General features: G+C 35.3%; 19 protein-coding genes across 23 annotated transcripts in view; 9 read left to right on the forward strand and 10 right to left on the reverse strand.

Moving 5' to 3' along the window:
• Positions 1-1,465: 1,465 nt before the first annotated feature.
• On the reverse strand, positions 1,466-3,301 carry LOC109153287 (UDP-glucuronate 4-epimerase 3). Its single transcript, XM_019301165.1, has one exon. It carries the CDS (start codon positions 3,072-3,074, stop codon positions 1,746-1,748), a length of 1,329 nt encoding a protein of 442 aa, XP_019156710.1. The 5' UTR covers positions 3,075-3,301; the 3' UTR covers positions 1,466-1,745.
• Positions 3,302-13,109: 9,808 nt separating this feature from the next.
• Positions 13,110-19,148, forward strand: LOC109153239 (primary amine oxidase-like). 2 transcript variants are annotated; one of them, XR_002049476.1, is made up of 6 exons: positions 13,110-13,863; positions 14,588-15,258; positions 15,539-15,652; positions 17,388-17,938; positions 18,650-18,943; positions 19,047-19,148. XR_002049476.1 is itself a non-coding variant. In XM_019301093.1 (5 exons), the coding sequence occupies exons 1-5, from the start codon at positions 13,212-13,214 to the stop codon at positions 18,858-18,860; spliced, it is 2,199 nt and encodes a 732-aa protein (XP_019156638.1). In that variant the 5' UTR covers positions 13,110-13,211; the 3' UTR covers positions 18,861-19,148. The 2 variants fall into 2 exon arrangements, 1 of the variants encoding a protein (XP_019156638.1); XM_019301093.1 differs by having other exon boundaries at positions 18,650-19,148.
• Positions 19,149-20,156: 1,008 nt separating this feature from the next.
• LOC109153365 lies at positions 20,157-22,563 on the reverse strand. 3 transcript variants are annotated; one of them, XM_019301284.1, is made up of 3 exons: positions 22,373-22,555; positions 22,002-22,061; positions 20,157-20,990 (listed from the first exon to the last, which is right to left on the reverse strand). In XM_019301284.1, exon 3 carries the CDS (start codon positions 20,952-20,954, stop codon positions 20,445-20,447), a length of 510 nt encoding a protein of 169 aa, XP_019156829.1. In that variant the 5' UTR covers positions 20,955-20,990; positions 22,002-22,061; positions 22,373-22,555; the 3' UTR covers positions 20,157-20,444. The 3 variants fall into 3 exon arrangements, with proteins under 3 accessions (XP_019156829.1, XP_019156831.1, XP_019156830.1); XM_019301286.1 differs by having other exon boundaries at positions 21,984-22,061; XM_019301285.1 differs by lacking the exon at positions 22,002-22,061 and having other exon boundaries at positions 22,373-22,563.
• Positions 22,564-23,806: 1,243 nt separating this feature from the next.
• LOC109152878 lies at positions 23,807-24,655 on the reverse strand. The gene is made up of 2 exons (XM_019300552.1): positions 24,240-24,655; positions 23,807-23,970 (listed from the first exon to the last, which is right to left on the reverse strand). Exons 1-2 carry the CDS (start codon positions 24,580-24,582, stop codon positions 23,861-23,863), a joined length of 453 nt encoding a protein of 150 aa, XP_019156097.1. The 5' UTR covers positions 24,583-24,655; the 3' UTR covers positions 23,807-23,860.
• Positions 24,656-27,086: 2,431 nt separating this feature from the next.
• On the reverse strand, positions 27,087-27,826 carry LOC109152872. Its single transcript, XM_019300539.1, has 2 exons — positions 27,407-27,826; positions 27,087-27,277 (listed from the first exon to the last, which is right to left on the reverse strand). The coding sequence occupies exons 1-2, from the start codon at positions 27,723-27,725 to the stop codon at positions 27,198-27,200; spliced, it is 399 nt and encodes a 132-aa protein (XP_019156084.1). The 5' UTR covers positions 27,726-27,826; the 3' UTR covers positions 27,087-27,197.
• Positions 27,827-30,786: 2,960 nt separating this feature from the next.
• On the reverse strand, positions 30,787-32,632 carry LOC109152669 (lipid transfer-like protein VAS). Its single transcript, XM_019300317.1, has 3 exons — positions 32,262-32,632; positions 32,077-32,139; positions 30,787-31,117 (listed from the first exon to the last, which is right to left on the reverse strand). Exons 1-3 carry the CDS (start codon positions 32,578-32,580, stop codon positions 31,020-31,022), a joined length of 480 nt encoding a protein of 159 aa, XP_019155862.1. The 5' UTR covers positions 32,581-32,632; the 3' UTR covers positions 30,787-31,019.
• Positions 32,633-36,503: 3,871 nt separating this feature from the next.
• Positions 36,504-38,806, forward strand: LOC109153087. The gene is made up of 8 exons (XM_019300852.1): positions 36,504-36,717; positions 36,793-36,939; positions 37,043-37,140; positions 37,655-37,727; positions 37,811-37,871; positions 37,965-38,050; positions 38,142-38,231; positions 38,595-38,806. The coding sequence occupies exons 1-8, from the start codon at positions 36,601-36,603 to the stop codon at positions 38,655-38,657; spliced, it is 735 nt and encodes a 244-aa protein (XP_019156397.1). The 5' UTR covers positions 36,504-36,600; the 3' UTR covers positions 38,658-38,806.
• An 87-nt stretch (positions 38,807-38,893) lies between these two features.
• On the forward strand, positions 38,894-42,430 carry LOC109153085 (elongation factor G-2, chloroplastic-like). The gene is made up of 4 exons (XM_019300850.1): positions 38,894-39,329; positions 39,727-41,141; positions 41,480-41,992; positions 42,173-42,430. The coding sequence occupies exons 1-4, from the start codon at positions 39,047-39,049 to the stop codon at positions 42,338-42,340; spliced, it is 2,379 nt and encodes a 792-aa protein (XP_019156395.1). The 5' UTR covers positions 38,894-39,046; the 3' UTR covers positions 42,341-42,430.
• A 442-nt stretch (positions 42,431-42,872) lies between these two features.
• On the reverse strand, positions 42,873-45,896 carry LOC109153086 (hsp70-Hsp90 organizing protein 3-like). Its single transcript, XM_019300851.1, has 7 exons — positions 44,844-45,896; positions 44,112-44,400; positions 43,933-44,018; positions 43,618-43,841; positions 43,467-43,533; positions 43,317-43,376; positions 42,873-43,215 (listed from the first exon to the last, which is right to left on the reverse strand). The coding sequence occupies exons 1-7, from the start codon at positions 45,738-45,740 to the stop codon at positions 43,102-43,104; spliced, it is 1,737 nt and encodes a 578-aa protein (XP_019156396.1). The 5' UTR covers positions 45,741-45,896; the 3' UTR covers positions 42,873-43,101.
• Positions 45,897-48,347: 2,451 nt separating this feature from the next.
• Positions 48,348-51,463, forward strand: LOC109153106 (vacuolar-processing enzyme beta-isozyme). Its single transcript, XM_019300882.1, has 9 exons — positions 48,348-48,630; positions 49,076-49,240; positions 49,329-49,485; positions 49,583-49,668; positions 50,104-50,303; positions 50,412-50,460; positions 50,544-50,756; positions 50,881-51,087; positions 51,175-51,463. The coding sequence occupies exons 1-9, from the start codon at positions 48,421-48,423 to the stop codon at positions 51,355-51,357; spliced, it is 1,470 nt and encodes a 489-aa protein (XP_019156427.1). The 5' UTR covers positions 48,348-48,420; the 3' UTR covers positions 51,358-51,463.
• A 655-nt stretch (positions 51,464-52,118) lies between these two features.
• On the reverse strand, positions 52,119-53,034 carry LOC109153110 (auxin-induced protein 15A-like). The gene has a single exon (XM_019300886.1). It carries the CDS (start codon positions 52,726-52,728, stop codon positions 52,297-52,299), a length of 432 nt encoding a protein of 143 aa, XP_019156431.1. The 5' UTR covers positions 52,729-53,034; the 3' UTR covers positions 52,119-52,296.
• A 4,480-nt stretch (positions 53,035-57,514) lies between these two features.
• LOC109153109 (probable trehalose-phosphate phosphatase F) lies at positions 57,515-61,585 on the reverse strand. The gene is made up of 12 exons (XM_019300885.1): positions 61,442-61,585; positions 60,313-60,365; positions 59,748-60,179; positions 59,288-59,428; positions 59,131-59,202; positions 58,915-59,040; positions 58,759-58,815; positions 58,461-58,562; positions 58,229-58,376; positions 58,055-58,125; positions 57,892-57,984; positions 57,515-57,807 (listed from the first exon to the last, which is right to left on the reverse strand). The coding sequence occupies exons 3-12, from the start codon at positions 60,036-60,038 to the stop codon at positions 57,745-57,747; spliced, it is 1,164 nt and encodes a 387-aa protein (XP_019156430.1). The 5' UTR covers positions 60,039-60,179; positions 60,313-60,365; positions 61,442-61,585; the 3' UTR covers positions 57,515-57,744.
• Positions 61,586-71,629: 10,044 nt separating this feature from the next.
• On the forward strand, positions 71,630-73,312 carry LOC109153108 (probable xyloglucan galactosyltransferase GT19). Its single transcript, XM_019300884.1, has one exon. It carries the CDS (start codon positions 71,798-71,800, stop codon positions 73,142-73,144), a length of 1,347 nt encoding a protein of 448 aa, XP_019156429.1. The 5' UTR covers positions 71,630-71,797; the 3' UTR covers positions 73,145-73,312.
• Positions 73,313-73,902: 590 nt separating this feature from the next.
• LOC109153107 (flavin-containing monooxygenase FMO GS-OX-like 4) lies at positions 73,903-76,603 on the reverse strand. Its single transcript, XM_019300883.1, has 7 exons — positions 75,981-76,603; positions 75,437-75,507; positions 75,200-75,352; positions 75,032-75,114; positions 74,788-74,923; positions 74,508-74,681; positions 73,903-74,241 (listed from the first exon to the last, which is right to left on the reverse strand). The coding sequence occupies exons 1-7, from the start codon at positions 76,549-76,551 to the stop codon at positions 74,035-74,037; spliced, it is 1,395 nt and encodes a 464-aa protein (XP_019156428.1). The 5' UTR covers positions 76,552-76,603; the 3' UTR covers positions 73,903-74,034.
• Positions 76,604-78,161: 1,558 nt separating this feature from the next.
• Positions 78,162-81,774, forward strand: LOC109153105. The gene is made up of 4 exons (XM_019300881.1): positions 78,162-78,320; positions 79,455-79,673; positions 79,983-80,589; positions 80,688-81,774. The coding sequence occupies exons 2-4, from the start codon at positions 79,563-79,565 to the stop codon at positions 81,467-81,469; spliced, it is 1,500 nt and encodes a 499-aa protein (XP_019156426.1). The 5' UTR covers positions 78,162-78,320; positions 79,455-79,562; the 3' UTR covers positions 81,470-81,774.
• A 12,666-nt stretch (positions 81,775-94,440) lies between these two features.
• On the forward strand, positions 94,441-98,142 carry LOC109153253 (adenine phosphoribosyltransferase 4-like). Its single transcript, XM_019301114.1, has 6 exons — positions 94,441-94,754; positions 94,985-95,095; positions 96,483-96,575; positions 96,658-96,807; positions 96,997-97,055; positions 97,715-98,142. The coding sequence occupies exons 1-6, from the start codon at positions 94,673-94,675 to the stop codon at positions 97,772-97,774; spliced, it is 555 nt and encodes a 184-aa protein (XP_019156659.1). The 5' UTR covers positions 94,441-94,672; the 3' UTR covers positions 97,775-98,142.
• A 4,155-nt stretch (positions 98,143-102,297) lies between these two features.
• Positions 102,298-103,567, reverse strand: LOC109153251. Its single transcript, XM_019301112.1, has one exon. It carries the CDS (start codon positions 103,362-103,364, stop codon positions 102,501-102,503), a length of 864 nt encoding a protein of 287 aa, XP_019156657.1. The 5' UTR covers positions 103,365-103,567; the 3' UTR covers positions 102,298-102,500.
• A 9,005-nt stretch (positions 103,568-112,572) lies between these two features.
• Positions 112,573-114,528, forward strand: LOC109153252 (probable lipid phosphate phosphatase beta). Its single transcript, XM_019301113.1, has one exon. It carries the CDS (start codon positions 112,627-112,629, stop codon positions 113,254-113,256), a length of 630 nt encoding a protein of 209 aa, XP_019156658.1. The 5' UTR covers positions 112,573-112,626; the 3' UTR covers positions 113,257-114,528.
• A 20,695-nt stretch (positions 114,529-135,223) lies between these two features.
• Positions 135,224-142,261, forward strand: part of LOC109153265 (oxysterol-binding protein-related protein 2A) — a 7,555-nt gene continuing 517 nt past the window's right edge. Inside the window, exons 1-11 of one of the 2 annotated variants that reach the window (XM_019301131.1) lie at positions 135,225-135,320; positions 135,476-135,957; positions 137,301-137,660; positions 138,182-138,278; positions 139,259-139,656; positions 139,907-140,062; positions 140,964-141,131; positions 141,221-141,361; positions 141,521-141,742; positions 141,870-141,983; positions 142,125-142,261. The exon at positions 142,125-142,261 is cut by the window's right edge and continues 517 nt beyond it. In XM_019301131.1, the coding sequence (XP_019156676.1) occupies positions 135,583-135,957; positions 137,301-137,660; positions 138,182-138,278; positions 139,259-139,656; positions 139,907-140,062; positions 140,964-141,131; positions 141,221-141,361; positions 141,521-141,742; positions 141,870-141,983; positions 142,125-142,261 (2,168 nt within the window). In that variant the 5' untranslated portion in view covers positions 135,225-135,320; positions 135,476-135,582. Of the gene's footprint in view, positions 135,321-135,475; positions 135,958-137,300; positions 137,661-138,181; positions 138,279-139,258; positions 139,657-139,906; positions 140,063-140,963; positions 141,132-141,220; positions 141,362-141,520; positions 141,801-141,832; positions 141,984-142,124 lie in introns of those variants that run through there. The other variant, XM_019301132.1, reaches the window with a different exon arrangement.

Raw genomic sequence — 142,261 nt, forward strand, 5'->3', positions numbered from 1 at the left:
GACAAACACAAACGGTGGGAAACAAAGCCTCCACACCTAAACCTGTCATCTTCAAGATGTCAGAATGCAGAAAGGCCTGTCATTATATAATCAAACTGCAAACTGCAAACAGCAAGTAAACATATGACTAAAGCAAGCATGCCAAGGTTGATGTCATGAAAATGGGATTCAACATCATATTGCAGCCACCAGCCATGATATCAAACCTCACTGATATAACATAACAACTACAACTCTTCACACCAAGAGGCCTTCCTTATAAATAAAAAACAGTCAGAGGGAGACCGGGTTTCTGGAAAACGACTACTCACCAACACCATTGTTGAATCATCTTCCTCTTCTAGCATCGGTTTCAGATTGACAACTTAAGGTGGCTGTGGTTTCAACTTTCAAGCCTGCAAGCACTGATTGATTTCTGGAAAACGACTAATCACTAATGCTGTCGTTGAATGAGGCACTAATCCTGCAGGCTCGAAAACATGCCACGAAACAAAGCCACATTGTCCTTTAACTTTCTCAATCTGAAACCTATACTAGAAGAGGAAGAACATATATTAAAAGCTCTACCTTGTTTTTCATCTCCTGTTTACCGCTTATCAGCCAATTTTGGTTTATTTGACCACTATTAGCTGTTTAACTTGGTTAAACCATCAATATGAGTGTTTGATAACAGCTTATTGCTCCAAAATGCTAAAATTCAAAAAGCTGCTCAAAACAGTTTTTTTGATCAGTTTTTTGAGAAATTCATTTTGCATGTAATCAGTTATCAGCTAACAGTTAATTTACCAAAAACTTTTCTACAATCAACTAATGCTATTAACTAGTCAAACTCACTAACTCAATCAGCTAACAGCTATTTACCAAACACCCCCATAGACTATGTTCCATTTGGCCTACGTTCAACAGGTGTCCACAAACACACAAGGCCATCATTTCCTAATCCTAACAAACAATGTTCGAGTTCTTTTCTTTCGTTTTTCAGCACTTAGTCAAAAGTGCCCAGAATCAAAAGAGAGGAATTCTCGACAGCTATGTATCATAGTCACACATACATCCACAATTGTCCTTCGAAAAATCAGGAGATGCAAAGCTTAAGGCCAGAGTACAGTTTAGAATAACATTGGCCTGTGTTACAGCATGTAACCAGTTTAACAATTCACATCACTTGCTCATCATCTTAGAAACAAATGAGACTGAAGAAAATCAAAGAATTCAAATTTCAAAGACGGTTCATTTATAAGAACATATGAGATATCACAAGAGTGGCAATGAATTCCAAACGTTTTTATACCAAAGGCGGTTCATTTATAAGAACATATGAGATATCACAAGATTGGCAATGAATTCCAAACGTTTTTATATAAAGGCGGTTAATTTATAAGAACATATGACAAGAGTGGCAATGAATTTCAAACGTTTTTATACCAAAGGCGGTTAATTTATAAGAACATATGACAAGAGTGGCAATGAATTCCAAACGTTTTTATACCACCAGTTGCAGAAATGCAGAATGTACAGCTCTTACCTTAAAAAACGAAACTTCTCACAACAAAGTGGTAAATTCAAGAAGTGATCTCAGCTTGTAAACCAATAAGTAACGAAAGGCCTTCCAATCAAATGAACTGGAATAAGACAATAGCAATGTAAGCATATAACGATGGGAATTCATTATAAACGCAGTAAAACCATACACTAACAACTAAGAAGAGCATATGGTCCTTCGCCCCCATTCAAGTTTCAAACTTTCACCAGGCACTTCTCTTCTTGGAACCATAGTAGTTGAGGTACCACTTCACAAACTTCTTCAACCCGGTCTCAAGATCAGTGGTGGGCTTATACCCAAGCTCACCGCGAGCCAAAGTAATATTGGCATGAGTAAAGGGCACATCCCCATTCCTCGGCATAACCAACACCTTCTTCTTAGCCTTCACCTTCAGCAACTTCTCCAGAGTGCTCACAAGCTTCCCAACAGGAACAGGCTTTGTATTCCCCAGATTGAAAATCCTCAACTGGGCTGCCCCTTTCTTCTTCCCCCCACTCCCAGTACTCTTCTTGGCAGTATCCAATGCAGCAAGACAGCCCTTCACAACATCATCAATATATGTGAAGTCCCTGGCAACAGAATGGTGATCAGAAGTCTCGAAGATCTTGATCTCTTTTCCTCTCAGGATATCCTTAGTGAAGCTGAAATAAGCCATGTCTGGCCTTCCCCAGGGGCCATAAACCGTGAAGAAGCGAAGGCCGGTGATGGAGAGTCCATAGATGTGATTATAAATGTGGGCAATTTCTTCGCCGGCCTTCTTGGTGGCGGCGTAGAGGCTTGCAGGCTGGTCCGTTCGATCTTTTTCTGAAAAGGGTGTCTGGGAATTGAGGCCGTAAACGGAGCTGGATGAAGCCCAGACGATCGCCGGCTGAGGGTTTGATGATTTGCAGGCTTCGAGTAAAGTCACGAATCCGGCGATGTTACTGTGGACGTACGAGGATGGGTTCTGCATTGCGTACCGGACTCCGGCCTGCGCCGCCAAATGCATGACGTGGGTGAACGCCACCGCGTCGAGGAGCTTCTGCAGCAAAACGGCGTCGTTTATGTCGCCTTCTATGATGTGAACGCCGGAGCGGGCGAGGAGGGATTTTCTGGCCCGCTTCAACCCGACCTCGTAATAATTATTGAAATTGTCGAGCCCCAGAACGCCATCTCCGCGGCGTTTCAGGGCGAGAGAGACGTGGGACCCAACGAACCCGGCGGCGCCGGTAACCAGAACCGAGAACCCCGACTTGGACCTGGGCAACGCCGATGCCCGAACCCTACGCTCCCAGTTCGGGCCGAGCTGGTCCGTCACGGACCGGGTCTGCTTGTCGATCAAATTCCTCCGGTTGCTGGCACCGGAAGCCGGCGGGGAGATGAAGAAGAAGAGGAGGATAACGAAAACGAAGACGAAGGACCAGAGTATCAGCCGGAGAAACAGCCTGGGCTGAAGCCGGAGACGGTAGAAAGCGGACTTCTCCGGCTTGAACTTGCCCGGAGTAGAGGGCATAGAGTCAAAGTGAGAAAGAACGGTTTTGGGCTGAATCATTCTCTACTTCTCCGGCGATCACTCGGTTGAGGATGACACTGGGCTTTTTGTCGCTGTAACAATGACTGGAAATTTTTAACCTTGATTTCTGGTATGGAAAAAAGCTTTTTTAATGGCGACTGTGGACCGATGGGCGGCGGTGTATTATGGAAAGTGAATAATTTGTCGGATTACTTCTCTTCTACTCCTATGTAAATTCTATGAGCTTTGAGGAGTCCACATTATTTGAATTAGACTTCAATTTCGCCCAAAACTCTTTACTAGAAAAATCACTTCTTCTGAAGTTTATCTTAAAAAAACCAGGTGGAGGCTCAAACTCACAACTTTTCAAATGAAAGTCCAATCCAGATATCATTAGATCACATAGTCTTAATATATACATATATATATACTAATATTCGAGTGCATCTATCTGTTCTCGTGAGTTCTATAAAATCTTTCATAAATTCATACAAATTACTACATTCTTCCAAAGGCTGAACCCCAACCCTAAGGGCCCCCAAACCCTGGCCCGACAGAGCGGTGGGAGGTTGTAAATCATGGTGACTCAAGTGAACATTAATCACAGAGGTTAGACCGGTGCTCACTGCGCACAAGAAATTCCCCTCACTTTGAGAGGTTGTTCTCACACTACTACTACATGAATGGACACATGGTAACTTGTGTGTATTTGTATAATAGCTTATTTCAGTACTCTATATTTCAATTTACACTTGTATATATTACTAATTGCTTTGAGCTGTTGGTTTATAAAGTAGTATTTATAAAATGTAAGAAGAGAGAGAAAAAAAAAGGATGATATATTTATAGTATAAGTAATTGGGTATATATTTAATGGGACAAATTATTATGTGGAAAAAGGGTAACATATGTGATTAAAAAGCGCTAGACAGCTAGTCCTCTATTGATATTGGAATTGTATTGATAATGCACTTATTTACCGACAATATATATTTGACTATAATGTGAATAATAATTTTTTTTTTAAAGGATAATGTGGATAATATTTAGTAATCCTTAATCGTCATAAGTGGGAGAGCCCTCATCTTTTTGCCTCTCTTGGATTTATAGGCAACGCGTTTAATTTCTCCAAACTCATCGGTAATTTTGATCCTCATATCACTGTCACTATTATTTTTTTCTTTTAAATATAACAAATAATTAAGTAGATTGATTAACCTTTAATTTATTGAAGCCGTCAAGGCTTTCATTGCTATCGTTTGTTTATTTCATAGTATGTGTTTTTTTTTTTTTTTTTTTAAATTTATGGTACTATATACTATAATAATTTCTATAATATTGTACACATGTTACCATAGCGTTTATAGTGATAAATAATAAATACACTCATTTAATAGCTAGCATATATTTATTTTCATCATTTATTTCCAATTTTTTAATGTGATGTTGTAACCTCTAAACTGTCTAAATGGCAAGAACTTTTTTATATAACAGAAAAACGAAATAATAGAAGGATTATAAAATTCTAATTCAAACTACCCTTATTGTGTCATTTGTAAGTAACAAATCAATCTTTTTAGGATAATCATCAAAATTTTTGCGACAAAATTACTCATCTCTCTTTTTTTTTTTTTTTTTTTTTTTTAATTTAAAATTGATGTTGGACACTTGGACATCTCTCTTTCGATTATAGCATGTCTTCTTTTACTCTCAACATAAAACGTCAATCAATAGACAAACCTCAATCAAATATGTTTTCTCAGCTCAAAACTCATTATCTATTTTATTGTTTTCGTTATGCAATTCTATGAGAGTTTATTTACAATGTTACAATAAATTTTCAAAAGTAAAATTTGGATTTGGTCATTTAGGAATAATAATAATAATAATAAGTCTGTGCATTTTTGACTTTATACTACTTATTTTCTTTCAATTCTTATATATACTAAACATTAGAATTGAAATTCTCATTAATTTCATTCCTGCAAACCAAACACTAGAATTTAAATTATCACTTTATTTTCACATTATTCATCTCTCATAGAATTATAATTTCTTTCCCACTTAAGTCCCTCCCTCCAACCAAACGCCCCGTTATAGTTTATTTATTTATTTTTTAAATTAAAGATATTTATTTCCATTTTGATTTATATCACGGTCATTGTGGTTGGCTATTTGATGAGATTCTTTCCATTTTGATTTATATCATAATCATTGTGGTTGGCACAAAGACATTGACATTTCTTTTACTTTTGTTTAACCTTGATTTACCATCTATTTTATATACTTGAAGAATTGAAGAATGGGATATGCAAGCAGCTTAAGTTTCCCATAAAAGAGTATAATGATTGTGATCGAGAAGCATTTGCTATTAATCATCTAATTAATTTCTCTTTAAATGACATATGATTAATATTTTGGAAAGCTTGAACAATATGATCATAATCGCATTTTATCTCCTTTTCTTTTTTCGAGGGAAACCACAATCACTATCTAAAACTAAATCTGCAGACACTAAAACACATTTTATCTCATTTTCTTAAATTTCTTCTGGAATTAGGTATAGTTGATGATATATACGTATTGCATCATATATATATCTGCAGGAAACATGTTGACAAATTAAAGCTGAATAATAATTAATTAATAAAATAGGTGTATTGCCTGTCTTCGTGCGACACCGCGTACATACGTACGTATAGTACGTGTTTACATTATTCATTTCTACATTTCATGTTTGCTTAGTACGACAATTATTATTATTTTTGTTCATTTCGGATAATATCAAATGCAAAATTTTATTTGATTTACTTGTGTCGTCGTTATTTTTTGTACATTTATTCACTATTTTAAATTTTAATATAAAAAAATGTTAATTGTTTAATAGGTAGGACAATCCACTATAAATCTGTAATAAGTAGGACAAGCCACCGTCAAAATACACACACACACACACACACATATATATATATATATATATAGGCTACTATTCCCGTGCATCCATCATGTTATATGAGTATGTGTGGACAGATATGATCCATTGATCTAAAGCATTCAATGGCCCAGATCTGTCCACACGGACTCATTTGATCACTAAGCTAGTATATTGATGTGTAGTTATGCATGTAATTCTGAATGTATAGTTATGAAGTTATGGATGTGTAGTTATGCAATTCTGAATGTATAGTTATGAAGTTATGGATGTGTAGTTATGCAATTCTGAATGTATAGTTATGAAGTTATGGATGTGTAGTTATGCAATTCTAAATGTATAGTTATAAAGTTATGGATGTGTAGTTATGTAATTCTGAGCGTATAGCTATGAAGTTATGAATGTATAGTTCAAATTATGCACAACATAACACTATTAACGACAATTAAAATTGATTTTTTTTTTTTAAGTTGGACGTCAAAACGATGTCGTTTTTACAACCGTATGCACCATGCACAGCATAACGCTCCCGTTATCCTTTGAAAGAATGTTTGTTTGGGCTTTGTTTTTTTAATGTTAATGTCATGCTAAAAAAAAAAAGGGCCTTGTGACTAAGTCCATCATTCATTGGATAGCCCATTGTTCACCAAAGCCATGTGGTTTTGAAAATTAAAATGCTACCTATCACTTCATCATCAATTATTCAAATCCCATAATTCAAAGATTGCTAGTATGGATATTGATAATTTTAGATACAAATATATATATTATTTTTAGTTGTATTAGAGATTATCAATATTATTATTAATAATATTATGTGCCATCAATACCATAAAAGAATCCGCAATTATATTAACAACAAATAAAAAAAAACTAATTTATTAAGTGAGTGAAGTATAACTTTCCTACATGAAAGTCATGAGTTCAGTTTTTACCAACATCCTCTCAGTTGAGCCCGTCACAAAGGATCTTTCTTGCTAGTACAATTTATTTCTCTTGTGTGATTTATAAGTTATTACATATGAGCGTGATTTTTCTAATTGATCGATTATATAAATAAAATATCATTTAATTTGATATTAAAGTGTTTGTATAACGTAAATCTCGTTTATTTGTAATAGTTAGCAAAGTACACATAAAAAATAAATTACATTAAAAAAAATATGTACGATAAATTTTATCACTGAAAATTATGCTTCATTTATCTCGACTATTTTTTGGGACTAATTTTTTTTTTTTTTCTTTTTAGTTGACGGGAAAAGCAGCACCCACCACTCCACCAGCTGCACACAATGACAAAACCGTAAAATGTTAGGTTCTGGTCGATTATTGGTGGGCCCTGGCAAAGAATCTAAGAGCATCCACACTTGTGGATATTGTGGGGAGAATTCAGAATTAAATCTTCCCTTCATGAGATAATAGCTAGTGTGGACATGAGATAATTGAAAAATAATCTCCCTGCAAATGTAGGGAGATTGTCAGAAAAAAAAAAAAAAAAAAAAAAAAAGAGAAAGAAGAAGAAGCAAGGCTGTGCGCGTTCGCGCACAGCCCTGGGCAAAAGCCGGGCGCGTGCACTGCACGCGCCCGGAGGCGCGTCAGGCGCGCCAGTCGGCGCGCCTGACGCGTCTGACTACTTTCTTTTTTTTTTAATTTTTTTTTTTGTTTTGTTTTTTCTTTTTTTTTTCTCTCCTCTCCCACACTCTCTTTCCTAATCACTCTTACATTATCTCCCCATTCTTCCCAACCAATGTGGATGCTCTAAGACTGATATTTCTCTGATTCCAATATCAAAGCCATTACTTTTTAGTTACTTATTTTGGGATCCAGAATCTTATTATTATTTTTTCTTTTATAAGAATATACTGCGTAGTGCGTACTAAATTATTGGTATCCTTTGTGACTTGTGAGCTTTACTAATATATTTGGGGTGTTGCTATTTGCACCACCCTTTGGTCAAAAGTAGGTATAAAGTATCTTGAAATTGTAAAAAGGTAAAAACTTTCAATAATTACATAGGTGGTGTAAATAGCCAAATGAAGGTTCATTTTGCTATTTGCACCACCTTGGTCAAACCTCATTTATGAGGTGTAATTAATAATTTTTTAATTCAAAATTTAATTTAGAGAAAATGACACTTTCCCCCCCTAAATTATATACTTATAGTACTTTTTACCCCTGAATTATTCATGTTAGCATATTAGCCACCTCAATTATTCTAAAAGTGACGATCCCCCCCCCTCCCCGATATATTAAATTGACATTTCTACCCTTCAAGTAAACATTTTATTTATTTTTTTTCTCAAACAAATTATTGTGTATACATAGGGATGACCACAGTTCGGTTCTAACTGAACCGGACACTATAGCAATCGAATTAAAAGTTTACTAGAATTGTAAGGAATAATGAGGCGATTTTATTTGTTACGAATATACAATTATGCAAATTATTTCTATTCACAGATTATTACATATATAAAATGGATTAATATTTGATGCGCCGCCGGTGTATAGATGCTATACACCGGCGATAAAGGAGAAGATGCCACATCATTACAAATCAAAGCCAATATTAATCGGGTCCTTTTTTGTAAAATATCTAAGAATTGTATTTTATTAGGAAACTCTTTTATTTCTATTTAACAAATTATATCTACTTTCCTTAATATATTTATTACTTAATTATTAGGGAAAATGGCACTTTTTCCCCTTGAGTTATATACTAATAGCACTTTTTCCCCTCCAATTATTTAGGTAAGCACATTAGCCCCTTCAATTATTCTAAAAGTGGTTGTTTTTCCCCCTAATATATTAAATTGACATTTATACCCTTAAAATAAACATTTTATTTATTTTACTTCTCCAACAAATTATTGCGTATACGTAGGGATGACTACGATTCGGTTCGAACTGAATCGGACACTATAGCAATCGAATTAAAAGTTTCCGGTTATGATTCAGATCTAGAATCCAATATTTGGATTTCAATTTATTAAAATTATGAATCAAAAAAATTGGATTCTGAACCGTGAACTGGCGGTTCCGGACCCGATTCGCGATTTTGAACCGTTTTTATTTTAAAATTTTATTTTTATTTTAAAAATAGTCTAAATTCAACAATAAATGTATTTTATTTTTTCAGCTCGGAACATGAACCCGTTCCGGGATTTTAATAAACTCTAAATATCGAGTTCCGATTCTAAATTGTAATTGAAATATTTCGGTTTGGTTGCTATAGTGTTTATTTGGTTTGAACCAAATTATGGTCATAATTTGTTGGAGAAGAAAAATAAATAAAATATTTATTTTAAAATATGTCCATTTAACATTTTAGGGGAAAAACAGCCACTTAAATAATTGAGGGGGGAAAAGTGCTATAAGTATATAACTCAGGGGGAAAAATTGCCATTTTCCCTAATTATTATATACCTAATTTTCTACACATTTTTAATTATTAGATACATTATTATTATTAGTGATTAACCATATGCACGGCTGATAATTAGAAATAATTAGATGTTCTAATTATCATATTTGCACGGGTTGTTAAATTATTATTATGTTCAAATATGATTATTATGATTTAATTTAATTATACTAATTTAAACAAACATGATAATTAGAACATCTCGCATAGGCAGCTCAACTGGTCACAGAGGTAAAACTTTAGAAGAAGGACCAGAGATCGTGTCTCACCAGTGGTAGTGTGGGAGCAACTTTTGGTTTGCTTTGAACAATTTTTTATTTTATTGCCAATTCAAAATTTATTTATTTATTTATTATAAATTCTATTTCTTATTTTTAAAATAATATAAATTCAATAATTATTTTATTTCATTTTTCGGTTCTTAATCGTAAGTATAAGAAAATAAAGTTGCGTTGTGCCTTCACAATTAGTTATATTTGTTCTATATTTTATTAAACATTTTTAACCCTAAGAATCTAAGCTCCACTCCCAAGGTTTGGACCTATGACCATTTATTTGAAATGTGATCATATTACATGATAGTTGGCTTAATCATATTATATATAATATAATAATCATATAAAAACAAATTGCTGTTAAATCAAAGTAATTGTAGATTACTAGTATATATGTCCTCTAATGAAGGTGTGCATTCCTCAAAAAGAGAGAAATCAAATATAATCTTAGATATAAAATCACACTCCAAAATGTCATTGGAACGTAATGGATTGTCAACTTCAATATGACTACGAAAGCCTAAGAAATCAATAATTTTTCCTCCTTTTTAACTAGAATGAAGTTTGAAAGAGTAATATATAACACATGTGATTGCAAATTAAAACAAACTCCCTTTGTCTTTGCTTACGATTCAGAACCGAAAAAATAAAATACAATAAAATAATTATTAAATTTATTTTTTTAAAAAAAATAAGAAATAAAATTTATAATAAATAAATAGATAAATTTTGAACTGGCAATAAAAAAAAATTGTTTGAACTGAACCGTGACCATCCGTACATATAAACAATAATTTGTTGGAGAAGAAAAATAAATGAAATATTTAGTTTTAAGGGTAAAAATGTCTATCAAACATAAAAGGAAGAAAACATGCCACTTTTAATATAACTAGGAGGCAAATGTGGATACATGAATAACTAAGAGGGAAAAAGTGTTAAAAACATATACCTAAGGGGAAAAAGTGTTATTTATAATAAATATTTGTTAAAAAAAATAATGTTTGACTAAAATTAATGAAGGTGGTGCAAATAGCAATTTTTTATTTACGCCACCTAAAAGTTATCACATCTATTAAATAGGTGGTGTAAATAGCAATTAGGGTGGTGCAAATAGAATTCCCCTATATTTGAAACAAACACTTGACACGATTAAACACTCCCTAATAAAAGTTTCATTTCCCCTCAAATTAAATATTTCGATTTAATAACCAAATATTTTAGTTTGGTTGTAAAAATTTACTGAATTAGACAGAAAGTAGCCTTGAAATTTGTAAATTATCAGAATCTCAATCCAACTTGTACTATAAACTATAAAAGTACCATTGAAATGTGTAAATTTTCAAATCTCAAGTGAAATAACATGTAATGATACGTAAGTCAACTAGTTAACTAATTTAAAATAAACTTTTAAAGATGTATTGTGTGATAAATTTTACTAAAAATGTATTATACAATTAAATTATTGATTGTTAGGTACAAAAATCACGTTTCACTCATTTTGTGATCATTTTTAATTATTAATAAATTTTTTCAATAAAAAAAAGAACTCGTAGTTATTATTTAAGTGAGTACATCAAATAAATATAATTCTGCATTGTGACCTTAGTCAGTAAATGGCGGTCAATAAATTTTCTTGATTACACGTATAGTGCAACCAAGCTTTGAGAGAAGAAGAAGAAAACAAGGCACTGTTGCACATACGTTGTATGTGACCTTAATACAAGGAATTCTACTACCTTAAAAAGATTAATGGCTTGTTTGGTTTGATCGTATCGAAAATATTTTTCAAGGAAATTTGATTATAAATAGTTGAGGAAAATGTTATTTTGTGTTATTTGGTTCATATAATTCATTTTCATTTGAAAGTAGAAATCTTTACATTTGAGAAAAACAAACTATGACTAATCCATGGTATTTTTTTTGTTCACAACAATATAATTGGGAAGAAATATGACCTGAGTACCTGACATAACTATTTTACCCTCATAAAATTTTATTAATAACTATTACTTTTATTATCATCATTATTATTGTGTAAGGACATTTTGATTTTATATTTATTATTCATTACAATTTCAAATTCAACCAAATAATTGAATTTCTTTTCTACCAATCAAACAATTAAATTTCATTCATTTTCAAATATTTTTCGCGATTTAAACGGACCGTAATAAGTATTAACTTTGTGCTTAATATATTGGACAATAATAACGGTACGGAAACAACTATTCACAGTTTCATACCATTTCATTCGTTCTTCATACATTTGTATAGTATTATTTAATATCTAAATGCTGGGGTTAACATTTTGGGAAAAGATTTATCCTTCTCAAAACGCCATTCATTAATAAATAAATAAAAAATTACTTCCAAGGCGTCTGAAACTCATTAAATAAAAGAGCTTTAGCCTTTTTTTTTTTTTTTTTTTTTTTTTTTTTTCCTTCTTCATCCGATGTGAAAACACATCACATGGGGAAGGGTTAGAAAGATGGGGAATTTAACTCCTTTTATGGAGGAGTTCAACCCCCTCTTTTCTTTCCACTCTCGAATTGATCCGACATCCATTTGCTTTTTATTTATTTATTATCATTGTTATTATTATTATTATTATTATTATTATTATTATTATTATTATTTTGTTATAATAATTAATGTTTTTATCTTGTAAAGTATTATTCATTTTTTATTTTATTATTACATAATAAAGATAATAAAGCCTGCACCAAACAGTTACTAACCAAATAAAATATATAAACTTATAAATTTATTTTGAGTTAATTAATCAATTTATAAATTATTTTTTTTCTCACTTGAAAAGTCAACTTCGCCAGCTTATTACTATTCTTCTTGACATTTCACTATCCCACTATGGTAACAGAGATTTGGATCTGATGTGGGTGATGTATATTTAATTATTTATTACTCGATTGTTTAATCATATAATTATATTAGCAGCTCAATCACAAACGTATTGTTTCGATTTATTAGGTCAATTTATTATTATTTCTACACATGACATCAATTATCTCTCCGTTATAGGAGTAATTTAAACTCGGTTTCTTTTGTCTATAGAATTAATTATTTAGTTACGTTTTATTGTCTGTATATTAGGAGTTTTTTTTATTATTTTTGAATGATTAAGAAATTTTTTCGTCATTAATCAATAGTGTAAATTAAGTAAATTTGGTATTGTAACTCTAATCATCAAAAGGGTACGATTGTCCATAGTGACTCTAACTAATAAAGTCAATAAACTGTTCTATTTGAGCAAGAGTCCACTTATTTTTTGTCACGACATGCAGGTCTTAACTATTAGAGACACTTTTAAAATTTTATGATTAATTCTCATTTGTACCAAATCGATCCAATTAAGGGACAAAGTGTCTGACAGTCGGGCCAGATTGGTTTTTCTAGTCCACTTATTGATGGGTTTATTTATATCATAAGGAGTGAGGCATATCTCTACCTACTACTTCACCACTGCCGTTCACTCACTGAGTAATAAGCAGGCTCAAAATCAGCCGTAATCTAGCACCGTTTCGATCATGGAGGGGAGAAGATTCCTCCGCCATCTTTTTCTGATCTTCTTCGTGGCTCTTCTGGTGGTCTTCACGCTGCAGAGACTCCCATCTACGCCGTCCAACGGGGCGGAGCTACTCGACTGCGCCACCAACTCGCCGTGGTGCACTTTCAAGAACCGGTTCCAGGGAAGAACAAACGGGGGCGTGCTCAAGAACCCCGTCAAATCCACGCGCCGTCGCCAGGACGCCGCCTCCGACGTCCCGCGCCACCCGCTCGACCCCCTGACGGTTCAGGAGCTCAATAAAGTCCGTGATGTCATGAAATCCTACGGCCCCTTCACCGCCACTCCCTACGCTCTCCACTACATCACTCTCGAAGAGCCCGAGAAGCGGATCGTCTCCGCCTGGAAAACCGGCGACCCGCTGCCGACCCGGAAGGCCTCCGTCGTCGGCCGCGCCGGCGGGGTGTCCCACGAGCTCACCGTCAACCTGGAGACCGGCGAGGTTACCCTCCTCAATACGGGCCGTCACGGCGGCTCCCCGATGCTGACGGTGGAGGAAATGACCACCGCCGTCGCTGCGACACTGGCTAACGCCGAGTTTAACCGCACAATCATCGAACGTGGCGTCGATATTGGAGAACTTGCATGCCTGCCTGTCTCTTCTGGGTGGTATGGTAAGTAGTTTTTTTTACTCTTTCTAACCATCTTTCACACCGTCAAAATTGACGGCAAAATCTTTTTGAACCTTGTGACAAGAGTTTTTTAGCTTTCAGTCCGGTTGGGACAGGATCTGCGAGATCTTTAAAGTTGGAGATTTAACATTTTGAGAAGAATATATGAAATCATTTTTATATTATTTGATCTTGATTATTAATATTTTTTTTTATTTAAGTACTAACAAGATTAGGGATTTAACCCATGACCTCCTATTCAAGTGACCCACTTTATGCCTAGACTACAAAATCATTGGCTTAATTTTTATTTGGTTTCATGATTTTTAAATTTTTATTATATTTAATCTCTTTGATCTAATTTTTTTTTTATTTTATCACCATTGACTTATTTTAAAGAACAAAATTATCATTTTTATTATTTTTTTCTTGAATTTCTCAAGGACGAAACAAAAAAATTGATGATTTTGTCCTTCAAGATAGCTGCATGAGCCACTTGCCTGAAATTTGATTGTTAGTGATAAAAATTAGGTAAGAGAAATAAATATGACAATAATTTAAAAGTTCTAAGACAAATAGTGAAAAATTAATAGTCAAAAATTAAATGTGAGAATGGTGGAATAATCCTTAGACCAAAAGTGGGAAAAAAAAAAAAAAAATTGCCTTTGTGTTGCAGTGCTGATAACTTTTGTGTGTTTCTGTTTGTTTTAACGGCGAAAACGACTAGAACGAGAGATGGAGGACAAGAGGAGATTGATAAAGATACAATGCTACACCACGAAGGGCACTGCAAATTTCTACATGAGACCCATTGAAGGATTGACGGTCCTGATTGATTTAGACACCACAGAGATCATAGAAATATCCGATCAAGGCAAGACCATCCCGATCCCAAAGGCCGCCAACACAGACTATCGTTACTCGGCTCAAAACAAGAAGGTCAAGTTTCTAAATCCAATTTCCATCGAGCAACCAATGGGTCCAAGTTTCACGGTGGATGGACATTTGGTGAGGTGGGCAAATTGGGAATTTCACCTCAAGCCCGACTCCCGAGCCGGGGTGATCATCTCTCGGGCTAAGGTCCGGGACCCGGGAACCGGGGAGATGAGGAGCGTTATGTATAAAGGGTTCACTTCCGAGCTTTTCGTGCCGTATATGGACCCCAACGACGCCTGGTATTTTAAGACGTATATGGACGCCGGCGAGTACGGGTTCGGGCTTCAAGCCATGTCCCTTGACCCATTAAACGACTGTCCGAGGAACGCCTACTACATGGATGCTGTCTTCGGCGCCGCCGACGGAACGCCCTACGTCCGGTCCAATATGATCTGCGTCTTTGAGAGCTACGCCGGCGACATCGGGTGGCGCCACTCAGAGTGTCCCATTACCGACATGGACGTAAGAACATTTCCTATCCCTATGTTACAAGTTCGACTTCCAGCATGAGCATTCTACTGATTTTTTAATTTTTTTTTGCTAGTCAGCTATAGGCAACTACTTAAACTGAATTATCTCGATCCTTTACCAAACCCTTGAATAGTGACGACAGATTATTCTCGCCACCCAAATAAAGATTCCCTATCCTAAGTTAAAACACAAAACTTAAACGTCAACAACGTACGTTGACATAACATGTGTTGTTTCTTGTTTGTCGTGGTATCTAATTATATTTGAGCAGATTCGGGAGGCGAGGCCGAAGGTGACACTGGTGGTGAGGATGGCTGCGTCGGTCGCCAATTATGATTATATAGTGGACTGGGAGTTCCAAACGGACGGGCTAATCAGGATTAAGGTAGGTGATTCATAAATCATTTCTTGCTTTAATTTTCGTACTTTACATTTCATGATGATTATTTCGATGTTTATTAGGAGTGGGTTTTGTTTTATATAACGTTATCATGTTTGGTCTGTGAGATAAATATCCTATTTGTCCCATTTTATATGTCCTACTTATCATTTATTGGTTACATCATTAGTATTTTTTTTATCATTTTTAAATTTAATTTTTGTGTTTAATAGTACTTTTAGTGTAGTTTCTAAATATATAATTTGTATACTAATACTAAATTTAATATTATAAAAAATTAAATTTAAAATAATTTCAGTCAAGTCCCATTAACCGAACTAGATACATTACGCCACCTTAAAAATATCGTCCCCGGTCACCTGTGAAGTCTGTCTTTTTTTATTCTCTAGATTTATTGATTGTCATTTGTCAAGGTGATGGGATGGCAAATTGGTGATGACTTCCCTCACGGCAGGATTTGTCCTTTTTAAGGTTGTTTTCATGGTTAACAGATTCTGTAAATTAGATTTTTTTAAAATAATTTTGTCGAGTTATATCTTAGATTCCGTATACCTGCTCCTAGACTTAGTCTTTGAACCTTTTTTGGGGGGTGGGGCTAAATATCACCTAAAAACTTGTTGAAAATTAGTTAATTTAGGTGATGCATGTTTCGATAAAACTTGTTAATAAGTTAAATGTAATAAAAATTTAAATCGAAAGACTAATTCCATGGCTTTTGTAACATTTTTACCTATTTATATCCATAATCTTCAATGGTAATTTTTTTTTTGTCACTATTAGTCAATTAAATATAAATATTTTACTATTTTAAATTCTTTATGCGAGTTCTTCAGCTAAACACCACTTAAAAACTTGTCAAAAATAATTAATTTTATTGATGTTTGGCTAAAGAATTTGTCGAAATGACTAAAATTGATGTAAAAAAAATAGCTGGAATGTATTGCGTATGAACACTTATGAAGAATAGAGGAAAAAGATCCAAAAGTAGCTGCCGAAGGCCTTTTTATTAATTGTTAGTGAGTGTTTCTAGATAGGGTAGAGAGAGAGAGTACTGGAGAGGGAGGAGAGGAAGAGCCCCCAAAATGGAGGGTTGAGGCCCTTTATATAGGCCTAAGGATTGGCGGGTTTGATTTTAACCCGCTGACCCAAACTGTTTGGTCCTGACCCGACAGCTTTTGAAGAGAGCATGGACTTACAAGGGAGGTCAGAGCCTAAGGTATATTTCCTATAAAAAATCATAAAAAATTTAAAATTGAGAAATTAATAAAGGAAAATACTACAGTGAGTTTTTATTTTTTTACTCCTACTTATACTTCACTTTAAAATTTTTGACGTGAATACTTTTCTCTGTCACATCAAGAAGTAAAAGTGATAGAGTTGAATTTGATAGTATATATGAAAAAACTATAAGTAAAAGTAGTATAAAATTCAAGAATTAATGATCAGGATCGAGTCTCATCTGCGATAGTGTAGAAGCAACCTAGAGCAACATCTCAAAATGAGGGACTCCTTGTGGGCTGAGTTACTATAATTTATATTTTTCGGAATGCTCTGTCAGTCAAGGTATACGGGTATAGGGCCCCTTGGGGCTGGAACTCAACCTTTTTTGGGGAGAATAAAATTCAAGAATTTTTGCCATAATTCTTAGTGAATTATTTGATTTGACAATTGATGAAATGGTGCACTCTCGCATGGTGACAAAATGGTTTTTGGTGGACAGGTTGGACTGAGTGGCATACTGATGGTGAAAGCGACGCCATATGTGAACATGAACCAAGTGAACCAGCCGGAGGAGTATCTTTACGGCACCCTCTTGTCGGAAAACATCATCGGAGTCGTCCACGACCACTTCGTCACGTTCTATTTGGACATGGACATGGACGGCGCCGACAACTCCTTCGTCAAAGTGAACCTCCAGAAGCAGCGGACGTCCCCCGGAGAGTCGCCGCGGCGGAGCTACTTGAAGGCGGTGAGGAGCGTGGCCAAGACGGAGAAAGACGCGCAGATCAAGCTCAAGCTTTATGACCCGTCGGAGTTTCACGTGATCAACCCCAACAAGAAGACGCGCGTCGGGAACCCTGTCGGCTACAAGATTGTCCCCGCCGGCACCGCCGCCAGCCTGCTTGACCACGACGACCCGCCGCAGATGAGAAGCGCTTTTACGGATAATCAAATCTGGGTTACTCCGTATAACCGGAGCGAGCAGTGGGCAGGTGGGTTGTATGTCTATCAGAGCCATGGCGATGATACTCTTGCAGTTTGGTCTGAAAGGTAAGAACACAAACACAACCCTATTGAATCTTGGAAGTTAACTCAATCAAGATTTGAATTCCACTCGAGTAGGGTGGCCTTGATCCTCTTGATTTAACAGAAACAGTTTATTCACCTAAACTGGTTTAATTACCTCCTAATGATAGCAACCTATTAGCCTCTGATTTATGTCCTAGTGAGAAGTGAGAACGACTTTAGGCAGCTTTACTTCCTAGCTTGAGCACCCTATTAGCCTTAGACTAGTTTACTTCCTAATAGGAACGACCTATCTGTATGGACTGATTTACTTCTCAATGAGAGCAGCTTATTGACCTTAATATAAGTTGGTTTATCTCCTACTTATTAAGGCGGTACAACCTGCATGTCAGTCTGGGCTGGTTTACTTCTTAGCGGGAACAACCTGTTAGTCTTGATATAAGCTAGCTTATCTCCTAGCAGGAGCAATCTATTGGCCTCAGCTTATCTCCTAGCAGGAGCAATCTATTGGCCTTAAGTAGCTAGGTTTACCCCTAGTGGGAGAGATTTATTGACTTTCTTGATTTGAGTCTATCAATTACCTGCAATCTAGATTGGTGTATCTACTTGTAGTCTTCTGTCGGTCCATAATCACAAAATTAGATTTACTCAATGCCCACAATAAGTAATAGCTACTAGTTTCCCTCTCACTCAAAAAAAGAAAGATTTGAAGCAATGAATGTGTGAATGTTGCAGAGATCGGGAGATAGAGAACAAGGACATTGTGGTATGGTATACATTAGGGTTCCATCACATTCCATGCCAGGAAGACTTCCCAATCATGCCGACTGTAACATCGAGCTTTGATCTAAAGCCAGTGAATTTCTTCGAGAGCAATCCAATTCTTGGAATCCCACCCAATCAGGAGAAAGATTTGCCGGTCTGCAAGGCTGCATCTTCAGCTTGATCATCTCTCTCTCTCTCTCTCTCTGCAAGACTGCAACTTCTGCAATAGTGAAAATGCTGGACCTTCATCCGCGCTGCACTCATGAATCATCATCATCATGTATATAATCTCATGTTTTTCATGAATAAAGCTTGAGAACAGATTGAAATTACTGTTTCATCTCTGTTAAAAGTGAATTGCGAGTAGGAATCAGAATCTTCCATTGTAAAACTGTTTTCATGGCAGTACATATATACTGCTGTATATCAATGGAGAATGGTGATGTCATGATTCTGTGATATTCTGTCAGACTAGACAAGTGCAAATAAATCATGCTATCATATCATAGTTACATTCAGAAAATTTTCTATTAATAAGAGAAAAAGATCAAATTTTCTCAATCTCACAAAAAAATGTATTTCTTAGAGGTGAAACTCTCATACTGGCGTGACCTTGCAGGTCGCTCTTGAACCAACTAAACTACTTGTATAGGCTCCTAGTTGGCTAGCACTAGGAGGAGCACTACTTGTGTAGGCTCCTAGGTGCCTAGTTGGCATGCAGACGCACTAGGAGGAGCACTACTACTGTGTAGGCTCCTAGGTACCTAGTTGGCATGCACTAGGAGGAGCGGGTTCCTAGTTTACACCAAACACTGGTCCTCGCTCCTATTTAAAGAGTTGTTGAATCACTGGTTCTCTCATTTAATGGGTTGTTGAGTCACTGGTCCTCCCACCTAATGGGTTGTTGAGTCACTGACTCCTCTACTAAGGTTGTGTGTGGGGTCCCGCATGGACAGCTCAGTTAGTCACATATAGGTGAAGTTTGGAAACAATGATTTGGGATCGAGTATCACCCGCGACAGTGTGAGAGTAACCTCTCAAAGTGAAGGAGCTCCTTGTACGCAATAAGCAAATGTCTAGTCTCTATGTTATACTTTATTGGGTCGGGACATGGGGGCCCTTGAGATTGGGGATGCAAACTTTTGGGAACAAGATTGCATGTAGGGATAATAGGGGCAAGAGATTTTCATCTTTTGTGAAAAAGATGTTTCTTAAACCATTAATGTATGAAAACTACACAATGGATGAAAGGGTAAGAATTTAATGCACAGAGAAAGCAAAAAGTTAGAGAGATCTCTATGAAGTTAAGGATTATGTGGATTGCACTAGCTCTTGCTGCTAAAGGGACAGAAAGTGATGTGTTAATGATGTTTGAGAACAGGTGTTTGTAGAATACAAAATACTAATTAAGAAAGGTTTAGGTAGTTTTCATAAATTTAGGAAAGAAACATTTTTGGAACCCAAAAACAAAGGTGTATACATACAGAAAAAGATGCAAGGATTCTCTTGCTGTAAATCATGAAATAACTACTACCATGTAAGTTGTACTGAAAAATTTATGTCAAGCAAATACAACATCCATAACTTGGAAGCATTTCACATGTAAACCAAGCAAAATGAGGATGTAACAAGAGCTTCAAATTCTACCCAGAATGGGTAACCAATTTGACAATTCATTTTATTTTCACCAAGGACAAATATCCCACTTTCACCGACCAATTTGCACTAGTGTATATGAACTAAAGATTCGGTCCAGGGAACGCCTCTACTTATCTGCTGCATTTAACAGTTGCTTAACTCTTCGTGCACAGTTGGCAAACCTTTGAACTGCATTGGCACATTTCAGGGGATTCTGCTCGTTTTCCTTGTAGCATTTTGCACAAGCATCTCTCTCCTCCAAGCACGGGAATGGCTTGTGTTCGGGAAGTTTGAATTCCTTCTCATGGAGATCCTTTGCTCTCTGTGTTACTTCCTGCAACATGTTCTCCTCCTGCTTTTGCAGCCTCTCCAAGACCTTCCCACTATCTTGAAGGACAGACCGGATAGCATCTAACTCCGAAAATGCAGGTTGCTGTGGAGGAACGGGCGAGAACAAAGGTGGCTGAAACGGCCATTCAGAGGTAGGCTTCTGCTGTGCATTTGCTTGGGAAGCGTGAGTTCCTTTGGGAGGTGTCTTGGGTTTAGGCTTCTTCGATCTTTTCTTCAATTTCTCACCCTCATCAGCAAGCTGTTTAACTAAGTTACTGCTAATCTGAATGGTAAACGATTCACCCATGCTGTTTAACTAGTCAGCAGCTTCTAAACAAATTACCTGAATTATCCATTTATCCTTGTGTCAAAATGGCAGCATGGCAACAAAAAGGAGAAATATTTCACAGTAACAAATATCATCAACCATTGCACCAAAAACATGATATAAAGTACTTCATAAATGGAATGTTTTCCGGTTTTCCACTAGTTCCTTCCGACTAATGACATCCCCAGATCCCCATTTCCCCTCATAAGCCACCCATTCTACCTACATTCTCAATCTAATTGGCAATACATTAATACTAAGATATCTGCATAAAGGACCATAATAAAATTACTAGAAGCAATGTACCGCCAGCACTTATTGAGATAAATGATGGAAAAAGACTTAAGCTTGAATTCAAGTTAAAAAGATATCATTAAGAATTACAACGGATTTTAATGCTTTAGTAAGACTAAATGGAGAAACAAAAAATCCATGAAGTAAACACCAACTATAGAAGGATTAAGGATCAGTTGAGTTCAGATGGGTAGTAAATTCGTAGTAAAACTCATTAGCCAACCGTTTTAACATCCCCAAGTTCAAGAACTGTATAAAGAAACAACTGCACCAAAACAACAGGGATGGACAATGGGAGAATATGAAATATATGGAAATTCAAGGCATATACACCAAAATCAATTCTTCATAGTAGCAAAGAAGGTATATACCATATAGCGAAGGAGGCATATACACCAAAATCAATTCCTTTCAACTACCATGTATTGAAGAATGTATATACCAAACAATATTTTCTTATTCACTACAATATATTACTCGGTGTCAATAACCAACAATGTCCTGAACAACTTCCACATCCCCACAACATACAGGCGCTGATCAGGGATTAGACTAATATTCGTAAACCCAACAAAAAGTGTTTCTCAATCTTTCCTAGCAATGTATATCAACTTCCCCCATCATCACCTATCAAAAACATGTTTATTGCATTGATTAAAAAAATCACTTGAAATAGGATCCATTCTCAGTCCAAAACATAAAAAGAGAACATACAATGCAAAAAGGATGAACCTTTAACTTAATGGTGAGAACTTGAACGCTTTGATATGATCCAACTACTGTAACTTCCTCCTAAAATTTGGTTAAAAATAAAAACAAGTGAGATGAACAAATTTTCTCAGAGGCCAAACAGAACATGAATCCTACACATTGCAATCCAAATTACGCTCAGAATCCATCCAATTAACAAACAAGAAAATGTATTGAGATCAACATAGTTTCCTTAGAATCCACCCAAAAACTCATAGCAAAATTTGTATAGAAATCAAGTTTCCAAAATCCAATAATTATCTGGGTTTGAATTTTCCACCATTCACATCCAAACGTGCATATAGATCTAGAACATTACATGAAAAAAATAGTCAATCATAAACATCACTTACTCCAAAAAACTGGTGAGATCGAGCATCATGGTCGCAATCGGAATTAGGAGCTACAACGGTTCGAGATGGCGGACGGAATCGGCGGCGAGGGGTCGACGGAGCTTAGAGTAAAGAAGGAAAAAATCGAAGCTTTGGAGTTGGGGCGTGGGAGAAGCGCAGCGGCGAAGAGAAGCAAAATACGGTAAAAATGCCGGGCCGAGGAGATTATATCTGAGAGGGGCAATATCGTATTTTTAGTTTCAAAATGGGCTGGAGAACTATCCTTATATGGGCCTCGTTTATAACCCACCCGGACCCAAATTAAGTACTACTTCATATTTAGCCCATTATTACTATTCTGGCAAATTATATCATGCACCGCGCATCAAAACGGCGTCGTTTTGATTAATGAAAAGAAATGGCATCCGTTTTTCGTCATTCCACAAAAAAGTAATTCTGTTATTCAGTTTCACTGCAGTTTCAGTTCAACACAACTACAGTTTCATTTCGATATAACTACAGTTTCATTCGATATTTATAGACTCGAATATGTGAAAATGTTATTTAATTTTATTTTATATAAACTATAGTTTTACTAAAACACAACTACATGATCATTTTGATATAATTACAGCTTCATTGTACAATATACATTCAAATATGTGAAATGTTATTCAGTTTCATTTTATATACACTGCAGTTTCATTTTAGCACAACTACAGTATCATTTTGATATAACTGCTGTTTCATTTGATAATATAAAATAATACGTGAGGCATCGTCAGTTTAGATATACTGTAATGTCGGTTGGTAATTAACATACAAAAAAATACGTGATCCGTTAACACTAACGGCGCGCCGTTTTTTTACTTAAAGAAACGGCGTCGTTTTGACCGCGGTCCACGATATAACGACTGTTGTATTCTTCAAACATTATTACGACAAATTATGTTGTGGCACTGTGTTCACCTTGCAAGGTGGACACGATTCCAAAACTGTTCATAATTGTGAATATAAAATTAAAAAATTATGAACATAGAATTCTATAATTATGAACATGAAGTTCTGTAATTGTGAATATAGAGTTCAATAATTGTGAATATGAAATTTTAAAATTATGAACATGAAATTTTAATTATGAACATAGAGTTCAATAATTGTGAATATGAAGTTTAAAAATTATGAACATGAAATTTTATAATTATGAACATAGAGTTCTGTATTGTGAATATAGAGTTCAATAATTGTGAATATGAAGTTCAAAAATTATGAACATAGAGTTTTATAATTATGAACATAAAATCGTGTTCACCTTGCAAGGTGGACACAGAACAATTGCATTATTACATGGACCATAGTCCATACAACTGTGTGGATCATAAATAAAAATTACATTTTTAATATATTAAAAGTATATTATTCGTGTACATAAAGTATATTATTTGAGTACTGAATTTACATTATTTTTATATGCTATTAAATAATATAATTCAAAGCATTTCTGATCTATCAAAGCATCATCAAAAGAACACCCAACAGTAGCAAGCTTGAAATTGCAGTCCTCGTAATCATCCTCCCTGCACCATTTGCTGTAGAATGTTCCACCACAGGAGGGGGAGCTAAGAAAAAGAAAAAGAGAAAACTACAATAAATATATATATATATATATATGATTGATAATCTTAACCAAGTTGGGGGCAATTTGCTTGGTAATATGGTTGTTAAGAGTGTCACATCTATAAAATAAGAGACAATAGATGAGTTTTTAAGGTATAAATTAGACTAACTAATTGGTTAGATTCAATTTTTTAATGTTCATTATAGTTCAGTTGAGTGTTTTAAATTAATAAAATTAGGTACGCAAAGAATTGAAACCATGATTGTTTACCGCCGTCGCCGTCGTCGTCACAGTGGATGGTATCGGAAACTCCACATAGCCGGGGAAGATCATAGGGCGATCTGGGGCTTTCGTCGCCTTCAACTTTGGAGAAGCTCAACAGCCCATGATCCCTGGCAAGCTTGCAGAGACAAGGAACCTCGTTAGCCAACACTTCTCTCAGCCCGTCGCAACAGGGCGCCAGCTCCCCGGTGGAGTTTAAGTACTCAATGCAGGGGATCAGCTTCTCGGCGCACGACGGAAGCTGCTCCTCCTGCGCCTCCGTCATCGCCGCCGCCAATAACACCACTGCCGCCGCCACCATCAGCACGGTCACTACTCTCGCAGACGCCATGTTTTTACACCTAAATTAAAACCTCGTAATCAGAAGCCGGCCGGTCGGCCTGCCTGAGACTATTGTATGTTAAGTATCTTGATTATATTGTATATACGTTATATCATATCAGCTAGCATGCACTTTGCTTATTTATTATTCTCAAATTAAACAGTAGATTAATAAAGAAATTATATATTTTGATTATATTAAGGAACAACTACGAGGTAAACAAGGGGATAAATGCTGCATTTAACCAACCAAACAAACATTTTGCCTTGTTTATTAGTTGTCTTCATCGCCTCAGGCCGGTGTCCGACGTACAGCTCGATTGTATGTGGCCATTGTTACGTTGTGTTTGGAGGGTAGTATACTATATAGTTGTCATAAGCTAATAATAAAGGAAACGTTTGGTTAACGGAATAGGACATATATGACATTCTCAGGCATATTCCTTTGTTTGGTAACCATTTCTATTACTAGGAATAATATTCCTTGTAATAGCCTATTACCTCAAATAAGGTAATAGCTATTACTAGGCCCCCTTTGGTATTAGCCTATTACTGAATGCTCAGGAATAGATTTTAGAATCTATTTTCTTTTTTTTACCCATTTCTTTAATCTAATTTTTTTATCCTATATATAAATTTATCCTATTTCACCACTGTCGTCGCTGCCACCACCATCACCGACGTCACCACCACCACCACCATCGCCGCCACCACCATCACCGACGTCACCACCACCACCACCATCGCCGCCACCGCCACCACCACCACCATCGCCACAACCGTCGCCGCCCCCACCACCACCGCCGCCCCCACCACTGCCACCGCCACCGCCACCACTACCACCCCAGCACCACCACCATCGCCACCACCACCACCACCATCGCGACCATCACATATTTTTATAAGGGTATTTATGTCTTTTAAAACATATTTCATTTCTATTCTTTAAATCAGCCAAACACTGTAATATAATTCCTAAAGTCTATTCATTTCGCGAACCAAACAATAGAATACAATTCATATTCTATTCCTTGCCTATTCCATTCCTTATGGAATAGCATTCCTATTATTACCTCAAAATTCATTCCGTGAACCAAACGTGCTGTAATAGTTTAAGCATAATTGTAGTTTTCATTATAAACATATACTGCATTGTAAAGAAACTTTCTTACCAAATTTCATTTTTAGTGAATAATATACCACTGAGAGTTCATGTCCATCTATTCCATGTTCAATCAAGAAAAATAGTGTATTAAGTGGTCGAGTAGGTAAAACATAACTTTCCTTTTCCAGTTAAGTTCATTGCACATAAATTTTCTGATGCTATTTATCTCCCATGTGTGGAATATGTAATGCATACTCACGAATAGTTAAAAATTCGAAAATCAAATTATTAATAAATGCTATAAAGTTTGAACCATGTACCATTACATATTATTTGGAAGTAGTGAGTTTTACGTCTAAGCCAAACTAACGTCTAAGCCAAACTAACCTTTAATTTAGTTTTAGTATATATAACTAGTAAGTGTCCCAGTGCGATGCATTTACTATTATTAATTTAACAAATGAGTAAATTACACTTTTAGTCATATGATTATAGGAGGCGTGTTAATTTCGCTCCATGACTTTTAATTTAAAACTAACAATTCAGTCCTTTAACTATGTTTTTTTTTAAGCAGATTTGGTCATTTCGGCCAACTCACCGGTGAAAATTGGCCGGAAAAACTTAAACCTTTTTAAATTTTTTATTCATGAGGCAAAATAGTCTTTTTACGTAAGCTTCTTCTTCTTCTTCGCGTTCATGAGCTACGGGTAACAGTTGCCTCTGCTTCCAAGAAAGAATAGCTCCAAGAATCGAAGTCTCAGGTTCAGAAGCAATGTATGATTTTTATCCTCAGTTTTTTCTTCATGTCTACTGCGAATTTCTTGATTCATCTTCCCCAGATCGCACGGTATAAAGCTCTATAATTGATCTAAACGCCCAAAAATATTCTTCTCCCTATTCTAGCCACAACCATCCGGCATCCCAATTATAGCCACGACGACCAAAACATAATTGTAGTATTGGTTGTGGTCCTGTGGATGATGATTTATTTATAGTGTTGAAGTAGGTGTAAATGTTCATGTAAATATTGATTCTGAATTTTAAATTTATCTCCAATCAATTAATGTTAGAAACATAACATAATTATTGCAATGTTAATTCTCAATTATAGACCAACAATTATTACTCAAATTAATTTTATGAATTACTCTCCTATCCACTAAAATCTTTTTGCTTATTATTATTCACTTTGATTTTCTTTTCATCTTTATTTAATTATTTATGATAATTATGATTAGGAAAAGTTTTTCCCTAATTATTTTACTTTAATATATATATAGAGGTAGAGATTTTAATATGTGTTAATTTTCTCTTTGGTGCTTTGCTTTCATGCCATCCATCTTTAACAGGTATAGTGATTTGTTGTATACTCATCGTAATTTATTCTGAAATTTATTACAACATTATCATCCGAAATTTATTACAATACATTATCATAACATATAATGGTGTCATGGTGAGATAAAGGTTACAATATATGTATTTTGTGGAGTCCAAGAACTCAACACATTTGTGATCTATCAAAGCATCATGAAAAGAACACCCAACAGTAGCAAGCTTGAAATTGCAGTCCTCGCAATCATCCTCCCTGCACCATTTGCTGTAAAAAAAAAAACATGAGAAAAACAAATAGTTTCATTCATCCAATGAACATTAAATTGATGATTAGAAAATTCTAATGGATCCACAAGACCAAAAAAAAAACAGAAGAAAAAACATGATTGTTTACCGTCGCAGACGAAGGTATCGGAGACTCCACATTCCTGGGGAATATCATAGGGCGATCTGGGGCTTTCGTCGCCTTCAACTTTGGAGTAGCTCAACAGCCCATGATCCTTGGCAAACTGGCACAGACAAGGAACCTCGTTAGCCATCACATCTTTCAGCCCGGCGCAACACGGCGCCAGCTCCCCGGTGTAGTTTAAGTAGTCAACGCAGGGGGTCAGCTTCTGAAGGCACGACGGAAGCTGCTGCTCCTGCGCCTCCGTCATCGCCGCCGCCGCCAATAACACCACTGCCGCCACCATCATCACTCTCGTAGACGCCATGTTTTTACACCTCTTAATCAGAAGCCGGCCGGCCTGCCTGAGACTGTATGTTAAGTATGTTGATTGTATATATCTTTGTATTGGAATGCATGGCAGTTTATATAGTTGCAGTCTGGTAATATCTAATGTATACTATATACGCGTTGTGTGTCTAGTAAATAGTAATCAAATGATGTCGTATACTGACAACCGAAACTTTTATTTTTTATTTTTGGAATTTAGCATTAGGTATTTTCATTCATGCCAAACTAATTAACCTCGGGCTTTCCGTTGAGTTTCACTTTTACGGGGCGTTTGGTTGGAAGGAATTAGGGTGGAAAGGAATTGCAATTCGGTGGAAAAAGAATAAGGTGTGAATAAAGTATGAATTTAAATTACATTGTTTGGTATGGATGAATAGAATTATTAGGTAAGGAATGAAAGAAGTGATATAAAGACTAAAATGTCCTTGTGTAATAATAATAGTATTAATAATTAAGGGTATTTTTGTCATTTCATCCCTTTTTCCTTTTCCCATAACCACCGAATTGCAATTCATAGGGGGTTGCCCATGAATTGCAATTCAGCAAAAGGATGGAATTGCAATTCCCTCCAACCAAACGGCGTAATTGTGACTTTCACTGAATTACAATTCAACTACAGTCAAATTACGTCCAACCAAACTGGCCATTACTCTAGAGAACGGAGATTAGCTGTTGACTTACTAGTTATCTCGAAATGCTGAGTTATCTTTCATCTTTAGAGAGGTTGAGAGTTCAAACCTTATACTAAAAATTAATCTGGCCCATTTTTATTGTGCCTATCCTATTGGTCGAACCTTGTTCTCTTCTCCAAACCCACACCCGTGTGGGTGTATATTAAGGAAAAGCTGCTACGAGGTAAACAAGGGGGATAAATGCTGCATTTAACCAACCAAACAAATAAACCTTTGTTTGCCTTATTTATTAGTTGTCTTCATCGCTTCAGGCGTACGACGTACAGCTCGATTATGGCCATATATTGTTATTACGTTGTGTTTGGAGGGTAGTATATAGTTGTCATAAGCTAATAAAGGAAACTAATAGTTTAGGCATAATTGTAGCTTTCGTTTTGTCATAAAATATGGAAGAAGAAACTTCCTTACCATTTCATTTCATAATCAAATTGAATTTAGTGAATATACCCTTGAGAGCTCATGTCCATCTATTATTTTTTTTGGTACATCTGAAGACTCAAAAGGAGAGCTATCTAACATGGAGAGTAGACAGACTCCGAGCATCCTACTCAGGCCAGTCGGGGCGTGATCAAACATGAGTGTACCCCGGTCAATCGATTGACCCAAATTTGCCAACCAGTCAACACATTTGTTCCCTTTCATGTTCACGTGAGAAACTCTGGACGTAGGGATCCGAAGTATGAGGTCCATGCAGTCCTTAACGAGAGTTGTAGCCGTCTTATCTCGATCGTGATCACCATTCAGAATAGCCACAACCGCGGCCAAGTCCATTTCAATCCAAACTTTGTCGAAACCCTCTCTCAGACAGAATCGTAGACTTTCCCTTAGGCCCCACAACTCTACTTAGCAACTATTAGAAAACCCCACCTTAGTAGCAAACACTTTGACCCAATGACCATGGCCTCTTCGTCCCGAATGAGCCCACCGCTCGTGTCCATATATTCGATTGATGTTCAATCAAATAAATAAATAATACAGTACGGGGTTAAGTAAGTAAAACATGACTCTCCCTCTCTGTTAAGTCCCTTTTGTGAATAAAATCGAATAATTACATAATTTCTTATTTATTTCAGCTCGACCATGAGAGACTGAGAGACCCATCACTTCGTTCATAAAAATATGCTAAAGAAATACTTTTTTTTTTTTTTTGGTTAATGGATTTATACATGACTCTTCTAAAATTTCATCTTTAATTCCTCATTATAATTACATTTTTATATTTAGTTAGTTCATGAACTTTAATTTAAGATTACATTTAAATACCCAAACTTGAGAGGGAGTGAAACTTTGCTCTAAAAGTTGATTAAAGATGAGTTGAGATAGTTCTAAGTTTTATATATTGAGCCTAAACGTCTAATCCACATGTTTTATAACCTCTTTTATTATGTAGCATGTTTAGACCTGTGAACAAAGAAAATTGAATTATATTTGGTAATATTCAAAATTCTGGGTTACAGTAATATATCAAATGCGGTGTGGGTACAAGTCTCTGTGTAGTCCTCTGATTCTTCAATTTGATGCCTTGAACACTCCACCATTGAAGGGCCTCCGGGTTTCAAGTGGCTTGATCTTCAAAGAAGGGCTTGTATATATAGCTTGTTCTTCTTGAAGGGCCTCCGGGTTCAAATGGCTTGATCTTCAATGGAGGTTTGGATCAATAGGCATAGGCATGATCATTATGGAGGAGAGACTTCTACTTTCAGTATCACATTTTTATTGTGATCCTGAATAATATTTTTCTAAATGTTTACATCACTTTTCCTAGGATGTGTGTGATTACATAGAAATGAGAGCTCCTATTTATAGCTGTAGGATAGAGAGTTTTGATAAGCTCAAACTCTTTTGATATTATCTAATTAACAAATTAGATAATATCAATATTATCCAAAATATTTCAAATATATTCAAATATACTAATATTGATAAATAATCAATATTTATCAAAATTTAAGTGTCTACAAGACCTTCTAAGCCTTATGTGGTTAATTAATTCTATAGTCCACTACTATTCAATTTTATGTTGGGCCAAACATTTATAACCAACCTCCAACATAAACTCCTTTGGTCTGCAAACATTTTTTTTTTTTTTTTTGAAAATCTTTGGTCTGCAAACATGATTCAACAAAAACTATGATCTTAAGCCCAATTCGTGCTGAATGGCATATTTGCATGTAAATTTTTTCTTTTGAATGACGAGGGAAACCCAAAACTCGTATGCACTATCCGATAGTGTATACTGAACAAATCCTATATTGTAAGTTGTAACGATAATGGGCAAATGACCCAACATAAATTGATTATAGTTGATTGGTTCAAACTAAGAAAGTCAATAACTCGCTCTCGCTAAAGTCAAATTGCGTGTAATTTAATTATATATGATCATTAAAGTAAATTTAAGTCGCATTGCCAAAATGCGCCCAAATAAGTATCGCAATATAACATGCACTTATTCGAACCATATAAAGTTACAATATATGTAGATTTAAAAGATGTACTCCGTAATAAAATGTGTGTAAAAATATAATGTGCAGTCCGGCCGGAGCAAATTAATGAAATCTGTGATCTGATCTACCAAAGCATCAAAAGAGCATCGCAGCAGCCATCACCAGCAAGCTTGAAATAGCAATCGCCGGAGTTCCGCCGGCCACACCATTATTATGATCTCCACCCGGTGTTGCTGTAAAATTTCCGATCATACAAAAAACACAAAAGTAGTGTCATCAATAATAATATATCCTATAATATAATTGTGCCCACCAATACTTATGTATGACATAATTTTAACCTTAAACTTGAACTTAGAGTCACTATAACTATTTTGATGAGTTCAAACTTGAGCCAGCCTAGAACTTCAAGCTGTACTCAACTTGTTTGATGGACCTTAAGTGATTTGTTAGTCAAAAAGTAATTAAAATTTTAGTCATCCCTTAATTAAAGGTGTTTATAAATTTTAGCCACCTATCAAAGGGTGGTTGGAAAAAGTTAACTCCCAACTACGTAAGTCATCAAAAATATGTTTATTAATTGCACTAAAAATTACGAAAATAAATGTTAGCATAACGCATAAGATTGTTTGTGCACAATACAAATCAAATCGATGTAGTTGTTATTGACACCCTAAATATTTGTGTTAATTTTACACAAATTTAGTCTCTTAAGTGTTTATAATATTATACTTTTAGTACCTATTGTTATATAATTATCAAACTCATTAACATATTGGTTTATATTTGTCATTTAGGATCAATATCTACGGCTGAAAATGACGTTCACATGGAGAGAATAAAATTTTAACCCTGGTTGAAGTTGATTCTAAATGACTAAAATAATCTCATAAAAAATTTTTTTAACGTAGTTTATATAATACTAGAAACTAGAAGTACAATATAGTAAATAATTAAAGAACTAAATTTACTACGATCAATTAACAATGATCAAATTTTCAAAAGTTAAATAATTCAGAGACTAAAAGTGTTGTTTTTTCAATAAAATATATACAGTGGCACCAGATGGCTCTCCTAAATAGGAGATCATAATTTTGAGCCTTAGTGAACGCGATATTATTGATACTTTATAAGTTGTAACAGAGTTAGTAGCTAGTACTTAAACAAAAAAATAATAATAATAAAAAAATACCTGGAGGTGGGATGGATGGACTAGCTCCCGGAGACGTGGACGGACTAGCTCCCGGAGACGGAGCTGCAAATGAAATTATGAAATAAAACATGTAAAATTATACTATATATTAATGGATGGAAGCAGTAGAAAACGTTGACGGCCGGATATCGATCTGAAAAGAAGATCGAGAGGCGGTGGCTTACCGTTGCATGCACTGATGTCGCCGGGAATTCCACAAAGCTTGGGCAGTTCCAAGGCCTGGGTGACATTAATGTTTAAGCCCTTCATCAGGTTTTGGTCCTTGAACAAGTTGCAGAGGCATGGAAGCTCTTTAGTCACGGCTTCTTTCAGGGGGTCACAGCAGGACGACGGTGGCTTGGTGGTGGCGTTTAGGAAGCCGGCGCAAGGGATCAGCTGCATAGCGCATGACGGAACCTGCTGGGCCTCCGTCGTCATCGCCGCCGCTGCCATCACCACCACCGCCACCATCATCATCGCCGTCGACACTTTCCCACAACCCATGTTATGTTTTCTCTTTATTAGTCGTCTTTTAATTTGCCACTCCAGAATTCAGATGTGTATTTCTTCATTCATAAGTCAATTTATATAATAGCCTATTTAGGACGGCAAATTATGTTGTGCATCCGCGTGCACCATGTATGGTGTACACGGATACAAAAACAACCTCGTTTTGATTAAAAATGTGCATCTTACTTTTAAATTTAAAAAAAATCAGTTTTTATTCTCGACAACAGCATTATGTTATGCATAATTTGAACTATATATCCAGAATCAATGAACTAAAAATACATAATGAATGAACTAAAAAATTCATAATAAATGAATTAAATATCCATAATGAATTAACTAAATATTCAGCATGAATGAAAAAAAAAATCAGTTTCGATTTCCGTCTAAATATCCAGAATCAATGAACTAAAAATCTAGAATCAATTAACTAAAAATCCAGAATCAATGAACTAAAAATCCAGAATCAATGAATTAAAAATCTAGAATCAATGAACTAAAAATCCAGAATCTATGAACTAAAAATCTAGAATGAATGAACAATATAATGTTGTTGAGGGGAATCGGAACTGATTTTTTTTAAGTGGGACGCGCATTTTTAGTCAAAACGACGTCGTTTTTGCATCCGTGTGCACTATGCATGGTGCACACGAATGCACAGCATAACGCTCCATTTAGGACTGCACCCCAACTCTTCAGCTTTACCGTTCTTCTCACCTACCTCTCCTCGAATGTTTGTATATTAGTGTCTACAATAAATTTTACATAATACAATTGTTAGTAAAGTAAAATTATCAAATTTATTTTGAATTGATTGATTAATTAAACTACATCCGGAAAGTAGTCCTATCACACACACACACACACACATAACTCTTTGTCCTAGTGAATATTTTACGGGGTATTTAACAACTAGTTAACCGGCATCATAATTCATAACTCGGTTTTCGATTCATTTCGTATCGCTAGTTCTACTTACAAAAAATGGTCCACTTGGAGCTGTTGATTACGTGGCCGCATCGTTCCACCTATTTAAATAATTAAAGTTTGAGAATAGGTTGAGGGCCGTTACGTCCCTGATGTCTCTAATCATTGGCTCTACGCCGGATATAACTCTCGCCAGTTCCAGCTATTTTGAGAAAAACCATGATTTGAGTATACTGGACAATTTGATTAGTTTTTCACCCCTAAATTCAAGCCAGACAAATGATTTTCACATCAATATCAATGTGGATCTCCACCAGAGTTTCCTCCAATTTTGCCCCGCTCATGCATAATTCACCAAGCCCGAAGAAAATTTATTCCGTGAGCGTAAATTGATGCATGAAAATTCATTTATTCACCAAGCCCGAAGAAAATTTATTCCGTGAGCGTACATCGATGCATGAAAATTCATTTTTTGTTTTGTTTTTGAGTGCTGATTCTGTTACAATGTAGTATATGTCTTCATTTTTTATTTTTGAGTGCTGATTATGTTACAATGTAGTATATGTCTTCATTTTTTATTTTTGAGTGTTGATTCTGTTACAATGCAGTATATGTTCATAACTACTTTCTCAGTATACTGAAGCACAAAGATGTCTTCATTTTTTATTTTTGAGTGTTGATTCTGTTACAATGCAGTATACGTTCATAACTACTTTCTCAGTATACTGAAGCACAAAGAGTCAATACCGTTTCCACTAAGACTCGAACCAACAATCTCTGATATGAAAGAACAACTTGTGCAACTAGACCACAAGGTCTTTGGCTCGTCATTCATTAATAAAACAAAACGTTCTAATAATTTCGTAATTAACTAAAATTAAATACAACTTTTCAAAAAACACGTTCTAGCGTTCAAAAATGTTAAAAAAATCTTAGGTGAAAAATGAAAATTCATAATAAAATTCTAATGTCCTATGCTGACTATTCTTAACCATTATCGTTGACTTGGACATACTTTCTTTAGTCTTCGGTCTTCATTTATTATAATTATATTAATTTTAATTAATTCTTAACATCTTGATGAACGATGTGACAATTTTTGTTTATTTGACAAGTCAATCCTTCCAAGGAAAAAAAAAATTAAAAAAAGACTAAGAAATCATAAAGCAGCCAAAGAAATTATGGTCAAGTGGTAAATTTGTGGTTCTATCTTTCAAATGGGAGATTATAGGCCGTGTATAATTTTTGTATCTTGGTCAAATTCATCGCACAAGGTTGATTTTTCTAATACGGTACAGTCTCTAATGTAATTTATATCTCATGTGTGGAGTATAGTTTGAGAACTATTACACATAAGCTATATTTTCTCATATGGTCCTGTTTTTGTTTTTATTTTTATTTTTATTTTTCCTAAAAATATAGTAGTAGTTCCAAACGTAAGTCCATAAACTCTAGGTTGAAATTTTCAGCGACTCCGCGTTCACGGCGGAGAAAATTAAATGGAAGTTTGAACACGGAATATATACTTACAATAATGGAATGGTTAATTGCAACAGCTAACATTGTTGCCTTTGTCTTCTTCCCTCTGCCATAATATGTAGAAGTTGAATTAATTCTTTCTTATTCATTTGTTTTTAACATTATATATTGTTGGAGTTATTATATACGAGTTGGCACAATGATTTAAGGTGAAATTCAGGTTGTTTAGTTATTCAATAGCCTAATTTGTCACCCAAACAAAAAAAAAAAAAAAATCGCTAGATCAAGGTATGACAAACATACATCTTATTGTGGTGCATTATAAAAAAACGTAAAAATAAAGACAGATACTTTTCATTGTTAATTTAGCCGATAGAATAGAGATAAATTAGTGACAGGTTTTATTTTTTAAAGTGTTATTAGGGTTTATCGTTTACTAAATGATTAATTAATCGAATATATGTAAGTAGGAACACCGGAAATAACATGCAAACTAAGGGTTTTTTTTTTTGAAAGGAACTAAGGGCTATTTGATTATATTATATGTGCAAAGACTAGTTCATTGTTAGTTAGGGATTATAGGGGTGTGTTTAGTTTGCACATTGGAATTGGAATCGGAATCGGGATATGTATCAAATACTTGGTAATGATAATGAGTTTTAGTGAAAGTATTTTGTATGTTTAGTAGTAGGGTGGAATGTGAATGATTATTTTGATTATGTATGATTATAATATAATGAGAATAAGGATTTTAAAAATACAATAACACAAAATCAAGACAATTGATTCTAATATAAAGTCATCCAAAACACCAATATGAACAAAAAAAATAAAACAAAATCTAAAAGCACTAATCAAATGGAATGAAAAGAAATAATGTAATGAAAGAGGATGATACTTTTATTTTATTTGAGTATTGATTTTTCAATTAAACGGTATGTTCTTAAACCCTATCAACCAAACAATACTCATTCCTTAAGAGGGTCTAACATATACACTTAGGCCCATATATTATTACTTCCTCATCTGACCTTGTTCTAGTATGAACTTTATCAATTGGGTCAACCATAATGAAGAACACAAATGTCAATCGGTCCAATCGACTCTTGAAGTGGCCTTGGCCCAATTATCTATAGCAAGCCCAATGGCAATAGAATATATATTATATAAAAAGAAAATAAGTAACGAGAAAAATTCGCAGTTATTATTTGAGACTATACTAAGTAAATCATATCTTTGTAACTCTAATCGGCATCGCAAAAAGATAAATCAATTTAGGTGATTATTATTTGCATGTGCATCTCAATTGATGAAAGAGGTAAAATTTAAAAACAGTGATCCAAAAATGTGGTAACAATCTCTCAAAGTGAGAAATTCTTTACTTGCAGTAAGCAAAAATCTAACTTTTGTGTTCGAACCGTGAAAATAACCAGCTCAAATCGAGAAAGTCTATTGGTGGGGCCGGGTGTTGTGGCCGTATATAATAATGCACGATGAAGGCGTAGTTTAGAGTGACGTTTGATTTTGGTGCGCATTTCAAACGGATAACGTCCCCCGGGACTGAATAACCACCTTTCAAAACCAGACTGAAACTTAGCTTCTTCATTAATGGCCGCATCGCTCAACTTCAGCCTCGCCACCGCCGCTAACTTCCGCCGCACTACGCTACCGAAACGCTACACCAACTTCCGTACCACAATTCGATGCTCCGAGAGGGTTGAATGGGTACTTATCCACTTAATCACTTGATCTATATATGAATTTGAGATAATGATTTCTTACCTGTACGTGTGAAGGAAGGATCCGGAAGGAGTTCTGGGGCCGCCGCAATCGGGCCATATCGCCCGGCTGGAGTTCAAGACTCGGCTTGAGAAGGACAAGGAAGCCAGAGAAGCATTCGAACGCCATGTCCGCGAGGAAAAAGAGCGTCGCCGAGCTCTTCGTGAGGTATTTTTATTTCTATTTCTATTTCATTCACTCCTTGTATAATAAACCAATGCTCTTGGAACTATATTCTTTTAAATGCTAACATTTTGATTGCTGATGCTAGTCACGAGCTATCCCGGATAAGGTAGAGGATCTGGTTGAGTACTTTCTCGATACTGAAGCCCAGGAGATTGAATTCGAGATTGCAAGATTGAGACCAAGGTTTTGAGTTAATTTTCTCAAGGATGTAGAAATGCATACAACTTGTTAGACGAATTGCTGCTTTGAATTAGGGTGTTTTTTTTTTTTTTTTTGAGGAAATGAATTAGGGTGTTGATACAGTTTAACTCACTATTATTAGTTTTGAACTATTATTGGAACCAAAGTTGGAAATTGATACTGTTTGAGTAGAAAAGGTCCTTTGAGTGACGAGGTAAACCCGCAGACACTACCTGATGGTGTGCGATAAACCTCGTTTTGGCAAAGGATCACAAGGATGTAAACCATGCTAGGTTGCGTATAATTGATATGTTCAAACCAAGAAGGTCAATAGGCCGTTTGCGCTGAGAGTTGAATTTGTAACTTTTTAGTTACCGAGTCAACAACCTGACCAGCTTGGCTGGGTTGTCCCCTAGATATGTGCCATTTGCATCACTGAGAAAGTGTTGGTGTCTAGTAAAAGTTTATCTACCTGCAAGCTTATATTCCAGCATTTTTCTGGTATTGTTATTTGCAGATTGAACAAAGACTTTTTTGATCACCTGCAACTTGAGTTGGGAAAGCTAAGGTTTTCTGTGTCAAAAACCAAGGTATGTCTCCAAAATGCACTTGGTTGGAGTGACTTAAATGGTGGCGTTATGATATGGATGGGCTGCTGTTCTTATTTGTGTAGGATGTAGAAGAAAGACAGATTGAGCTTGAATCACTTCAAAGGGCATTGCAGGAAGGAACAGGTTTACAGAATTACAGATACCATTCATATTTTGTAATTTAATGATCATTATTTGGCAAGTAAATCTCAAGAACTCTGCCTCTTTTCTCCACAGAAGCCTATGATAAAATGCAGGCAGATCTTGTTACAGCAAGGGCAAGCTTAACCATGATTTTGACTTCAAAGAATGTAAAAGCAACTGTATGTGCTACTTCTATAACATTCTTTCTTTCATATCTGAGTTTGTAGTCGGATCTTGTGATGAATAATATGGTGCCCTCTTTCTGTACAGTTATTGGATATGGTTGAGCAGAACAAGATAAACACACCCTTGCTGGCAATCCTCGATGAGAATATTGCAAGTGCCCACGACAGTAACCAGGTGAGAAAAGCTATATCTGTCCTCGTTTTTCTGGGACTAAATTTCCAGCACCATAGATGTAGTGCTACCTTATTGATTGCAAATTATAAACACAGAAAGAAAGTCACACAAAATCACTTCTGAAACTAATTTTATATTCCAACTTTCTTGGCATCTTTCATTTGTTCATTCACTTTGACTTTCGAGTTGCAGCAATCTAATGATGTTTCACAGAATTATAGCTATGCACTGAATAGCATTGTTCTCTCTTCTTAAATCTTAAATCTTAAATCTTAAAGGGTTGCTACAAGATTATCCTTTTAGTCTTTTGCACATCTGCATTGATTGATGGATTGATATGTGAACTCATTTTTGCAACTGCAGAAAGAAATAGCAGAATACATGGAAAAGATTAGAGCTGCTGTTCTCAAGTACATTACTGTTTAGGTTTTGTTTGCTAAGCATTGATGCCCCTGTCATTTAAAAGTTTATAATTTTTTTTTTTAATTTTATAATTTTGATCTCTGTGCTATGTAGCAACATTTATGAAATTGTAAGCTTATATGAATGAGATGATTGAGGAGTTTCTTATTGAATTTGTAACATTATAATTATTTTTGTTTTTTGAAAGGGTAACATTATAATTATTAAGTTAATCAATTTATCAACTTGACTAACTATTTGTTGGACCTAAGGGGGATCAAAAAGAGAAAATTTTCATTTTTGACCCAAAATTATTGCAAGGTCTTCCAGAAGAACCCGGAAGCCTAAGAAATCCCCTCTACAGTCTCTTACATTGTCAACCTCCATTAGCTTTCACTGATTCGACAAGGGAGATGGCCGCAGAGTCAGTAATTATGACGTCACTGGCTTCCACTGCGTCTTCACTCTGCAACTTCCATGGGTCAAGAACGCCGGCACGCATTTCTAACGCCGCCGGCTCCCAGCATCGGCGACGTCGCTGCAGCAGCAGGGCTCAGTCTCTCACTTCTGCTTCTCTGTCTGAATTCTTCGGAAGATTTCAGCTTAGGTGCGCCCTTGCTTCAAAGACTCCAACTTTTTACCAGAAACGAAGCCAAAAGAGCAGTTTCTCCGTCTTCGCTATGGCCGCCGCTGATGGTATGTCCACCCTCGTGGTCTCTGTTTATTTAGGGCTGAATTGGGGAAGATTGAATCTTTATATCTGGGTTTTGCAGGGTGTAACTCTATTGCACGAATGTGTGCTTTTAACATGGAAATTTATTCTATTTTATCTTGCAAATTTTTATGTTTATCAGGTTTGAGAATTGAATTAGTAACTGAAGATTAGCTTTATTTGATAGGGGTATAATAGCTCTTTGCTTCTTGTTAAAGATATGATGCTGCAAAAGTTTTTCTTGGTGAAAATAGCAACTGTAATAATAATGTAGAATTGAATGTTCTATCTTGGGATTATTACATGTTTGCAGATAGTTGTAGGGTAATGGTGGCAATAATTTCAGCAAGTCCATACTTAAAAACTGTATTTCATGAGCAGATGGAAAGAGAACAGTGCCATTGAAGGACTACCGCAACATTGGAATTATGGCTCATATTGATGCAGGGAAGACGACTACGACTGAACGGATCCTCTACTATACTGGTAGGAACTATAAAATTGGTGAAGTACATGAGGGAACAGCGACAATGGACTGGATGGAACAGGAGCAGGAGAGGGGGATTACTATTACTTCTGCTGCAACTACTGCTTTTTGGAACAAACATCGGATTAACATAATTGATACTCCGGGCCATGTTGACTTCACCCTTGAAGTAGAACGAGCCCTCAGAGTTCTGGACGGTGCTATATGCTTGTTTGACAGTGTTGCTGGTGTGGAACCTCAGTCGGAAACTGTTTGGAGACAAGCTGACAAGTATGGAGTGCCTAGAATATGTTTTGTTAACAAAATGGATCGTCTAGGAGCAAATTTCTTCCGGACCATAGATATGATTGTAACAAACTTGGGTGCTAAACCACTTGTAATTCAAATTCCAATTGGTTCAGAGGATAACTTTCGAGGAGTTGTTGATCTTGTGAGGATGAAAGCTATAGTTTGGTCGGGGGAAGAATTAGGTGCTAAGTTTGCATATGAGGACATTCCTTCTGAACTTCAAGACCAAGCTGAAGAGTATAGGGCAGAGATGATTGAGGCCATTGTTGAGTTGGATGATGAAGCGATGGAGAAGTACCTGGAAGGAGTCGAACCTGACGAGGCAGCCATTAAAAAGTTGATTAGGAAGGGAACCATCTCTAGCAGTTTCGTCCCAGTATTGTGTGGCTCGGCTTTTAAGAATAAGGGGGTTCAGCCATTGCTTGATGCAGTTGTGGATTATTTGCCTTCTCCTATCGACTTGCCACCAATGAAAGGGACTGACCCCGAAAACCCAGAGGTGACCATTGAAAAACCTGCTAGTGATGATGAACCCTTTACTGGCCTGGCCTTCAAGATTATGGCCGATCCTTTTGTGGGGTCTCTCACATTCGTAAGGGTATATTCGGGAAAGCTTGCTGCAGGGTCTTATGTTCTAAATGCAAACAAAGGAAAGAAAGAGAGGATTGGCAGACTTCTGGAGATGCATGCTAATAGCAGAGAGGATATCAAATCAGCTTTTACTGGTGATATTGTTGCCCTTGCTGGCCTAAAAGATACAATTACTGGAGAAACATTGTGCGATCCTGAAAGTCCAGTTGTGCTTGAACGGATGGATTTCCCTGATCCTGTTATAAAAGTTGCCATTGAACCCAAGACCAAAGCTGATATTGATAGGATGGCAGCTGGACTAGTCAAGCTTGCTCAAGAAGATCCATCCTTCCATTTCTCTCGTGATGAAGAGACTAATCAGACAGTCATTGAAGGAATGGGAGAATTACATCTTGAGATTATTGTTGATCGGCTCAGGAGAGAATTTAAGGTTCGTTTCTATAGTTTTCCCCTTTCCCCTCTAGTTCTTTCATGAGATTTTTGTAAGGAAAACGGAGAAAAGAACAAATCCATGCCTTGAAAAGTCATGCGTACAACCATTCTATTCTTTCGAGGATCTTTAGATGTTAAGCATACATAACAAGAATTAGCCATAAATGGCTACTCAATACAAATTTAGTAAATGGTATTTACTTACATGCTAATTTGCTGAGGTTAACATTTTTGACTTTCAAGCCCGGGTAAATTCAGTTCTCTATTTGCTATATGTTTTCCTCATTAACCTCGTATTGTGCATTTTAGATGATAGATTTGCTTTGAAACCAACAGGTGGAGGCTAATGTTGGTGCCCCACAAGTTAACTATCGTGAGAGTATTTCCAAGGTCTCAGAAGTGAGATATATTCACAAGAAGCAGTCGGGTGGGCAAGGACAGTTTGCTGATATAACTGTGAGGTTCGAACCCTTGGAAGCTGGTAGTGGATACGAATTCACAAGTGAAATCAAGGGAGGTGTAGTGCCAAAAGAATACATCCCGGGTGTGATGAAGGGACTAGAAGAATGCATGTGCAATGGAGTGCTAGCAGGCTACCCTGTTGTCGATGTCCGTGCGGTATTAGTTGATGGTTCTTACCATGATGTCGACTCGAGCGTTCTGGCATTCCAGTTGGCTGCCAGAGGAGCTTTCAGGGAAGGGATGAGGAAAGCCGGTCCACAATTGCTGGAACCCATTATGAAGGTTGAAGTCGTCACGCCAGAGGAGCATCTCGGAGATGTTATTGGTGACCTCAACTCAAGGCGAGGCCAGATCAACAGCTTCGGAGATAAACCCGGTGGTCTCAAGGTAATCTGAGAGCCGTGACTCTATTCTTAATTGTATTATGTGTGTTTCCTAGCAAATGCATATTCTTTGCATCAAAACCGGAGCTTCCATAATTAGATGACGTCGACTATCTCACCACTATGAGACTAATTCAGATCGGGTTGTGCCCGCAAAGTTTAACGTCTGTTTTGATTGTCGCAGGTAGTCGATGCATTGGTGCCACTAGCTGAGATGTTCCAATATGTGAGTAGCTTAAGAGGGATGACAAAAGGGCGTGCATCCTACACAATGCAATTAGCCAAATTTGATGTTGTCCCCCAACACATCCAGAATAAGCTTGCAACTAAGCAGGAAGCTGTTGATGCCTAAACACCCCCACCCCATTTTTGGTCTATTTATGTTTATGTGCCAATCAAATTCTGTGACAATCATATACCAAAATGCAATCTTTTTTTTCCCACATGGAGTTCTACCCTTGCTGTGTTCTGCTTCACCAGTTTTCATAGATAAACACTAATTAACTAACTAATTGGAGAGTCAAGGCATAATCTAACTTGGCAATTTCACGTGTAATGAGCTAGCATGTTCGCTCATCGATGAATAAATTTAAAGAACACTGACTCAAAGTATCTGCAAATTGTGACCCGTTGTCATGTCAAAGCTTCCTTAATTTTGAACTATAAACAAAACAAGCTAATTCCTTAACTATTTTGAACTATAAACAACTTAAGCTAACTTATCTTCATGTGACAAGATAGACTTGGTTCAAAGCACAGTAAAGCAAAGAATAAGGTCCCAAAACATTTCATTCATTCAACAATCGCCTAAACATTTCATAGCAATCAATTGTACATTTGTTGTACAATCCACTTGGTCGAAACACGGCTAGACTACTAAAGAGTAAGAATGAAACACTTTGTTTGCACAGTTAACTAAACAAAGAGTCAAAATTTGTAATCTTGAAAAATTAAAATCCATTTGAAAGCAGTTTGCTGGAGAATAACCAAAATGGAAAAATGGAACAATGGAACATCATCACTTGTTTAAATTTATAAAAGTAAAGACTGTTTGACAAACTATTCCCTTCAACAACACAAGCTATGCTCTCATTTGGCTTCCAACTAGGACTTTTATCGGACTTGAACGATTCCAGCACTGACCAATTTTTGGATCTTGTTCATCACGAGAGGGTTCTTCATGTGTTCTTGTGCAGCTTTAGGATTCTCTTGGAAATCCACAAGTACCTGCTCAGGTATAAGATGTCGTCAGTATTGAGAACATGCCATTCAAACATTCAAACAAGTAAAATTAATTAATAGCCTTGATCAGTAAGGTGATATCGTACCTGTCTCATTACTGGATCAGTTAGAATATTTTGGATTTCTGGGTCCTGCATTCCCCTGGCCTGCAATAAGAAGTTTGGTGCAATATTGGTACTGGTTTTGCTCATATTGCTTCCAACAATGATAAGCTAAAGAGCAGATTGAAACTATACCTGTCTCTCCTTGAGCTCCTCCGGAGTCAGATCACCACGGCTTGCCTTGTTTATTTGTTCAACACACCTGTAATTCATTCAACACAACTCTCAATCATCATAAAAGAACATACTCAACAGGAAAAATACATCAATAAAATAATATCTTTACCTCTTAACACCATCTAGTAATTCTGGGTTCTGAGGATCATGCTTCAAGCCCTCCTGATAAGTCTCCAAAGCTTTTTCATATTCTTTCATGAAGAACTGAACCGCACCCTTCCTAGTGTAACCCTTTGCAAATGTGGGATCAAGCTCAATGCATTTTTCAGCATCTTTAAGCCCCTCAGGTAATGCTCCAAGCTTAGTGTAGCTGGCAGCCCTATTGCTATATGCCTAAAAGAAGCAAAGGAAACAGTCGAATGAGTCTCAAACCATTCACAAAATCTGCCATGGATTACAAAAAAAAATTATTGAAATTTCATACCCTAGGATCCTTGGGATTCCTTCTTATAGATTCTGAATAGTGCTTGACTGCCTCTGGGTACTTCATTTCTTTGAAGAATTGGTTACCTGAAGTTCAGCATTGCATAAGTAACCAAAAAAAAATACATAAAAAGGAAGGCAGTAGGGAAAACTCAAACTAAAACTCTCTGAAAGAAGTACCTTTCTCACGCTCTTCATCTGCTACCTGTGGATCAAAAGACTCTTGCTGCTCTAAATCTTTCTTAGCTTTCTCAGCCTCATTGAGCTTCTTTAAGGTGTCTGGGTTACGATGTTCTGTGAGAGCTTTCTGGAAAGTCTCAATAGCAGGTTCAAAGTCCTTCGAGCATTTCGCCATCTTCACTAAGGCAGTACCCTTTCTTGTCAAAGCCCTGGCAATCATCTTAAAGTCGGATCTAAGCTCTCTTCCCCTCTCAACTGCTTTATCACAATCTTTGATGCATTCTTCATACTATAATCAAGGGAGCTTAAATAAGTATACAAATTACATCAAGCATTATATACAACAACAAAAATTGGAAAATCAAATAAAATTTATGACATAGGGATAGACTACAATATACACAAACATGATGAAATCTACTTTAATCACATTAAACAAGAATAAGCTTAAATTTAAGAATGTCCTACTGACCTACTCACACCTGAACAAAAGTACAAAATTTTACAAATTCTTAGTATTTGGTTAAAATTATCATCCCCTCCACATTTGAGAAGATAGCCATACCATAACACACTCACTAGCATTTATTCAATCAAAATTCATAGGAGCATTAAAAGACAGACTATTTGTAAATAGATAAAGCAAAAGCACAAACTGAACTTCAAGAAGCTATGCAAATGCAATGCAGTGTTGAGATGGAAAAAAGAGTTCCAGTAAACGAAAGTGTATACCTTTCCCATCTCCAAGTACACAGCAGCCCTATTAGTAATGAAGGAAATATCCTCATCATCAAGTTCCATGGCTTTGGAATAGTGCTGAATTGCAGTCTCAAAATCCTTCTTCTTGTAAGCTGCATTACCAGCTTCCTTCTCCTTCTGTGCCTGCGCCTTCCTCTCCTTAGTATCCTTCTCCTCCCCTGATAGTTCCATGGGCTCGGGCTCCGGTTGTGGAGTAGGTTCAGGACGTTTTCCCTTAGCAGGGTCTGATTCGGCCGGCCGCTTTCTCTCCGGTGAAGCTTCTGGCATCTCCGCATCGTCCTCCGGTGTCCTAGTCTGCAGTTTCACGCCCAACAAAACACCAAACGCCTGCATTACCCTCTGGTCCTTCAAATACAGATTCAAATTGTTAGGGTTTTTCTGAATATCCTGCATCATCTTAACGAAATCCGGCTGCTGCAAGTACGCCCGAGTGCTCGGATCGCTGGTCAACCTAGCCCACATCTCCGGCCCGGAAAACGCATCCCCGAACGGACTCGACGACGGCCCCCGAGATCGGGCCTGCGCAGACTGCGCATCGGCAAGGCCCGATTTCAAGGCCTCGTTATTCGGGTCGACCTCCAGACCCTTCTTATAAGCATCAACCGCTTCGTCGTAGCTGTGGAGACCAAGGTGAGCCGCGCCGAGCCGAGAGTATCCCTTAGACCAGTCCGGCTTGAGCTCGACGGTCTTCTGAGCGTCGGTCAGGGCGTCGGAGTAGTTCCCGAGGGAGGCATAGGCGGCGGATCTGTTGGAATAGAGGACGTGGTTTGTCGGCGCGAGGCTGATCGCCTCCGTGAAGTGGCGCACAGCTTCGGCATAGTTTCCGGCGGAGAACGCCGCGTTTCCTTTTCCCTTAGCTTCGTCTGCCATAAGTCTCTTCCTATCTCTCTCTCTCTCTCTCTCTCTCTCTCTCTCTCTATGCAATTATCGATGGAAATTTACAGTAAATTGCAAAAAGGGAAAGACGAGATTTTGTAGGTTAGACGAAGACGAGAGGCCCGGGGAGACGAGAGTTCTAGTCCCAGTATGAGTGTACTCTGGAATGTTCTTGGGCAATTATCCTCTGTGATAGGTTGTATACAGAATGTTTTTACCTTTTCCTTTTTCTTTTTCCATTATGGCTAATCAGCATTCGCACCGGTCCGGCCCAATTAAGTAACAAAATATTGATCAGATTAATTTTTTCATATGAGAGGAAGATTAAATTTTCGACCTCTCTAAAAAAACAAAAATGCACGTGGTGGAACAAGAGTGTACGGTACTCACACTAACTAAGCTGGTTAAGCGGTATTTTTATGACCGTCATGATTGAATTAAAATATACTTATTGAGTAGGTCTAAATAAGACTCTTCAACTTCGATTTTCAATTTCAGTTTCAACCTCAATCAACTGAGCCCTAGGCCTCGGCCCTCGACTCACTTAGGCCATCGGTTGTGGTCCATAGAACTAAGTTGGGATGGATCTTTTGGTATTGAAAAAATACTTAGAATATGAGATTATTTTTTACCATTTATATAGAAATTTGGTCTCATAGAACTAAGTTGGGATGAATCTTTTGGTATTGAGAAAATACTTAGGATATGAGACTATTTTTTACCATTTATATAGAAATTTGGTCTTATTTGTAGAAAAACATGTTATGAAAAGTCTTATAACGCAAGTTTGAGTTAAGAAATATGTTTTCTTAAATATAATGACTCAATATCACTATCCAATTATTAGACACCATAGATGAAAGTAAACCAATGGATAGAGACAAAATGGCAAGGTGAACTAGGGATACACGTTACTAGGTGAGCTAGGATCTAGTTAGCAGGCCCAAACATGTTTAGACTTAAGGCCTTTTTTTTTTGTTTGTTTGTTTGGATGAGTTTAGTGCTTCTTCAGCCCAATAGGTAATCACTCAATCATCATGCTATGGACCGTGTCAAGCATACATTGTGGACACCATAACTGTGTCATAAGTGGCACTGTTATCTTTCACCATTTTTTTTTTTTTTAATTTTAGACTGCTTCTTTTTTTTATGGTAAAGCATCCATTTTCGCGAGTTTTCTGTCGATCAAGTTTCCATTTCTTCTTCACACAAAAGTTCTCTTTCAATGCTCATTCTCCCATTTTTATAATTATAGGAGCATATGTTCATAATTTTATCACTAAATGTTCATAATTGTAAGTTCATAATGTCAGAGCTCTGTATTCATAATTTCATAAATGTACATTCATAATTCCGTAACTGTACATTCATAAGTCCACAAACGAATAACGCCGTTAACGGCGAGACAAAATCAATTATTTTTAATTGAAATGTCATCGTTTTCCCTGAAAACAACATCGTTTTGGACTCATGTCCACAATGCATAGTGGACACGGTTCCAAAATTGTTCATAATTATGAATATAAAGTTGTGAACATAATTATGAACATATAGTTATGTAATTATGAATATAGAGATTCAATAATTGTGAATATGAAATTCAAAAATTATAAATATATAGCTTTATAATTATGACCATATAATTCAGTAATTATGAACATAGAGTTATGTAATTGTAAATATAGAATTCAATAATTATGAATATGAAGTTAAAAAATTACGAATATATAGCTTTATAATTATGAACATGTAGTTTAGTAATTATGAACATAGAATCGTATCCACCTTGTAAGGTGAACACGGTTCCACAGCATAACGATTGTAATTGACGCTCTTTTGTTCTTTCTTCCAAAAAAGATTGAATCCCCACCCTCAACTCTCGACAAAACATTTCAAACGACATAAATTATGGTAATTCAACTGAACGCACAGAGATTAGACATTTACTTTAGTTGACAACTCAGCACTAATCCCACTAAACAAACTCATTGGTTTGTCCATCCTAGCTGACTTGATTTAGGGTGTGTTTGGTTGCACATATAAATCATAATCGGAATGGGTATCAAATACTTGGCAATGGTAATGAGTTTTGGTGAAAATATTTAACATGTTTGGTAGTAGGGTGGAATGGGAATGATTACTAATAGTAGTGCTTGAGAATGAATAAGAGAATGAAACCCTTATTGTATTTGGGTATGAATTTTTCAATTGATAAGGTATTCGAAACCCATAATAGTGTTCTAAAAATCTATCAACCAAAAACAACAGTCACTTTCATACTCATTCCTATGAGCAAAACCCACCAACCAAACACACCCTTATTGTGTTACGGAATTTTGCCTCAAAAGCAGCTTATTATTATGGAAACGTCCACTTTTAGACTATTTTTATACATTTTTTTCTCCCCAAGCCAAAGTTCAAAGTCCAAACTCCAAACCATATACTAAACAGACAGAAAGCCAACAAAACAATTAATCACACCTGGCACAATATGGACACGTCTGGACGACTGGACCCCACCCATTGATACGTGGCAACCCCTCGTTCTGCATGGCTTCTCATCGCTGCCACTTATCTAAACCACCCACCAACCAGCCTCCCTCTGCGTCTGCACTCTCATCTCTAAAACAAAATCACTTTAATTTCTTTCTTTCTTGCTAGCTTGCTCTCTTTAATGGCGGAATTTGGTTCATCGTTGGTTCTTCTTCTTCTTCTAGTGGCCATCGCTTGTCAGCTTCAGAATCTTCAGGCCGCCCGCTGGGACCCACTAATCCGGCAGCCGGTGGACCAGAAAGACGACGAATCACCGGAGGGTGAAACTCAGGGTACCAGGTGGGCTGTTCTTGTGGCGGGTTCAAACGGATACGCCAATTATCGCCACCAGGTATATAAGACTGTTACAAAAAGCTAATTAATCAAACATTAATAGAGAAAATTTCAATTTTGGTCATATAACTATAGGGGTTTTGTTAATTTTAGCACCTGACTTTCAAAAATATCAATTTAGTACCTTAATTATGCAATTTTTATCAATTTTGATCACTCCGGTTAAATTGCTGGTCAAATTTTGCTGAAAAAATTTAATCCTTCATTTAGTCTATAATCTTAGGGGCAAAATCGACTTTAAAGTCTGGTAAAGGCGAAATTTGGCCAGTAATTTGGTCGGGAGTGACCAAAATTGATAATAATTACATACTCAAAGTACTAAATTGACACTTTTGAAAGTCATGTTTTTAAATTAACAAAGTCCCTATAGTCATATGATCAAAATTGAAATTTTCTCAACATTAATATTAATTGTTAAACTATATGTTTGTGGATATGTGTAGGCTGACGTGTGCCATGCATACCAAATCCTGAAAAGAGGTGGGTTGAAGGACGAGAACATAGTAGTTTTCATGTACGATGATATAGCAAACAACGCATTCAATCCCAGAAAAGGAGTCATCATTAACCACCCAAACGGCACCGATGTCTACGCCGGCGTGCCCAAGGTATAAACATGCTCCTTTGTATATCAATTACGTTACGTTATATTAGCAGTTTTCTTATATGTTTTGTCGGATAAAACGTACGTGTTAGGATTACACCGGCGACCAAGTGACGGCGGCGAATTTGTACGCCGTCCTGCTCGGCGACAAGGAGGGCGTGAAAGGTGGGAGTGGAAAAGTGGTTGACAGCAAAGCTGATGATAGGATTTTCATCTATTATACAGATCATGGAGGTCCCGGAGTTCTTGGTCAGTTTATATATATATTGATCTCTGAACAATCTTTGATGTTGCCCATTATCATAGAAATTAAAAGTATTTACCAGAGGATCTGTTCTTGTTTCAGGGATGCCCAATTTGCCTCATCTTTATGCCAATGATTTTATTGAAGTGCTGAAGAAAAAGCATTCTGCAGGCACCTACAAAGATATGGTAACCATCTCCAATGATTTCATTCATGCCCCTAGTTACAGTTAGTCCTATTCTAGTGGTTGAGCATATAATCATTAATGTGCAATCTAACTAAAAGTAGTTAAACTGGTATCAGAACCATGATAAAAAAATAGACTATGGTCTACGTGTTGCTTGGAGCTCAAAAGAAAGGGAGCCTGATATAACCATTAAAGTACAATCTAACTAAAAGCAGTTGAATTGGAGCACATACTTCAATTTAGTATCAAAGCTATGATAAAAAAAAGAGACTATGGTCCATGTGTTGCTTGGAGCTCAAAAGAAAGGGAGCCCAAAAGAAAGAAATCTGTCCAAGCATATAACCATTAACGTGTCATCCAACTACGAGCTTAGGTTTTTAGTTGACATGGGGCACATGCTTCAATTCTAAGACCTCATCATCAACTATGGTTGTAGGTTATATATGTTGAAGCGTGCGAGAGTGGGAGCTTTTTCGAGGGCATGATGCCGGAAGACTTGAATATTTATGTGACAACAGCCTCGAATGCAGAGGAGAGCAGCTGGGGAACATACTGCCCGGGATCAGAACCCGCACCCCCACCTGAATACATTACATGCCTAGGAGATTTGTATAGTGTTGCTTGGATGGAGGATAGGTGTGTGCGTGTTCCATACTTAGCTTCCATCTCTATGGCAAATGGATTAAACCATAAAGTTCAGTTTTCACTGACTTGATGCTGCTTTAATTTGTTTCGATAATGCAGTGAATCTCACAATCTTATGGAAGAAACAATCGAACGACAGTACGAGAATGTCAGAGAACACCCAATTGATCAATAATGTTTCATGAACATAATTATCCTTGTCTAAAGTCTGTTACAACTAACTCAATGCAGGTGAAGCTAAGAACTTCCAACTACAACGACTTCCAGGCGGGATCTCATGTGATGGAGTATGGAAGCAGGGACATCATCAAACCAGAGAAGGTCTATTTGTACCAAGGATTCGACCCCGCCACCATCAACCTCCCCGGAAACCAGATTCGCCGCCTTACACCCAAGGGCGTCGTTAACCAGAGAGACGCCGATCTCCTCTTCATGTGGGAAAGGGTGAGCTGAGCTTCAAACTATCACTGCTATATATAGTCTAATTGCCTATTCGATTATATTCTTGCATTCGTATCTGTTTCGTTATTTCCCCTGCTATATACGATTTTGAGACGAATGAATGCAGTACAAGATGAAGGGAGACAATGCAGTGAGCAAGGCTAAACTCCTGAAGGAGATAACCGATACAATGTTGCACAGACAACGCCTCGATGCAAGCATCGACAACCTCGGGGTACATTTGTTTGGTCCAGAAAACGGATCCAACATCCTCAAATCTGTTCGCAAGCCAGGTTTAGCTCTCGTTGACGATTGGCAGTGCCTCAAATCAATGGTAACAACTAACTGTCAAACCATATTCTTGTTCTGATTTAACTAAAAGTTTAAGTTGATAGTTGATAGTGAGACGCTCTGGTTGCAGGTTAGGGTTTTCGAGACGCATTGCGGATCATTGGGGCAGTATGGGATGAAACACATGAGAGCTTTTGCGAACATATGCAACAGCAACATATCTGAAGCTGCCATGGAAGAAGCCTGCAAGAACACATGCAGTGAGATGAAGACAATGAAATATACTCATCCAAGCAAAGTTTATAGTGCTTGATATATAGTATATATATGTTTGTATCAACTTTGATATAATATATGCTGTAAAATAAAATTTGATGCTTCTTTGCGTTGGTACTATGTATTACGTGTTTTGAACGTTACGTAATGGACGTTAAAGTTTAAAGTACTAACGATAAGTACGGATTAATTATGCAGGCTTTATATCACCTTTATCCGGGTTATGTTTTCAATTTATTCTTTTAAATTGTGTTAGTTTGACTGTCAATCCATTAGATTTTTTTTTTAAAAAATAATTGTAGTATGTTCATACATACTTTTTTAATTTACTGAGATCACAAAAAGTCAATATTCTTACACTGGAATTTAAACTTGATACTTTTTATTTTTGAGGAGTTACAATTTTGCCGTTTGATCGTCAATCCATTAGATCTAACATGGCTTATTAATTTTATTAATATTTTGTTCGAATTTAATTCATTGATTCAAACAGTATTTAGAAGAATAAACTAATATGAAACTGAATCATCATAATTTACAATCTCTCAACTGCTCTATTTTACTTAGATTCTTAACTAGTATCTTTTTATTTAAGTATATTAATTATGAATAATTTAATTTGTTTTATTTTATTGTGATGGTTTGTTGAATAATATTTTTAAGGCAGTTTGTATTTAGGATTAATTAGATAATTTAAATTGATTTTTTTTTATCATTTACTGGCCTATTTTTGAATAACAATTACTGGGTTTTTTTTTTTTTTTTTTTTTTTTGTTAATAAAAAAGTTGGGATTTTTAAGAAACAGATTCTTTGAATCTGATTGTCACCATTTATGATGATTACAGAACAGATTTAAACCAGATTAAGACATGCATTTTTGTAAATTTTCTACACAGAAAAAGAAAAAAGGAGTCCGCCATGATTGCTTGTCTGGCTGCTACAACTTGTAAAGGCCACCGGTTAATCATCGACGATTCAGAAACTCCAGCTCCGGCGGACGCGGCGGGCATCACCGTCGGCGGCGATTCTTGATTTCACGTTCTCGAACTCCGATATCCTACAGGGAATCTGGATCCCGCCGGGGTGGTCGAACCCGTAAACCGTCTCAGCCTCCCTGAGCAGATTCGCGAACAGAGGGTGGTTGAAGTAGAACACCGGCACCACCACCCTACACGTGGCGCCCTCCGCTTCCCCCACGTACACCGCCAAGTGCCCCGCCGGCACACTCGCCTTCTCCGGCCCCGGCGGCTCCTGCCCCACCCGGATTAAACGCACGTCCCGCTTCACAACCGCCAGCACCCTCCGCCCCACGCCGCACCACACCTCTGAGCTCCCCCTCCGGCCAACAAACCGCCGGAAAACACTCACCGGGTTCATCCTAAGCCTGAAACCTCTGGGTCTCTCCATGCCCACACTATAGTCTATACTATGTACTATGTAATAAACTCTGAGGTTTCTAGAAGGATGAGAGAGAGAATGCTGTCGGGGGTTTCATATTTTTCAATGTAACTGAGGAACATCAGAAGGCGTGGGCAGTATTTATAACTTATAAGAGTGATGACTCAGAAATTTGACGGCTTTTATGTTGAACAGTTCAAGGTTGGGAGTAGAGAGTTGATTAAAGTAAATGGGGATGATGAGCTAAGAGAGATTCTGGGATTCAAACACCACAAATCAATAGAATTAATGAGATGCCATTTCTAGGTGGAGACCTGCGGTGAGGACTGAAGGACACAACATTTTTTTGGTCTGGAAAAGTGTGAAATAGTCCGCACGAACTTAGTTTAATGGTTCAGTAGACAGTATTTTATTTGAGAGAATATACCAAGATTCGAATCCCGCTGACAGCAATGTAGGGATTATACTTAAAGTGAAAAGATTTTTTGTGGGCACCAGCATTTGGTCCTATCTGTTGAGCCATTGATCCATTTTCTCAAATGTCATGTCGAGTCGGGATGTGGGAGCCTTTGGGGGCTGATTCACCAGTATCTTTTTCCAAATGTCCTGTCGAGCCGGGATATGGGGGTCTTTGGGGACTGATTCACCAGCATCTTTTCCCAAATGCTATGTCGAGTCGGGATGTGAGGGCCTTTAGGGACTGATTCACCAGCATTTGGCCCTGTCTCTTGAGCCATTGATCCCTTTTCTCAAATGCCCTGTCAAGCCAGGATATGGGGGCTGATCCTTTTTCCTAAATGCCCTGTCGAGCCGGGATGTGGGGATTTTTGGGGACTGATTCAATCAATTGCGAGATGGGAAGTTTATCATTAACCTTGACTTCATACGCGTGTATAATCAATTTAGTTCGCATGAGTGACCGTGCGCTCTCATTCTTTAAGAGAGGTTGGGAATTTAAACTTCCACTTATATATAAAAATCAATCTGGTCAATCTTCCTAAAGTTAAGGTTTGCTCATGACACCTCATAGTCCGACAACAAAAAATACACACATATTGATTCTTGTAGGATTATGTGGATTTGAGGGGTGACTAGACATGAACGAGTTATAAATTGTAATGTGAACGGACATTATGGTAATGCTAAAGATTTGGGAGAATTTAAATGAAAATGATGCACCATAATTATACGTTCCCTACGTTACAATTTTCTTAATTCTCTAAATTGGTGCCACGTAAATCTAACATTACACATTACATTGTTCCCAAACTTACGGAAAATGTCAAGTTGATTTTACATAGTTTACGGAGACGTTTGACTCTTTTTGTACGTCTCCCAACACTTCGTAAACTCCGACACTTATTACTCGTGTTCACTTTGAACACGTATGATAAACGTTGGATAACACGAGAAATTTACGGCCATTATAGTATTACACATCTACACGAAGAGATAATTTGTATTAATAAACGATAATGTGTGACCGAATTTGATTTAGAAAGAACTAACAAGAATTAAATTTGTAATTTTTTGGAGTAAGTATTAATGATGTATTTAAATCCTGTTTGTAATGACAAATTTTGTGGATTATAAAATTGGCAATAAAATTTGGTGGATTAATCACCTAATGCAGTATTCAATAATTATAATTGTACTCTTCATTACAACTCTTCTTTACAATTCGACCGAAATTGAACTATAATCAAAGTTCAATTCGACGAATTTGGTCTGGTCATTTTATAAAAGAGCAAATACCATTTTTAGTCCCATGAGTATTAGTAAAATGACAATTTTGGTTTACATGTTTGATTTCTATCAATTTTCATTCACGATTATTATTTTAGTGTCAATTTTCATCCAAGACTATTGTTTTAGTACCAAAATTCATCACGCCGGTCATCCATTCGTTTAAGACATGCCGAAATATGAAATTATTAAGGGTATCTTCGTATTTTTCAAATTAAGATCCCAATTTGAATATGAATAAAGAGATTTAAGCCCTAAGATCGATCCCAATTTACAATTCCCCTCCTCAAATTAAGGTAGGATGAGGAAGAGAACTAGGAATTGAGATCGATCTTAGGGCTTAAATCGCTTTATTCATGCTCAAATTGGGATCTTAAGTTGAAAATGACGAAAATACACTTAAAATTTTTAGATTTCAGCATGTCTTAAACGGAGAGGTTACCAACGTGATGAATTTTGGCGCTAAAAAAATAGGCGTGGATGAAAATTGGTTCTAAAACAATACTCATGGATGAAAATTGGTAGGAATTAAACATGTGGACTAAAATTGTCATTTTGCTAATACTCGTGGGACTAAAATTGTTATTTGCTCTTTTATAAAATTAATTACAATGTTCAATAATTATAAGATACTGGACTCAATATCTCAAGTCATCACCCAACAAGTACTTTTATGTCACATATAATTCAAGGTTGGATTAAGGAAGTTAAGGTTTTTTTTTTAGACAAGGGAACATATTAGGTGTCCTTAGTACAGCCCAGCTTGTCAAATTGTCTTGCCACTGCCCTGCAATTTGGTAGCTAGGAATCTTCAGCTTCAGTACAGACATTAATGCTGCATAAAGATTCATCTTTCTTTTAATTTAATCCTCATTTTTGACATTATTTGCTTGGAAAATTCCATGAAAACATGAGGACAAAACAAGTGCAATGATGCATCGGGCGAGAGTGGAATACTTGTGAAGATTAAATAGCATCGAATACTATGATGCATCACGATAACTTCGAAGTTTTGGGAGAGTCATTAGATTGCATTCGTTTTTAAAAATATTTGCACTAGATTGGCAATTACTCTCGGGATATAGATCAACAAAAAAACTGTACTGAACACAATTACTATGAATTAATACCTGATTTAGTCCATCGAATATTAGGATTTCACCACTTTAATTCTTGACTATTAATTCTGTCCAATTTTATCCACAACTATGCAATTTTGATCTAAAATGGTCCTTAGTCCAAACTGATGTTTGTTAGAGGTTAAAATTGAGGATAGAAACGTAATTTTCCTTTCTTTGCATTCTTGAGTCTCCAACGGAAAGATTTCACTAGGAATCAGATCACCCCCTAGTCTAATCTCAACCGGTTGCGATATGAGAAATTAAATGAGCATTTGATTGCAACCCGGTCGTGAAAATGTTGACTAAGCCAGTGATGATGAAAGAGAGGAGGAATCCATTGGCCTTGATGGCGTTGATCATGATGGCATTGATGCTCGTGAATTGCTGAAAAGAGTTAATTCCACCGGAGGTCTCTTGTCTTTGGTGGCATTCCAAATTTAGTCCCAGACTATTGTTTTTGTCATTTTACATTCCAGACTATCGTTTTTTGAACACTTTTAGTCCTTCTCACGATTTTTTCTATTTTTAATAAGGGCATTTTTGTTTCTTCATATTTTCTTTTGTTATTTTTCCGGTTTCAATCAGTTTAATTGGTTTAGGATTTTACTAAAAATTGGTTGAAAAATATGGTTACTAAAAATCAGAGGTTACCTAAAGTTCTAAATCAATTAAACTAGTTGAAATCAGAAAAATAACAAAAGAAAAATATGAAGAGACAAAATGCCCTTACTAAAAATAGAAAAAAATCATTAGAAGGACTAAAAGTGTCCAAAAAATAATAGTCTGGGATGTGAAATGACAAAAATGATAGTCTGGGACTAAATTTGGAATTGGCACCAAAGACAAGGGACCTCCGGTGGAATTAACTCTTGCGGAAAAATATGCACGATGACAATAATGATTAGTTGGGGCTGGCCTAACTGCACTTCGTCGTCAGCTTATTGAATGAATTCTTCACCTGTCAATCGCGCCACCTCACATCTGACGATGATGGTTTCGAGCTTTGCCTCTACATTGTCTATTATCCTTATCTTCTTCGTCAGCTTATTGAATGAATTCTTCACCTATCGATCACGCCACCTCACATCTGACGATGATGGTTTCGAACTTTGCCTCTACATTGTCTATTATCCTTATCTTCTTCAGCGCCGCTCTCCCCATCCACCTTCCGCCTCTCCACCAAACTCAATGGTATCTCGTTGATAAGTTTGCCTCTACATTGTCTATTATCCTTATCTTCTTCAACGCCGCTCTCCCCATCCACCTTCCCCCTCTCCACCAAAGTCAATGGTATCTCGCTGATCACCAGGCTGGCAGCCATTAGGATGCATCTCTGTCATAGCGTAATTTACAATATTGGTTATGGATATCCCAACACTTGGGGGCAAATTAGATTGAGGACTATTTTGGTTAACGTTTGCATAGTTGTGGACGAAATTTGTAGTCAAAGGACCAAATCGGGTATTAACTTCAATTACTATCTTAATACTCATCAATGAACAATCAAATAAGATCATATGGATAGGAGCAACTCAAGCTAAATTGGTTGGGAAACAACAAGGTTTCAAGTTCGAATCCTAGTACTATCTTAATACTCATCAATGAACAATCAAACAAGATCCTATGAATAGAGACAACTCAAGCTAAATTGGTTGGGAAACAACAAGGTTTCAAGTTCATGAAATCCTAGTGAGATAGCCTATTGACCTTCTCGGTTTATCTCATTGTGACAAAATGGTCACTTGCATGCCAGTCAATCAACTATGGACAACCTAGACTAACTTACCTCCTTGTGACAAAGTGATCATTTGCTGACTAAGGTTACAAGGCGAGCAGGCAAGCTTCACCTAAATCGCATTTTCGAATAACAACTACGAATTTTTCTGTAAATCAAAGATTCAATTGATAGTGCCAAATTTGAAGTACTATTTGACCCAAACTGGTACACCAAAGATGGAAATGAACACAAAGAATTTGAACTTTACAGAATTCATAACAAATTATGTTTGCGGATTAAAACAATGATCAACAAAGACTAACATAAATTCATCAAATAGGCCACATTATGGGCCTATGACAATGATAAACAAATCCTTGAAACCTATCCTAATATGCAGAAGAAATATTGTCAACAACCAAATGGCATCTGTGCTCCTCTTCATGCTTTTGATGCTCTTTTTCCTTCCTTCATTCTCACAACAGACTCCAGAAATTCTTTCACCTGCATAAATTTTTTATGTTTCAAATGAATCTAAGAAAACAGTGAAAACTCGAAGAAAAGCAAATTCTGCAGTGAGATCCACACCTGTGAGGGATCCTTGAGCGAAAAGAAGGCCTTGCTTTCCTTTGGAACAGGAGAAACCAGGATTCCATAGCCTCGGTTTCCCTCACGCAATACCTAAAACATATGAACTTAGGAAACAAATTTGCATCGATTGTATCACTAGGCGGGATCTTTGTAATATTACCTTAAACGCATCTTCATCTGTTCTGTCGTCTCCAATATAGATAGGAAGCACGTCTTGATTGTTCCCGAGGCCTGCACGGTTCGCTATAATGTTACACGTTCTTATTCATTTGGTGCGTTTTTCCCAATGAAGATGAAAAGAAAATAGAGAAATGGGGGGTGGGGGGTAAGCTACCAAGTGATTCAAGCAGAAAATTCACAGCTTTTCCTTTGTCCCAATCAATTGCCGGACGGATCTCTAAAACCTTCCGTCCATGAGTTAGGCGAAGTCGAGGGTATTCTTTCAAGATGTCGTGGACACGTTGTGCAACCGTAGGCCAAATCTGTCGTAAATCGAAAACAGCAAAAGCTTATAGCATATGCAAAAACGAGAGTATATATCGAGTTTATGGTTTACGGTGACTCACGTTCTCATCTACGTTGCGGTAGTGAACAGACGCGCAGAACTTATGATTCTCAACCATAGCGCCTTTTATGTCTTTCGTGTTCTCAGTGAGGGTTTTAAAAACCTGCAAAAAAAAAAAGCGATCATTTGAATGAAAAAACCGAGCTGCAATAATACATTTTAGTTCCCAGAAAGAAGCCACGCTATTATGACTCTCTATCTTAGTCTTCCTATGATTCTCTTTGGTATATATTCCCCCATTCTGTACAGTTGTAATCACTGTTCATTTAATACAGTTTATACAGTTCTCATCTACGCACCTCATTGATCATCGGTATGAATTCACGAGCTGGCTGGAACAAATTTACTTCCTTGCCCTGATCATAAAAACAGTCGACGATACTGAGCAAACGCGAAAGATAGATAGATACAAAGAGAAACGTCGTTTCGAGCAATGGAAACGAGAAGATCAATACATTTTGGTCGGTGGATTTGATGCAATTCGAGTGTGTAGAGAGCATTTCGTCTTTGGCAGGAAACATAATGTCCATTCCATGGCTACCAGCATAATACAATTCGGCTAATCCTACCAACTCATAAACCTGAAACACATATAAACGATGAATTGTCTTCCTAAACTGCAAACATATAAAGTTTCTCGAACGAAAACTATTTCAAGACTCCATTTTTACCTTATCACGGCTTCTCCCACTAATGATTGCTGTTGGGAAATAGTTCGCGAGATTCTTGACAGCAGCACGCATCTATAACAGGGTTAAAACGCTAATTCAACCAGAAAACGATAACGATGATTTAACGTGAATATAAAGATCAAGCCTAGTTCCCCACCTCATCCGACATAAAAGCACGATCAGGGTCATCTACAATTGGAGAAAGAGTCCCGTCGTAGTCTAAAAACATCACGATCCTCTTGTTCGTTGCTTGGTTGAGAATACGCTGGCATGAACTAAGTGCAGATGGGTACTTAACCTGTTAAGTAGACAGGGAAAACGTTAGTTGTTCTATATTTGGCTTAAGCTTTTAGTTGAGATGAATCACATGCTTCAATTTGGTATCAGAGGCAGACCCAAGGTCATGTTGGAATCTCTACGTCACCCGCCGACGATAAGCGACTATGGTCCACGTGTTGCTTGCTTGGAACCCACCGCACAAGTGAGGGGGCGTGTTGAGCATATAACCATTAATGTGCAATCCAACTATCAGCTTAAGCTTTTAGTTGAGATGGAGCACATACTTCAATTGTATAGTCCAAAACATTAAACAAAACGAAAAAAAAATGTAAACATACCATCCAAGAAAAATAGTCAACATCAGCATCATCAGTAACAATCTCAACACCAAAGTCCTTCAAGATCTTCTTGCGAGGAGGCGAAGAAGACTTCATCGCGTCGAGCCAACCATTGGAGCGAACGTCATCGAGTTTCCCCGGTTTCTTCCTCGGGATTGTTAGCATGGTAGCCGAGAACGATGAACCGGATTGAGAGTAAGGCAATATGGGAGAATGAATCCCTAGTCGAGACTTGTTTAGCGGCGCAGGATCAGTAAGAACAGGAGACGCTTTCGTTGAATTCATGTCCATCGCTTCCAAACCTTTCTAACAAACTTTCTAACAAATTAAAATCGTTTATCCAACCCGTTTATCAATGAAAAACCACCTTTTCAATGTCTTCTTGTCACAGCAGCTGGTTGAGCAGTCCATGAAGCAGAGGCTCTGTGAAATCTGCCATTGCCAGAAAAAAAAAAAAAAAACAAAAACAAAAAACAAAACATCACACAATGTTTCCCGAGAAATTAATGACTCGATTCAACACGCCAAGAACCATAACCATAAATCAAACCATACTATACCATACCTCATCTGCAAAGCCACACTGCATTTATACAAAGCAGCAGAACATTGTTCCAACTGGCAACAAAAACGAAACAAAAGATCACAATCTTGCTTCGCAATAACATTACCAAGAACATAAACATATGCTTATTCTCGTAACCAAAACAACTACTGCATAATCAAGAATCTGGGCAACCTCAAGAAACTATAGGACTGAAACAAAACGAGATCAAGAAAGCCATTCATTCAATAAGAAAATGATAGACAAATAATGAAAGCTCCAACTAGCAAGTTCAAGCATTATATTGCCATCTTTATACTTCAATGGCCTGACAACACAACCTCCAAATCAATAAAACTGACATGTAACCCACCAACCTATAGGCAGAGGGAGAGACCAATAAAAATTAAATTTTTTGACTAAACTTTTGAGAAACCACATGTAAGACTATTAAACATTGATTCAACATTAAGAGAGATCACGTGGACCTGACTCTCTGCACCAATAATAGCCATCACCCTAAATTTTAACAATTATATACATAAATATGAGCAGCTTCTAACCAACCAAAAGAAAGAGAAGACTTGACAATTGACAAATTAAAGAACATAACCTCAAAGCATGAGGAATCTGCTGACTAATATTTTATGTATGAGATGGTTCAGTTTCCTACGGTAAACCAGGTACGCTGATAATGACGCACAATCAATAATATTTCAATATCTTGCAGCAACCGACAAAACACAATATTATCTTAAACCAAACCCAAATTAATTATTGGTGCTGTCAAATCATCATAGACCCACAAACCTGTATTATATACATGCTAAAAAACAGCTATAGACATGAACATAGAAAACTCAGAAAACCAAAAACCGTCTCAAAACTGCTTCCAATCAAAGCTTTTAAGCTAACAATACTACCCACAAAAAATTCAGCGGCCCCCATCACGAAAAGCTTGAAAAAAAGATGATCTTTGAGCTTTGATTTCACTTTCTGGAAAACCCCCGGAAAGAAATTGACAAAAAGCTAGCGACTTTGTACGTTTGCACGACGAAGGGGATCAAAATCTGGGATTCTAAGAGCTAGCATTGCATGAACCGAACGTTTCTGAATCAAAAAATGATGCGGAGAACTGGAAAAAAAGTACCTTAAAATCTACTGCTCAATCACCAAACCGCCCGTCAATCTCTGAACCAGGAAAAGGGTCTAACGCCCACAGAGAATGAAGACCAATGGAGGAAGGGGAGGAGAGAGAAAATTGAAACGAAATATGGGGGCGGAGAGAGAGAGAACCGAAGGGGGAAAAAGGAGAAGAGAATCGAGGTCGAAAAGGGTATGAATATATAGAGTTTGAGAGGCACATAAAGACGTGCCAAACAAGAAAACCACTTGGTCCGCCTTCTTCCCGGTTGTTGAATCAACAAACATAAACTTACCATAATTATTAATCAAATTTTTTACGGCACCTTCCAATCTTCCACATGTTTTTGAGTTTTTCTATTCTAGAATGATGATATTATGCCTCCGGGGATAAAAGTATGATTCCTGTATCTAAAAATTATTATTTTTGATTTTTATAAATATATTTTCAATTTGATATTTCTAGTACGATTTACTTCTCCTTATAATTTGCATTCTATTAATTTATTCCATGTTGAAAGTTTTTATATAGGAGCGGGATAAGAATGTTGATATGTTTAAAAAGTATTCCATGATGTTTTTGCATGGTAAGTGCAATTGGGATAATAGTTGAAGGGGTATAGAATCATTAATCGGTGACAAAAACATGTGTGGGATCGTCTCAAAGATTCTTATATGTGAGATGGATCGAGTCAATATCAAATGTAATACTTATATATACTAAAAAATGTAACACTAATAAGAAATAAAATATTTATTATTTATTATTTATATAGAAAAATGTAATACTTTTACATTTTTTTTAAAAAAATATTACATTTGCCTTTATAAGTAATCAACATTTGCCAATATTACTTATAAGGTAAAATGCAATACGTTAGTAGTGCTTGGTTGAAAGGAGGAAATTATGTGTGAAAGGAATTGTAATTTCATGGAAGAAGAATAATGTGAAATAAAGTGATAATTTAAATTCAAGTGTTTGGTTTGCAAGAATAGAATTATTGGGAATTTCAATTCTAATGTTTAGTATATATGGGAATTGAGAGGGAATAAGTAATATAAAATTGAAGATGCCTATACTTATTATTATTATTATTATTATTATTATTATTATTCATAAATGACTAAAATAAAATTTTGCTTTTGAAAATTTATGTAAAACGTTGTATAAATGACCCTAAAATTGCATAATGAAAGTAATAAAATAGATAATAAGAGAATTTCGAGAAAACATATTTGATTAAGGTTGGGTTACATACTGATTGACGTTCTATGTTAAGAGTATAAGTAGAAGACACGCTATAATAAAAAGAGAGATGTCAAACATCAATTTTAGGCTAAAAATAGAGAGAGGTAATTTTGTCTCAAAGTTTTTTTTTTTTTTTTTTTTGTTCTTAAAATCCTTGGAATTGAAATACCAAGAGGGGCATGAGATTCTACTTCTATGAAAATGAAGGAATTTCAATTTTGTAAAATTGCAATTCTCTCCAACCATAAGAAGGAGTTTGCTTAACTTCAACCATAAGAAGGAGTTTGGAAATTAGATGGAAATATAATGGCAATTCACTCCAACCAAACGCCTCGTAACGCATTAACAGGCCGTTTGGTTGGAAGGAAAGAATTAGGGTGGAAATGAATTGTAATTCGGTGGGAAAAGAATGAGGTAGGAATAAAGTAGGAATTCAAATTACAGTGTTTGGTATGCAAAATAAGATTACAAGGAATTGAAAAGGAATAAGTGATACAATGACTGAAATGCCATCATGTACTAATAATAATAATAATAATAATAATAATAATAATAATAATAATGCCTTCAGGGACCCGTGCAGTGCTGCAGCTAACGCGTTAAGTATCCCGCCTGGGGAGTACGTTCGCACGAATGAAACTCAAAGGAATTAACGGGACCCGCACAAGCGCTGGAACATGTGGTTTAATTCGATGCAAAGCGAAGAACCTTGTCAGGGCTTGACATGCCGCGAATCCTCTTGAACACGGACACAAGTGGTGCATGGCTATCGTCAGCTCGTGCCGTAAGGTGTTGGGTTAAGTCCCACAACGAGCGCAACCCTTGTGTTTAGTTGCCACGTTGAGTTTGGAACCCTGAACAGACTGCCAGAGAAAGGTGAGGATGACGTCAAGTCATCATGCCCCTTATGCTCAGGGCAACACACGTGCTACAATGGACGGGACAAAGGGTCGCAATCCCGCGAGGGTGAGCTAACCCCCAAAACCCGTCCTCTATTCGGATTGCAGGCTGCAACTCGCCTGCATGAAGCCGGAATCGCTAGTAATTGCCGGTTTACAATTCTTAGGGGGGAGTCCGGAATTGTAATTCAGCATTTTCAACCAAATGACGTAATTGTGATCTCCACGGAATTACAATTCAACTACACCTAAACTACCTCCAGTCAAACAACCCGTAAGTGAATGCATATTTTAATCGTCATTAAAAAAAAAAAAAGAAAAAGTACGGGTATTATTTTTCATCTCACCTTTTCCTTCATGCTTTGGGTGGACTGTCACGTAAAAGTCAAGTGGCTTTTCAAGGTAGCCTCATAAATCACGTGTGATGGTCACGTGATAAACAATTTGGTAAAAATTGGAAATACAAAATTAAGGATTTAGGAAAAAAAAAAAAAGGTTTAAGTGTTTAACACCAACAGTTTTTAAGATAAAAGTAATTATAAATCTCGGATTGGAATGGTGTAGTCATATTTTGTATAGTTTTCTAATTTCTTGTATACAAAAAATAATAATTATAAGCTTTAATTAATAATTATTTTAATTATGTTGTAATACAATTTTAATATAATCAAAGATTGATTGGCTTTATGAATGTATAAGTATAACGGCCCAATGGGTCAATGGTCAGAAAGATATATTAGCGGTTCAACTCACCAGATTTATCTAAGGTAGGTGTTATGAGGTGTTTGATTCAAGTTATTATATTTGTTTGGGGTTATAAGATTTGCATGTTTGGTAAGTTATATAATTTTTCTAAGAATGTCACATAATCTCCACATTAAGTTTTTAGCTATTCGAAGAGAATGTGAGATAGCATCCAATTTCTTAGGTAATCTCATATTTCTTTGTCTTATTAATCTTAGACTTTTGGGATTTTAATCAATTTGTCTTGTTACCGCTGTCTTATTTACATACCTTAATTTTAAACCAAATATATTAATTTAACATTCTCAACAATCTAATATTTCCTAAGGTAATATAACATTTCGTGAACTAAATCCATTTAATAAATAATTATGACAACCGTTACAAATTTAATAACATGAGAGTTATGACTTATGAATACCATAAAAATCCTATTATTCTTCCAAAAATGCTGAACCCCAACCCTAATTACACAAATTACACAATCATCATTGGGGTCTATCAAAACCTCTGATCAATACACTCATAATTGGAACTTTTGTTCTATATATGAGTTGACATTTTCCATAAGTTTGACCCTTAAATTTAAATGTCCAGCTCTTGTCTTAGAGATTGATAAAAGTGGTAAATAACTAGATGTGTCTTACTATATCTCGATTTTTTAGTACTTTGTAGGATTCAGAGTTTACACGCTACAATTGTTAACAAAGCAAGACATATCAACTTATTTTTGATTGATTGATTAATTATGTTCAATAGTGACACAAAAGACAATATATATATATACACACACACACACACACTTTGTTCTATTCAACAGTGACACAAAAAAATTACTTTAACGAGTGATTATTGTATCTCTTTTAATTGAGATACCACTTCTTAATTGATTGATCGTTTAGTTAGTCACACAATAACTAAAATAAAAAATAAAAAAATCACATGTGACGAAAACTTTCCCTCTTAAGTATTCCATGCACAAGCAATAAACATTCACATCACGGTACACATTGGGTGAAAACCCATTCTCAAAACCTCGAAAAGGTAAAACAAGCCTAGGCAAATCATATGGACTAGCTCAAGAGTCCAATATACAATTCTACTAGTAGTTAAATTTGTGACCAAAATTTCATTGTTCGATCAATTCAATTAGAGTCATTCTAAATTAAACTACTATACAATTAAGAATACTAAGAGTCGTACGCACAAGCTTAGCTCAATGGTTCAGTGGACAGTATTTGAGAGAAAAGATCAAGATTCAAACCTCGGTGGCGACAGTGTGAAAATTATGTCCAAAGTGGACAGATTATTTGTGCACACCGGCATTGATTTACATCATCTCAAATGCTCAGTCGGGCCGGAATGTGAGGGACCCTCAGGGTTGGGAATTCAACCTTTTGGGAGACGAATACTAGGAGTCAATAAATAAAAAAGTGGATAAAATTCATCTTGCTTTAACAATTTGATACATTTTCCAGTTCCAATGATTAAAGCTCAATAACCTCAATTAACATTAGTTTAGGCAGAAACATATTTTCTTAATTACAGTAATCAAGAAGAAAATTTTCTATCGACTGAAAAGTCTTGGTCTCCAAGTACCAACAGAAACAGTGAATTGGACATGTCACATGTTCCGCCCGAAAATCACGGCCACGTCGGATACACGAGGCAAGACTTTGCCGTGTGCGGAGAAGACAACCGTTCCTTTTTCCAAACGACGACGTTGCGGTCTCTGACGTGGCGACAGTTTGGATGTTGACTAACCCCCCCAGGCCGGGCCCCACAAAAAGTTCCCACTGACTTTGTCGTGGCGGTGACGTGACAACCGCGTCATGATCGGTGCTGACGAGGACGCCCGCTACTAGACGAAATTTACGCATGCCAACCAATGACGGATTGCCACGTAGTCGTTTTGCTGGACTACAATATTGCTTTCAAGATTCCCCAACAGCTGGAAGGGTCTTTTTATGGACCGTACCAATTTTAATTTCTACGAGAAGTGTTTTCGCTTAATAAATTTTCTCTTCTCTAAGAAATAATTCACATGTTTAATCTTATATTTTATTAATACATATTTATATACTAAAAATATATACATGTTAACTCTAAATATATCTAACTTTGTTTAGACTATTATGTACTCTATGTAAATTACATAAATCTAATTGATGACTGGGCAATTTTAAGAGTATAAGATATTATAAATTTTTTAGTTTTTAGCATACCACTTTTGAATATGTTGTACAAGCAAGTTAGGTGATGGGATCATAATTGAAAATTTCCTACCCCTATTATTAGTGTGGACAATGCTTTTAAAATTATCGATCAATTTTTTCTGGGATGAATAGAACAAGTCACGTAAGTAAGGAGTAAAAAATTGAGTAGAAATTGAAAGTATGTGTATTAATACATACTTTTTTGGATCAGATTAGGTGTATGTGTGTTAGATAATGTGGATCTTTTGACATTGTTTTGCACCTTTTAATATTAAACAGTGCGCTGACATTCAAACACTAATTTAATCGAGTCTCGATTGGTTTCATTTAATGTGTCGGTAACACTTCCAAAAAAATATTATTATTATATTACATTGAATTCAAACTCTTTATCACTTTTCCCTTTCTCATTCTTTAAATTTTATTTATTTGTTAAATTTGTACACAAATTTTACCACCCTTTGTGGGCAAAGCTAGATAATGATGTGTTGTTTTTGAAATGATTATGTAGCTTTCTAAACCACCCAAGATAGAAATTTCTAACCAACCATATTAATGTCCACATTATTGGAGTGGGAATATTTTGACCATTTTACCATGATTCCGATTCTAGATTCTGGTGATGCTTTCTTTTTTCATACGTTATATAGTGGTAAGAAATGGGGTTGGAAATGCAATATTTTGCCCCGTAACGTGCGCTTCTAAGTTGTCAAAAGTTAAAGAATTTTTTATAATATTTGAATATTTCTAATAAAAAAATAAATTTGCTCATGATTTTGACCAACATGTATTTAATTTGATTGGAGACTCGACTGATATCTAGTTATAGTACATTGTGATCTAATGGCACCAAGTTGTTTCTCCATATAAAAAGTTGTAGGTTCGAGTTTTAGTGAAGGTTGATGCCATACTAATGCTAACGATACTTGATATTTGATTTCTTGTGACAAATTTCACTTTTGAGACCAGTCTTATTGGTTGGAAATGACTTAAATGTTGTACAAAAAAGGTGGAACATGGAACAATAAAAATTTTTAAGTGACTAAAAAAAAATTTATCACCACTATTCAAGGTGCGGGCGCAAAAAAAATCTAACTACACAGATTCAATTGATAAAATATTAACAATAATCAAACTTAATATCTTTAGATATGAGAACTATACTTCACCCATTCAATTATTTATTTCCTATCGGTTCAGAATAAAAATTTCTAAAAGAAAGAAGGTGGAAAGGTCATCAATGACTAGAAATGTCTAGAATGGTAGATTAGTCGGTGCCCACAATTTTGGGTAATTGGCCCTTTTGGCTTCAATTGACCATCCACTTATTTTCTTGGCCATAATTTTCAAAGATTGTAAGATTAATACATAACAATAAAATATTAGTAGTGACCAAATAAATAAAACATAATTATTGTATGTAAAGATAATGTATCTGATTCTTATCAATACTCTTTTAGTTAAATTCGCCATACAAAATCTTCCTAGTATAATGCAATATAATTCAAGGCATTACATTGGAATATAATTTAACTTTCGGATAATAATTATGAGTTTCTTTAATAAAAAAAAAATTTGTAAATATATGAATTGAATAATCCTAACTTTGTTTATACATGAATTCTCAAAATGTAAAATAACTAAAATAATAATAATTTCAAGACAAGATCCAGAAGCGCCATTGGCCCTTCTTAGATACTGCAGTGTCAGCTTCGTGCATGGAAAGTTTATTTATTTATTTTTGCATGGAAGTTTCAATATATATATATATATATATATATATATATATATATATATATATATATATAATTGTTACAAATTAAAAGTCAGTGTAGAAGCAGCCTGAAACGTTGAATTGATATTTTCCAAACGTTAAAGCCTAAAGGACAACATTATTTGTGTCTTTTCTTGTATGACACTCTGGAAATATCTGCACGCCACCACGGGGGAAACTTCCCTGTCTAACACGCTTTACAGTCATGGATGGAAATTTAATTTAGTTTAAAATAAATAAAATCAATCTTCTATTATGATTAAGACAACATTTGTGTCTTTTCTTGTATATTTTTTTTCCCCCACATATGTTTTTAATGGTCGGGCCGGGTAATGATGAGTCAATTTCCAGTCGTGCAACAAAACAACTTATGAATTGATTGAAACATTATTCATTGATTTCATTTCATGTCCTCAAAATAAATTTAAAGAAAAAAAAAGTTGAATCAATCAATTATTTTATAATAATCTTGTGGTGGGCATCAATTCATCTCAAGGTGGGTAGGTGCCGCCCTCAACTAGGGTTATTGGCATGAAATGGGTGATATAACTTGTGGTCCAACCCTCCATAGGAACAAGGAGAAGAAGCTGGACAACATTTTTGTTTTCAAACATTTTCAATTGACATGATATATCATATATAGAAATATATGTAGTTGCTAGCTATGTAGCTAGGTAGTCCCTACCACGTAGTACTACAAACATTAAATATACTAATTAGCATAGTGAACCGATATTTTTCACCATTTTTAAAAAAAAGATTACTGATATGAAAAAGAAATAAGATAATAGAAGCGAGATTTTTTTGCTAATTTGATATGAACTTAATTAGATTGCTCATTCCCCCCACCCCACCCCAACCTTCAAGACGGCAGGCAAGCCTCAAGTGATGCCTCATTCGACGTTCTACAAGTGCATGATCGAGTTGGGCTAGCTTAGCATGCACCCGTCTTACTAATGTAGTTCTGAACTAACTGATATGAACCAAGGCCCTAATTACGTACACCACAAAAGCTAGCTCAGGAGTGTATGCTTGACCTAAGTCTTATATATTAGCACATATTCTCATCAGTAACCGATGTAGGACATATCATAACTCATGCTAAATTTTTGTAACAAAGAAAAAACAAAGATCACCCAACACATTAGAGTGATCGCTAGTTGACGACCACTCTAACTTTTTTGTTTTTGTTTTTTTTTTAGAATCTTCAAATGTTCACATGACAAAAACCAAAAAATAAAAATAAAAATCACAACCACTAAAGATGCCCTACTTCACATTTTTATTCTCCTGGCCTATTTAATTAGTAATAGGCTATTTGCCTGTTAAATCATGACATGAACCTGCAACATGCAAATATAAGAAACTATATATATTGAGAATTAATTATTGTTGTTAACTGATCGGGAAAGTAATTAATTAATTGATTATATGTGTGTTTGATTTTCAATGTGGTTAATTGGTTCGTTTTGATTAGTTTATGTTTCTCGTGCAACATGTTCTTGTCCATCTCTAGCTAAATTAATAATTAGCATCAACATGAAATAAGTTTTTTTAGTCATACAATTATGTATGTATATGTTTATAAGACACCGATATATATAGATGTTTACTTTCAAATATGAACCAATGCTATCGTGTGAATCCGTGTATCATTATGCATTAGATCTTGGCCGTCCAATCTCACATCTCGGGGTGCACAACTCCTCAGATCTTGGACGTCCATTCTCACATCTCGGGGTTCACAACTAAAAGACGCGCGTGTGCAGGCCAATGGGCTCCAAGCAACACGTAAACCGTAGGTCATGACATTTGGCATGACTTTGATACCAAATTGAAGCATGTACTCCACCACAACTAAAAGCCTAAGCTGATAATTGAATTACACACACACACACATACACACACACACACAGACACATATATATATATATATATATATATATATATATATATTATATGCTCAACAAAAATGATAGTAGAGTTTACCTGGCCTTCACTAATTGTTTTCTTTAATTTAGGAAAATTTCCAGCCGGAGTCACTAAGGTGGACTATGGGTAAAGAGCTAGCCTATTTATGTTACCCCAAGACTGACCAATTCAAATTAAGAAGACATTAGAACATTGTAATTATTAAGTTAATTTTTTGATTAACCCAGGTGCAACTACTTTCTAAATATAGTAAAGGTGCAAAAATAACATTAAAAATTAACAAAAAGGGGTTGGATAAGTATGAAAACGACATTATTAATGGGAGCAGCCAGGCGTGGAGGAATAATGTAATTGAATTTAAATACAAGTTGCGCTAGGTGATTAATATATTACATATTTACACACACACTTCCTGCTTCCTTTATATGTTTGTGTCCCCATGGTATTCTTTGTTTTGTGACTTTTGTCCAATTTATACTTATTAAAAACAGGTCTTTCAAAGTTAATTTAATATTTGTTTTTAGATTGATGACGAAAGAAACATACAATCATTATCGAAAGTGTGTATTAAATTTTAGTGTTTTGAAATAATAAGTTGATTAATCAGGCACTTAGATTATTTAACTAAGTTAAACAGCTAATAGTAGTTAAATAAATAAAAAATTAACTGATAAGCTAACTATGTTACTAAATGAGGCTTTATAATATTTATGTGTTGGATGCCCCTCCGAATCTTTTTGTTGATATTTTCGGTTGATAATGACTTAAATATTTTTTCGGATCTTTTCAAAAAATAAAAAAATACAAATTCCGATGTTATGGGTCACCAAGCCTTATACGGAGGTGGGCTTTATGGTAAAGTTTGACTCCAATTTGGTATAGTTACTACTGGCCCAGCCCATTTGTAAAAATGGTCTAGCCCATAGATATCCACATATAAGCAGTTTCAAATAGTGTTTAGTTGGCATATTGCATTTTGTTTGGGACAAGGCCCATATCATTCTTAATACAATAGTGATTGCGTGGACCGTGGACCGTGATCCAAACAACTGTGTAAATTACAAAAAACAATATCATTTCGTGTCACTGCAACATACATTTTTATAATTCATAAAATACATTATCTTACCCAAAAATTTCATTATTCTAACCTAACTCAAATGTAATCTACTTTTGTTGTCATTCTCACAAAATTATCGAGGTTTATAATTATAAAACTCTAAAAATATAGATGAAATTGTCATTTTGTTAAAGAAATTGGTACCTATTTCTTTTGTACCAGGTAAATATATTGAGTTATACTCCGTATTAAATACAAAAAGTCATTGGTATATTAATATAAAGTTGATCCATCTAAATTCTTACCTGCGAGGAATTACACCCACCGATTCACCGACACTCATTATTTTTATCAGTGTAGAAAGAGAAACATCATTAAACCAAACAGTTAACGAGATTGAGATCAATCCCACCAAGAATTATCACAAAGGTTATCGGGAAATTCCATGAAAACCGTCTGTTTTTCCTCCGTCGTTCCCGTATAACCACCATGCCGCCTCCGCCGCCGCCGCGGCGGATTCCTCTAATAACCGCTGCTTTCTCCTGCCTGTTCCTCGCCGTCGTTGCGGCGGCCGTTACTGAAGATTCCGATCTGGAAACGGGCTGCGACGGGCGATGGATCCACATCCGCCATCTCCCGCCGCGGTTCAACCTCGACCTCATCTCCAACTGCTCTCAATACCCCATTTTCGACGATTTCTGCCCTTATCTCCCCAACCATGGCCTCGGCCAGAAAACCCATAGCTCCTCCCACAGCTGGTACCGCACCGACCCCTACATGCTCGAGCTCGTCTTCCACCGCCGTATGTTGGAGTATCCCTGCCTCACCTCCGATCCTTCCCTCGCCGCCGCCGTCTACCTCCCGTACTACGCCGGCCTCGACAGCCTCCGCTACCTCTTCGGCCCCGAGGCCAACTCCAGTTTCCGGCACGGCCTCGATCTGTACGATTTCATTGCCCGCGTGGATTCGCCCTCCGTGTGGGGAAGAAATCTGGGTCACGATCATTTTCTGGTAATGGCCCGCCCCGCCTGGGATTTCACGCAGCCGGTGACCAACGACCCGCCGGTTTTCGGAACCTCGTTTCTTGAATTGCCGGAGTTTTTCAATTTAACGGCGTTAACCCTCGAGGCCAGAGCTTACCCTTGGCAGGAAACAGCGATTCCGTATCCCACTTCGTTCCACCCTCCGAATTTAGCATTCTACGAGTCCTGGGTGAACAGAGTGAAACGGTCCCGGAGAACCGCCGTGATGCTCTTCGCCGGCGGCGGCGGGATCTCCGCAAATCCCAATATCCGGCGGAGCATCCGCCTGGAGTGCGATAACGCCACTAATGTCAATATAAACGGCACTGGGTACCAAAAAGTTTGCGACTTTGTGGACTGTTCTAATGGGATTTGCGAGCATGATCCAATCAAATTCATGAAGCCAATGCTGCAGGCCACATTCTGCCTGCAACCTCCGGGGGACACCCCAACCCGGCGGGCCACGTTTGACGGGATCCTCGCCGGTTGCATTCCGGTGTTCTTCGATGATCTGACCGCCAAAAAACAGTACAAATGGCATTTGCCGGTGGAGAAGTACCCGGAGTTTTCAGTGTTCATACCAAAAGAGGAAGTTGTGTTCAATGGATTGAGAATTGTGGATGTTCTAATGAGCATTCCCAGAACTAAAGTAAGGAGGATGAGAGAAAAGGTTATAGAGATGATTCCCAGAGTGATGTACAGAAAGCATGGCAGTTCATTAGGCTTGAGGAACAAGAAGGATGCCATTGATATTGCAGTGGAAGGCACCCTGGAAAGAATCAAGTCTAAGCTTCAAGAACTCCCGGCTCAATGATTGTTTCTCGTTTCGTTTTAGATTGAACTCAAGACCCCCTTTATATCGCCTCGACCTCGTCCCTGGCCTGTAGTCTAAGCCATTCTTTCTTACTATGTATTTCATGTTCCACTGGTAATAATATATTTCAAAGGATTCATATCATCTTTGCCCAGATTCTATTGCCAATTTGTTGTTAATGCAACATTGAAAAGCTGCTTCTAGCAGTTGCAAAGCACCCGAAGGAGATAAACCAGTCTAGGTTGCCGATAGCTGACCTTAACCTGTCTAGGTTGTTGATAGCTGACCTTAACCCGTCAAGGATGCTGATAGCTGACCTTAATCCTTCTAGGTTGTTAATAGCTTACCTTAATCCATCTAGGTTGCTAATAGCCGACCTTAACCCGTCCTTAACCCGTCTAGGTTGTTGATAGTTGACCTTAACCCGTCTAGGATGCTGATAGCTGACCTTAACCCGTCTAGGATGCTGATAGATGACCTTAATCCGTTTGTTGATAGCTTACCTTAATCCATCTAGGTTGCTGATAGTTGACCTTAACCAGTTTAGGTTGCGGATAGCTGATCTTCTCAAACCAAGAAGGACGATAGGCCGCCCCCATTTGAAAGTCAAGCTTATAACCTTGTGATTATTAAGTTCAACAGTCTGACTAACTTAACTGGGGTTGCCCTGTTCTGGCATGATCTTGATTCTTGAATATAGAATGTGTGAAACATAAGTTCCATATGAACAAGGAATGAAATGCAGGCAAAGAAAACACTTTAAGGAAATTGGATGCTTTGAAATTTCAATTTATTTAATCAATGAAGAATGTGACTGCTGTGATATGGTTGTACAGATAATATTATGCAGTGTGTACTTGATAAGTCTATAAAATGTAAGTTGCAATATTTCACAGTTTAGTTATTGGGACCTTTGGAATAATATATCTCATGAAGTCTTCATTTGCCTGTGAAATCAAGTGTTCATCGTCCCATAGATCGCGGTATGTCTCGGGCTGTCCTCTTTTTCTCAGGCCAGTCGCGGAATACATTTCCTTTCTCCATTCTTCGATTGCTGGAAAATCACACTGGGCAGCTATCCAGTCGTCGTACTCAAACTGTGGACAAAGGGTATCGTCTCAGCCCAAAGCGAACTAGAAAACTATAAGCAATGTTGAAAAAATCGCTAGGCTCAGGCGGCTGGGGACCGTCTAGGGCGCCTAGAGCGCCTAAGCGGGCGCCTAGAATGCCTAGGCAGGTGCCTATAGCGCCTAGGAGGCCGACCGCCTAGCGCCTAGGCGCGATTTTTGCAACACTGACTATAAATTTGTGATAGCTGCTCCAAGACTATGATTTAGATAAAACGAATGTCCTGAATGGTTACCTGATGCTCGCCTACTCGATGGGTGTATCGTTTTAGCGTGCCATGTTTCTCCATATCCGAGTAGAGAGTTTCAACGTCAGCCATCATTTCCTCCTCCGGTGGAAGACAAACTCGGCCAGATAGGACCCTGGCGATCCACTTGCTCTGTAATTCACACAAAATAAACGGAACGACCTGGAAACAACACAACAAAACGCCTTGCTCATCCACCATAAACGTAAAACGCTCGATTAGCTAAGTGTGCAAAACCGGGAAATGTGCGTATGTGAAAGGATTATACCTTCCACGGGATCCCAACAAATGAAAGCCCCGGGGCTAAGGCCGGTGGAAAAACATGCTTGTAGAGTGGCCCTACACGGTTCTCATCCACGCTTACAACACCACCGGTTTCAAGGAAAGGAAAATGATACTTGTACCTGAAAACAAATTGAAGAATCGATTATCTTCTTCACTCCTCCATATCTATCGATTCTTCATCTCATTCTAGAACCTAAAGGTCAAGGGTCTAATTAAGTAGGACGCACCCAGTACAGTGTAGGATAGCGTCAGCATAAATTACAATTCCATCGGGAAAATTCACTCCACCATCCATGCCGAGAGCTTCTACCTGCATATTATATTTTACATTTTCAGAGAAAAAAGCGATAAACACTTTCTGGGTAGGTTTATTTAAAGGGAACAGGGAACTTTACCATGGGGTGGCGCCAAACGTTTTCATACCCGAGCAACTTTGCTGAGCTTCCCGTTTGAAACGATCTCGATGCAATATGGACCTCTTTAGCAACTTTAGCGATTTCTCGGGAGATATCTTCAGCACTAGCAGATGCCCCTATCACCACTACAACCTATAATCTTAAAAACTACATCATAAGCTCGATACCAACATCCTTAAACTCTTCTATACGCTAATGAAAGCACCTGCAACATACTTGATCTTTAAAACCATCGGGCACTCGATAATTGTGGCTGTGAATCTGCTCCCGTGGCCATACATCCATCCCTAGGATTTGAAAGAATCTTAATTAGAAATTCTGAAACATGCAGATCCCTAAAGGCCTAGAATCAGCGCAACAATCCAACACGAATCGAACTAAATTACAAAGACAAAAAGTAATCAAGAAACCTGAAGATCTAATCCTAGGCTAGATATAATCCTCAAGGTTTTAGTTTAGTTTAACATTTGACATTAGCAGACATATTAAGAATCCTAGAAACCAATAGTAAGCAAATTGATGAAAAGGCTTTCACCAAATCTAGAAGAACAGCATTAACAAAGATGACAGTAATCCAAAACTCAATCAAGGAAACAGCTTTTCATCAAATAGCACAGAACCCAGAATTGTTGCATATTTGTGTTAATCTCATACTCTCACTATGTTATGTCCATTTTCAAGGGAAAAAGATTCCAACTTTCATAGTGCAAATTGAAAAAGATTCCAACTTTCAAGGGAAAAAAGATTCCAAAATGAAAACCTGGAATTTCAGCAATTCGGGGCTCCGTATAGTGCCCATTGGACACCACCACAGCATCAAACACCTCATCTACATGTGCGGCGGCGCCGCCGCCGCCGCCGCAACCTCTCTTCATTGACCGGACTTTCCACTTCCCATCACCCACCAACCCCACGTATCTAACCTCCGTCGCGAACCTCACCAGCTCAGTAATCCGAAATTCTCCGGCGAAATCCTTCAAGTACTCCAGAACTTCCCGGTGACCGGGAAATCGCCGCGGATCTCGCCGGGGCTTTTTCGTGTCCACAAACGGGTAATCCAGGAAACCCATTACTTCCCGGGGGAGATTAGTCCGGAGAGAAGCATAGAGGCTCGACTGAACGACTTCCCTGCACGGTTCAAGTCCTAGCGGATCGGACTCGACAGCTGAAGTATACACCCAGGTGCCTCCGAGCTGGCTTTCCCGCTCAAAAACCACCACGCCGTGTCCCTCTCGCCGGAGCTCCCGGGCCGCCACTAGTCCCGCCGCCCCGGCGCCGATAACGGCGACGTTCTTGGAAGTGATCGGACGCATTGGATTGAGGTGGAACATATGTGCGCTTGCAGAACCGTTCCTTAAGATGACGAAATCATAAACGTGACGTTTCTGTATAGTTTTATTTATTTATTCCTTATATATATATATATAGAACCTTATAAAATAGGACAAAATGATAAAGAAAGAAATTATTAAAAAAACAAAAATGGCATCCACTCATATTTTACCGGTAAATTACCGCATTCAACACGTAAAAGTAATATAATCAAGTCACAATTAAATATTAGGTATGCAAATAAATTGAGTCACTCCATCGAATTCAAACTCAAGTCTAACTTGTGTTTAAAATTGCCACTCATCTTATGATCAAGCAGTATAAAGTGACTCTTTTAAGTAAGAGATTATGAGTTTGACTTATAAACGAAAAATATCACTTAAACTTGCTTTTAGCAGTAAGGCGAAAATTTTATCTCTATTATAACATGTCGTTTGGTTGGGAGTAAGGAATTAGGGTGGAAAGGAATTGCAATTCGGTGGAAAAAGAATAAGGTGGGAATAAAGTAGGAATTCAAATTACATTGTTTGGTAGAGATGCATAGAATTATTGGGTAGGGAATGAAAGAAGTGATATAAAGACTAAAATGTCCTTGTGTAAAAATAATAGTAGTAATAATCAAGGATACTTTTGTCATTTCATCTCTTTTTCCTTTTTTCACAACTATCAAATTGCAATTCATAGGGGGGTATCCATGAATTGCAATTCAGCAAAAGGAGGGAATTGCAATTATGTGGAATTGCAATTCCCTCCAACCAAACGGCGTAATTGTGGCTTCCACTGAATTGCAATTCAACTACAACCAAATTACGCCCAACCAAACATGCCATAAGTATTGGAGGTTTAGGTTTGAGATAAATTTCTATCGAGAAGTGTACAATTTGACGGTAAATCAAGTTTAATGACTTTTTATGATTACTCCTTTGAGACAACATTGTTGCTTTTTATTTTTTTAAGTGTTGAGGAAAAATTAGCTAGCACTATTCGAAGATGTTGATAGTACTAATACGCGTGGACTAGTAGCTAAACCAATCGCCCTAGCTTAGCGTTCGACTAAGTACTGGTCGGGAGCCTATGCGTTCTAGAGTCGGTCGAAAAGTCCCCTTTGCCGTCATTAATGTGGGTACTTGCGGAAAGGCCGAAAACACGGCCCCGGCTGCCGGCATGGCAACCACGTGGCATGTACGTATCTTCATAAGCGTCAAACCCTCGGCAAGACCTACTGTTGACACGTAGGATCTCGCTAGATTAGTGCGCGTGATGGTTAAGATTCGAAAAGAGCGGTCAGACAGAATATCGGTCGGGAAAAAACAGGAAGAGACAAACACTTGGTACCGATCGGGATAAAGGAATGGTAGTTCAACGGTCCAAGACCAGTCGAATGTATAACCTATCAGATATGTACTAAATAAACTCCACATTATGACTTTAGTAGATAAAAAAAATAAAAATATATACTAATATAAGTTACACCTCTTAACCTAGCTCAAATTCATCAATAAGAATATAAGATCAATAGACCATTCCTTTTGAGATTCTAACTTCTAAGTTGTTGGTTTCCTTTTATTTGTAACATTGACTGAGACCCAGCAACTGAAATGTAGGGAGAGAAACAAAGAAGAGAGAGAGAGAGAGAGAAGCGTACGTGTATGAACGAGCCGTGGCCGAGCGAGCAGTCGGCGCCACCGTATTCTTCCGGTAAATCAGACACAGCCGTAGTCCGCCGTCTCCACTCAACCACCTCAGCCTCCGCGCTGCTTTCAAAGAGGTAAATTCCGATGGCTTCTACGCAATCTGTATATATATATATATATATATATATATATATATATATATATATATATATATATATGTACAATATTAAATTTGATCGTCTATGGTGGCTAAACGAACGGGACATTTGATTCGTTCTCCGCCGTCAAACCTCGCAATTTCGAGTTCTGCTTTTGTTTCTAATGTGGCGAATATTGAGTCGAAAAGATTATCGACATTTTCTGTGCCCGCGAATCTTCTGTTTCTTCGTCCTTACTCATCTCCTAACTCCTAATATTCTATTTACGCATCTCCAAATCTGTAACTATGCTTGTTTTCCATACATACAGACACACATATATATATATATATATACTCGTTGTTTGCTTGCATGCAGTTTTTAGAAAATAGGAAGGATGGTTGATATCTCATTGTTTAATTAACAGCTGAAGAGAGCATTAATTGTTGCATTGCAGATTCTAAGATTTATCCTTATGTTACAATGAGGAAACAAAAATAATATATTTTTGAGTTGATTGTGTGTATATAGAGGCATAAGCTGAGATTTTAGTTTATTTTTCTTCTGGCCATGGGTGATGGGCCTACCCAATTGAAAAGTCCAATGTCTTCTTTTACCCCCCATGAAAAGTTCCTTGTTGGTGAGCTGTAGGGAAGACAGATTGGGTCATATTTTTTGAGATTTGAGGAAACATACAGTCACTACCCAACCTAGCCGACAAAGTACCACAACTCCAATCAGGAGATAAACCAGCCTAAGTTGCTCATAGCTGACTGGCTCAAACCAAGAAGGCCTAAAGGCCTCCCGTGGGAGTCGAACTTGTAACTTTATGGTTACCAGGTCAATGGTCTGACTAACTTGACTGAGGTTGCCTCCAGATTGGGTCATTTTCTGATGGTCTAATGTTGTTTGGTCTTTGTTGTCTCCTTTCTTGGTTACCTGTCTTCTCTATGCAACTGTTTTGGTGAGTTGAAAGTTCTACCTTATGGAATGGGGTTAAGGACTGTCATTATCACAGTGTGATGTTTGTTTAATGTTTGGCGTGATTATTTAGTCTATTGATTATGTGCTCATGAGCATACTACTGGAAACCATCTCTCTATTCACCTGGTGTTGTCTTTGATAAGCTAGGCTGCTATGGGGTTGATGTTACGACGTGAAAGATCATAGCACGAGTTCAGTAGTCCTAAATTGCAAAACTGCATTCTGAAAATTGGAAAGATCCAGCTAAGGAGAAAAATGTTTATTAAGGGGGATTACAACCTGAAGTTCGGGCCAAGACATGACGAATGTCCCGGAGAAGTTCTAAATTTTGAAATGTTCAAACAGGAGGACACGTTCAGGAAGCAGGTATGACAACACTTGTAGGCATATTTTTGCAAGACCACCCCTTAGAGGGCTGAGATTATATGTAATTTAGCTGAAATCAATTGATGGCCAACCTTACATGGAAAGAGACGCACTTTTGCCTTAGTCATGTGCCTTTATACCTTATTTTTGAGGGAGCTTAGCTGATTGAAGCTGAACATTACAGATGCCTCTGGCTATAAAGTCGATATTTTATTGCTTTTTTCGCTTCTCTAGGAAAATTTGGACAGATACATTCTTCGGTTCACTTCTCTTCTCATTTGTTTCTACTGCATACTGCTATTTCTTCAGGTTTGTGAGTTGCATCAGGCAAAGTTAGATGACACAATCCTACGGTCCCATATAGGTCCCTTTTCGTGTTATTCTGAACCTGTGCCAGTGCCAGTTGAGAAGACGTTTTGCCCAATTCCCGTAGCAAATGCAGAGCACAGAGGTATTTTAACTGGGATCCAACGAAATTTGTCTAGTCCTCGAGATTGTTTCAGTCGGTATGTTAGTGACAAAGGCAGGAACCCTCTACCTAAAGGATATTACTGCTGTAGCTCAAGGCAGCCAACAGAGACAAATCATTTTCTTCATGATGAAGCGGCAACATTTTCGTTGGAAGAGGTTGATCTCTCATTAAGCATTGGTAGGAACAATCAGAAAAAGCGGGGCAGCAATAAGGTTTGGGATCATGTAATTGATTCAAAGGAATCAAATAAAATGTGTACAAATGCAGGTGTAAAGACTCTCTCTGCACCGGGCTGTGCTGCTTATTTTGGAGATAGGTGTGATGTTAAGTCGAATTCGAGCCTTACAAATGGATTAAGCAGAAATCAATCAAATGGGAATCAAATAAGTCACTCAAGCGTAAATGTCAGCACAAGTTTTCTCGAGAAGAACTTCTCCAATGAAGGTCTGTCAAACTCCACAAAGTGTAGAGGCAAGAAACGAATTTTTTAAGCAATTATCTCATTGCTTATGTGAATGTTCTAATTTTATCTTCTTCTGCAGGAGTTGAGCGGTGCTACGAGGAACATATCTCCGAAAGTAAGCCCACCATGGGCAAACCTTTTCCATTTCGCGATGGAGCACTTCTAGACCTCAACATACCATTGCTCGATGAATCATCATTTCACCGAGATAATGTTGGTGGCATGGTCAGTTCTGATTCTGAAGGCTTATCAAACATAACCAAGGAACCCGAAACTCATTTGAGGAATTCAAGTAACACCGACTCATCACATGCTGACAAATCTACTGGTCAGCGGGATGTTAAATCTTCTGATAACAGCGATATGAGATTTCAAATGTGGGCTGATCTGAAGGGGAAAGCAGCAGAAGAAGTTGATGATCAGACCCAAGAGGGAGCTTCAAGCCTAATCTATTTTATGTCGGAATGCCTAAGAAAGCAATGTCACACAGTCGAAGCCAGTAAACCAGATCAGAGAGAACACGAGAGGAATTTGCAGCCGGAGTGTTCTGATTCTTTCGAAGCGAATGTCCTCAAGCTGACAGACTGCAGCGTGGACGATTGCTGTGTGTCCTCGGAGCCCTTCGAAGTCAACACCACACACAAGAAAGATTATGGAATCACTCTGAGGAGGGGGAGAAGAATGAAAGACTTCAGAAAGGACATTCTACCTAGCTTGGCATCTCTTGCCAGACACGAGATTTCCGAAGACATGCATCTCATGGAAACAATTCTCAGATCAAGAGAATACAAGAAAAACAGATCAAAGATGAAAGGCAGGGAGAATCAGTTCAAAACTACGAGAAGCAGGAGATCCCGATAGACTATTTAGGCTAGAAAAAAAAATAATTGAGTGGGTGCAGGAGAAGCTGACATTCTTCTTTTTTTTTTTGTTCCATCTCAGATCAACAAATTCATGATGGCAACATATTTTAACCAGGTTGCAGACCCTGACTGAGATAAATTACATGCACTTTCAACAGTATTCTTGTTGGTACAAAAATAATCCCAGTCCTAGATTCTGTAATAACTTGGACCAGTTTGATTGGCTGGACAGCTTTAGTGTCATTTGTGCAGAATTATTTTTGTCATTTTTTTCCTTTCCTACATCCAAGTATCACCAGTAATTAGAAAGGTGGCAAATAAAGCATGATTTGTTTGTAGAAAATGGAAGAGAAACCAGGATTCTTGATAAACAATGATTGAACTTTGCTATTATCCATATGATACCTGGTCCCTGAGAAAGACATTTAATTAGGCATTTCATTTAATCTTATCATCTTATTATTATTATTATTATTATTATTATTATTATTATTATTATTATTATTATTATTATTATTATTATTATTATTATTATTATTTACAGGAGAATGCAAACTAGCTGTAAAGACCAATAATCTTTGGCAACAAATCTACAAGATCTTGGTTTGCTGATTTGATGCAAATATTTTGCCCCAAATTTCTATATATATTTTTCTGGTGGGGGAGGGAAACATAGAGTTATTACCTGATGATGTGCATTGGCTAAACTCTGCCGTTCCTATGTAATAGATGACTTGACCGAGAGGGCGTTCCAACATAGTAACCGGCCGAGTCAAACTCATGACTATTCAGGTACAAGAGTTATGTTTCACCTCTTCCAGAGCTTCTTCTTCTTCTTCTTGTTAATGATGAGGGGAATCCACATAAAATATTCGAGGGTGTGCATTGGCTAAACTTCGTTTATGTGTCCACATATCACACGATAGATTTCTATTTTCTTTTTTAGGTGACGAGAAAAATACAATCACTACTTGATGATATAACATTGGAGAAACTCTATTTCTATATAATAACCCACAAAACATATAAAAATAAATAAATAAATTACACTAAGAAGATTCTATGTTACGGCGGGCTAAACCGAAAACGCAACATATTTCTATGTTGAACAATATGGGATGTTACAAATTTTATTTTATGTATATATATAGTGTTCAACATCCCTAATCATTATGGTTCCAATAATCTTAGACAATCTAGTCAATTAAGTCTACGATGCTGGCTGGATTTCATCAGTATTTTCTGTTTTATGCTTTAATTTGTCAAAAATCACTGTGCAATCCATTTGGTTGTGGAAAGCGATCTATTATATGTTGAATTAGTAATTGTCGCTCTTCTCATTCCTACTCAAATCAAGGCAATTTCCACCTCCACCTTGACAAATTATATTATACACCATGAATAAATATACATTTTTAATATACTAAATATACATTATTTGTATATTGAAGATAATTATTTGATATTTTATCAAATAATGTACCTTCAAAAAATAACATTTAATGTATTAAAAATGTGCATTATAAATATAATAAAAATGTATCTTATGTCAGTCTTCGTCTTACAAAGTGAATCATGATCTATAGTATAATGATTGCTCCCATATGCACCGGGTTAATTCATGTCACGCTCGTATGGTAGCCTAGCGCCATTATATCTTAGTCCACCGCCACACTGAAGAACACAAGATTTACGTGGTTTGAAAATGTGTCTCCGCTCACAACGATCGAAACAATTCTTTTATTAATTGTGATGATAGTATATCCAAAGTCACAAACATCATATTTATATGTAACCCTAACAGTACATTTACAAAATTACCCATCTATTATACCGCATTTGTGCTGCCCCCACACTCAACAAACTCATTTCAAGCTCAAACCCCACAATTATGTAATCTTCTAATAACATATGAAATATACGCAACAAATTAATACTATTATGGCCCTGTTTGGTAAAATGGCTGTTAGCTGATAGCTGTTAGTTGTTAGCTGATTGTGTTAATTAGAGGGTATAAATAGTTGATAACATTAGCTGATTGTATAAAAGTGTTTGGTAAATTAGCTGTTTGTTGATAGCTGTTTGGTATAATTTCTTTTCTCAAAAGGCTAATTGAAAAAGTTGCTTGGAGTAGCTTTTTGAATTTTAGCCTTTTGGAGTTGCAAAAAATTAATTAACCAAACATTTATATTGATATTTTAACTAAATCAAACAATTAATAGTGGCCAAATAAGCTAAAATTGATCTATAGGCTAATTTTTTACCAAACAGGGCCTATGTATTAACTATGAGGGAAACAATAGTGAAAAGGCCCCACATTAATTTCAATCATCCATACTAGGGGAGACTTTGCCGTGCACGGCGTGCAGTTATATATATGTGGAAATTTTTGTGGGGTTATTTATATAGGAGCATCATTATAAATCTTACTTAGAAGAGTAGATAAAGATTTGCATATATAATTGATTGCATATATATAGTAGCTTAGTCATGGCTTAAGGTGATGGTGGAACCAAACATTGGACTTTTGGTGCAAAGGCATCTTATCATCAATGTCCACTAAAAGTTTTTCATGAGGGTGGAATATCACAAATTGATGTTCCTCCATTTTTCTTTCAAGAGGTTGAAAAATAATTAATGAAGATAATAATATACTAGTAATAGTAATTAAGCTAGTAGTAATATGTAAAAGAGGACTAATTGGGAGCGGTTAGAAAATTATTGTGACTTGATTAAATTTACATGGCTGAAAATTTATTAAAATTTAGAATAAGGGTTAAATAAGCCTTTTTAACTATATTAATTTGTGCAATTAAGCCTTTCAATTTAAAAAAACTTCAGTTAGAACCTTAACTTCAAAATATTTAAGCTGGTGATATTAAAATGGAAAATGATTATTAAGGGCATTATAAAAAAAATATGTAAATGCTAATTTTTACAAAATATCAATGATACAAAGGTCTCAAATTTTTCAAAAGCTCAGATTGGACCCTTCTGGGCTCAGTTGAAAATTGAACTACAACGATGGGAGCGATGTAGTGGGAGAGGTCCACCGCTTTTACTGCACTTTTGCCAACACAAGTATTTTGAGAGTAGTTAGAGCGATGGGAGTGGCTTGTTAGTCTTCTTGATTTGAACCGATTAGCTATGAGCAACCTAATCTAGTTTACCTCCTTGTATTCCTTTGTCAGATAAGATCACAAAACAAATTTCACTCAAAATACATTTTCAGATAGTAACTACAAAGAGTTCTACTACATGTACCCCAAATCTTGCTCCCTCAAATTTACTCAGTTCCCTTATGTGGCGGGCGTTGATAAGTTATTTTCTTCATGTGGAGTACTCCTGTAAAAGTGTCTATATCAATATATTAAGTGTGAAGGTAAAAGTTGAGAGTAGAGAATGAGAGTACACGCAGTATTATCAAATAACAACAAGAAATGGAAGTGGTAACCAAAAGAAGAAGAAGAAGAAGAAACAAGAAGTGTACCTTGTGCAGTTTGAGTAGCTATGGTAGAATTTAAATTGTTGGGGGGAAAGGGTGCCAAAATGGGGACAACTAAATCTTAGGCTTACCTTCCAAGAAAGATTTACCCTCACCTTCCCTCTCTCTGCAGACCACATTGATTTAAGAACCCTACCAAACATTAACCCTATTCTTATATGCCCCTTCTCCTACCCCCACCCCACCCCCACCTACTACTATTGTTTTATTGTACATGTATATATGTACATATCACTAGCTTAAACTAACACTACATGAAGTACATATGTTAACTAGTTATATGAATATAGTAGACGTGTAAAACTCTCGTAAAGATAATTATATTGAATATTGTTGTCACAATGTGGAACGGTAATTGCTCACACCAATCCCTAGACTAGTCATACATACATACTGATATGTATTAGTGTATCTCTTAAATATAATTTATTATTTTTAAAATTATAAAAGTAAGACGCTGTCTATAACATGTTTAAACAACTCACGTACAAAGCGTTCATTCTGCACAAATTAAATACTTGAAGATGTATAAGCATGTACGATATGGTATTGAAAGGTCGGGGAAACAAAGGACGATGATTTTGATAGTATATAATGGAGATTGTGGTACGTTAGGCAAGACAAAAGCGGGAAGTGGGTAGAAATTGAATGAGATAAAAAAAAAATGAAAAGAAAAGAACAAAGGAGTTAGGCAGGTGAGGTGCATAGGAGCATTTAATTTGTTGTCACAACATGAGATGGAAAATGATATTACAAATTTATAAGGAAGAAATTAAATGTCCACAGAATATTGCTGTAGAGATTTGAAAGCAACCTATGATGTTTCAAGACATAGATGGCCACGTTGTTGTGCAGTCCCTTCAATTTCTTTTTTTCTTTTTTTAATAAAATTTTTGTAATTTAACTTATTGATACACAGAGTACATAATAATATTGAGTACAAAAGACATTAATACTGATTAATATTGTGACTCTCATATATCGTTATCGTATTGTTTGGCAAGAAGATATTATTGTAATAGATTAGAAGGCAGTGTAGATATTGTAATTAATAGCATTTAGTACTAATGATCCATGTAGAACTATCATAGTATCCTTAATAGATTTGATGAAAAATATGTAAACTGGAATCTTGTACAGTATCACCAGATTTTTTGATATCTAGAATATTGATGAGGTGGTGCAGCCTATTGAATTGATAGGCAATGGAGAATGGAGTCAAGTGCAGTCATTATAGGTTCAGTTGATCATTCACTTAAGTCTGCTGTGTAATTATATAAATATTATATATTCTAAGATAAGATGAAAAATAATTAATATATAAATAAAAGGAGTTGAAGACTTTAAACTCTATCCATTGCATGTTGGGTGCAATCTTAATCTCAATCTTATCCAATAATCTATATAGATTCAAGACAACTTTCTATTATTATTCTTTCCAAAAGGTTGAACCCCAATTCTAAGGGGCCCCTGCAGAGGCTAGACATTTGCTTATTGCGCACAAGGAAACACTGTCGCTGGTGAGATTCGATCTCTGGTCATTCTTTCTAACTTTCACCTTTATGACCAGTTGAGCTGCCCATGCAAACAACCTTGTATTATTATCTACTATACTAATAAGAGCCCAAGAGAGTTAGGCCTATAATGGGTAGAAAAAATGGCGGTCACAGATTTTAATCAAATGAATGGCTCAGATTAATTAAAAGATTGATAAGATTTAAATTTTACACTAAAATTTTCTAAAATACCCACACACCGTTACTAATTCCGTTAAAATTTTAAGAATTGCCGTTAGTTCACCGTTAACTTACTCATTAATTTCAATAAAAAAAAAAAAAAGGTCTTAAGTTCGAACCTCATCCCAATCAAAGTTGGCATAATTAGTACTCTATTTTACTCTTATTAAATTATATAAAGAATAATTTAGTAGCTACAACAAAAAATTATAGATATGCATTTCTTTAATTTAGAATTATGTGTCCACAATGCCTTTATTCAAAAAAAAAAATTATTCATTATCAATAAATTAAATAAGAGAAATAATTGTATTAGTTAATAGTCTTTATTTTTCTACAATATAAAAATTCTTTATATTCAAATTTATTAATTGATTATATTCGCTACATTGTCCTTACAATGTCTTAATTCAGTGAAAAAAATTATTCATTATCAATAAATTAATTAAGAGAAATATTTTCATTAGTTATATTGTCTTTATTTTTCTCAAATGTAAAAATTTTTACATTCAAATTCATCAATTGATTATATTCACTACATTGTCTATTATCTTTTTTGTGCACTATTTTTCTAATTAAATATCAAAGTTATAATACAAAATAATGCTATATATTTATTTACCAAGTATTTTATTAATACCATGAAAAAATTAAAAAAAATATAATTAATTAAAGCCAACCATATTAACTACTTGAGAGATTTTGTGACAAAGAGAGTATTCAAATCACACAACAAATTGAAGTGAGAACTACCTTGCAATGTCCTTGTTTGACAATCAGTAGTTAGCGGATTTGACCAACGAATTTATTTAATTATTAACATCGGGTAGAAAAAATGACCGTCAAATTATTAAATCAAATGAATGGTTCAAATTGTTCAGGTTTTAATTTTTTTTTTTTTTAATGTTTTTCTAATTTATCCTTAATTATATGATTATCCATTTAACTTTTCCGTTAATTCACCGTTAGTCTAATTCTAATATTAACGTCTAATATAGAATTATAATTACACCATTAGTCTAATTCTAATATTAACGTCTAATATAGAATTATAATTACACCATTAATCTAATTCTAATATTAAAGTCTTAATAGAACTTAATCACAAATCCTAATGTCGAAATCTCCTCAAACAATATTAGTATATATTTAATATTTTATGCCCTAATTTTTATTTGTTCTCCCTTATGTCCCGTATTTGGTTTCAACCATACCTATACAATTATTTTATTGACAATTATAATCAATCTTGACTATATTATCTTGCATTTGTAAACTTAGAATTACCTATTTAACCCGCACGGGCTTAGCTCAATGGTTTAGTGGACAGTATTTGGGAGAAGAGACCAGGTTTGAACCTCGGCGGCGGCAGTGCGGGAATTATGTCCAAAGTGGGTAGATTCCTTGTTCGCACCGGCATTTGGTCCTGTCTGCTGAACCATTGAGTCACCGTGATTTACAACTTCCCACAATGCTCTGTCGGGTCGGAATGTGGGGGGCCCTTGGGGTTGGGGACTCATCCTTTGCGAGAAGAATTACCTATTTAAATACGCAAATTCAACATTCAATTATCTATGCATGAACAATTTCAATATAATCTTGCCTTAATATACTTTAAAGTACTTATTTAAAAAAAAAACATTGGGCATTATCCCAATCGCGCAATGCGCGTAAAAAACTAGTACATATATAAGGTTCTCTAGGCCAGTTGTCCCACTTAAAAGAGGTGTCTACAATTCAGCGAAATAATTAGTCACTGCATCTGACGGTGGGAACCCTAAGTATACCCAAAAAAGATACATATATAAGGGGACAAGATTCTTATACCAGAAGGTCAAATTAAACTTATCGCACTGAGTTTAGATTCTCACCCAAAACAAACAACAGATCAGAGATATTATATTGTTTTAAACTATAAAACTGTGTTACTTTATACATGTACTTTATAAAATATTGGTGAAATTGTTGTATTTGTACAATGTTGAAAAGAAACAAGTTAAAAATAGTGTGGAAGGATATGAGATAAGCTCAAAATGAAGAGCAGTTGATTGACATGGACAATATGAAGAAGATCTTACAAGATTGTTATGATGCACTTTGTACTTTTCAATACTAAACTAAGATACATACATGCACTCTTTACTACCACACAAAAGAACAACACAAAAGACAATGCTGCCTATAAAAACTATTATATATTTATATTCTAGTATTTCTCAAATTCCTTTGAATTGACCCCCATAATTTAAAAGTATTTAATCTCCTTTTTCCTTTTAAATATTAAGGTTTACTATTTATTTTTATTAATTACTATTTTTTTTATACGATAAAAATTCACCATCAAATCTTCGAAAAAATTGTTATAAACTCACTTCAATATATATATTTGCCGTCAAAATATGACAAATGTTGTATGGTGGATCCTTCAAGACCTGTAAACTGGTCTATTTCATCATAGTAGTAGCCACCATTCAATCTACGATGTATTTTTATAATTACAATTTTTTTTCTTTACAAAATAATTTCAATAAGTTTATGAGTTTTTATTTTGAAAATCCAAAACAATTAAGTTTATGTCTGTAATTATGAGTTTATGAGTTTTTTCGACAAATATGACTATTAAAAAAAACATGTTTTATTATCGATGGCTGAAAATCTGACTACCCACATAATGATTTGATTGTTACGTTCAAAATTTTCAACAATCTTTGTTGATAGTCGATGTAACCAACCACTTTAGATTGGTGGTTGATAAATGGTAATACCAACATACACTTTTGGGGTCACCAATATAATGTGGTCTGAAACCCAGTTTTTAATATAAATGATTTTCTGTAATATTGTGATATTCCTTATATATATCTTAAATTTGCTGCCTAATTTAGAGTGAATTCTGTTTTCAAAAAATTTTAGAGTGGATTCATATTTTAAGAAAAAGTAGATATGAGTATATATTTTTACAATTCTAGTTAGGTATGGAAGTCGAATACATAAATACGAAATAGAATTAATCTTACTTTTGGTCCCACAACTTTTGATATTCTATCATTTTTGGTGCTCAACTTTAAATTTTTTTAATTTTGGTGCCTAACTTTGTTATTTTTATCAGTTTTGGTCCTTTCGGTCAAATTGACAGCGAAATGTTGCTGGATTTTATATTGTTAGGGGTAAAATTGTCATCCCAAGGAAACATCTTCAATATCTAAACAAAATCACCATAAAATCATACCTATAGGTGTTTGATGATGAGAATAATGGGGAAGATGGGCAGAAACCAGACAGATCTATGGGATTTATAGTTTCGACCATTGGCAAACTCTTCTTTTCCTCTTAATATGATTTTTCTTTTGTTTAAATATTGAAGATCTTTCCATGGGATGCCGATTTTGCCCCTAAAATATAAAATCCGGAAATATTTTATCGTTAATTTGGCTGGAAGGACCGAAACTGATAAAAATAACAAAGTTAGGCACCAAAATTGAAAAAATTTAAAGTTGTGCACCAAAAGTGATAAGAACTCAAAAGTCGTGGGACCAAAAGTGAAATTAATTGATCAAAAGCATACTTTTAGTAAAAAAAATATTCGTGATATTTTTTAAAAACAAATAATCTTTTAAAATGTACTAAAAATTAAATGCTTGTGGACAAAATTTTAAGGGAAAAATTCATCAATATAAACTTATAAAGTAGTTGATGATTACACAAAAATGTAGCCATTTAATTCACACGTTACGATTCATCAATAATCTTCTTCTTCTCCCAAAAGATTGAATCCCCAATCCTAAGGTGTGCCCCACAACTCGGTCCGATAGAGCATTTGGGAATATGTCCACTTTAGACATAATCCCCACACTGCCGTTGTCAAGATTTAGTTCAAACTTTGGTCTGTTCTCTCAAATACTGCCTATTGAACCAGTAAGCTAAGCCCTCGAGATGGATATTAGTCATTTATTTCATTGAGAAGTTTTATAATTTGGTCCTCCAAATTTTAGCATAGTTGGAATTTTGACACTAATGTTTTTGTTTGGGAGAAAAACAAGTCCTCTTTGTGGTCTTATGACTTAATTAAGTTTGTTGCTTAGTGACATAAGGTTTAATATAAACTACTATTTATCCCCGTGCGATGCACAGGAAATATGTTGTAAAAATGGGCGTTTATTTTAAGATAAGCCAGAAGAATCAAGTAGGAACAATATATTTGTCCCTGTGCGATGCACGTCATAAAATTTAAGTAACTTTATTGTTGATAATATTTTTAAAAAGAGTTAATACCTAATATAGTCCTCGAAGATTTACATTTATCCGTGGATCTTAATAAGGGGAAGAAGAAGGAACCATTTTAAATGGGATGAAAGATGAGAAATTTTCATTAGGACTCTATTTCTAACCGTTAATTAACAGAATTTTTAACAAAGGACTAAATTGTGAAAAATCATCAAAGTCGATGATTAAATTGAGTACAAAAAGTCATTTAGGAATAAATTGAGTAAAACTGATATAGTCGATGACTATTTTGGGTATTAATTCTTTTAAAAAATGATAAATCAAACATTAATGATGAAAATTTATTTTGAAATGTATTTTTCTTTAGCAATACTAAATTGGTTTTTATATTGAACATTATCACTTACTATTAACATATATTATATATTATAAAGTATTGTGTTATTAGATACCACATGTGATAGACAGATAGTTATGAACAGATACTACATTGTAACATAGTGGGTAGTACTAAAAAAACGATATCACATGAGATTTGAAAAAATTGACATTTATTCAATTCAAACTATATACAATAAATTAGAAAATCAAATTATATACAATAAATAAAGGATTTTTTTATTTTCTCATGAGAAAATATAAATGATATTTCAAAATTAGAAAAGTATGAATACTCGTGCTCCTTTACAACCATTTAATGAAATTGAATGTTGTTTAAGAAATTAAAGTTTATTATATATGAAATATCAATGATTATTATGTGGTATTTAAATAATCTACAAAATAACATTTTTAAGAACAAATCTTATTTTATAAATATATGCATATTAATTAAGATATAAATAATTAAATATATAAAAAAAATTAAAATTTTATTCAAAAATTTAAAAAGTTATTACTATAATAATTACTATATATATATATATATATATATATATATATATATATATATAATAATAATAATAATAATAATAACAGTAACTGATATTATATTCTTCTTTTACTCAAATTGTTACATTACATGAATTACATGAATCTATTTATAAATTAATATGAATACAATAAATGTTTTCACATTTGGAGGGAAAATTTTTGTGACAATTACTTTGCTTTAATATATATAGAGATAGAGATATTATAAAATATTGTGTTATTAGATACCACATGAGATAGTTATGAACAGATACTACATTGTAACATAGTGGGTACTAAAAAAACGATATCACATGAGATTTTAAAAAATTGACATTTATTCAATTCAAACTATATACAATAAATTAGAAAATCAAATTATATACAATAAATAAATGATTTTTTATTTTCTCATGAGAAAATATAAATGATATTTCAAAATTAGATAAGTATGAATACTCGTGCTCCTTTGCAACCATTTAATGAAATTGAATGTTGTTTAATAAATTAAAGTTTATTATATATGAAAACATCAATGATTATTATGTGGTATTTAAATAATCTACAAAATAACATTTTTAAGAACAAAGCTTATTTTATAAATATTTGGATATTACTTAAGATATAAATAATTAAATATATACAAAAAATTAAAAATTTATTCAAAAATTTTAAAAGTTATTACTATAATAATTATTATAATATATATATCTATCTACATATATAATAATAATAATAGTAACTGATATTATATTCTTCTTTTACTCAAATTGTTACATTACATGAATTACATGAAACTATTTATAAATTAATATGAATACAATAAATATTTTCACATTTAGAGAAATTTCTTTTGGGAATTACATGAATCTATTTATAAATTAATATGAATACAATAAATGTTTTCACATTTGGATGGAAAATTTTTGTGATAGTTATTTTGCTTTAATATATATAGAGATAGAGATAGTATTATTATTATTATTATTATTATTATTATTATTATTATTATTATTATTATTATAATAGTAATTATTGTAATAATAATTGGCTAATAAGATGATTCCGTATTTTCGTGTTGTTATTAAGGCTGGTTTTACGTTTTGTATTAATGTTGAGTTAATTTAAATAATTTAATTAAGGGTGATTGAATTTAATTAGGATGATTATTTGTAATACTAAATATATAGGTTGATTTAATTTAAATGATTTAATTAAGAATTATTTAATTTAATAAAAGCTGATCTAATTTAATTAAGAATAATTATTTATAATACTAAATATATATTCTGATCTAATTTAAATGATTTAATTTATTTAAGGATGATCAATTGTAATACTAAATATATATATGGTGATTTAATTTAATTAAGGATGATCATTTGTAATACTAAATATATATAGGGTAATTTAATTTAAATAATTTAATTTAATTAAAATACTATACTATAATAATGAATTATTATTACTGTAATAATTACTATAATAATAATAATAATTAATATTATATTATTCTTTTACTCAACATGTTAAATTACATGATTTTATTTATTAATTGGCTAATTCGTTGTTGTTGTTGTTGTTATTATTATTATTATTATTATTATTATTATTATTATTATTATTATTATTATTATAGTAAATAGTAATAGTAATTATAGTAATAATAATTTGTTAAGGCTAATAAGATCATGTGAACTATTATTACTATAATAATTACTATAATCTATATATATTTATCTATATAATAATAATAATAATAATTATAATAATATATTCTTCTTTTACTCAACATGTTAAATTACATGAATTTATTTATAAATCTATACTATATATAAAAACAAAATCCTGCAATTTTAACTTCCCGCCCAATTCCTAAAAAATCTCTCTTCCTAATAAAATATATTGATTTCTACTTTCCTATTCGTACCAAAATTCTGGGTTAAAATTCTATCCTAATATTATAAAATACTCTAATATAATTCCTATTGTAATCTATCTATCCATCTATACATCTATACTATATATAAAAACAATACAAGAATACTTAATTATTGTTATATTATTATTGTGCCTCACGGCCATTATATACTAACAGAAAATAAACTAATAATAATAATATAAGTGATAATAATAATATCTAAAAGTAATTAAGTGTTAATAATAATAGTAAGAATTATGATATAGAATAAATCGTAATAATTAATAACTATTGTTTAGGATTAAATTTTGAATTTTCAAGAGATAAGCGACCTCTGGTGAAATTAACTCTTAAATAATTATATATCGATTTATATATTCTTAATATATTACAACAATTCCATTACGTGCATCGCACAGGAGAAAATACTAGTTAATATGAATACAATAAATGTTTTTATATTTAAAGAGAAAATTTTTGAGAACTACATGAATCTATTTATAAATTAATATGAATACAATAAATGTTTTCATATTTGGAAGGAAATTGTTTTGGACAATTATGTAATATGTATGGAGATTACATGAGAAAGAAGGTTGGTCCGGTGAGTTGACTTGACCAAGAATTTCCGGTAAAGTTACCTCTCTCTCTCCAACGCCTTCTTTTTCTTCTCTCTTTTGCCTCCCACCTTCCAAGTCGCAGTAGGGACCTCTTCTCCCTCTCTCTCTCTCTCTCCTTCTTTACTGCCATTGAAAAAACTGTATTCTCCACTCTCTGTTCCATTCTATATATAGCCCTTACATCTTCTCCCCCTTTCAACCTTTTTCTTTTCTCTCTGCGTTTCACCTTCTCTCAATCACTCTTCTTTCTTTCTTTCTGCATTTTACGAGGCAGTGCCGAACAATGTCAGCTTTCAGGGAAGACGATCCACGTATCGACGGCATTCAATCCAGAATCCGCGTCGTCCCTCACTTCCCTAAACCGGGTAACTCCAAAGCCTTTATATGGGGGGTGAGAAAAACTGAAAAGACTTGTGTGTGTATATTTGCTTACCCGAAAGACAGAATCTTTTCCAGCTTTGACAACGAATGTCTGTAAAAAGGGATGTTTTTTTTTTGGTTTGTTATTATTATTTGTGTGTTTCAGAGGATGTTTGATGGTGGGATTAGTTTAGTATTTTAAAATGATTGGTTAATTTTATTCTTTCTTTCGCAGGAATAATGTTCCAAGACATCACTACACTGTTGCTGGATCCCAAAGCCTTTAAAGACACCATTGATTTGTTTGTCGAGCGCTACAAAGGCAAGAATATCTCCATAGTCGCCGGTATGTAGTGTTGCTAGATTTAATTTGCTTTTAACCTTCCATCCAACCAAGGGAGAACAAAAAAATCCAATCTTTTACATTAAATATGCATTTACTAGGTGGTCCCATTAGCACACACACAAAAAAGACTGAATCTTTAGGGGTTTATCTTTTCTTTTTTGCTTTTGGGAGGGGAGAGTGAACTGGTTAGAGTCTGGGGAAGGAAAATTCTTGAATGGACTTAGTTTGGGTAGGCTAAAAATGGATCTCACTGCTTCATTGAAGCCTTAAAAGCTATAGATATATGTTGGTTTTTGAAAGAAAATGGTTTTCCTGTATCAATGTGGAAGATACAATGGTTTTTAGAGTGGCAAGGGGGTCTGATTATTGAATATGATGGTGGTGAGTTAATGATGATGAAGACTACTTTCTGGGATTTTAATGGCTGAGTGTTCAATCATCAATGGGGGCATGTGCTTAAGTCCCAAATGGGTTTTTAGAGGGGTTGGATGGTGGTGGTTAGTGATGGATAGATGATCACATTGCTGAAATAAGGGCGTCGGGCCCACAAGCCCCGGGGGGTTTGATCTTTTACCTTCTTCCCTTTAACCTATGTTGTAGTTGTTTCAGAGTTTCACCCTTGGATCGAGCCTCAACTTGTTTGTTTTTTTTTTTTTTTTAATCATGATTTGTGATTATATTTGTGGCATTGGGGTTTCTCGACGAATGATGATGATGATGATCAATTATTGCTAGGGAGATTGTTTATGGAGGACAGAGTCCACTACAATCAGTAGGTTCTTTGTCCTTTTCACTGTCAAGTGGTGTGTATTATGCATTTCGGTTCTTTTCTACTGTGCTTTTGTTTTCAAGACTCCATTTTTAATACTTTACAAAAAAACAGCAATTTCCCGCCCCCCCCCCCCCCCCCCTTCCCATCCCTCGTGTTTCTTAGCCGTCTTTTCAATATCTTAATTATCTTATTTTCGTCATCTCGTTTCCTCTGGACACCAGCAGGAGTCTTTTGTTCTGTTTCCTAGAAGTTAAAGATGATGATGAGAGAGCTAATACGTATAATTCTTAAACTTTTGTCCTTATATTTGTGTATTGGACAGTTCGGGTCAGTCTTGTGTTCAAGGAACCTCAATATAATATGAAGAGTTGGTGACGAGAGAATATATATATATATATATATATATATATATATATATATATAGCAGCATATACCCCAAAGAATTGATAATTGATGTTTAATTGGTATGATATCCTATTAGGTGGGACCCTGTAATGTTTGGATTTCTGAAAATCATGCTCGTTTGATCTTGATATTACACTTGAATGATAGAGAATAACGTTTGTTTTAACGAAGTGTTATTGCACGTATTTGCTGCTTGTTTTGTTATGCTAGGAATTGAGGCTCGAGGGTTTATATTTGGTCCGTCAATTGCGTTGGCAATCGGGGCGAAATTTGTTCCCTTGCGCAAGCCGAAGAAACTGCCAGGTATATATACATATCGTGTTGCATTACCTAAGACCTTAAAGTCTTTAGCTTTAACATTGTTATTATGTTTTCGCTATTGCAGGTAAGGTTATCCGACAAGAGTATGACTTGGAGTATGGAAGCGATTGTCTCGAGATGCATGTCGGGGCAGTAGAAGCCGGAGACCGGGCTTTGGTGGTCGATGATCTGATTGCTACGGGTGGCACTCTCTGTGCAGCTATGGATTTACTCGGTATGCTTTCTAGTTTCTACCTTATTGGTTGGGTTGAAATAACAATTTTGCATCTTTTTAAAATGCACGAGCCGTCTAAAGTGCTCTATGGAACATTCTTGAACGACATCATGGTTCACGATTTATGGTTAATGTTTCAAACTATGTTTGATACCCTCGAGATTCAGCAAGAGTTTTGTTATTTCACAGAGCGTGCTGGGGCTGAAGTGGTCGAATGTGCATGCGTGATCGAAATTCCAGACCTAAAGGTGCGTTTATTTTTCTATTGTGTTTTCGTCACTGAAACTATTACGATTGTGCATATACTTTAAATAAGATCGAGTTAACAATGCTGTCTAGTAATATATCAGGAACCCGGTTTTGTGTTAGCATTAGGCTACCTTATCCTTCAAAGTTATGAAAATTGAAACATGTGCTCCATTGGTTATATGCTCAACACATCCCCTCATGTGTGCTTTACCTCAACTAAAAACTTAAGCTGATAGTTGGATTGCAGATTAATGGTTATATGCTCAACACGTCCCCTCATGTGTGCTCTACCTCAACTAAAAACCTAAGCTGATAGTTGGATTGTACATTAATGGTTATATGCTCAACAATGAAGCCTAAATCTCGAGAATTGAGATGATAGAAACTGCATTATTATATATACATGATAACGAAATGCCTATTTATTAAGGACATGGAAAACTGATGACATTCCTGTACTACATAAGACATCCCATTGTTTGAATTGGGAATATAATGTTTTCTCAAATTTATTAACATTAATTAAAACTTCCTCGTAAATCCTCATCATATCGAAGCTATAACACAGTACAGTATCTGTCAAAAATCCTTGCTTTCTTGCAGAAAACTGACACTTCTCGCCCGTCGTTTTTCATGAATCTTTGTGTTCTTGTTCTAGGGCCAGGAGCGGTTGAATGGGAAGCCGTTGTACGTTCTGGTGCAAGAGAAAAAACTGTGATTAGAGAGGGGCTGACTGTAATATTGTCTGCAGATTTCTTTCATTGTTTTCCTGGCTCTCTCTCTCTCTCTCTTTCTTGCATACATCCCTGAGTATGGATTTTCGAAGACCTCAAATCTGTGTTTTACAGAATTCGTTTTTACATTACATTATATGATGATGATGTAGGACAACATTGGATATGTTGGTGAATGTTTTTTAAGAACAAATTAAACATCCTCAAAGTATTTTTCCAGTTTCATGTTAACTGTTTTTCTTGGTTCATCCTTTCATGGATTATTTGTTTTGCAACTTCTCTGTCAAGGGACGAGTTAAGTTTGAGATTAAACAAATGTCTGGATATTTATTCTATCGATTTATGGTTTAAATGGAAAGATTTGAGAATTTAATTTGTTAGGATGAAGATGCAGCTTCTATTTTATATCATATATGGAAAGTAAGAAACAGAGCTCTCTGGGATGTCTGTCTACTGTTGTCAAAGAAGGTGCTTGTGACAGTTATGGCCACTATGCAAGCGTGGAACACGCTCCACCACCGAATGCCCATATCAGCCGCAAGGGGTCACCACACGGCCGATGGAGCCGGTTACGCCGCACAGCAGATTAGCCTCCAGCCAGTGGTCTTCGTTGTGGCCGAAAGCATGCATCAACCGCCGCTGTCACGATCCGGCCAGCCCGCGGGAACACCAAGACCCAGGAGATGCTTCATGGATGCAAGCTATCACCAGGATACCAGCTCAGCAGCGGTGGGGGCGGTAATACTAGATGCCGACAATCACTACGTCTCGGCTTCAGCGCCCCACTACTAAATTGTTTTTCTCCACTCATGGCTGAGGCGTACGCATATAAAGAGGTTTTATCATGGTTAAGAGGACGTGGCGAAGATTCAATACGGCTACATACTGACTGCCAGACGCTACAACGCTACCTATGCGCACTGAATACCCCGTCCAGGTCGTATGTTGGATATGCTATCGATAGTTGCAGGAATTTTATGTTACTTTAAGTTTTTGCTCAGTCAATGTTGTTCCTAGACTACAGAATTTATTAGCACATACTTTAGTCACTTTAGCTTTAAATTCGGCTAAATACTGGGACGATGTCCAACCAGACTCTATTTCAGTTTGTCTATAAATACAACCACATTGGTTGACCTTCAAAAAAAATTTGTTAGGATGAAGTGCTTACCACTCACACCAAAAGCTATAGCTAGTAGTGAAGGGATAATTTATTTTCTTACTTATAAATCGTTATTACATTGTTGAGTATTGGACTTGGTCCTTTAGGATTGTATTGTTAAAGTGGGCTAAAGTCTGTAGGCTAGCCCGCACCCTCCCCGCAGTGGGTGGGTTAGAGTCATAAAAAAATAGGCCTGCGAAAATGTGAGTATAACAAGTTGGCGAAATTGACCCGCAGCCCGCGAGTTAAACCCATAAATAAATAAATAAATAAATAAATATATATATATATATATATATATATATATATATAATTGTTATTTTACTTTTTCAACAAAAAAATTAATATTATTTGTAGACTTTAATTATTTTTTGAATTTTGAATTAATATTATTTTTTATTAGATTTTATTTATTTTTTAAATTTTGAATTCAACTAATTTTATTTAAAAAAAAAAAAAAAAAAAAAAACTCTATGGGCCCCTTCAACCCGCACAAGATGGACTAGGGTTACATGAACCCTAGCCTGCGGGTTAGCCTACTAAAAATTAAGTCCGCAATGGAGCGGGTCAACCCGATTTAACAGTATTACTTTAGGAATTTTATCGACCTCTGCCAAACATTTTTGATAAAAAGCTATGAATTTAAGATGCAATTTAAAAAAAAAAATATTTATGTTAGTATTGACATGTAATAAATCTTAGTATTTTCCGTGAGTTGCGCAGTACTTGGTTCTTGACTCAAACGTGGAGAGGGGACAAAGGCTCTTGATTAGCAATCATCCTCTTCAACTAACCACATACTTAATCACTTCTTCCATTCTCCTGTCCACATTTCCCCTAAAAGAAAAACTTTGACTAAAAAGATTTCAAATTCAAATCTTGGGTCATGATTCATATTTCAATATAAATAATATAACCCAATAACGTAACTTAACAGTTATCTGGTAGGGATGTGACACGTTAAGGAGTTTTGAACTCAACACTCTTCGTGCAAGAATCAAATATGGTAAATACGACCCAAATAGGATCAAGATTAGTCTCATATTAATGGAGATACTGGATGTTGTATACCAAAAAAAAAAAAAAAAAAAGAAGTAATAGAAGGTTAGAAATTTTCATTTTTCTTCTTCTCCCAAAAGGTTGAATCCCCAACTCTAAGGGTCCCCCACACCTCGGCTCGACAAAGCATCTGAGAGGATGTAAATCACGATGACTCGATCAACAAACAGGGTCAAATGCCGTTGCGCACAAGGAATCCGCCCACTTTGATATCTTCTCCCAAATATACTATAATATAAATAGTATAACCCAATAACATAACTCAACAGTTCGAACCTTGGTCTCTTCCATTGAACTAAACTCGTGTGGACATAAATTTTTATTTTTGTGCACATGCATTGTTAAAGAGTTTTGGGGCAAGTCTTAATTCCTCAAATGAAAGTCAAATCAGCAGGCAAGTAGGAACGTCAAGATGTCGTGTGTATAAAAAGTGAGTGTAAATTAGCCTCATACTAGTTAACATACAAGATGCCGTGTGTGAAAAAAAAAAAAAAAAAAAGTATTGTATTAGCAAGGTCAGATCAAAGAATTAATTACTATAAGTATGCCCTAAATTTTCTTCAGAGTAAGAATCAAACTTTGACGGTGTGACTTAGACCGAATTCAATTTAATTCTATAGTGATAAACAAATTAAATTAACTCTAAACACACATGCAAATCTTGAAAACATACTAATATATGCATACTATCAAATAGTAATGTGATTATGAATCCAAATGGAAAAGTTGTAATCTTTTGTGTGTGTGGGAGCTATTGTATTATAGATATAACTTTTGGTATACGACTTAGGTTGGGGAAGTGTGGGGCAAATATATGGTTACAGTCGATAATCAAAACAAGAGTAAAAATCAAATTACTTATAATATATATAATCAGATGATAATGTTAGGGTTGATGGGATGTCTCTTTTGTGACAATCTAAACATTGTTGTCAACCAGCCACCACCAAACCACAAACCCTAAACCTGTCTCATCTCTTCTTTTTCTTCAAACGTTGTTCTTCAATTCCACCTCACCAACACCCAACTTTTTGTTTTAAAATCTAATCCTAACTTTAAAGAGCATCACTTTTAATTTGCCTGAAATGGGTGGTCGAGTGGGTAGTGCATGATTCTCGTATCTAAATGTCATAAGTTTGATTCTTGCCAACACAATCTCGATCGAATCTGTCATAGAGAGTCATCCAAACAAAAAAGAGATCAGAACTACATTTGTAGAAGCGTCGAACACAAACTCAGTAAGAGAGTAGGCTTCACGGGACAGGGGCGGCATAACTCAAATTAATAAAGGTGTAAAAGTGAGAGTGAGGTAAATCTAGATTAGCAGACGGGGTACATATAATATAAATTCTTAATTTTATGTAAATTTAACTCATTCAAGCAAAAAAAAAAAAAAAAAAAAAAAAAAAAAAAACGAATTATACACATTTATTTCAAATAAAATTAAAGAATTTCAGAATTTGTATGAATTAAATATTTTATAATCACTCTATCTCCATCTTCTATGCCGCGAATGATGACTGATTAGTGATGTCTGCCACCACATTAAGAGTTTTATATATAATCATTTTATATATTCCATTATTCTCAGATACAACTAAATTATTACTTACAGGTCATTACTTTGTTAGGTTGTATTTAATTACATTTTATTTTATTTCTTAATTCTTTGCTAAACCATCATGTTTACATGTTTAGTGATCTCCAAAATGATGAGAAATTTGTTCTTTAAAAAAAATGTCTATATACATAGTACCAAATTAACAAATATTACTTTTTTCTTCTACAAACTGCTATTTTCTTTTCAACCATAATTGTCTATATAAGAACAAGAAATCAATTCCAACATGTACAAAAGACAAATGTCCTTAATTTTTTAAAGAATTTTTTTACAGATAATTTTATTTAATCCAGGCGTTTAAGCAATCAACCATTTTGACTGATAGATTGTTAAGCAAACACCTCAATATGACACATTTTAATTGGGTGATAGTCAAATAAATTTATTTTAATTTGACAATTAAGTAAATTAATTAAAATACGTCATTGTTTGGTGGAATTTGTAATGTTTGAAATTTGAATATGTCTAATACTAGTACTATTCAAGAGTTTTGGTTTAATAATATGATTAAAATTTAATGCATTTTGACCAAATATTTAAAAATAAAATTGTCCAAATTCCAATATTGATTTAATCATTAATAACAAATTAATTCTTATCTCTATAGTATTGTTACACACTAAAAACACAAAATTTAATTTACACATAAGCAGGTTTAATTGGGGTTTTGCAGATTTTTTTCATCACTCGTACACAAAATTTACATAGGTTGATAGTAGCAAACTAGCAATATTTGTTATCGATATTGTATAATTACAGACCAAAAAAAATGTTAAATAATGAAATAAAAAGGGAAATATAAGAAGAAAAAAGAGGATTTTTTTTTTTGGGAAGGAAATTAATGAAAGTAGATTTAGTTAAGGTATTTTTACAGTTTGTAGATAATAAGGAAGCAGGGTATTACGGCACGTGAATCAAATACTAGCAACTCGCCACTGTCTCCACTCACTGAGTCGAACCCAACTCGCCCTTCTAGTAACGAGTTGATCCCGAATTCCTTACAAACCCGACCCGCTATGACCCGACACACCAGCATGGCCCTCCTCCCCCTCCCGCCGCCGGATCTTTCATGCGCGTCGCCGCTGCCGGCGAATGTGCAAATGGCCGTCCCTTTGCCGGGGTGCAGCCCCCACGCGGTGCCGCCGGTTTCGTACACGGCGGCGGTGGGACCCAGGCAGTAAAATCTCATCACCTCATTCCCGTCCGCCACGCACCGTGCATGGTCTTCCCGGCCGTCAACCGGCGCGGCGCCTCCGGCCCGCTTTTTCACCGCCTCCCGGTACTCCTCGAACCGGGTCCCGGTCCGGGGCAAGTTCTGGACCTTGAACAGCATCTCGACCCGGCCGGAGAAGCTCTTCGGCGACCAGCTCGTGTGGAAGATGATCTCGACGACGTTGCGCGAAGGGTGGCCCTCCGGCAGCTCCGTCAGCGTCGGGTAGAAGGCGGACTCCGACGAGGAACGCGCATGCCTCGCGGCGGCGGCGGAGCTGGACCGGGGTCTCTGAACCGGCGGCGTCGAACCGGGCTCCGGCATTCTCGTAACGGATCGCTTATTTTGCGCCGGCGGTTTCGGCTTTCTGTTCTTCCTCTCTTTGGTGGTTTCCACCACGTCTTTCAGGCCCTGAACTCCCCTTCTACAGCTAGCGGAGTTAGGAAGGATCTGATGGTGCGAAACGACGTCGTCTAACGCTCTCGACTTGCAATGCAATGACTTTATCCACCCAGTCGCCATTAACGACGACAACAATGCTCCCCCCTCTCTCTCTCTCTCTCTCTCTCTCTCTACAATCTCTGGTTTCCTCCTTTTTCTTCTTCTTCTTCTTCTCTTTCTCTCTCTCTCTCTATATATATGTATACGTACTTGCGTATTTGACTGTGTATATGTATATATATAATATGAATGCAAGAGTTGGGAGACAATGGAAGGGAAGAGAGATGGCAAGATGATATTAAATGAGAGAAGAAGACTACAAGACTTAACGTATAGGGCTGAAATGACAAAATTGCCCTGTTGAGAAACTTAGATTTACACAAAGCAGCTCTTTGCCCTAAAATTTGGTTTTTTATTTTTTTATTTTTTATAAATGTAATTTCAAGTATTAAAGGAAGAAGGTATATCTTAAGATTACATAAAAATCATTCAAATTTTAAGATTGCATACTCATGAATAATCCAAGTAGGATACCTAGTCAAAAGTATACCTCGACAATCGAGATTCACAGTTTGACTACATTATTCTGAGGGAGGGAGGAATCTAGTAGCAGTCTGGACCATACCAAGGGATACGACTCGTGTGCTAGGCCTGGCTGAACGACCCGCTAGGGCAATTGGCTGAAACGCTCGATCGGGTGCTGCACTCAGAGGCATTTAAAGGAGATTTAGGAGCCACCTCATAGGCTGACACGCTTATCTCTGACTGCAGGTTTCTCATGTACTTCTTTCAAGACTTTGAAATGAAACATGTGTTTCGGGAGGGCAATCAGTGTACCAATTTTATAGCTAACATGGGGCAGAATTCTACTTGGGGTACTTCTATCCGACCTTGGTCACCTGCCTACTGAAGGTTTAAGTGTGCTGCTGGATTGAGATGCAATAAACGTTACTTTTAGAAGATTCTACTAATCCACGGGACCTATGGCCCCTCCCCACCAAAAAAATAAATAAATAAATAAATTACATATATGTTCAACAAGTCAAGAACATTCAATGTTTCAACTTTTATAAATACCCTCAATATTTCTTTATAGTTTATACACTTGTTCTCTATGATTTATGTTGGTTTCTATAATCATAAAAACTCAATGTATCATTATAATTCAAATTTAAAAAAGTCATTTTTCTTTAAATGATGAGGGAAAAAGACTAGGGACTTAACTCATAGAGTGTGAAATGACGAGACTACCCTTGTGAGAAACATAGATTTACGCACGTGAACCCTGTCCTCTCCGCCCAGGTTGACAATGGGTAGAGAACAGATCTCATTAATTGACCATGGCGGAGGGAAACAAGAAAGCATCAATGGCTGTGAAAGATTTTGGTGTTGTCCTTTTCAGGACCTACTATACCGTCACTGTATCTTTAGCAATTTCGTATTAATTTCATCATCATTTGATCTTCTGCTGCTTCCTTGTCAGCTTCTAATTAACCATCTGCTTCATTTTCTGGTCCATATATGCCTACTTTGAACTAACCTTTATATATATATATATATATATATATATATATATATATATATATATATATATATATATATACTGTGCCCAGAATCCATGCATACCATGCCACTATTCGATGATTACGATCGAGTTACTCACACGCAACAGTAAAAAAATGTGATTTATTTCATTCACTAATCTATGGAGCACGAAATGTGAGATATTTTTAAATTTAATTTAAGGTTTAAACTTATGAATTAATGGCTTTACTGTATCCAGACTAATTTATTGGTCATGGGAAACTTCCATATACACAATGAGTTAATTAAGCATTGATGATTGCTGCAGTTTCCCTCTTAATTTATTTAAAACCGTTTTCTGCACTTAATTTAATTTATTATTTGAAAATCGACAGTCAGGGGAGTCAGACCAATTATAATAGCATGTATTTCTAATTTTTTTAGTATACATACATGGACCTTTTAGAGTATATTATATTGTGGGAGGAATCTCAGTTAAATTAGTCAGACAGTTGACTTGATAACCACAAAGTTTAAGTTCGATTCTTTGTGACAGCTGTTTATTGACCTTCATGGTTTGAGCTGGTAAGCTATGGGTAACTTAGGTTGATTTACCTCCTTAGGCTTCATCCAGGTACTCAGATAGTCGCTATGAACTTTTCCGTAAATCAAAGAGTATATTATATCATCGAATAATAAATAATAATCTCAACAACCATACACATATCAATTAATCTGCACTGTGTCACAGTTCAACTCGTCAACTGACGCAAAATAAGTTTATTAACTTTGTCTTACTATGAATTGTTTGATGTAAGATTTGAATAGCATGTAAGCTAGTTGAAACCCATCACACAATTTACCTCATTAATCCATCTTCAAGAGAAGAATGATGAGGGGCTCGTAAATTATATATCAATTAGTTTATAGTTATCTTAGAGGGGCAAAGTGGGGCAAAGTTAGTTAAATTTGCTGAGAAAGGAGACTTGTCAACATACTATGGATGGTCCGGCATATATTAAATATTAGGTAGCTAAGGAGAATTATATTATAGGAAAACCTTATACTATATTGCTGCGCATTAAAGTTGTGTAAATGTGGGGTAAGTGGAAAGTTAAATGTAGTGAATATTTAATAACACATAATAGTTCAGTTTCGTTTTGTACGAGTGTTTTAACTAACTTTTTAATGCTTTCATATGTGCCTAGCTTAAATTGCATGTTACGTTCCTTAGAAACTAAACATGAAGAAAGCTAAGGGCTTTGTTAAGAATTGTCTTTTGGTGATGAGGCAGGAATTGAAGTTTGAACCGATAAGAAATTCTGTTGGGAAAAGTTTAAGGTGTCGTATGATTGTGTTGGTATTTCTTTTTTGTTCGAAAATTGTTGAAATTAGTTTAATATTATAAGGATTGATGTATTTATAAGAAAGTTCAATTGGCCTAATAACCCAAACAATTGGTCTAAAAAATTACTCCGTAATATTTAGAGGAACTTGACCAACTAGAAATGATCAGAGAGACCGACAATAAAGACAACTTACGTTGAACGGACTAGGTAAGGCTAACGTGCTTCGGCCATTTTGACATAGCGGGCCAAATTAGGCTACTATAACTACTTGACAGATTTGTTGTGATGTTTGCTAGATCTGCCATGCCCTTTGGCTGGGGCTTACATATACCCGCTATAGCATGCCACATATGGCCACTTGCTATGACACATCATGGCGTCGACGGAAGACTTAGCTTTACTATAAATAGGACTTCCCTTATAAGCTTCGGGGCATCTTCTAATCCATATATACCAACTTGTACTAGCATTACCTAGCAATGTAATCCCATAAAAGTGGTCCGGTCTGAATTAAGGCACGGCCCGCCTGTCTGCTGCTAGGTTCGGGAGTGGCGCCAGGCGCCTTGAACCCTATTTATAGGAGCTCAATGTTCGATTCTAAGAGTCAACCAAGCTAACTCTTGATTAGTCGATGCTCATTTAGTAATACAAAATCTTCATATTCTAATAAACATCAGTTAATTATATTTTTTCTTATTATTTAATAAATTACTAAAATAATAAAAATAAGCCAGATAAAATGACATGTCTAACATTATAAGTTTTTTGTCCTTACTCTAATTTTGAATTATGGTGTGCTAATCACATGCATGTATATAAATGAACTTAAACTCCCACTAATCACAATGTGAGACTATACATTTTTTTATAAAGAAAACAAAAAGAATTTTGGGATATAGAATCTTGTATGGGTGTTTGAAATGGAAAAGAAAAAAGTAGTGGGAATATAGGAATAGAAGAATAGAAAGAGAATAAAAATGGAAGCTGGCAGTGAAAGCATCCAAAAAGCTCTGAAATTTAAACTACTACTCGTCTACTCCCCCTACTATGCCTGACAACCATATTTTATTGGATCCTGCATGTAGTGGTAATTTTTATTTTTTCACCTTTAAGTAAAATTTTAAGGTTCAGTTTAACCCAACAATTAATAATCAAATTACTAGTAGAACTATAAGATTAAAAATTATTAGTTCAACCCAACATGGTAGCAAAAGTGACAAATAAGTTCTTTTTTGTGTCTCTCAGAGCGCAAAAATTATTAATTCGATTCTTGTCGCTCACTTTTTTAATTGAGCATATTATACATATTCTTCTTAGTACATTTTATCTCATGTAATTTACGAATAATTACATAGGAGCATAATTTACTCAATGTATATCCTTAAGTAGCGATTTTGGGTTAAGGACGACAACAAGGTGTGGTGTGGTGTGGTGTGGCGTGGCGGGGAGCATACTCCCGTTCCTGTCCCTGAAACCCTGACCCCGTCCTTGTCCCATCCCGGTGAGGAATTAGGTTGGGACAAGATTCTCCGTCTCTGGTCAACTCTTACTCAAAATCTTAAATTAGTGTAATTTTTAATTTTAAAAACTAAAAACTTAAGTCTTAATTATATATATATATATATATATATATATATATATATATATATATATAATTACTCGGGGACAGGGGCGGGGCTAGGAGGGGTATCCTGGCCCGTCTTCGACGAAGAATTACATACATTCTCTATTCTATCCTTGTTATTCAAAAATTTATATATATATATAATTACTCGGGGACAGGGGCGGGGCTAGGAGGGGTATCCCGGCCCGTCTTCGACGAAGAATTACATACATTCTCTATTCTATCCTTGTTATTCAAAAATTTTCTCATTTCCGTACCGTCAGCAACCGGCCGGGCCAGACAAATTGCCATCGCTACTCTGAGTTTTTCTTTGTCATCTAAAAAAAGTACAATTCATCAAGCTTAGGAGATTAACTCTTATATATATAAGTGTGTAATGTTAAAAGAGTTCTGAGCCATATTTTTCTCAAATAAAAGTAAAATTTTGTAAATGTGACTTAGATCGAGTCTATATTAATTTTACTGGGGTAGGGATACTGAATGTGGTATAATAAAAACAACTTTTAATTTAATAATGATTAAATAAATTTAAAACTTTTGTTGTTTTATATGAATGTATTTTGTCTGTATATATTGTTATCATCACCACTCATAATCAGGTCACGAGTCACTGTTATCAAAGTTTGGTGTTTCTTGAAATAGTGGCCCCAGGTTTCTGTTCAAAGCGACAACACCATTGATATGTGCAGTTACTATCAATGCTCTTCTACCATTTTTATTAATTAATAACAAAATCAGCCAAGAATATATAATTATTACTCCAAAAATAAAAGATTTTAAAAAATTATGATGATTTGAAACTTGACCACCCATCCATAAGATTTGGGTTCATTGAAGAAGTCAGAAATTTGAATTCATAAATTTCTTGAAAGAGCTTATTCTAAATGGGTTCTAAATGAGGGTATTTTAAAGAAGAAAGAAAAGGGAAGTAAAAAGATTAAAATACTCTCTTTATTTTATATATTAATATTTTTGAGTGAATTTTTATCAGTAATTTGGTCGGAGGGATTAAAATTGATAAAAGTTGAATAGTTAAGACACTAAATTGACAGTTTTGAAAGTCATGGATTGAAATTAGCAAGACTTCAATAGTCATAGGACCAAAAGTAAAATTAACTCGTAATTTATTTAAAAATTGTGATTAGAACGATTGATCCTTTTAAAATTTCAATTGTAATTTCTCCCAAAACATTGAATCCGCAACCCTAACAGGGCGTTTGGTTGGAGGGGGGGAATTATGTGGGAAAAGAATTGTAATTCCATGGGAGTTGAATTACTGGGAATAAAGTGGGAATTTAAATTCCAGTGTTTGGTTGATAGGAATAGAATTACTGGGAATTTCAATTCCAATGTTTGGTATACATGAGAATTGAAAGGGAATAAGTAGTATAAAGTCAAAAATGTTCATTATTGTTGTTAGACATTAATTTTAGGTTAAAAAAGGAAGGGGTAATTTTGACTCATCACTATCTTTTTTTCCTAGGAATTAAAATACCAGGGGGGACATGGGATTTTAATTCCATGAAAATGGGGGAATTGCAATTCCTTCCAACCAAACTACGGAATTTAATGGCCTTTGGAATTAGGTGGGAATTAAGTAGGAAGGGAATTTAAAATCCCTCCAACCAAACGCCCTGTAAGAGTTCCCCACACTCTGGTCCGACAGAGCATTTGGAAGGATATAAATTACGGTGATTCAATGATTCATCGGACAAGCCCAAATTTCAATTGTAACTTAACTAAATGGCTTCCTAGATAGCCATTAGAAATATCCAATCGCACTTTCAAATGCATTCTACACTTTGCTAAGGGGTCGAATTCCAAATACATATAAAATTGGGGAGTTGAGTGGCGAAATAAGTTCATTGGATAAGGGGCAACGCTTTGCAGCCTTTGGTCTCACGCCTGCATAAATCTATGGAGAATGGTGTTTTGGCGTGTCTCGATTTCGACCCCCCAAATTTTCACTTTTTTACCTTTTAGGCCTTTTATTTTGCTCTCAGTCTCAATGGATTTCTCTGTACTACTCCATTGACCAATGCACTCGAGACAAGATTTTGGAAATTCCATGACTTTGTTGGGGCATGCATGTAAGTTGAATCTAAGTCATTGTACGTTTTTGTATTTGAATGGGAAATGACTTCCATTTAGGGTAGACAAAGTGGAAGAAACATTCCCCCTTTTCAAGCTACAAAGTGCATGCATTATATAACCAATATATAAACTGGTTTGGTTGGCCTGACAGACCATGCACTCTTGTCCTTTAAGAGAGGCCGGGAGTTTGAACTCTGATCCCTCTTATATGAAAAAATCAATCTAGTCAGTACTTTACCTCTTAATTGGGCCGACCTAATGCGAACGAGGATTAGTCTGAATATGCTACAGACTCAAAGGTGTTTCTTACAGATTGAGCCTGCTCAGGACACCTCAGGCAATTTATATCCTACACCACGGCGCGCGTTGCACTATGCGCCCAGATGCAAAACGACGTCGTTTTAATTTTTTTTTTTTTTTTGAAATTTCCCGCCCCAGTGAATGGCAGTAGTTTTTTCTTAAAAAAAAAAACCCGCTGTTCAAGAATGTACATAATGTTATACTAGAATACACATAATGTTATACATGAATGTACATAATTATATAACAAAATATACATACTCTTTTTAAAAGATAATACACATAATCTAACATAATACATAATAAACATAAACTTTTAACATAATACACATCAACTCTTAACATAATACACACAAATTTTCTTATTCGGATGTACATAATTGTATAAAAAGAATGTACATAATTGTATAAAAAATACACATAACTGTATGAACCAATACACATAACGTTGTGAACAAATACACATAACGTTGTGAACAAATACACATAATCTCAGCAACTTCCTACCGCGCCTCCCAATACTACCCCAAAACGACGTCGTTTAGGGAGGCGCGCGGCGCACAATGCTATGTGCGCCGTGCTGTAGGATATAACGATTGAGACACCTCGTGGTCTAACCCAAAAAAAATATCACCAATATAGAGTTTCTCGTATCCGGTTATTGGAGCATTATTTCCGTATCTGAATAGTCACAAGTTCGACTTCTATCAATACCTTCTCAATCAAGCTCATTGTATAAAGTTTTCTTAGTACAATTTACCTCTTCACACACACACACACACACACACACACACACACACACACACACACACACACACATATATATATATATATATATATATATATATATATGCTTATAGAAAGAAATAAAAGCATATATATAGTATAAAAAATATAGGGATTTTTATGGTGTTGATTCGAGTATAATCATGCATATTATTCTTTTATGCATAGTATTATTTGTGATAATAGTACTTGGATGCAGTACAATTAGATATAAAATACATGATTGTACCTATTATAACGAAGAATATCATATATAGAGCAAATTTTATAGATTTCATAATGTAGTTTCATTCTTAGTAAGCTAAAAACTCATTTCAAGTAGCATTAATAAGCTCGATTGTTAATCTCTAATCTCCATGCAATAGATTAGATTATCTGATTCATAAATAATATAAAATAATTTTTATTTGTCTTGCATGCATATAAGGTACAAATATTAATTACCTAACAGCATCTGCAAATTTAATATTGTTTTCATTTAAAACCCCATCTGAATTCTTGATAGGATATTAAATATAGGCATGTACTTATTCTTTGTTTATAGTGGCAAGCTAGTCATTTATTATCGCCAGATAACTTTACAGCCACGGTATCATTAATGCATATTTTGGTGGGGATAACCTTACACTAGAGTGTATAAAATATTTTATATCTCATGATAAGAATATTGAGAGGTTTTATTTTACTAATGATCACAACGTGCATAGTTTGAATTTTATCAAAGACAAAATAAGAGACATTTATAGTCGAGCAGCATGACTGTACTAAATAAGAGACTTTCTAGTACTCAATCCAAAAAAAAAAAAAAAAAAAACTTTCCCTAGATAGAGCTCCAATTCTAAATTTTTTCAAAAATAGTTACTGAATCACTATATAAAACGAGTTTTAATAAGAGTAGAATTCATTCCAAACTCTCTCATCTATGCATATGTCTATCATCTCTCCTAAATAAAATATTGTAAAGTAATGTGTGCTATAATTTTAAATTCATATGTATAAATGACATTTAAGTTTATTAATCACTCGTAAAATTAAATAAATTCAGATAAATATATGTAAATTTGTATATAATTATAATTTTGACTAAATTAGTCGGCCCTCTACTAATTAAAGTTCCAAAGCTTTGACATTTTCCTTCGATTATTGCTTAGTCACTAATATTCAATGAAAGCCTCACTCGATCATAATACACATCATTAATGTGAAATGGTTAATATCATACTAAAATTACATTATTTAATAGTATATAAATAATGTACTTTTTCTGATTATAAAATATATTTTTAATATATTAAAAATAATTATTTATATACTAAATATACATTTTTTGATAATATATAAAATAATATAGTCAAATAATGTTATTATATATATATATATATATATATATATATATATATATAAAAGTAGTTTTTATTTGTGATCAATACAGTTACGTAGATCAAATGATTAGGACTAATGGACTATGGTCCATAGAATAATGATTGAGAAATGGGCCTCTATAATACTATATAATGAATGGGTTTTTCCTACTTTTTCTTATTGGGCCTTTTAATTTTTAGTTTTTTTTTTTTTTTGATAACAATTTTTAGTTCACTTAACTGACGAATCAGACGGCAGTTAAGCTTATCATTTCTTATCGGACAGCGTTACAGCGGAGCAGATAATGGAATCTAAACCGCCGCCGCCGTCGCCGCCGCCGTCGCCGCCGCTTCTCCGCCGTCTAATCGACTTCGACACACAGCTCTCACTCCGTCTCTACACCCTAACCCACCCAATCCTGCCCTACTCCGTCCTCAAAACACTGGAGATCTCCGGCGACGGTCGCCTGTTCTTCCCCGTCATCATCTCAATCCTCCTCGCTACCTCCGCCGCCGCCGCCTTCCTCGTCGACCTGCTCCTCGGCGCCGTCCTTGATTTAGCAGTAATCGGCATCCTCAAGCACCTCATTCAGAGGCCTCGACCTGTCTACAATAAGAACATGTTCCTCTCCTTCGCCGTTGACCACTGGTCCTTTCCTAGCGGACACTCCTCCCGAGTTTTCTTCATCGCCACCATGTTCTACCTATCATTTGATCTCGTACAAGGATTTCTACTTGATCTGAGATACGACCTTTTCGCGGATCATTTCGTTTACATCATCGGAGCTTGGGCGACGATCACATCGGTTTCCAGGATTCTCCTCGGCCGCCATTTCGTGCTCGACGTGGTCGCCGGAGCCTGCTTGGGCGTTTTAGAAGGATTGTTCTCCTTTAGGTTTTTCAATTATGACAAATTAAGCTCATTCTTCAAATGACCATTAATTTCTCTTGCCATTCAATTGCTCCATCCTATCCTGTTGTAGAGACTTTACAGCTTTATGAATGTATAATTTCATGAAAATTTTCTTATCTTTGGTTGTCCATTTAACAAATACTTAGTTAATATGTTTAGTGTGAAGATTCAAATGCAATGACAGAGCCAATGAGATTGATGTTAATGCTCATTGTCTGACATTACAAATGCTACTGAAGGGGAAGGTCTGAAATAAATCTACACTGACATGAACTGAGCCTGTCAGCAGCTCACCATATGTGAGATATGAAGAAGTTTTGATTTTCATTATCAAAGAAGCCAAAGATTTTGAATTGCAGATTTGGGCTCAATGGCCAATAATATGCAGAGGTGTATAGGTTTGCAGTTGTTAACAATGGGAAACAAAAACTTAGAATGTAAGGCCCAAATTAGCTGCTAACTTAGGTAAGACTGTAGATTAGCAGGAACTTAGCATTATTTCCAGGAATAGTTTTTGGATCTTCATTATGCGGTGCAATTGATCTTCTCCGACTTGTATTATTTGATGTAACATCTAACTTTCCTCTTGGTTGTTGCTGCAGAGATGTCACAATCTTTGTGTTAATGCGTGCAAGAGTCATTTGTAATTGAATTATTGTTTTGGGAGCTACAGAGGTGAGGATAAACATGTTCTTATCAATTCAAGAACTTATCCAATTCATTCTTTGATGTTTTAGTTACTGATTGAATGGTCTGGCTTAAATTTTACTCGGTGAAAGTTGTGGTAGAACATGTAGCACACAAGTGGCCTGCTATGAGTCAGTTGAAATGACATGTGGGCTGCATCTTTTGGTCGTAATGGGGAGCAAAAGGCTCTATTCTCTGTGTCCTTAGTTGTTGGATCAAATGAATCTTGCAACTTCCTTTCTTGTACATTAGGCTTAAGCATCCTATCCTAGATTGAACTCATCATTTTTTTGTTTTGTTTCTATCATTAAAAGATTCATCTTGCATTTGGTTAATCTGCACTTTTATAGCTGTTATCACGTTATGTTTGCAGGAGGAGATGTGGTCCTGTCCCTATTCCTGTCGATTATAGGATAGCTTTCTTGATATGCTAGCACCCTGCATTAAGGGTCATGTATAAGGACATTATGCATTGAATTTGTGGTGTTCACTTAATCTTGTCTATATTAGCTTTCTGGCTGGTCTCCCCATCTTAACTTGTTACAGACTGTAGATGAAACTGATATATTTGCAATAATTGTAGTTAGTCAATTACTACCTTTCTTCATCATCTTCCTTAGATCTTTAGCTCTCTGTTAGCATGGCCAAAATTTTCCAAATGCTTACATACTCCTGAGTCCTGATTGTACCAACTTTTCTTTGATTCTCTAGGCACCATAACCCCCCCCCCCACCCCCTCCCCCCTCCACCACTTCACCATACTCCGAAAGTTTTGGGTGACGAGGTAAACCCGCAGTCATTACCCGATGGTCTGTAATGAGTAAATCCCGCCTTGTGACCCTAGCCGGCAAAAGACCACAAGGAGATAATTGTCCCAAGAAGACCAATAATCCGTTCCAACTAGTAGTCGAATTTGGAACCTTGTGATTACCAAGCTAACTGTCTGACCAATTTGGTTGGGCTGCCCCCCCCCCCCCCCCCCACACATTAAGAGTTTTATTATTACTAGGGCCGGCCCTGTCCTCGAGCAGGAAATCCTGATCGACCTACATTTAGGTGTTTGAACTGGTTCTAGCTAAGGTGGTCAAACATTGTGGGTAGATATGATTATGACATTAGTGCAGATAAGGCTCAAACACAGAAATAGCACTGAACCCAAGCTCACACCTTTACACATCTTGCAAGTGGTTTGACAGTTAGCTAGATAGAGGACCATAGAAAAAGATTAGTCTATTTCCTACCAAGTTCCACACCAATGTTTGCCAGAAAGCCTTTGGAAAATTGATATTTCAGGTCAAAAGTTGGTGGACTGACTTTCAGCACTGTGTCATGACTTTGAAATGAATTTATTACTTGTGTGCTTGTAGTGTTTTTACAGTGCTGCAGCAAAGTTTTGGTTCTTACTGCCACAGATTATCATGGAGGCAGGCAGCGAGTGCAGAAATGTTACTAGACTGACAGTGATTGAGAAGGATGTGCCGGAGAAACTTGCCCAGAAAAGGCGAAATCTCTCGCCCCAAGGGCCCCATACGCTGGTCCCACCGGATTGTAGATGGGTAAATCTCAGTGACCCCACCGTCCATTAGGTAGGAGGACCAGTGCCTAGTGCCCAGAAAGAGTCACCCCACAAGAAGGTAAAATTCCCACACTGTAACTGTCGGAGCTCGATCGTTCTTAGTTTTTACCCACAATTTGACACTCAAGAACCAACTGAGTTACCCGTGTGGGGATGCTAGAGAAACTTTGAAGCAATGAAGAGAGAGAGAGAGGGGTATGGAAGAAAGATAGATAGATAGATCCACCAGAAACACACACACCTGTCAAACTTGCCCCACAAAATTATGATGCAGAAGCCTCACTCCACATGGTTGTATAGATTTGAGCCTACTTTTGTTTCCTAGTCCTTTACTTTCTGTGGTTATTTATTTGTTGGAGTTTCATTTTCTTTTCCATTCTTCCACTGCATACTGGTTGTTGGAGTAACATCAAAATGCCAAAGATTCCTAGAGACATGACCCCCCCCCCCCGCCCCTCCCCCCATGGTGCTTTCAACCAAATGCATATAATATTTTTTCATCGTTAGAGATAACGATACAAATTTGAATGTAAATTCGATCACATTTATGACAGTCATTTTGAGCATAGTATGGTTCAATTTTTTAATTGTAGTTAAGCATGGCTAGCTGTCAAATCTCAATAGTGTTGATATAATCATGTCTGTTTATGGTCCTTCGTATAATTGTGTGTTGTTCAGTATGATGACGCGTGTCTCTTTTCTGGGTTAATATTGTTTGAAGCCTCTGTATCGGTCCAAATTTTCTTCTGCCATTTCTGCAAAATCTTATGCAATGCTGCATCCCAGTTATAAACCAATGGTGAAAGTTCCCTTTTTATTTTCTTAAATCATTTATTTTCCCAACAATAATTTACTCTAAAAAATTTATTTCTTAATCATCCTCTGATTTACAGGGAAGCAAGCAGCTTGTGAAGGAATAGAAAAATCTGCATCCCAGTTATCAAAGACATAGGGGGTGGGGAGTGGTGAGGGGGTGAAAAAAAGATCATAAAGAGATAATCCGTTTAAGTTGTCTATAACTGATTGTTTTAAACTAAGAACGGCAAAATCATACAGGGTAGCTCAAGTGGCAAATGAGCTCTCTTTGTGGGGGAGAATTCTGGAATAACCTAGGTTCGATTTTCACAAATGACGATTCCTTTTAGGTCAGCGGCGTAACACATTAATTACGATAATAATTTTGGAGCATTGTAATTTAATAAGTAATATACAATGAATACCTTTAGACTAGATGTGCCTATAATTTAGCGAGAGAATTTTTACTATGTCCGAAGTTAGAAATCATAAATTAGAAAAAAAAAAAAACACACACACACAGAGACTAGGTTGTGTATAAAAGGATGTCGGCTCAATGCTAATTTGTATTAGATCTATCCAAAATAAAAGACAAAAGAGGGATTATGATAATAATGTGTAGTATATATATGATTTGATTTGAAGGCTCCCAAAATTGTTGTCTTCCTAATGTATATGAACTAGATGTTGGGTCGTTCCTTTCTATTGGTGGCCCATGATGATTATGTGTAGTAGATGTAACACATAATTTATCTGGTAATAAATATTATGTTCTCCGCCTAACTTACTGAGACACATCCCGCAACTCTGTTATAGTATCTGTTCATAAACTACTTTAGCAACTTATTGAAGCACACAAAGAGTCCATACCACTTTTAATGAGAATTGAACCCATGATTTATTTTTGGAAGAATCACTTCGTGTCATTAGACCATAATGTCATTTAGTATATATAACATTGGTCATTGTTTAAATATCTTGAGCACTTTCCATATCACAACTAAAAAAAAAAAAAAAAAAAAAAAAAAAGAGCAAAACACACACCACCAAACATACACTTGATATTTTCCTTTTTTTGTCGAGACCTACACCGTTTTTTATGATGATAAAAATTGACAGTCATTATTTGAAAATGTGCATTGGATAAATATCACTCTATGTAATGGTTCGTAAACTACAAATAGAAAACATAAATCACACTAAAAAATCTTATGTGAATGCGTTAAGAGACATCATTATATGAATTTGAAATTTGTTGAAAAGTCACAATTATTAGTGGGTACACCTAATATCTATGCCCCTTGCCCGTTGCTCAAGGAATATGTCTTAAAAAGAGTGTGAACCATCCAAGAAAATCATACTATAATAAATCTCTTTGTCAACAAATCTCAAATAATATATATATGTAGTAGATTATATAAATTATTATATTATATCAAAAGCTTTACAGTGTCATATCCCACTGTATTATAACAGTGTTTCGAAACATCAAATTAAGTTGAACAAATTTATGGCATTCATTTACATACTTATAAGTAAAAAAATACGTATAATTGATTACATATAAAATATTTTCGGTGTGTAAATTATATGTAAGGGAGAAGGATGGTATGGTATATGGTAAAATGGTATGGCCAAGCACATGTTGTGCTGGAGGGACACATTTTCTAGAGATGATATGAAATTTGAAGTGATAGGTAGGTGGTGACTGCAGGTGTGGTTTTTAGGGTTTTTATTTGGAGATGGAGAGCATATATATATATATATATATATATATATATATATATATATATATATATATATAAATCTATGTGCTTCATGAGGAGAGGACATGGATGTTGTAGGAGCATGTGACATTTGTTGTGCTTTCTTGACTTGTTCCCCAACTACATTCACATATTTTGAGCTATATGTCTTTTATATTGTAATGATATATCACGAAATAAATTAATATAATCAAGTTTTAAATAGTCTTAATCATAAATAACTTTTTTTTTTTAATGGTATTACTACATATACATGCGTTCGAATTCTTAACCATATCTTGATCGGGAATAACTCTTTCAATTCCAGGACATTATTATATACACATTAGTTCAAACTCTTAACCATGTTTTGATCAGGTACAATGTTTTCTACGATATGATATGATATTGTTGCATACACATGAGTTCGGACTCTTAATCAATCACATTTTGATGATATGGTACAAGTCTTTCAAGCTAGGGCATTGCTACATACACATGTTAGGCGTTTCTCGGGCACCCGGGAGCACCTAACGCCTACGCACCCGGATTTTTTTTATTTAAAAGATTCTTTTAAAAAAATATTAAAACTTGGTAATTATAAGCTATTTAATACTTTAATAGTTGGCTTAGACGGTCGACCGCCTAGAACAATGATTCCGTAAAAATTTTAAGCGGCTGGTCACTGTCTAGCGTCTAAGCGCGATTTTTGCAACATTAATAATATTATAAAAATATTTCAACTCTTGAATATAATATTATAATGTAATATATTTATCAATGTTACTTAGAGCATCCACACTTGTGGATATTGTGGGGAGAATTCAGAATTAAATCTTCCCTTCATGAGATAATAGCTAGTGTGGACATGAGATAATTGAAAAATAATCTCCCTGCAAATGTAGGGAGATTGTCAGAAAAAAAAAAAAAAAAAAAAAAAAAAAAAAGAGAAAGAAGAAGAAGCAAGGCTGTGCGCGTTCGCGCACAGCCTTGGGCAAAAGCCGGGCGCGTGCACTGCACGCGCCCGGAGGCGCGTCAGGCGCGCCAGTCGGCGCGCCTGACGCGTCTGACTACTTTCTTTTTTTTTTTAATTTTTTTTTTTGTTTTGTTTTTTCTTTTTTTTTTTTCTCTCCTCTCCCACACTCTCTTTCCTAATCACTCTTACATTATCTCCCCATTCTTCCCAACCAATGTGGATGCTCTTATGTATGTAGTTGTATGTATGGTTAATTATTAATTAAATAATTAATTCCTTTTCAAAAGTGAAAAGGAATCTTTTTTGTGTGTAATAAAACATTCGACATGGTCAACATAAAGTCTGTTGTATTAAGTTTCGATCTGACGAATTAGCAAAACAATAAACAAAGTGCTTGGAAATGATTCTGTTCACTGTCCTGGTTATCAAAGTTTGGACAAAAGCTGTTCTATTTTTACCAATAATATTATAATAATAACTCTATATAATATAATTTTCTTGTTAATTGAATCATTATTTCTATCTACTTGGACACATATATACTTATAAAATATTAAATGACAAAATTGACAGGTTTTGCTAGGTATTCAAAAATAATAATATTACAAATTCTGGTAGGTTAAGACAGTTAGTAAATGAACTGTTAATATAATTTGTAAGGTTAGAGGTTTGACATTTGTAGTGCATCGTCATAAAAAAATTGTTATTACACATGAGCGAGATTTATCCCGTGCATATACACTCTCAAATAATGGATGCAGGTTTCTCTTGTAATTAAAAAAAAAAAAAGTTTCAAACTAAATTTCTTTCAACAAAAAGTTAAACTCTACGGGCGTGAATTTAGGTTAAATCTGAACCTTACCATCCTGAAAAATTGAAAATATTCTTGGATGTTCTATGAAAAAGAAAAAAGAAAAAAGTTAAAGAAACTTGCTATTTTGAAGTATGGTGTAATTAGGAGAATTACCCTATATAATCTTAGCCACAATCTATATTTTAAATTCATTATTAATTAAGTGTGTATGCTATCATTAGAGTAAGGTGTTCAAAATTATTATTATTATTATTATTATTATTATTATTATTATTATTATTATTATTATTATTATTATTATTATTAATTTATTTTTTTTGGGCAGGGCTTATCATTGGAGAAATCTTAATCATGATCATTTGTCTCTCCAGAGGTTGAAAGTTGTAATGTAAAGCAAGCAAGCATACATACATATACATACACAGAGTCACACATATATATGCATTGTAGTTATTAGTGGTAGTGTTGTCTTTTTTTTTTTTTTTTTTTTTTTTTTTTTTTTTTTTTTTTTTTTAGTTTTCGTTGAAAATTATATGATGCCAACTTGTTTAGAAATTAAAATTCAAAATTTCTATTTTTTTTAATAGATTTATCTTCCCCAATCATCTTATATTATATTATCAAGTGGCCATCCTCCACGTTTATGTGACAGATTTTTGTCCTCCCAACCCCAACATTATAATCTTAAATGCAAATCAAAGTTCAAAGGGACTGCATGTATATACATACTTTTTGTCTACAAATAATCACTCTCTTAAGGAAATACAAAAAATAAATAAATAAATAAATAAAATTACGAGAGCACATGAATTTAGAACAAAATGCGTGTTTAATGCACTGTCATATAGGAGGTTGTGAGTTTGAGCTTAGTGGATGCGATATTGACTTTTTGTACTTCAGTAGATTGAGAATAAAATTAAGACCATGCAAATTTTTAATTGGATGGTGTGGAACACACTACGTTAACATTTAATGAATTTTTTTAATCAATCCACAAACACTCATAAAATATGTGTGTATAGGTGTGATGTATATATATATATATATATATATACACACACACACACACGTTATACACACACGTATATATAAGTATATGCAGTAGACTATGTGGTTTAATGGTACCCGGGTTGGACTTCCATTTGGAAGGTTGTGAGATCGAGCCTCAGTGGAGGCGTTATTGGTTCTTTGTGTTTCAGTAGGTTGAGAAAGTATGTGAATAGGCAGTAGACACGTCATGAATTATGTCTTTTTTATCAATCCAACAGATTCTCATCAAATATGAAGTATGTGTGTGCATACATAATGATGTATACATACACACATTATACACTACATATAACATATGTATATATATAAGTATATCTGTATATGCAATAGACACGTCACCTATTACGTCACATACCGCGTTCAACACATGAATCATTTGTGCATATACAATAAATTAAAGAAGCAAAGAATCAAAACCAACAACCAACATCACTATTTGAGCGACAATAATAATCTATCTATCTGTGTAAAGTAGTAAATATAATCTTAAAACTTTTTCTTTAAATTGTGCATGTCGTGTTGGTCACACGAAGCAACAACACAACAACATTGTCAAAAAGTCATGGCCGGCCAATTCAATCTCAATCAATAATGAAAGTGGATATGAAAAGATTGAGGGGAAAGAAGCTAAGCTTGGCTTAGCACTAAACTATATGGAACAAAGAAAAGAGATAAGAAAGTGAGATTTGGGGGACAGTGTAGTGAAGATAACACTACGCCATGGAATTGAAGAGACTTGAGATGTTGACTGAGTTAGGGTTAGTGGACCCCTAATTAATGGGGGATTAACACATCTTACTAGAACCACACATGGGTGAGGAGATAACACAGCAATTTTGGTCCGGCAAAGACTTGACACCAACCACTGTTTTGTTTGTTGGATTGAGAAATCTTCTTTTCTTGTCATTTGGTTCCTCATCTTATTAATCATCATCATTTTAAGATTATTGTTACTACGTACGTGCCTATGCTAAACAACATTTTAATTTGTCCTATATATGGTTCCCTTTTAATAATTAATTCATTACTTCACTCGTGATATATATTATAATGTGCATTTTTTTTATCGATCATTACTATTTTAGATAAATTTAAATTCTTGAAGCCTCTGATTATCGATCATAACTGCTAGAGATTAATTTCGCGGTTTTTGATTACTCAACAGTGGTCAAAACCCTAGGATTTTTTGTCGGAAATAGACTTTCTAACCACTTGGGGCATCATGAAAATTCCTAGTTGCTACTTCCAACCACCCCATTAAAAGTGACTAGTAACATTGACCAACAAAGTAGGTCTAAAACTTTAAATGGTTAAATGTCGAAATGTCTGTTGAGCCATTAATGTGCAATCCAACTATAAGCTTAGGTTTTTAGTTGAGATGGAGCACATGCTTCAATTTGGTATCAGAGCCAGACTAAAGGTTATGAGTTTGAATCTCAGCGCCACACCGCACACGTGAGGGGGCATGTTGAGCCATTAATGTGCAATCCAACTATAAGCTTAGGCTTTTAGTTGGGATGGAGCACATGCTTCAATTCTGTCTTCTTATTTGAAAAATAAAATAATTTTTTTTTTGGTAAAAAAAAAAAAAAAAGAGAACGAAAATGGCAAAATTTTCAATAGCGCTAGGCCAATTGTATCTTTAAAGAGTTAAAGATGAACTGCGGCGTCAGAAAAATGTTTCAACTTATAATCAGAAATGTGACGAGAACGAAATATAAATCATTCAATTTACACAAATATTAAAGCATATATATATATATATATATATATATAGTTGCACTTGGGTGCGAACGGCTCGCCCAGGCGCGAAATAGGAATGGATTCTGTTCGTCCACGTGTCCAGATCTAATGGATGAGAAACAATGATTTTTTTTAAAAACGCGGTGACATTTTCGTAAATAATTGAACATCGAAGTGCAAGTAAAATGTATTACAAGTGCATGTAAAATGTATTATAGGTGCAAGTAAAAATTTACACTGAGCATCAATACTTAGTTGCACTTATAGTTCTAAGTAGTTGCACCTATAGTTCAAAGTAGTTGCACACATAGGTATAAGTAGTTGCATCTAGGTGTATGAATGTTTGCGAATGGTTTTCAGGAGTATTACTACCCGCTGAACTCAGATCAATGAATGTTAACAAGACAAAATTACATGCACTTATAGGTGAAAGTAGGTGCACATATAGTTATAAGTAGTTGCACCTATAGTTATAAATAGTTGCACATATAGTTATAAGCACACCCAGGTGCATGAATGGTTGCGGAAAGTGAATTCTAACAAGGAAAAATTACATGCACTTATAGGTGAAAATAGGTGCACTTATAAGAGATTTTACTTGCACTTCGATGTTCAATTATTTACAAAAATGCCACCGCGTTTTTTTTTAAGTTATTAGATCTGGACACGTGTCACGCGCTGATTCGTTCGCATTTCCTTCCTGGACACTTATTCGCACCTGAGTGCGTCCCTATATATATATATATATATATATATATATATATATATATATATATATATATATATATATATAGGTGGTCCTAAATCCTCAGTCCTAAATATGCATGTATGGTTTGGGGGATTGAAGTTCCTACTTCCTAGTATTAAGTTTTAGTCAGAAACTGCATTATTTTAACCTTAGCTCATTGGTATGATCATAGGTTGTGGTCCTCCGATCCATTACTCTTTTATCTCTCTTTCCAAATTCTATTTCAGTCAAGACTTAGGCTTCATAGCCATTCTTCATATGGATTAAAATTTGGGTTATACAACTCTTCCACACCGACCTTAAAGAAACAAGTATACTTACTATTTTAGGTCATGTAATTAATCATTATCTCTTCTTTACAATGCTTTGGAGTTTAGACTTTAAACTTATAATTTAAGAGAAGTGAGATCAGAAGAAATATGATTCTTTTTTTTTTTTTTTTTTAAATGTCGAGATTCAAACTCATTATACCTAAATTGAAGGATGTTGATGGCGATATACGATATAGGGATGGTAGCAACACGGCGAGACAGAAACAGGAAATAGAGTCCTTGTCCCCACCCCCGAATTCAATCCATATTCGATCATAGTCCCCGCTCCATCAGGGACGGGGATTTCCCGTCACAATTTTTCGGTAGAGTATAAAATAATATATATTATTTTAATTATATATTTAGTTTGTAAATAAATTGATATGGGAAGTTGTGAGTTCGAGGCTCAATGGAGGCGTTATTGACTCTTTGTGCTTCAATAGATTGAAAAAGTAGTTATGAAAATATACTACATTGTAATAGAGTCAATAACATTCAAAAAAAAATTTGATATATTTGGTTTAAAAAATTTTGATATATTTAAAATCCAATTAGCCTAACATTCATTTAATTGTCTTAAATAGAAGTACTACAAAATACTTCAAAACTTTTTTTTAAAAAAATACTTAAATATTAAAGTTGTTCAAATATTAAGTCCTTAACCAAAATATCAATTACCAAATATCCAAAACTCCCAAAACTCCAAGTATCCAATCATAAATACATAAGAGCCAAAATACTAAAAGTCTACACACACACACATATATAATTTACGAAATTAGGGCCAGGTTTTCGGCGGGAAATGTTGTCCCCGTCTCCCATGAGGATGGGAAAGCTCTCCCGATCCCCAACCCCGTACCCAAAAGAATTCCCCACCCCCTCCTCCGGCAGTGCAAGGATCACTTTTTTTTGTCTGGATCGGGTTAAAGCTTAATACGATGTGTATAATGGTCTATGAGGCATACATAATTATTCAAGAACTGTTCCTAACCCCAGAAGAGCGCCTCTCGACCTCCGAGGTTGGAATGTTGGATTCACTTAAATAGACAAATAACTCGTGAAATGTTTGCTCACCTATTCCATTCACTTTAGTCATTTTAGTGTAGACATGTGGTGTGACCAATCTGATTACACTATAAATAACAGAATAAACGTCATGTTCTCCTCACCGGCGAGATTCTTAGCATGTGTCCTCTCACCTTTGTGTATCCCTATATAAGCTAAAAGTATTTAACATATCACATGTAGTGACTAGTGAGTAATCTATTGTTAATAATACAACTTCTTTAATAACAAAAAAATATACATAATTTAATTTGGTTTGAAAAAAAATATCTAACCTAGCCTCTTCTCATTGGTGGGGGTGGACCTTTAGATCTTTTTAAGAAACATTTTTTCCCTTTAATTTAAAGCACAAAAAACATAGAAACATAATGGATGGTTTGAAAGACTATTTTGTGAAATGTAATTGATTGACAAAATGCATGTGTGAAAAAGTTATGTAAGGTCAGAGGAATATGATTTTCACCTCTTCTTGTCTTGCTTTACAATGGCACATCTGCAGGGATTGAATGGCTATATTCCACTGACAATCTGCGCTGTATGTGAAGACCCTTTACAAGTCCCTTCAACATATACATATAGGTATTCTTATGGTAGTGTTGATCAATTTTATTTTTTGTAGTACCAAATACAATTATATTATCTATGCTATTTAAATGTTACTAGATATGGTTAATGTTTGTCTTCACAATATCTTATGCAATTAGACATATCATATATATATATGCACCTAGTACAAAAAGTGTTGGTATCAATCGTCACCTTAGAAATTCCCAAAGTAATAAAATTTACAATTTTATTTTACATAATTTTAGAGATTGAGTTTTTATAGTATATATCATATCAAATTCATTATTTTAAAACCCCTATACTCATACCACTTACTGTTCAGAAAAACGGGATCAAGAGATCAAGAATAGAAAACGAAAATGAAAAAGAAAAAGAGCCACCACAGGAGCGAAGGAGATTTTTATTAATGCTGATGATAAAACATCTAGGGTTACAAGTATCAACAACCCTAATAATACATTTATAAAATTACTATTTCACTGTACCGCACCGCGGAGGAGTTGCCCTCGCACCCGGCCCCAATTTGCTCAATGAACCCATTTCAAGTTCAAACCACGTAGGCAAGTGTTAGTTGTTGCACCGTTTCATTGCACTCAGTTTCAGCACTTGTCATTTTCTAATAACATATGAGATTTACATAACACTTATGTACCCTGAATAAACCTATAAACGATAAGATAAAAATAAAAAATAAAGCAAATGAAATATGAATAAATAATTAATATAATTCTCATACCTAAACATGTCATCATCTTCCTCAAACAAATGCATGGATCAGAAAGGTGGAAATATGGTTTGCAAAAAAAAAAAAAAAAAAAAAAAAAAAAAAAAGAATGATATGCCAAGTCTTTTATCCAGCTAGCAAAGTTGGGAAGATCGAACTTTACGTCTCATCAATGTTGGTCGGGGGAGATATTCATATTTCTTTTTGTAGTAATTAATAATTGGAATTGTGTAATTACAGTGCATATGTTGTTGTCCTCTTGTTATTTTATATCCTCCACAATTGGATCCATACCCACTGTTAGATCAGGATGAGGTGAAACATATACACTCACTTCACAATATTAGCTTTGCTGGATTTGTGTTACGACTTTAGATAGGACCGTAACGGATGGAAAACCTTTCGGGCGAGCAGATTTCTGGCACCTAATCGTATTCGAGTTAAGGAAAACTCTAAATTCACACTTCGATAGGGTCGTAACAATTTGCTTCTTCTGTCTAATTACTTATCCTCCTCCTTTACCTCATGCAAAAACCCCAGAAAGGGATGACCGCATGAGTGAAATAGAATTAATCTCGTATCAGAGTTTTGACATAGAGTCTTTGTAGTATTATTTAACTCTCCTATGTAATTTACAGACTAGGTAAGATTTAATGTGAATGTTTGGTGGCAAGGCATGCTATTTTATATATATATATATATATATATATATATATATATATATATATATATATGAATTTGAATTTCATTCCTAATCTCTTATTAGAATGCAAAAAAGAGTGACAACATTATTTATAAATTTGTTATATCAATTGTTTTAATTGGCAAAACCACCCTACCAAACCTGGGCAGCTCATTTTGGGTCCATGATTTGTACTCTCACTTGTGGGAAACTCTTTTAACAACACATTTTAATTCATTTAAAAAAGTTACAATGTATTTATATTACTCCAAACTTTATTTTCAGTTTGGACAACGACTTCTTTAAGCTCTCATCACCGCAAAGTTATAAGTTTGTTCTAGTGTTGAGTCGGGAAATTAGATTGACTCGATTTACCTCCTCGTAATAGTAGACTTAGGGGACTGATTCATAGAGTCTACCGAAAACGAAAAATATAAAATATGGGTTACCCAAAAAAAAAAAAAAAAAAAAAAGAAAAGTTATAAGTTTATGACACTAAGGGGGTGTTTGGTTGGATGGAAATCAAATTTCATGGAAAAGATTTTCCATGAAATGTAGGAAAATGTTGTTTTACCTTGTTTGGTTGGATGGAAAATCTTTTCCATGGGGATTTGACTTCCCAAAGGTGAAGGAAAAGAAAATCCTACCTAAACATTGGTATTTTGTTTTCCAAAGGAGTTGGGAAGAAAATATAGTACTATTAGACTATTTTGCCCTCATCAAAATTTATTAACTACACATGTATAAATTATTGTTAAGGGCATATTGGTCTTTATATTCATAATTTCTTACTATTCCAAACCCAACCAAACAATGGAATTCATATTCCCAGTAATTTCTTTTTCACTAACCAAACAATGGAATCTATTTTCCTGGTAATTTGTTTTCCATGAAATTTGAATTCCATTTCCCTTCAAATATTTTCCAGCGAACCAAACGGGCTGTAAGATTAGTTACAATATAACAATGAGTTAGTACCCAAAATCGTCCTCGACTATAGTGGTTTTTCTCAATTTCGTCCTAAACGACTTTGGTGACCTAATATCGTCCCAGACTTTTGTGCTTCGCTCAATTTAATCCTCCATTTGTTATTCCGTCAAATTGGTGTTAAATAAATGGACAATTCAGTAATGTCAATATTGATCTCTCTTTACTTTCAACTTGTGAAGTGCGAAATTCCTCTTTCTTGTACAAATTACACCCAGAATTACTCCCGGACCTGCAAATCAAATTTTATATTCGCAGTTTTAGGAGTAATTCTGGGAGTAATTCGTAAAAAAAAGGGATTTCGCAGTTCACATGTCTATGAGTAAAGAGATGCCAATATTAAAATTACTGAATTGTCTATTTATTTAACACCAAATGGACAGAATAACAAATGAGGGACTGAATTGAGCAAAAACACAAAAGTCTGGGACTAAATTGAGCGAAACACAAAAGTTTGGGACGATATTAGGTCACCAAAGTCGTTTAGGACGAAATTGAGAAAAACCACTATAGTCGAGGACGATTTTGGGTATTAACTCATATAACAATTGAGAGAATGACTTTATGCAATATATATTAACTAGTGGGTTGAATAGATGGATATACATTCTCAATCGAACCTGTTACACATTATTTTTAGTGTGATTTATATATATATATATATATATATATATATATATATATATATTATTACGCAGAAACAAACTAAATTTACCAAATGTACACCTTTAATAAAAATGACTACAAATTTTCATAGTAATAATTAAAAAGAAAAACAAAAAAAAAAAAAAAAGAAAAAAAAAAAAAGACAAAACTGAAATTGGGATTCTGCGAGGTAGAGTTGGGGGCATGGAATGGGACCTTTGGGAACATTAGCGTGAAGTTGAAGCTTTGATGCATCTTCCGTTGCCAGGGCTCGAAAATCCTCGTATTTGTTTGCCATCATAGACCTCAATCCGTACAAAATCCTTTTAATTTAATTTTTTTTTTTTTTTTTTGGGTATGATCGACTCTATATTACAGTCTAGTATCTGTTCAATATACTTTTTCTATCAGTCATAGTCTAAAGAGTCAATATTCAACCACCGAAATTTGATTATATGATCTTTCCTCAAGGAGCGCCACAAGGTATCTTTTTGCTGAACCAAAAGATTGGGTTGTCCACTTTAGATAACTCATGCTCGATCTGGATTATTCTTAACGTATTCTTTATAGCTTATCAAGCATCTACCAATTAACTATTTTCCATGTCACCCTTTTATTTCGAGTGGCATTGAACAAGCAAGCAAGTAACTACTCCTACCTTAGATAGCTTCATTCACTTGCTTCAAACTCTTGTTGGCTCGCTAGAAGCTTATTATCAAGCACGGGTAGCCTTCTTTTAAGTAGTCATTTCTTATTACACATCACCTTCCCAACAATATCACTAAATGATATACACTTTAAATCAAAATTATCCTAACTCCAACCCTGAAAAATTAGCTCTAAAATGAAAATCAGGTTTGACCATAATTTAAGTACTACACCCCTATTCTTGAATGAAGCAATATTTTATCACCCACCGAATTAGACTTGACTGACCTTACCTAATCAACTTCACACACAGAAAGACCGAATTCATAAACTAAACTACACGTAATTATATATATATATATATATATATATATATATATATATATATATATATTACAATACTAATTAGACCGAATACAATCTTATTACAACTTTTTATATTCATTTTAATCGTACTTAATACAATCAGTACTTTAAAACTTTACATTATTAATAATATTTTTTTTTGAATGTTACTGGCCCTATTACATTATATTATAAGCCTCCACTAAAGCTCAAACTCGTAACATACCAAATGAAAGTCCAACCCGGGTACCATTAGACCATATAATCTTGGTACATTATTAATAATATAAAACATATGAAATATATAATTTTGTCAAATATACACTTGTAATATTATTATATACAAACATACATGCATATATACTATATTTTAGAACAAAAATAAGGTAAGGAGTACAAGTAAAGTGACGTGTGGGCAGTGGATCTTCGCACCACTAGTGCACGTGTTGGAGTAAAACTCACTTCGGAGCTTCTTCTCCTCCGGCCCCCCCAAGAATGGCTCAACTCTCAAGTTTACTTTTGTTCTTTTAAAATATTATTTTCCATCTGCAAAAGATTATATAATAAAATTATTTAAATATTGCAATCTATTGTGTATTCCCAATGTCTTTGTTTCTATTTATAAAAATTGTAATGTATTTTTTTTAATATCTTTTTCGCTGAGTTTGTCACACATGATCTTTCTAGTGTTATCTATTGTGTGGATACACGTCATTGACTTATCCAATAATGACTACAAGTTTCCTCGCATTCAAGAAAAATTAATTTTTTTTGTTAAGTTAGTAATTTGCATTAATTGATAAGTTTTATTAAACACAAAATATAAATTTTAAAAAATAAAACTTTAAATTATTACTGAAATAATAATTAAATAATCACCAATGACCTTGTGGGAGTTGTGGACACTTTTCCAAATAAAAGGTCATGGGTTCGAGCATCTCTTTGTACTTCAATAGATTAAAAAAAATATATGAATAGACACCACATTGTAATAGAATCAGTAGTATTCAAAAAACAATTAAATAATCAAACTATAAAAATTTCAATTCAACAAATATCAAGTAGTACTGACATGACTCTTTTTTTTATCACAAATTAAAATGTTTTCTCTTTTTTTTTTTTTTTTTTTTCAATTTAGATTGTGAAAATATATGAACTGGAAATTCATGATTACTTTCCTACTTTAACAGTGTTCTTTAATTTGTAATGATGACTTTGACCGCTTCAATTTTGTGTTGTTATTTGAGTTTTGAATTCTCTACTTAATTAGGCTACTTGATATCAACCTTCAAAGTCTCCTTTGTGGTGCGTATTAATTGCAAGAAGTTTCCAAGAATAATCTCCTCCTTTAAGTCATACTTCATTGTCCTCCATTCACCATCATAATAATAATAATATGTCCGCATGGACAGCTCAACTGATTATAGAGGTGAAAGTTGAAAAGAATGACTAGGAATCGAGTCGCGGCAGTGTGGGAGTAACCTCTCAAAGCGAGGGGGGTCCTTGTGCGCAGTAAGTAAAAGTCTAGCCTCTGTGATTCATATTCAGTTGGGTTACCATGATTTACATCCTCTCAGATGCTCTGTCGGGACGGGGTGTGGCGGGCCCTTAAGGTTGGGGTTCAACCTTTGGAAAGAATAACACAATTATTTTGATAACATATTATTAAAAGTTGTATAATATAACTTAGTAACTTATAGAGAAAGTATAGAACAGATACTACTTTGTAATAAAGTCAATAGTATTCCAAAAATTATCTTTAGCAACTTAGCTTTGCACTATTGTGCTGAGTTTGCATTGGTTCGTCGGTAAAAGAAAACCTAAGTTTGCAATGTTATTGTCCAAAGTTTTTTAATGAAAATTTTAATATTTTTCATTATTTATTCTCTTTTTAAGAATTCATTATTTATTCATAATTTCACCTCAATTGTATCATTATCTCCATCACCTTAAACATTTTTTAGTTGAAATCAAACACCCCTTTTATCCTCAAATTCCTTAAATTTTGAGAAAAATGAGTAAATTGGCATATGTAATGATGGGCTTGATGTGAAAATAAAAGTAAATAGCTAAAAGCTAAGTATTAAAGTGATCATAAAAATATTTGAACCATAATGCACTCATACATTTATATTCACCGAAGAACCACAGTTGTCGTTGTCATATAAAACTTATGATAGATTTTACAAATTTTAATAACGTGGGACCAAAACAACCAAAGCATAGTATATAACAATATATTATAATTGTCTTGTGACTTATATTAATTGGATGGAAGAGAAAGAAGAAGAAGAAAAAGTAAACCACATCGTAAAAATTAATTCTTAATCAACACATTGAAAAGTAGATTATAAAATAAAATTACAAATTTTTTTTTTTGTCTTCAAAATTTACTATTTTTTTTTTAAATTTTGCAATTATTGTTTCATTGTCATATTTAGAGCAAACCCATTTGTTTGAGTATTTTATTGATTTTTGTCAGCATGATTGGGAGAGAAAGGAGAGAATAAGAAAACAAAAATAAAAATAAAAATAAAAATAAAAAGAAGAAAAAAAAAAAACTCTCCCTTTTCTTGTGAATTGTCTTATAGCTGATCTAATGAATTAAGTTTTAATCTTAAAAAAAAAAAAAAAATTACCTCACGCACCTATTGGGCGCACCAAGTATGCGTCACACACAAAAACAACGGAGGAGACAATTTTACGCGCTAGGCACCCCTAGGCTGATGTAATTTTAGTCCGCCGGCCAACTAATTGACCGACTAGGCGCTGAGCTGGGCGCCTAACTCGGCTTAGTCGATGCCCAACTCGGCCGAGTGTTTTTTTACCTGGTCGGCTACTCCTCTTCTATATTCTCCAGTCATGTACTCAACTAACCATCTAACATATGTAATTGACTTGTTTGGGAGATTATAACAGTCTAACAATTTCCAATTCTAAGTGGAAAAAGTGAAAACGATATATTGAAATTACTCGGCCACCTAGACGCTAGGCATTTCTCGGGGGCCCTATCTAGCGCCTTATGCAACATTGCAAAAAACTCTGAATGGGAATACTCTTAGTCATCTACTTCAATTTTAATTTGACCATATTTAATTCACTTATAAATTTTACTACTTTGATTTATTTAGTAATTTATTACTCCCTATCATTTTTGTTAAATTAATGTTAGTTTTTGTATCAATTTAATTTGGTAATTTCACAACTCTAGTCTTCTTCACTTATTGAAAAACATTTTTTTTTTTAAATAAAAAGGGAGGAAAGTGCCCAAAAGACTAAACTACAACTAATGCATATATGGCAAAGTTGACCAACACCCATGCAATTATCCTATAAAAAAGGGTAGGAGGCTCAATGGAGCTTGTTACATGACCTAACAATCACGTGCATGTCTAATCGAGTTCTTGAAAAAGAAATTCGTTGTTGTATCATGATCTTCACAACTAATTAGTCCTTTTAGATTTTCGTTTTGATTTTTTTTTTTTTTTTTTTTGTTTATATTAGTGTTTTGGATATCATTATATTAAGATCAATAGTCTTAATTTTTTATTTTATATTTTTAAAAAATTTATTCTCATTATAGGGTCATACATAACCAAACATCTGATAACCATTTTAATTTTATCGTACTACCAAACATGCAAAATACTATCACCAAAACACATTACTATTACCAAGTATTTGATTCTAATTTCGATTTCGATTTCCTTGTACGAACCACACACACCCTAAGATCTGTGACCCTCGAAATTAAGTGTAACGTTTTAAAATGATACATGATGCAGTCGTAAAGGGTAGACATCATCAATTGGATAGACATTATCTAATTGTATATATATTTTTAGTAAATTTTATTTTTTGACGACACAAATGTCAAATAGACCCATCTGTGAAGTGTTCAATTCCCACTAAGAACTAAATTAAGTGTCAAATAGACCTATCTACTAGCTAAATTTATTCGATTGGCATTTTTTACAGGTTGTTAGCAGGTTTCCTATCTATTTATTAAAAATAAATTAATAAATAAAATAAAAAATTAACAATTAAAATTAAAAAAAAAAAAAAGAATATCAGCCGGCTATCCGGCAAAGACAGCCGGTGGATGATATTCTTTATTATTATTATTTTTTTTTTAATTTTTAATTTTTAATTTTTTTTTAATTTTTATTCTATTTATTTATTTTTAATAATTAAACAGGCAACCTGCTAGCAACCTGTAAAAAATACCAATCGAACAAATTTAGCTGGTAGATGGGCTTATTTAACACTTAATTTAGTTCGTGGTGAAAATTGAACACTTCGCAGTAGTAAATGGGTCTATTTGACACTTATGCATTTTTTGACAAAATTCAAAATAGCTACTTGAATTTATATTTTATATTTTATTTTTGATTGAACTTGACCGATGACATCAAATCCAATACTTTATGCAGACTTTTGACACAACCAAATCGTGCCGTAATCTCTATATGACTTTAATTTGTGATAAATAATTAATATAATGATTTCTAATTTACACAATTAATAATTAAAAATCTCTTCTAAATCATATAATACGTACTTTACGTACAAGGACTCTAAAAAGAGAAACAATTAAAGTTTCTTAATTGGGAGAAGAATTAAAGTTTCTTAATAAAATCTAAAGGATAATTATTTATTAATAAAATTATTTATTCTTTAAATTATAAACTTTTTAACAAGGCCCAAGGGGTGTAATCAAATTAAGTTAAGTCTAAACAGTTAAAACTTGAAACTTGACTCGACAAATTAAAACTCAAACACAACTTAAGCTCGGTCAAACTCTAATTTTTTTAAAGCTCAACTTGACATAAGTTCAAATTATTCGAACTCAACTCGAATAGAATAAATAAAGAATTATTTTCTTTACACAAAAAATATAAAAATAAATATTTTACAATCAAATGTCATTAACAAATTAATATTACTGCATTGTAACAGAGTCTAGTACTAAACAAAAGGGTTAATATTACATTTTGATTATACAGAGTAATATATATTAGCCAAATATGTAATATAATGCTAACATTATATTACATATTTAAAATATATGAAAGTAAAAGTTCAACAAAAATCCTACCGGAGACGATATTGACTTTTTGTGCTTCAATAGGTTGAGAAAATAATTATGAACAAATATTGCATTGTAACAGAATCAATAGTACTAAAAAAAGTCTCAAAATGCTCGAATCAAGAGCTAAAATGCTTAAATGTAAAACATGAAGTTACAAGTTTGATTATTATTAATATTTCTTGATCAAGATTGTTGCACTATTTCCAAAGGGTTGAATCTCCAACCTCAAAGGTCGCACACCCCTGTCTGACAAAGCATTTGAAAGGATGTAAATCACGGTGACGGTATATCTCAGCAAATAGGATTAAATGTTAATGAACACAAAAGATCTGTCCACTTTAGACATAATTCTCATACTGCCGTTGCTAAGATTATTGCACTTTTTTGGAGTAAATTGTGGATTATAGAGCTAAGATTATTGCACTTTTTTGGAGTAAATTGTGGATTATAGAGCGATTAAGAATGATGTAAATTTTGTGAGAAAAATGGTTTATAGAGAGAAGATTGAGGGAATAAATGTGGAGTTTTAGAAGACTATATATATCGCAATTGTAACATCATTAATTCATCAGCGTCACCATCTTCCCCACTCTGCGTCAACTTCCATCTGTACCCTAAAAACGCAGAGAGAAAATTCACCTTGATTTACCCCTGCGATGGAGGACTCGAAATGACCATTCTACCACTCCCCTCAGGCCCTCAATACTCAATGCCCCTCCCCCGCGCTTCGATGTATTCCTTTATTTATTTATTTATATAATATATAAATATAAATATTAATTTTACTCCAACTGTTTTTCATACACTACAAAATCGCAAACGAAATAGATTCCTTTCTCTCTCTAATCTCCAAAGTCCAAAATCCTCAGTTTCAGAGCTCTTTCAGGTGCTTTCACACGCATACACACTTTTTTTTTTTTCGTATGTAAATATATATATATATATATATGTACGTGTATGTATTGGTTTGTGTATGTATACGTCTGTAGCGGAGTTGTTGTATTGTGGATTGTATGAGTAACAGATTTTAGTTTGGAGCAGTGGTTGTATATTTGTATATATTGAGGAGGAGGAGGAGGAGAGGGTTAATGGCGATCGAGTGGCGGTGAGATTGGAGCGGAAGAGGGGAATTTGGTGGAGCGATCGAAATGCGGGCCAGGGAAATGCATCCGCTCTGCTGTATAACGCTGGCGAGCGGGGCGATCGGGGACCAATCGCCGGAGCCGGCGGAGACGACGGCGATGTTGCTGCGGACTGGTTCGGCGGTAGTCGGATCTGATGCCAATGCGGGGGGATCCGAGGCCGTCAGCGTCGCCGGCGTGTTGTATAAGTGGACCAATTACCACAAGGGCTGGAGATCCCGTTGGTTCAACCTCCGCAACGGCGTTCTGTCGTATTCCAAAACTTGCCACCCTGACCACATCTCCTTCGCCGCCGACGACGTTAAGCTAATCGGCCACATCGCGTCCGACGACTTCGGCCGCCGTAAACACCGCAAAACCATCCGCATTGTTCACCTCAAGGTATAAATTAATTTGTGTGTGTATATACATGTTTGTGTATATATGTCCTGTCGCTTGTGTGTCATTAGGCCCACTGGTCAGTGGGAACTCATACCCACTGCGTGAACTGTGTGAGAGAGAAAATCAGAGCTCTGATAATATGAGATCGGGAAAATTTCCAGGAGTTTACAATCGGGGAAATCAAAAGGAAGGATCGTCGTTTTGGTGGGTACATTACAGCAAACAGAAAACTTTCCCATATCGGCAGCTCAATCAATGGGGCGCATTTACTCCGATTGCTACCATTTCCATCTCAGTGAAAACTTTGTTGTCACCACTGCCACCTAATAGCATAGATATCTGAGTTTTTCGTAGAATCTATAGTCCGGCGGTCTTTGAATGTTCTTGCCATTTTACCATTGGATTTAAGTATTTAACTGTTTGTTAATCTTTAGTTAGTCACATCACAGTAATTAGAGAAGTGGCTTTATTTAGGTTTGGGCTTTAGGTTTTGTGGTAAAAGCCATGATTCGCGCTCTTTAAAAAGGAAATCCTGCGGTGTGATTGGGTTGATTTGCCTCTGGTTAACGGTGACCCTTTTACTTCATTTTCAAACTAGCAAAAAGCCCTTGTCAGCTTGGCTTCCTGTTTTATTTTTTATTTTTTATTTTTTTTGGCTGGGTTTCTTTAGTTCTCTGTGTTGACAAGTCTCCTCCTTTGCTTCTGTTGGCAAGAAAGCAATGTTCTTTTCTTGGTTAGAATTGTAAGCGTGAAACAGTAAAGAATGGTGGAGAGATCTGTTTCTACTTTCTACCTTTCTTTCTCCTACTATGTCTAGAACAAGTGTTTGTTTTTTTTTTTTTGGCTATTTCACTTCATATTATTCACCTCTAAGACGTCTGATTTTATGGGAGCTAAGCCAGTTTGAGCATCAAATGGTTGGGTGATCAGTATTGTAAAAAAGGAAGAGAACATAATATTCTTATCTTATACTATGTGTTCCATGCTGGCTTAGGTGAACCAGCCACCTCACTGAAGGTTTTCTTGAACTACTAGGAATGGATGATGCTTAACTGTTTGTCTGGATCAAAACCAGTTTATTTTGTAATGAATACCATTTTGATTGGCTTGGTGGTGCTTGTTCGTCTGAAGCAATATTCTGTTTAGGTCTATGATTTACTGTTTCTGTCATGTGATGTTCATGTTATTGCTCTTTTATTTTTCCTTGTGTAGCCATCTCTTGTCTGGCAATGCTGACTTTAGCAAGCATTAATCTTTATTCATTTTTTTGCTAGGCTAGTTCTCATTATCCATATTGGAACAGAATTAATTGCATTTTTTGTTTGCACCTACTTCTTCTGTAGGTCTCATCATTTCGGGAGAGCAGGTCAGATGATAGGAGGTTTTACATATTTACAGCTACAAAGACTCTTCATCTAAGGACAAATTCAAGGAAAGAGAGAGAAGCTTGGATAGAAGCATTGGTTTCAACCAGAAATATCTTTATGCTTAGACCAGCCAATGATAATCTCTCCATTTTACCCAGGAGTGTATCTGTGTCAACTGAAAAGCTAAAGAAGCGTTTGCTTGATGAAGGAATCAGTGAAGGACTAGTTAAGGATTGTGAGCAGATAATGCTTTCTGAATTTTCAGAAATCCAAGGTCAACTTCAATTTCTTTGTGAGGAGCGTTCAAATTTGTTAGACACTTTACAACAGTTAGAGGTAAATGATGTTTATACATGCATATTCCTTCCCCCCTCCCCCCTTTATAACCCTTCACTTCATTTAAAACATCCATTATATAATTTGTGTAAAATGTTTTATAGTGAATACTTTTCCCAGCAACCTCACATATGACATATCTATGCCTGAATGGACAAAGCCTTTTCATGGACTAAAATACATATAAAACATTTTATGGCCCTTTTTTCTTCTTAACCCAAAAATATCCTTAAATCAACAAATGTACATTTATTGTGCAATACTTTCCATGAAGTCAACACCATTAATGAATGGGAAAAAGAGAGAAAAGGACAAAGCTGTCAGATTTGAATGTTTGTTTTTAACTTTTTGAACTCTTGAATTTGGACCTGTTTAAGTGTTTGTTTGGATTCCTATTAAATGCCAAGCACAACCCTACAGTAACCAAACGTATGGGCATGTTAGACATATTCCAAGTGCTTTTTGGTTTAAAATTCCCTTTCTCAGGGTTAAAATTCATTTCAAAATATTTTTACCTGCAGGCAACCAATATTGAAACCGAGGCCTCTGGAGTTCCAGATGGTGACTACCAATTGTTAAAGCGTGAATACCCAAATTTAGGACGTGGAAAGTACAGTGGTAAGCTTAATATCTAGTTTCCTTTACTTCAAAATACTCCTTGTTTTTTTAAAATTGATATTTCCATTCCCTTAATAAAGTGGAAAGAATAGGAGTGGGAAAAAGAATTGGTTTGAAAAAAAAAAACTCCAGTTATGTAATTCAACATTCTAAAGAATATGACTAGAAGAAGATTTATATATGTTCAGTTGTTCTCTCTAATGTTAAATATTCTAAAAAGAACTTTTCTCCAAAACCATAAATTATCAGCTATCAGCATAGTGAGCTAAATTTTATATATCAGCTATCAGCATAGTGAAGTGAAATTTAATAATTTATATACTGTAAAATTAATACTCTGTAGCTTATAGAATTTTAATTTCTAGGGCATTGATTGTGCTATGCAACTATGCCACATTCTTTATTTTCCTAATTTCTTCCTGCCCTTTACCCTTATTATTATTTTATTATTTTTTATTTCGTTGTTTTGTTCATTCTTCCTTTGTATTCATTCATTCATGCTTTATTTCACTCCATTAGATTATATATCAATAACCAATATAGAGCTTAGCTAAAACGACATTTTGATATTGTGTCGTTTCGGTTTGTTTCTAGATCAGCGAATAAGCTGGCTTGTGCTTTGGCTAAGGCTGCTAATTCTCTGTCTGGTCCTCGTTCTTGGTTTTCTTGTTATCCTGCTTGTATTCAACATTTGATTCATGATAATTAATATATCCTTTCCTTTCAAAATAATAATAACAATAATAATAATAATAATATAGAGCTTAGCTTGTGTCCATTGGGAATTAACTATATAAATATAAAGTGCTTGTTCCTTCCATTCTAATTCCTCTTCAACCAATAAATCAAAATTTCTTTGCACTTTATTTCCACTACCTATTCATCATTTTCCCAACCATTGCATTGCACATTGCGGTACTTGCCATCCATTTCAAATGGAATTTGGAAATATGATTTACTGTATCTTTCACTTGTTTTAGAGTGGAGCACCACTGAATCATCTGATGATGTTGAGAAACAAGAGCTAGAGGAAGCATCAGATGAAGAGGAAGCTAGATTTTTTGACACTAACGACTACTTTCCTGAACCTTCTGTCAGCTGTGGGCTTGAAAAACCTACTAATGATATGATGCAAAAGGGTGCTGATAAGGACACTTCCATGTGTCTGCAAGTAGAAAGGCGAAAGAAACTCCCTGATCCAATTGAAAAAGAGAAGGGGGTTAGTTTATGGTCTATGATTAAAGATAATGTTGGAAAAGATCTGACACGAGTGTGTCTTCCAGTGTACTTTAATGAACCGTTATCAACCCTTCAGAGAAGCTTTGAAGACTTGGAGTACTCCTATCTTTTAGATAGGGCATACAAGCATGGGAAAGAGGTATGCTCATAATTGTGTCTTTGCCCTTTCGTAAAGACTAAAGAATGCACATTCTAGAAATTTTGATGGTTAAACTAATGAATTCTGTACATTATACTTGACTCTGCATGAACATGAGTTTTGCTTTGCCACCTTTTTTTTTAATTGAATCCATTGAATTACATTGACACTGATTTTGAATAAATAATCTTTTGATTTGTTTCTAAAATCTGTATTTGTTGATAAATTTGTCATCATGTTTTTCATTTAGGGGAACACTCTACAGAGGATTTTGAATGTTGCTGCTTTTGCTGTGTCTGGGTATGCTTCAAGTGAAGGCCGGCACTGTAAACCTTTCAATCCTTTGTTGGGAGAAACCTATGAGGCTGATTTTCCAGAGAAAGGAATGCGATTCTTCTCTGAGAAGGTATATCCATTAAGCATAAGATGTGTGACCCACCTAGAATAGGGATATACTTAGATTCTCTGTGCAGGCATATGCTAGCCTTTTTAGATGATAAACTTTTTTTTTTTTTTTCCTAAATTTAATATAGCAAAGTAGCAGAATGTTTGAGAGAGTTGTAATTTTCTTCTGTGTGATTGGTTGCTTTAGGGAGACTAAATTTGAATCTGACAGAAGCTTGCACTTTTCTTCTTCTTAGGAAGAGTGGATCCACTATAATTTAAGTCTTACTTGGTGTGTGTCTGCAAAAGCAAAAACAAAGTTGCAAAGAGAGAGAGAGGGGGGTGGGGGTTTTTGGTTTGCTTGAGTTCTGAAATGTTGCTATCAGTGTTCAACATATCAGGATAACTTTACTGTAGGTAAATTTGTATTGGTTTCAGCTCTGTGCAGCTATCTTTTACATCAACATTCGAGAAACAATCTGTCAGTGCTCATATACTTGGAGCCATGGCTCAAAATGTGAGCCCCCCCCCCCCCCCCCCCCCCCCCCCCCAGACGAGGAAATTCCCAATAGGGACATATCAATAAAATTAGCTCACCTCATTATCCATTCATTGACTTAGGGTTCATGTAGCACCAAGATCAGAGCCACATGGCTCTAATTATAACCATTCATGTGGGGTGTTGTTTTTAGTCCTGAATTATGTTTTAGGGTAAGAATGAATATTGGACTATTAAGATACGCTGTAACATTAAATGCATCAATATAGAGAATGAAATTTGAATATCAATAAAAAAAAAAAGTCTTGAGTAAAGTAACATGATGGAGATCTAAAATTTTAATGAATCTGAATGGGATTCTATTTTATTACTTTTACTTTTGAAGTCTGTATTGATGCTAATGATTTGTGAAATTTTGAAACAGGTTAGTCACCACCCAACAGTTATTGCCTGTCATTGTGAAGGTAGAGGTTGGAAATTCTGGGGTGATAGTAACCTTAAATCCAAATTTTGGGGGAGATCTATTCAACTTGATCCTGTTGGAACACTAACTTTAGAATTTGATGATGGGGAGATTTTTCAGTGGAGCAAGGTATGCTGTGTAGCTCATTCCTTGATTTCTTAACACCAACTGGCTTTCTTTATTTCCTATGATTAAATGGGTTTTGATGCTATCCTCAGGTCACAACTAGTATATATAACCTTATCCTTGGCAAGATATACTGTGATCACCATGGGATAATGGATATACGTGGTAATCGCCAATACTCATGCAAATTGAAATTCAAAGAGCAATCTCTTCTTGATCGCAACCCTCACCAGGTAGGGGAATTGAAAGTTTTGCTATGTTGATACCATAAATTTTAATATTTCCGTTTTCCTGTGAACATATCCACACGTGTCGTGTTTATCTCATTTCTACACCTAGCATTTATTTGAACTAGCAACCAGAGTGACTTTGAAACTAAACTAACTATACAGGTTCATGGATTTGTTGAAGATGTTACGGGCACTAAAGTAGCTACGCTATTTGGCAAGTGGGACGAGAGCATATATTACTTGAATGGAGAATGGAATAGCAAGCCAAAAGATTTATCTGATGCATCATTGTTGTGGAAAAGCAATAAGCCTCCACAGAACCTCACTCGATACAACATGTCTTCGTTTGCAATTACACTGAATGAGTTAACTCCAGGACTGAAGGTATCATGATGGAACAACCAACTATTTCTTTATTTTAATTCAGTTTACTCTTATAGAGGTAATAAATTAGCCCATCTCGTTCATATACAGCTCTTCTTCTGACCCATGTATTTAATCATATATGAAGGAGAAGCTCCCACCTACCGACTCAAGACTTAGACCAGATCAGCGTTCTCTGGAGAACGGGGAATACGATAAAGCAAATGCAGAGAAACTGCGACTGGAGATGCGGCAGAGAATGGTATGTGCTGCCTTTCATCCTATGTTCTGTGCAATTTCATGATTTTTATTTGGGTTGTCAACCAATGATTTTCAAACACGTTTTACTTTCAACTATATTTGCCACATCAAAGTTTCCAAACGAGACTTGTTTGTTCCACAGTCCAGGAAATTACAAGAAAATGGATGGAAGCCAAGATGGTTCGAAAGAGAAGGTGAAGATGGGACTTTCCGCTATGTAGGTGGATACTGGGAAACACGGGAGAATGGGAAATGGGATGGATGCCCAAATATATTCGG

Source organism: Ipomoea nil, unplaced genomic scaffold (assembly GCF_001879475.1).
Source record: "Ipomoea nil cultivar Tokyo-kokei standard unplaced genomic scaffold, Asagao_1.1 scaffold2480, whole genome shotgun sequence".
In the NCBI taxonomy this organism is placed as follows: Eukaryota; Viridiplantae; Streptophyta; class Magnoliopsida; order Solanales; family Convolvulaceae; genus Ipomoea; species Ipomoea nil.

Bases quoted from the DNA above. Each gene is read 5' to 3' on its own strand.
- LOC109153287 (XM_019301165.1), bottom strand. From the start codon at position 3,074: ATGATTCAGCCCAAAACCGTTCTTTCTCACTTTGACTCTATGCCCTCT.
- LOC109153239 (XM_019301093.1), top strand. From the start codon at position 13,212: ATGGAGGGGAGAAGATTCCTCCGCCATCTTTTTCTGATCTTCTTCGTG. The intron at 13,864-14,587 runs GTAAGTAGTTTT...GAAAACGACTAG, and splicing joins TGTCTCTTCTGGGTGGTATG to AACGAGAGATGGAGGACAAG. The intron at 17,939-18,649 runs GTAAGAACACAA...TGAATGTTGCAG, and splicing joins CTTGCAGTTTGGTCTGAAAG to AGATCGGGAGATAGAGAACA.
- LOC109153365 (XM_019301285.1), bottom strand. From the start codon at position 20,954: ATGGGTGAATCGTTTACCATTCAGATTAGCAGTAACTTAGTTAAACAG.
- LOC109152878 (XM_019300552.1), bottom strand. From the start codon at position 24,582: ATGGCGTCTGCGAGAGTAGTGACCGTGCTGATGGTGGCGGCGGCAGTG. The intron at 23,971-24,239 runs GTAAACAATCAT...TCTTTTTCTTAG, and splicing joins TGACGACGACGGCGACGGCG to CTCCCCCTCCTGTGGTGGAA.
- LOC109152872 (XM_019300539.1), bottom strand. From the start codon at position 27,725: ATGGCGTCTACGAGAGTGATGATGGTGGCGGCAGTGGTGTTATTGGCG. The intron at 27,278-27,406 runs GTAAACAATCAT...TTTTTTTTACAG, and splicing joins CGATACCTTCGTCTGCGACG to CAAATGGTGCAGGGAGGATG.
- LOC109152669 (XM_019300317.1), bottom strand. From the start codon at position 32,580: ATGGGTTGTGGGAAAGTGTCGACGGCGATGATGATGGTGGCGGTGGTG. The intron at 32,140-32,261 runs GTAAGCCACCGC...TTTCATTTGCAG, and splicing joins CGACATCAGTGCATGCAACG to CTCCGTCTCCGGGAGCTAGT. The intron at 31,118-32,076 runs GTATTTTTTTAT...GAAATTTTACAG, and splicing joins TCCATCCATCCCACCTCCAG to CAACACCGGGTGGAGATCAT.
- LOC109153087 (XM_019300852.1), top strand. From the start codon at position 36,601: ATGGCCGCATCGCTCAACTTCAGCCTCGCCACCGCCGCTAACTTCCGC. The intron at 37,872-37,964 runs GTTTACAGAATT...TTTTCTCCACAG, and splicing joins GGCATTGCAGGAAGGAACAG to AAGCCTATGATAAAATGCAG. The intron at 38,051-38,141 runs GTATGTGCTACT...CTTTCTGTACAG, and splicing joins CAAAGAATGTAAAAGCAACT to TTATTGGATATGGTTGAGCA.
- LOC109153085 (XM_019300850.1), top strand. From the start codon at position 39,047: ATGGCCGCAGAGTCAGTAATTATGACGTCACTGGCTTCCACTGCGTCT. The intron at 41,142-41,479 runs GTTCGTTTCTAT...TGAAACCAACAG, and splicing joins GGCTCAGGAGAGAATTTAAG to GTGGAGGCTAATGTTGGTGC. The intron at 41,993-42,172 runs GTAATCTGAGAG...TGATTGTCGCAG, and splicing joins ATAAACCCGGTGGTCTCAAG to GTAGTCGATGCATTGGTGCC.
- LOC109153086 (XM_019300851.1), bottom strand. From the start codon at position 45,740: ATGGCAGACGAAGCTAAGGGAAAAGGAAACGCGGCGTTCTCCGCCGGA. The intron at 44,019-44,111 runs GTACTTCTTTCA...GCTGAACTTCAG, and splicing joins AGATGAAGAGCGTGAGAAAG to GTAACCAATTCTTCAAAGAA. The intron at 43,216-43,316 runs GTACGATATCAC...ATACCTGAGCAG, and splicing joins CTGATCCAGTAATGAGACAG to GTACTTGTGGATTTCCAAGA.
- LOC109153106 (XM_019300882.1), top strand. From the start codon at position 48,421: ATGGCGGAATTTGGTTCATCGTTGGTTCTTCTTCTTCTTCTAGTGGCC. The intron at 49,241-49,328 runs GTATAAACATGC...CGTACGTGTTAG, and splicing joins TCTACGCCGGCGTGCCCAAG to GATTACACCGGCGACCAAGT. The intron at 49,486-49,582 runs GTCAGTTTATAT...TTCTTGTTTCAG, and splicing joins TGGAGGTCCCGGAGTTCTTG to GGATGCCCAATTTGCCTCAT.
- LOC109153110 (XM_019300886.1), bottom strand. From the start codon at position 52,728: ATGGAGAGACCCAGAGGTTTCAGGCTTAGGATGAACCCGGTGAGTGTT.
- LOC109153109 (XM_019300885.1), bottom strand. From the start codon at position 60,038: ATGGACATGAATTCAACGAAAGCGTCTCCTGTTCTTACTGATCCTGCG. The intron at 58,816-58,914 runs GTATTGATCTTC...TTTTATGATCAG, and splicing joins TCAAATCCACCGACCAAAAT to GGCAAGGAAGTAAATTTGTT. The intron at 57,808-57,891 runs GTGTGGATCTCA...AAATTTATGCAG, and splicing joins CGCTCAAGGATCCCTCACAG to GTGAAAGAATTTCTGGAGTC.
- LOC109153108 (XM_019300884.1), top strand. From the start codon at position 71,798: ATGCCGCCTCCGCCGCCGCCGCGGCGGATTCCTCTAATAACCGCTGCT.
- LOC109153107 (XM_019300883.1), bottom strand. From the start codon at position 76,551: ATGTTCCACCTCAATCCAATGCGTCCGATCACTTCCAAGAACGTCGCC. The intron at 75,353-75,436 runs GTATGTTGCAGG...TTAAGATTATAG, and splicing joins CCGATGGTTTTAAAGATCAA to GTTGTAGTGGTGATAGGGGC. The intron at 74,682-74,787 runs GTATAATCCTTT...TGTTGTTTCCAG, and splicing joins TTGTTGGGATCCCGTGGAAG to GTCGTTCCGTTTATTTTGTG.
- LOC109153105 (XM_019300881.1), top strand. From the start codon at position 79,563: ATGTTTATTAAGGGGGATTACAACCTGAAGTTCGGGCCAAGACATGAC. The intron at 79,674-79,982 runs GTATGACAACAC...CTATTTCTTCAG, and splicing joins AGGACACGTTCAGGAAGCAG to GTTTGTGAGTTGCATCAGGC. The intron at 80,590-80,687 runs GTCTGTCAAACT...CTTCTTCTGCAG, and splicing joins GAAGAACTTCTCCAATGAAG to GAGTTGAGCGGTGCTACGAG.
- LOC109153253 (XM_019301114.1), top strand. From the start codon at position 94,673: ATGTCAGCTTTCAGGGAAGACGATCCACGTATCGACGGCATTCAATCC. The intron at 96,576-96,657 runs GTATATATACAT...TCGCTATTGCAG, and splicing joins CAAGCCGAAGAAACTGCCAG to GTAAGGTTATCCGACAAGAG. The intron at 96,808-96,996 runs GTATGCTTTCTA...GTTATTTCACAG, and splicing joins TGCAGCTATGGATTTACTCG to AGCGTGCTGGGGCTGAAGTG.
- LOC109153251 (XM_019301112.1), bottom strand. From the start codon at position 103,364: ATGGCGACTGGGTGGATAAAGTCATTGCATTGCAAGTCGAGAGCGTTA.
- LOC109153252 (XM_019301113.1), top strand. From the start codon at position 112,627: ATGGAATCTAAACCGCCGCCGCCGTCGCCGCCGCCGTCGCCGCCGCTT.